This window comes from Euprymna scolopes, chromosome 38 (genome assembly GCF_053919585.1).
Source record: "Euprymna scolopes isolate OS-2025 chromosome 38, ASM5391958v1, whole genome shotgun sequence".
Classification (NCBI taxonomy): Eukaryota; Metazoa; Mollusca; class Cephalopoda; order Sepiida; family Sepiolidae; genus Euprymna; species Euprymna scolopes.
Genome location: NC_136519.1, coordinates 82,517,063 through 82,661,241, shown reverse-complemented (window position 1 = coordinate 82,661,241; position 144,179 = coordinate 82,517,063). Strand labels below are relative to the sequence as shown.

The following is a 144,179-nucleotide window of genomic DNA, read 5'->3' as shown; positions in this document are numbered from 1 at the left end:
TAGAAATCTATATATATATATATATATATATATATATATATATATATTTTAATTTTAATATACTTTCATAGAAATGTTTCTGTTATGTCACAAAAAACTATTTTCTTTACGTCACAAGTGTCACGCTCATACATTAATTCCATAGCTAATATAGCATACTGACCCAACGGGTCACGGGTAATATGGAATAAAAATCTATTATATATTTTTTTTAAAACAGACCTAGAAATGTTTGGATGTAGACAGCTATGTAAAAATTGGATAAAAGAGAAAGATTTAAAGATGAAAGTCATTCATTTGTATAAATAGAAATCCATTGACGAGAATCCTCAGCGTGCGTATTTCTTCTTTTTTTTTTTTTTTTTTTTTTTTTTTTACACAGTGGTCACCACTTATCAAGGCCCGGAAGCCACTCAGGGATAAGGGTTATTGCAAGTACATTACGTTAGTGTGGAGATTTGATGAAGTGTTTACTTAAGGGGGCGGTTCATTAGGAATTTGTTAACGTTGGACTTGAACACATCCAAGTTGTAGTCAGGTGGGAAGCAGGCAGACGGAACAGAGTTCCACAGGCGTGCAGTTCTAATTTTCTGATAAATAAAGTTTTCAGTCACTCGATGGAGTTAGGAGAACTGGTTTCTCACTAAAACTGATTTGATTTTTCATACATACTGTATTCATAATCGAAATTGCAGCGCTCCCGGCCTGTTTACTGTACCGATGCATGAAAAAAAAAAAAATTAGTCCTCGTGGAATTTACATAACTTTAGGACAAAGCATGCAGTGAACATTCTGTCATAGGTTAACTGGTGTTCTTTTAGATCTAGTATATATTTTAAAACTTAAAATGATTTCACTCGAATTATTTCCCTTTGTACGTATACAGCAAATCTGTTTCTGAAATAACAATTCACTACAAATAACTTCTGACAACCAAGTCCAGCTCCTCGTCTTCTCGTGTGGTTTAGCTATTAAGCCTGGCGAAACTATATATACTGACTGGGAGAAGAGGCAAAGGCAGTCTACTGATGCCTTAAAACCAGTCACTTTGAGCAGGTGGGGTGTGTCAACTTTGGATGGTAGCTCACCTAGAAGAAGGCAACTGATTCAAAACCTCTGCTGCAGGATTACCTCATCCGGGGAAGGCTAAGGGAGTAAATCCTAACAGAAAATCCAGGATATGTATGTATCACCTTAAAAAAGACAACATGATTCCATTTCCGTTTGATTAAAACCGTTTTTTTTTTATTGCAGACTATGTACTAGTTGGCCATTTGTGTACAAATCCCAAGAGCGATAGGAGCCCCCTACCCTGTCTGAAAGTGACACAAGGTTCAACAAGCAAGATGGGAGATGCGCTGCTGTATAACACATGTTCTCTACCGATCCAAGGTATGACAACAGGACCATTGCCAGCACCCTCAAAATGCATCACTGGATTGCCACAAATAACAAGGACGTGTGGAGGGTAATGAAAACAATGTTTCCGGCCACAGTTATCGTCTTTGGTGTGGTTTCAAGTGAGGGTCACATCATGAGATCTCACATCTCTAAAGTCGGCTTGAAAGTCAACATTGGATGTGCTGAAGAGGGTGGTGATCCCCTTGCGCAATTAGGTGGCTGCTGGCAGACCCTGGGTGTGACAGCAGGAGTCGGCGCCGGCCTACAAGTCCAAAGAGACCAAGGCTTGGCTTTAGAAGGAGTGATATGACTTTGTACCCTTCTCTCACTGGCCCCCTCTCCTGCTCCAACCTAAACCCACTGGACTACTTTATTTGGTCATACGTCGAGAACATCACCAACATAACCTCCCACAATACCAAAGCCAGGCTGATCACCGCCATCCACCGAGTATTTGCCGAGCTCCCACCGGCGCTTGTGGAAAAGACATGCTTCCAGTTTTCAGCCCATATCGAGGTGGTGATTGAGGCTGAAGGCGGCTACATTGGATAGATGTCAGCTCTACTGCATAATCAAGTTATCTGAATTGATTTTTTTTTTTTCAATAAAAGTTTTAAAATAAAGCTGTAGTGGTGTTTTCTTTAGGACAACAATTTTATCGTTCCACCTTGTAGCGCCACTGCTACACCATTGGCTCTCGAGACGGACGATTACCAAGAACAAAATGAAAAGCAAAAACATGGAGGAAGGAGGGAGAGGGTATTAGAAGAAGGGGGTTAGAGTATACTAGCTGAAAATATGAAAAGATGTATACAGGAAATAAACGTACCAGCTTGGATGACAAAAGGCAGAACTATGTTGATACAGAAGGACACAGAAAGGAACCGTCAACAGCAACCATGTGGAAAATACTGAGAGCACAAATGAGGGAACAAATCTACCACACCCTTAATAATTGGGGATTCTCCCCGAGGAACAGAAAGGATGCCAGAAAGGAAAAAGAACACATGATTTGCTATATATAGACCAAAAAATCCTAAAGAAGAAAGAATTTAGCAATGGCATGGATCGACTACAAAAAAGCGTACAACAGGATCCCGCAAGCATGGATAATAGAATGCTTAAAAATGTACAAAATACCAAGCAGAATCATCAATATGATTGAAAATGTGATGAGAACATGGAGACTGGAACTGACAGCTGATGGACAACACAACAGAAATTAACATACAAAGAGGTATCTTCCAATGAGATTCCCTATCACCATTACTGTTCATCATAGCCATGATGCCTCTGAACACTATACTGAGAAAGTGCCAAGCTGGATACAAGTTCTCTAACACGGAGGAAAAATGAACCACCTGATGTACATGGACGATCTGAAACTCTTCGCAAGGAGCAAAAATGAACTAGAGACATTAATAAATACCACCAGGATCTTCATTTCTGTTGCTTTGATGGTGTCTGCTTCCAGTACTCCTAAATATTTATAGGCGTCTTGTTCCTCTAGTGCCCTCATCTCCATTTGTTTGAGTAGTTAAATGCCTTCTGTTGTCTCCAGTTTTCCCTTTCTTATAATTGGAATTCATTATTGAGATGAGTATTATTTATTAATTTATTTATTGCGGACTATTATCCTCATTTTTTTCGTTGTTGTTTCATGACATTTCGGCCAACTATTCCTCTAACCTCCGTCAGATGGTAACCATGACGGAATAGGAACTCCGAATCTCCTAACTGCATCCTCAGCAATCTTTGCCTTCAATAGTTGTTGTCATGTCACCACGTTCAGGCCCGTGGCGCAGTAGATAGAGATATTGAATCTCTACGGTTCTGGGTGAGCATCGTCTGAAGACAACGGTTTCAGTTCTACCCAAAGCCGGCCAGAACTCTGATATAGGGTAGCTCTGGTGCTGGTGCAGTTTAGCACAGATATTAAAAAACGAACATACAGGAACATCTCTATGATGTGTGTTCCCATTGTGGAATAAAATTCTCATAAAAAAAATCACTTAATTTGATAGGAAAATGAAATTTTAGTGAGACCGATCACAATGCAGCCATCTTGGCAATTTCCTGCTACAAAGAGGGCGTTGATAGGGGAGATAACTCCATCTAATTCTTGAAGTTTGCATAAATTTAATGAGATAATTTTTAAGTTTTGAATAATTTTAGATTTTTCTTTTTTCTCGGAAACAGTCAGTTGAGCGAGCATGCAGGTGCAGAAAGGGTCATGTTGTGACATGTATCAAACTCTGTGACTGATCAGTTTTGCACCAGTAGTGTCCAAATGGGGACCGGAAGTGATGGGTTCGAGAATCCGAGGAAGCAAGATGGGTTAAACAGGTCTCCTCATAGGGGGGCGACAGTTTCCAAATGGATGCAGAAAAATGCCAGGATCATCGATTCCACTCCATGCTGCAGAAAACAAGATGCTTGGGAGTAAAATAAACCAATATATAAAAACATACGAATTGTGTCTGTCTTGCATGCGTGCTTGTTATAGCAGAGCCCAACTCCCCAAGACGTTGGCGAATTCCTCAGGCAGTGCCCAAAAGACAGAAGACTACGCAGCAGCAACAAGTAGGTCATCATGTTGCGTGAATTATATGTAATACACACACGCATTCAGATGTAATCCCTACAGCCACCTACCTTGAAAATGCTGCTGTGAAACCTGACATAGTTATATGGAATAAGTCAGAGAAAGTTGCAACCTTGATTGAAGTGAGTGTCCCCAATGATGGCGGTCTGAACAGAGCTGAAAGAGAGAAACAGACCAAATACCAAGGTCTCATGTATGATATGAAAAGAAACTGGAACCTAAAGGGGATATCAATCATACCAGTTATCATAGGTGCCACAGGACTTATGAAGAAGAACCTGAAGTCCTGGTGAACCAAGTGCAAAAGAAATTCAGACAATTGCACTTAAGGGAACAGCAAGGATACTAAAAAGAGCTCTCGGTTGGTTTCAATAAAAAAGCGGGGCAATGTTGGCAGCTGGTTTGGCTGCCCCATACCCAGCATTACAATCTTCAAAGGAAAAAAAAAAAAAAGAACACTAATAAGTTACTAGCCGTAAATAGACATTAAAAGATGAGGACAATAGTCCGTTAAATAGGCTGTTAAGTACACAGGGAGATATTGCAACACGTAAAACATGGTCAACAGGGAAATATCAGAGTAACGTAGATTCCATGAACAAAATTTCTTTCTTAGAACTGCACGCCTGTGTAACCATCGACCTTCTTCAGGTGTATCTTGTTGAACTCAGGAATGTTTCTGTCCAACTCGGGAATTTGGATGGAATTTTGAGCGGAACCCTTTATTTACTTCACGGGGGTAGCTTGCTCTTGTTCAATCAGCCATTCCCGAGGTCATTTATAAATATCAGGAATAATAAAAATCCAAGGATTGACCCCTGAGACACACCCGTATTTATATCATGCTGTTTGGATGTAGAGTCATTGAGAACAACCTGAAATTTTTAAAACTGCACGCCTGTGGAATTGTCTTCTGTTTTCCTGCTTTCCAGCTGACTACAATATGGTTGTCTTCAAGTCCAACGTAAACAAGTTCTTGATGAGCCGTTCCACTTAAGTTAACAAATTTACCGAATTTCCATTACTAACGGTTACTATATTGTCCAATTTCTACTGTACACTCTTTAACCCTTATCCTCGAGTGGTCTCTTGGCCTTGATAATGTGGTGATGCCTGTGTAAGAAAAAAAAAAACAAAAAAAACACGATCCTGGTTGTAGCGCATTGGATGGAGAACATGGCCGGTCTTGCTCTATTATTTATTACTGCTAGTTATTGAACAAATCTATGCATTAATACCGTCGTACCTTCACGTCACGGTTTTCAGATTAGAAGTTATTCGATCGAGAGATCCTATTTATTAAAAAAAGAAGGATAGAAGGAAACCCCACGATATCATTATACCATCTTTAGACAGAACAGATACTACTCTTGGATCTAAGTCAGGACACCAGGACTCTATATTTTAGTTTCACGTATGGCCCGAAAGTGACATCATTTTTTAAATTTTAACTTCTTCTTTACATTACGTCTTCGGTGATCGGGAGATCCTATTTATTTAGTTAGAAAAAAAGGAGGATAGGTTATAACTAAAGTTGTGACAAGAGAATATTCTTATTATTGTTTTGACTCTCGAGTTTATATCCGACACAGTTAGACACGGTTAGTCAATCGAGAACCACGTTACTCTATATAAAAACATATAAGATATTAACTGATATATACTCGAGAGTCAAAATAATGAAAAGAATATGCTGTTGTCATAGCCCTAGTGATAAAATACTACACACATTAAATTAGTATATAAATATGCTAACTTAATGTTTGCAGTATGGTATCACTTTTTATCTTCCTTTTTAATAAATAGGATCTCCCGATCGAAAAATTTATAATCTGAAATCCGTGACTAGAAGGTGATAACACACTACGAACATTAAATTCGTATATAGAGACGCTAATTTAACGTGCGTAGTATTTTATCACTAGGGCTGTGACAACAGCATATTGTTTTCTTTATTTTGACTCTCGAGTATATATCCGTTAATATCTTATATGCTTCTAGATAGTGATGTGGTTCTTGATTGATTAACTGTGTCTAATTGTATCGGATATAAACTCGAGAGTCAAAACAATAATAAGACTATTCTCTTGTCATAGCCCTATTTATCACCTTTTATCCTCCTTTTTTTTCTAACTAAATAGGATCTCCCGAACACGAAGACATAATATAAAAATAAGTTAAAATTTAAAAAAAAATGATGTCACTTTTGGGCCGTATGTGAAACTAAAATATAGATTCTTGGTGTTCTGACTTAGATTCAAGGCTAGTATCTGTTCTTTCTAAAGATGGTATAATGATATCGTGGGGTTTCCATTTGTGCCGGGCGTCCATACAATGGAAACATGTCACTTACGTTTATTAGTGTTACAATAAAGGTCTTCCTTTCCTTGTAAGTAAGAAAAGCATTAGACAAGTAAAAATGAGATTAGACAGACCGAGATTCGAACCTCATAAGCAAGTTTCAGGAATAGAGTCAGAAATGGAATTGTTCGGTTTTCTCATAAAATAGTTTAGATATGTTGTTTGAAAAGGAATTTAATTATTCAATTCTTTTTATGAAAACTGAATTAAAATAAGGTCAGTTAGAAGAACAAACGATAGAAAATTAAAAACATCTATATATATAAAAGCCAAACGTCTGTGTGTATGTATGTTTGTTTGTAACGCTAAAACTTTTGAAAGACGAAACCAAACTTGACAAATTTGGTATCATATCGAAGCCCCATCACCCGGATGACAAATATCGAAATTTCACGTCAAACGGACCACTAGAAGTTGGTCAACTGATCAGTTATCTTCGAGGGGGCCCCCCAAAAACCTGTCATTATCTATATATATAAAAGACAAATGTTTGTTTGTAACGCTAAAACTTGAGATGAAAGATTCCTCTCCCCTAAGAATAAAACATATGTTCAATATCTGCTTTTGTTTTTTCATTGTTTATACGGTCCCGAGCAACGCCGGGTATCCCTGCTAGTATTGAAAAATAAGTTAGGTCGAAAATAGGTTAGAAGAATTCTTTGTCTGCAGAAATGGGTTGGACATGTGCGAACCATACATGTTTAAGACACGTGAGTTCAGGCCATGTGAGTCGAGCACGTTCTTCGACATGTGCATGATGTTATAGCAGAAAATGAATTCTCAATATAGTTTGCTAGTTTTAGGAGATTAGACAGAGTTGGACAGAGTTGGAGACAGGAAGCGAAGGGTTAGAAAGTTTTAATCATGTAGTCGACTTTTGAATTTCTGGAATATCATCATAATTGCAACCGGCCGAATGTAATAAAAGAACATATCATATTTTGTAACTGCGTCTTCGTGTTGTGTCATTCTTCAACAATTAAAGGTAATGTGAAACATCCTTTATATGAACATTGTTTCCACTCATCGTTATAATGAATTTTGTGTATAAACCCCCATCTTCTAAGTAATGTGCCCCCCTCTCTATCATAAGTAATGACAGTCCCCATCTGCGTCATAAAGAACTGATAACCCTCCTCTCAAATATGAATGTCCCCATCCTTCTGTATCTCTCTCTCTCTCTCTCTAATACGAACACCCGACTATACAACATTAGGATATTAGAGATAAACCTATGGTGAGCTACGATGTTCACTCTTTCGCTGCCGGAAGTTCAAGTGCCCCGAGACGTTTTCTGCGCAAGCGGCTAGAGGCGCCTTTTTACTGAATTGCTTTGGAGGTTCAATGTTTGGATTTTCTGACCAATCAGAGAGTTTTCCGGGCTGTCGGAAATTCGGTGTCTGGGAGCCGATGAGAATCTTTAAAAGAGCTCTGTATTTTCCAAAAAAGACCAGTTAACAAAAATTCAGAGATAGTGTTGGAAGGTATATATCACTACTGTCTGCAACTCAAATCTAACACAACACTTTGTCTGATTAGCTGACTGCTATGTTCAATGTAGGCGAACACACAGACACAGTAACTAACTTTTGCATTCTCCCTTTTATTATCGTATGCTCACTTGAAATTAAGTTTATAAAAATAATTATTTTAAAACTTCTCACATTTTTCAATGAACCTTCCAGAGTGATTAATTAACTCTACTCAAAAACTTTCAGTGAAAATTATTTTATATAGTTGAGTGAGGAAGTTGTTCTTTACAATTTACAGACCCGTGAACTAATCACGGCTCTTGAATTATCAACTCAAACTTCCTCGAAATCTCAAACTAATTTCCCCCTTTTGTTCACTCATAAATGAACTACTATTTTCAATGAAAATATTTCCTAAAATGTAATAAATCTTTTTCCTTTTATAAATTGAGAGTTAACCTTGTTTGTTATGTTGATATATTTTCTACGAAAGAACCTCGTAAATTCGACTCTCTGTCTCGCTCTCTTTACTTCTTTTCCCCACAATAATAACATTAATTAATACATAAATAAACAAATTAAAAAAAACTGGAAAAGGCCAAAAACCGGTAAAATCCATTGAAAGCGGTCGGTGGTTCTATGAGAAAATAAAGCGGTGTATGCATTATAAATGTTTCTTTTCTGTGTCTTACATTATACATTAGTACATTAGGGGTCATTTCGAGTTAAAAGTTTATTTACTGCACTCATCTGGACTAGAGAAAATCATGATTTAAAGGTGTATGTCTCGTCTAAATAACTAACCATAATTCTCTGATATGGCCGACCAGACGGGTGATCAAAAAGTCAGATCGAGCGTACCGGAAAACGAAATGAGATCAAATGAGGTTTCATTTCGTTAGTCTCATTTCGTTTTCCGGTACGCGGTATGCTCGATCTGATTTTTTGATCACCCGTCTGGTCGGCCATATCAGAGAATTATCGTTAGTTATTTACACGAGACATACACATTTAAATCATGATTTTCTTAAGTCCAGATGAGTGCAGTAAATAAACTTTTTACTCGAAATGACCCCTAATGTACTAATGTATAACATAAGACACAGAAAAGAAACATTTATAATGCGTACACACCTTTATTTTCTCATAGAACCACCGACCGCTTTCAATGGATTTTACCCAAAAACCGTAATAACCAGATATAGTCTGACATTACATTAACCAAATTACTTAGATAAATACTTTTACAGGTTTAACAAAAAGGAGGATCTCTATTCACGCTAAACGTCCACAGAATGCACAGCAGTAATTTCACAGGCCCCGCTAGTTTGTATAATTTTGTAAAAAAAAAATTAAAAAGTCTTGAGTTTTCTAAATGCCATCAACATTATGACATCATTTCTTTTTCTGGCGTCATAAAAAAAAATTGAAATAAAAAAAAAAGTTTATTTAAAGTCTTTGTTTCAAACAGAAACGGACGCCAGTGTTTGGTGCTTTTAGGGGATTTTCTGGTTTGAATTTGAATATGATGATATGATCGTTAGAAAAAAAAAAGTCATACGAGATTTGATTATTCTGGATTTGTGAAATTTGATGTTCGCACTAAACGAATCTGGAAAGTAAAGAATCGTCATTTGTTGGTAACATTTTTTTTTCTGCTTGAAGTTAATTGCAATATTCGGGCGATTAGTATTTGTTTGTTTGTTTTTTTACATACGAGTCACCACTTACCAATTCCCGGGGGCCACTCCAGGATAAGGGTTAATGGGCGTACAGTAGTCAATGAGACAACATCGTAACAATCGTTAGTAGTGGAAATTTGGTAAATTGGATTACGTAAGGGGACAGCTCATCAAGAACTTGTTTACGTTGAACTTGAAGACAGCCATATTGTAGTCAGCTGGAAAGCAGGCAAACGGAAGAGAGTTCCACAGGCGTGCAGTTCTAAGAAAAAAAAAAGCTTTGTTCATGAAATCTACATTTGGGTTTAGGCACAAATAAAGAGTGGGGGAAATTGTTGATTGTTATTTCAACTAGACGAGTGTTTTTTGTGAAAGTTTGGCGAAGAGGGGGACCATAGATTGGAGCTCAGACGAGCACTTTCCATGTACCCTCTCCTTTTTTATTAGTAAATTTTTTTTTTTTACTGTAGAAGCAAGAAGTGCTCAAATTAAAAAGATAGGGGTTAAAATTGTCTGATATTCCGTGCTCAGAACCGGGAACGTTCGATTTCAACAAGCCACCTGTGTGAAAATAAATGTTTGAAGAATTTATTGTCCATTCATTAAAACAAAAGATTTTAACTTAAAAACGAAAATTGATGAAATGTCTTTTAAATATTAGAATTGATAAAGTTTTTGCACTTGTTGTAAAATTATATTTCATGGTCGCTCTATTAAGTTTTTGCACTTGCTGTAAAATTATAGTTCATGGTCGTTCTATTAATTTGTCGAAATCCCTTTCTGGTTTGAATTTAAACATAATTACCTGTTCATTAGGGAAATAAAATCATACGAGATTCGATTATTCTGGATTTGGAAAATTTGATTTTCTCACTAAAAGTATCATGAAAGCGAAGAATCGCCATTTTAATTACACCATTTCGCTAGAGATTATTAGTGTTACAGATTGTTAGTGTTACAGATTATTAGTGTTACAAACTATTAGTGCTACAGATTATTAGTGTTACAAACTATTAGTGTTACAGATTATTAGGGTTACAAACTATTAGTGCTACAGACGATTAGTGCTACAGATATTTTTGTATGTAGAGGAATTAACGTAAATAAAATTTATTAAACATCTATATTTGTTTACCCTGGCAACACATGTCTTTCTTTGGTGACATTTTTCTTTTTTGTTACTGTAAAAGCGCGAAGTACTCAAAATAACGGTTTCTTTATAGAGGATTCGATGTAGATATTTTTAACGCTTTTCATTGACTGAAAACTATATTTATATTTGTTTTATTTGGAGCGAAATTTTTGTACCCCAAATTGCATCTCCTTTTTTTTTTTTTTTTATTAGAGACATTTTTTATTTTATTACTGTCGCAGCAAGAAGTTTTCCAAGTAAAATGATAGAGGTTAAAATTACATCTGATATTTCGTGCACAGAACCAGGAACGGGTTCCGGCGCAGAAGTAGGTGGATCCACTGAAAAGGAATTAAAATCGGTTGGTGGCAGAAATATTGTCGATGCTGGATCTGTGAGTAAAGAACACGTCGTTCTGGAGATAGAGGTAGGAGAGGATGAAGGAGGAGGAGGGGTAGGAAGAGGGGGAGCAAAAGAAGTGAATGAAAACGCCCTTCAAGTGAATTTGATTCCTGCATTTAAACGATCAACAAATCTGTTGAGGGGATATTTGATCATATTTGCTTTTAGCATCGCGTACACTTTGTTTTGTTATGTATCGGCAATTTTTATGCACTAAATTTCTACACCTAAAAATGTCATATTTTTGTTTTTTAATTTTCTTTCTTTCTTTTCCACCCGCAAACACAAAATTTACTGTCACTTGGAACGTAAGGGGCTACTATTTGGGATCGTGTCTAATAGAGGATCGTGGGGAGTCTAGCAGCAAGATGTTTGTTCACAATACATTTAAATTTCTGCAGATTACTACAGTCAGGGAAGCGGGAACACCGGGAGATGATTCCAAAGTCTAACAGTAACAGTCAGGGGTAAATAGCTTTTAGAGCAGAAGGCTTTCTGGCATCGATTTCTATGGTGAAGGGGTGGGATTTTGCTGCTTTTCAGGTTAGTCGGGAATATGTACGTTAAGAGGGGCACAACTGCTATGACTTCATCAGAGCACATTTCTTTAAAGTATTTGTAAAATAAACACAGGAATACAACAGTACGATGATGGGACAGGGGTGAGGGCTTGGTTGATAATGCAAATTCTATCTAAGAGGAAGAGACTAGTGGTAGATGCACCAGTCCAGATGTGGCAACAATACTCTATGCATGGACGAATTGTGACCTTGTTTGATGTCTTCATTCAGTCTCAAAAGACAAAGGATACTCCCTGTAAGGACAGCTGTGTGTAATTGTGAGGCAAGGGTTGCCCAATCATCAACCACACCTCTCCTGAATCAGCACTGTTTGATTCCATTGACAAGGAGAAGTTCAGAACGACTGGAAACAATGCCGAGATAAGCAGAGAGCACATACAGCACCTGGAAGTCCCAAATGGTCACCCATTTAGTATTGACCAGGTTCAACGTTGCTTAACTTTGATGGTCCATCTTTGTTAAAGTATAGAACACTCTCCGGTGTGAGTAATTTGTTGTTGTCGGGAAAGAACTCAAATGTAACCCCGCATAATCTTTCTTTTTTTTTTTTTTTTAATGAAAATTGCTCCAGACAAGATATGAATCCACTTGATGTAAAGAGCTAAAAAAAAAACAAAGCAAGAAAAAAAAAAGCAGACAACGATAAGTGTGAAATGGATAGCTTCTGACCTAGAAAACAGCAATTCTTCTCCCTTTGTCAAAGACATCGCCCATGGAATGTGAGGACTAAATGACAGAATAAGGAAAGCAAGAGTTACGAGGCGGGTGAAAGTAAATCAAAGATCCATTTTTTATTCTCCAATGTTAGACGGATAGATTCCAACCCAGAAGACAGCAATTCTTCCCCCTGTGTCAGAAACATCACTTATAGGATGTGAGGAGTAATGGATAAAATAAAAGAAGCGAAAGTAAACCTGTTACACTTTCTATTCTCCAATGTTATATGGAATAGATTACGAGCCAGAAAACAGCAATTCTTCCCCCTTTGTCAGAAACATCACTCATGGAATGTGAGGTCTAAAGGACAAAATAAAGGAAGTAAGAGTTACGTGGCTGTGAAAGTAAACCTACGGTCGACATTCTACTCTTCACTGTTAGATGGAACAGATTCTGACTTGGAAAACAGCAATTCTTACCCCTTTGTTTGAAATCACTCATGGAATGTGAGGTCTACAGGACAAAATGAGGAAACTGGAAGTTACGAGATTTCCTTGGTTGAAGGAAGATTTTTATAGGCTGGATGCCCTTCCTGATACGAACCCGGTGAGATGATGGGGGTTCAGTGTTTTTACTGAAACACCATCTCTAGGGGATTGCCTACCAAGGCTAACGAGCACTTCACATAATCTTCACACAATCTCAGCTTGGATATTGTCACATGGTACAGTTGAGAAACGATAACACGGTTGGTGACATTGATGACGTATACATGGTGATTGGTACAATTATATTCTCTAATGCAATGAAATAAATTACAAACAACTTTTCATCATCATCATCATCAAACTTTCATTTTATGGTTTCCATGGCCTTTCCCTGTGGACTGTGACGAAATTATGACAAGGGATGAATCGCGTCTGTTCCTGTTAATGTCACAACTCGACATCATATTTGCTGATAAAATAACTCGGCAGAAATCAACATCATAATGAGTGCACATATCAACGGCATGCTGATTTTATATCAGTGCACTTGTTTATGCTGACCGAACTACATCTCAACGTAATGCAAGATGTTGCCTATACATATGAACAAAATAGATCTCTTCTATAACTTACTAAAAACCTATCTCTGGCCAGGTCTTTATTTATCCCTCTTTTTCTCACGTCCATTTTTATCACCCATGTCTTTTTGTACCATTTTGGAGCCTTCCTCTCCCTGTAGACTTGTACATAATAAAGTTTATCTGTTTGTCTTCTTTCTCGGCTAATCCATTCTGGTCTTACAGGAGTGACCCGACATTATCTGTAGACTTTCGTTTCACATGTGCTGGGATAAGAAGTTGACTTGCAACTTAACCTATCTCTGGCCAAGCATTTATTTATCCCTCTTTCAGACTACTTTTTCATAACCTTCTCCCATTCTATTGATGACGTATACATGGCGCCTCATACAATTATATTCTCCAATGTAATGGAATAAATTACAAAGAACTTATCATCATATTTGGTTTTAAACTTTCCTTTTATATGCGCTATTGAATGGCTTTGAGAAATTACCTTCCAACTCAACGTATCTCTGGCCAAGCATTTATCTATCCCTCTTTCAGGCTATTTTTTTTATAGAATAATGTTTGTTATCAGAACAGTAGGAGAAATTCGCAATGAAGCGAGCGACCAACAAAAGATTACGACCCAGAAAACAGCAATTCTTCCCCCTTTGCCAGAAACATCGCTCATGGAATGTAAGGACTACAGGACAAAATAAGGGTCAATGGCTATTCTATTACTTTGCCGAAATAGCTTGAAAATAAAGAAACAGAATCATCATTGATCAACAGGCTGCAACGAGAACCTTGAACTGTTTTGTGAAGAACGACGCCTGCGAATCAAGATCAATCAGCGGCACGGACGTGAACCACTTTATAACGAATCGAACTTCGCCATGAATACGGGGCTCAGATCTTGGGAAAAAAAAAGTGGAAAGATGTTAGAAAAAAAAGTTAATTGTTAACGAGAAAAATTGTCGAATTCGGCATCAGAAGATTGGTGATAATTGTCCACCACTGATTGGCCAAGCAAAAGATTTGACACGAAAAGCGAAATCATCATGGCATAAATTATACATTCACTATTTTCGTTATTGGCTGCGGACCACACGTGAAATGCAAATAGATAACAAAGTTTACACGTCCCCAAATAATTTTTTTTTTTAAATAAATAAAATTATGAGTTTCAGAATTTTTGAAATGTGGATTGATAATTTGTATTATTTGGATCACTGTTCTCATCTTGAGTGTTATTCGCATTTGCACATGTGTGTGTGTGTGTGTGTGTGTGTGTGTGTGTGTGTGTGTGTGTGTGTGTGTGTGTGTGTGTGTGTGTGTAAGAAGCTCAATATTGATATATAATAAGAAAAATATATTTCTATAGGAATATATATATGCATAACACCAAAAGATGGAGGAAGTGAGGAAGCAGGGCTTTGGAAATCCTTTTACCCGAATACGATGTCCAGCATGTTAAAAATATACCTTTTGTTGTAAAAATCCAATGGATAAACATCAGAAGAAGTTGGTGGGGACAGGATATTTTTATGGACACATAAATCGTAAAATTGCCTACCCACTAATGAAACAGCTGTAATGGAAAAAAATCCAGGAAACAAACGAAGGTTATAAAAAAGAAAACATGAGTCTTTGAATTTTCAAAAAAATTTTGCACTATATATATATATATATATATATATATATATATATATATATATATATATATATATATATATATATAAACGGCTATATGTCTGTCTCCATATTTTCAAACTCTATCTCCTCCGAAACTAAAAGTCGCAGAGCGGTACTGGGGGCATTTTTTTACGGGGTTTCTTTAATTTTTAATCAACTCATATGTGTGTCACGTTGGTACAGTGGTAATGTCACCAGCTTTGAATACTAGAGTTTTAGTTTCGATTCTAGCTGATGGCACCCCAAATACTTTTTTTTTTATTTTACTTTTGAAATCACGACTCTATAATAATATATACGAAATCTGGACAAACTAAAATATCATATTTAAGCATATTTACACCTGGGCAAAGCCGGGCGCCCTACCTCACACACTAGTATATATATATATATATATATATATAATTATTACAACAATAATAATTTTTTTAATACCTACAGACACTAGTGTTTCATCCTTTCGGGAATCATCAGTGCAGGGTGACACGATTACTACCGGTTGGGAGATTCGAACCCGGCCATGAAGTCATCTTTGACTCCATTAGCAAGGAACAAATTCTACGGCCAATCTCAACCACGAGAAATATTGGTGAAAATTTAACATTTATTTTTTAAATGTCATAACATCCGACCATAGTGATCTAATGATTATAAAATCATGATCTAAGCATGTGATCTTAGTTGATCGACTTATATATATATATATATATATATTTGAAAACCTTTCGAGGGGTACAGAATTTAATGATGGCTACATATAGACCAATATACATAATGATTATTTAAAAAATAAAAAATGAAAATAAAGGCCATCTAACCCGGTTTCGATCCTCGCTCAACAGAGCCGAATCGAGGACAATACGATAACAAATAAAATAAATAAATAAAGTCATGAATATGGCAAGGGAAAGGAGAAAAAAAAAATCAAAAATAAACAGGGGAAACAAAATTACATAGAGACCAAATTAAGTCCGAGAAGATTTTCTTTTTGCTTGCAAAGAGAAGGTCTCATCGACTTAATATAAATAGTCTCTAGAATTTTTAAATGATATGGAGAGTGCGACCTGCTCAAAATAGTGAACATGTCGACACTGAAAATCATGGCACACGCATGGTTATTTATAAGGTGGTCGCAAATCGCAGAACCATACGTATTATTCAAAACATCCGACGGCGAGAAATTTGCATAACGAATTTTCGAAGGCACATGCTGTTTCAAACGAAAATCTAATCTTTGTGATGTTCGCCTAACATAGTGCGCACTGCAACTACATTTAAATAAATGAATAAGAGAATTATTATGGTGGTGGGGGGGGGAAGAACATCTTTGCGAATAGACGGCAACATAGGCCTGGTTGAAAAAACAACACGAGGATTAGATGCAAAATAACACCGTTGTACAGACACAGAAATTTGCTTGGCAAAACGGTCACTAATGTTGCCCAGCCAAGGTAAACATAGGTAGACAGGACATCTATTAACCGTAATTACTTTAAGTTTATAGAAATTGGAAACCTTCTTATTAATAACAGTTTTAACAATATCCAATGGGTAACCGTTATTACAGAGGGTCCTTGTAATAAATTTCAACTCATCATCCAGATTAACCCTGTAGCCATCAATATATATATATATATATATATATATATATATATATATAACTACTTCATTTACTCACATAAATTTAATATACGAAAGTATATATTTATGCGTAAACTTTAAGTATTTACTTCAAAAGTGCTCAATACGTAGGTAGAGCTAGTTAGTAATTTATAAAATATATATGGCGATTAAGCTACACTGAATATTCTGCGTTTCATCCACTATAGGATTCGTCAGGCTTATGCGCGAATTCTGTGGTTGCTTCTTGTTTTTATATATTTTGAGGATTTTTAGTTAGCCAATCAGCTTTCTAGTATCCACCGCGCCCCCTCCTATCAGCCAATGGGCATGCATTTTATCGAACAAAGGATCTGTTTTAGAACTAGGTTAGTGGTTTAAGGTAGACGTTCTCCTTTTTTTTTTTTTTTTTTTTTAAATAAATTAAATAAACATGAATATACATAAACGATCACACATATATATATATATGTATATATACGTGCATGTATACAGATACTAGTGTTTCATCCTTTTCAGCTACCGGCTACTGTTAATCGTGTCAAATAATGTTGAAATTTAAACATTTTTATTTTTAAATGTTTTTACGTCAGTCAGAGTGATCTAATCATATTATATGATGATCTATGCATAAGAGCTAAATTGACCGATGTAATTCAACTAAAGTGCTCAACGATAAGAAATGATTTACTTAAAGGGGCTGATATAATTATTTAATATAATAATTATTAAATATATATATATATATATATATTATATGTATATGTATATATTATTATTCTAAAGTATTCTATTTAAAATTGTTATTTAATAAATTTTAAACAACAATTATATTGATAATATATTTAATTTAATTTATTTTGGAATTAATATTTCCAACAGAGCGACCTTTTTTTAAAACATTTTTTTAGAGTTATTTCCCCTAGATGCTATCCATAAAAAAAACGAATGTTTACCAAATATCATTTGGTAATTTCATTAAGTTTCTAGCTGGAAGAATAATTCCGTGTAGATAGAAAAATGTTTGGCTGTTATTGTTTTGTTTTTTTAAATATTGAAAAAAAAAAAAACACAAAAAAAAATTGAAAAGATTTCATTTGTTTGTTTTATTTTATTCCTTAAATGGAGCGTCGTTTAATACCTAAAAAAATGAAGATCTACTGCCCCCCCTAAATTCCACAATTTACACTTTTTTCTTTTTTCTCATTAATTTCATTGATTACAAACTTAATTTTCTAATACAAAAGGTAACTTTATACGACGTGACCCAGCGTCGTTTAACTCCTAAAAAAAAAAGAGATCTACTTTTTTTTCAGCCTAATACATTTAAACAGCCTTATAAATATTATGAGAGAAGAAATTTTGAAAAAAAAAAAAATAAATAACATGTTAGACTGGGGGATCACTTTTCTATATAAATTTAACGTAAAATGAGCACCCACTTTTTGTCAACCAAGCGTTCAACGAGACATGTCACCTCTGGCATTTTTTCAAGTTTGGCGATTGAGGGGAAGGGCAAAATCTGACAAATACATTTTGTTTTTTCTGGTGGGGGTGGAGCGGGAATTACATTGGAAACATAAAATAACGATAAATTTAATTATTTTTTATGATACCATTCTCTACTTTCACATAACAATTAAATAAGCAAAACAAACCCCAAAATATGACAAATTCATTTTTTTTTGGGGGGGGGGATTACATTAGAAACATAAAGCGACAAATAAAAAGCAAATCGAAAAGCCTCCCCCCCCCTCTAAAAAAGCAAATCGAAAATTTCCTTTATTTACAAAAAATAAAAGCCGGTAAAAAAGTGCCCTTACAAAAAATAAAGGTAAATGTGTAGTTTATCGGCGTAAATTATTTGACAGACAAAAAACTTATAAAAGCTATTTATTTTTATATAAAACATTATTAGATCCAAAGGTTGAAATAAAAAAAAAAAAATTCATTTTTATGGTTTTTTTTAATCATTTTTTATTAAACTAAATGTGCACGCTTTACACGTTTTAAAATTGGCCTTTTTAAGGTTTGATAGATTGGCCTTTTTAAGGCCAAATTTGGCCTTTTTTACGCTCTTTCATTACAAAAAAAAAAATATGGCGGCCAAAAACATAGTTCATGAAAGAGCTTAAAAAGGCCAATCTGTCAAACCTTAGAAAGGCCAAATTTTAAAAGCAATATAGCGGCATCGAATAATAAATATATAAATGATAAAAAAATAATAAAAATGAAATTTTTTTCTGGTTTTATTTCAGCCTTTGGGTCTAACAATGTGTTTTATATAAAAATAGTTTTTATATTTTTTGGTCTGACAAATAATTTAAGTCACTAAACTATACATTTACCAAAATAAAAAATAAACGCACACATTAATGTTTATAAACGTTATTTTTTTAGGTTCACAAAATCGTGAGATTTCTTAGGACAGTGATCCCTTCTGCCGAAATATCTGGTGGAGAGGGCATCAGATACTTCTTTTTAGGGGCGATTACATTTACATGTTTTTATCCGTTCTTTTATTTTTGAAATTGTTGTGGGGTATCCATGTTACCCATGATGAAAATGATTAGTATAGCAGGCGTGTTTCAAACGGAACTTCATGTCAACCCAGGCAACGCCGGATACCCATGCTAGTATATATATATATTATATATATTATATATATATTATATATATATATATATTATATAAATATATATATTATAATATATATATGTATATATTATATATGTATTTATTCCAGGTAGGGAGACATCCAAAAACGAAGAGTAATTGAATTTCAACAATCAATCAAAGAGAGCAAATTATATATTTTTTTTATTATTCTTTATGTAAATGTGCAAACCGTTAATATTTCTTTTCCTGGGGAGGTCTATTATGATCGAAACGGTCTGCACATCATAGCAAGATATGAATGTATTTACATAAATAATAATAATAATAATATATATATTATTATTATTATTATTATTATTATTATCATTATTATTTGGGGTAAACTGTTACATATGGTCGCTACAAATAGCCATCTGTTTCAGTCAAAGCGACTTGGAACCTCTCGACGTCAAAAAAATAAAAAAAGAATTTTTTTTTTTTGTAGCGACCATATGTAACTGTTTACCCCAAAAAATAATAAATATTTTGCTCTTTTTATTGAGCACTATTTAACAACCTCGTTGACTTCATTAGTTCTGACTTTTGAATACCTCAAACCTGAATATATATATATATATATATATATATATATATATATATATATAAAATAAAAATTACAATTAAATTTACCAAAATGATCCAAGATGGTAAAATTAAAGTATATTATAAATATTAAAGAATTAATATTTATAAAATTATCTCAGCTAGATGTAAAAGCTCGATAAAACCAAATAGGAAATAGAGCTTATAATATGAGCAAACAGTTAATAAAATATGTTAAAAAACACTTTGAAATGAGTTAAAAACATATTTAACCTGAAAAGGAAACACTAGATTAGTGGATAGTCCTTAATCCGCAGAGTTTCAAAGAAATACTTTCCTTCTCATCAGAGGGTAGGAATTAGCAAAATGCGGGATCTGAATTATGGGATTTCCTTGGATTTTACTTGTACAAATGGAAATTCTTTTAACTTTCTTGAAGTTATACATTTGGATTTTACCGTCACTGGATTTTTTATCTCCCACCAGACTATCCATTCATGTGTAATCACCTTTTTCTTCACCATATTCCCTCTGCTTCACTTTTTTTGTTTTCAAGTAAGATCTTTGACTTGCTTGTTGTTTCATCAAATACTTCTGCATGCAAAATCCGATCCCGCATTTTGCTAATTCCTACCCTCTGATGAGAAGGAAAGTATTTCTTCGAAACTCCGCGGATTAAGGACTATCCACTTATCTAGTGTTTCCTTTTCAGATTAAATATGTTTTTAACTCATTTCAAAGTGTTTTTTAACATGTTTTATTAACTGTTTGCTCATATTATAAGCTCTATTTCCTATTTGGTTTTATCGAGCTTTTACATCTGGCTGAGATAATTTTATAAATATTAATTCTTTAATATTTATAATATAATTAAATTTTACCATCTTGGATCATTTTGGTAAATTTAATATTGTAATTTTATTTTACATATATATATATATATATATATATATATATATATATATATATATATAAAATAAAATCGGCTGGAAAGGTAATGTTAAGAGAGGATATTTAAAATATTTCTAATATATATATATATATATATATATATATATATATATATAGTCTGGTGGAAGATAAAAATAAATATGTTTTTAACTCATTTCAAAATGTTTTTTAACATATTTTATTAACTGTTTGCTCATATTATAAGCTCTATTTCCTATTTGGTTTTATCGAGCTTTTACATCTGGCTGAGATAATTTTATAAATATTAATTCTTTAATATTTATAATATACTTTAATTTTACCATCTTGGATCATTTTGGTAAATTTAATATTGTAATTTTATTTTACATACATTATATATATATATATATATAGAGAGAGAAAATAAAAAAGGAACAAACCGTATTATGTGTTCACCAACGTTTCGTCTTTATTTCGAGACTTCCTCTGGGTGAATGAGATTAAGAAACCAAAAAATATACCAGTACAAAAAATATTTGAAAAAGTTTCACGTGCACAGTGTGACGCAGTTCTATTTAAGAGAAACGGAAAAATTGATGTTGGAAATTCAAAAAGGAAGGGGGGCTGGCGCTGTTAAAGAGAAAGGAAATTTTAGTGACGTCATATAGTCGTTAATTTAATTTTAAAACTATGAACGCAAGTTTATATTCTTATTGGGAAAAAGATATATCTGTTGAAATTTAAATATAAGTTTGTAACAGGAATGAAATTAGTGTTTTTTATGTAATTTATTGATTGAGATTATGTGTTAATTATTACAGGGGGTGTTTGAATGGTGTGAGAAAGTTAACCTGTGTCCACAGTTAAATGATGTTCTTTTAATAACAGTTTACTTATTAATGGCGCTATGTTATAGAAACCTCCACGTTGTTTAATAGTGCTTGAAATTGCGATAAGCGCAGATTCAAGGAGTCTCCGGCGCGGTTTATTTGAAATGAATTTAACTACTTTTGCTTGTTTAAAATCAAAGGTGTGGTTATGTTGCAATGTATGAGAGAATAATGCACTTAGGGAATTGCTATTTTTTATATCTCTTTTGTGTTCATTGAGCCTTTTTTCCAATTTACGCTGAGTTTCACCAACGTATTTATGATGGCAATTATGGCAAGGAATAGTATATATACCTCCATCGGAAACTGGTTTGTTATAGAGATGTTTCGTGGTTTTTAATATATGTCTTATGGTTAGTGATGTGGTTTGTACGATAGGAATTTTTAGTTTGTTTAGTGTGTTATAAATTATTGTATTATTGGTGTGTGTAGGTAAAAGAAGATGTCTGTTTATGAGAGAAAGGTCTGGTGTGTATGATTTTTTATTATTATTTATTCTGGAAAATAATAATTTCTGTAATAATTAACACATAATCTCAATCAATACATTTACACATAATCTCATAACACATTTACACATAATAATTAACACATAATCTCAATCAATAAATTACATAAAAAACACTAATTTCATTCCTGTTACAAACTTATATTTAAATTTCAACAGATATATCTTTTTCCCAATAAGAATATAAACTTGCGTTCATAGTTTTAAAATTAAATTAACGACTATATGACGTCACTAAAATTTCCTTTCTCTTTAACAGCGCCAGCCCCCTTCCTTTTTGAATTTCCAACATCAATTTTTCCGTTTCTCTTAAATAGAACTGCGTCACACTGTGCACGTGAAACTTTTTCAAATATTTTTTGTACTGGTATATTTTTTGGTTTCTTAATCTCATTCACCCAGAGGAAGTCTCGAAATAAAGACGAAACGTTGGTGAACACATAATACGGTTTGTTCCTTTTTTATTTTCTCTATTTTGTCGGAATACTATTTCCATTATTTTCATCATATATATATATATATATATATATATATATATATATATATAGAGAGAGAGAGAGAGAGAGAGAGAGATGGATAGAATGTTTAAGGCTCATAAACTTCATAGACAGAGGAAATTCACCCAGAAACTTATGGTGTTCCATTTTTTTGACAGCCTGGGTTCCCACTGAACAGACAGTGAATAAAAAATACAACTCCATCCTTGTCACAGTCTATTTGACCAAGATGGGCATTAAGACAGTTCCTCGCCCTCCCTATACTTCAGACCTTACTCCCTGTGACTAAGCTCAAGGAAAACCATAGACAATTGAGAAGATGAAAGAGGCTGTGAGGAGGGCCACTGACACGCCCACAAAAGAAGACTTCCATGGGGCATTTCTTTATCATTCTATCTAAAGCCAGTAAGTCAAGTACGATAACCATTAGGCCAGCTTGACACAGTCTTTAAAAAGTGTTTTCAAACCTACTTATTCTAAACGTAATGTGAAGGATTCGCACATGCTCAGTCGTGAAACAGTTGACAAACAGATAAAAATCTGATGAACCCAAGTAAGTATTTTTCAATTTTTACTTCCTTAGCAGCCCTTTCTTCCAGAGGGAAACCGATGAAAAAGTTTTCCACATGTCTAAATACACTATGTACCAAATTTCAAGTTTGTAGATCAAAAATTCGTTGAGTATATAGGTTGAGAGTCACTTTTATAGATATAGAGAAGCACCGATGACTAAAGCAAGCATGTTACCCTCAATCTTTATCAAATTTACGTCTGTCTTTTTACGGTTTCAAATTGGCTATTTTTTTTTTTTTTTTAATTACATTTTCACCCGAAGCAAGGCACATTGCCACTTTGATGTAGGGGCTACTATCAGGGGCAACAACTACTGAGGTACTATGTAGGGATTTGTGCAGCAAGATGTCGGTTCACATTGCACATGAACTTCTGCACGTCAGTACAGTTGGGGAAGCAGGGACCTGGAATGGAATTCCAAAGTCTAGCAGTTCTGGGGAAGAAACTACTGGAGTAAAAAATCTTTTACATCTAGGGATCTCTACTGTGTGGGGGTAGGATTTTGTAGTCTGTCGGGTCTGTCGAGGGTGTTCATGTCGTGGGGGCACAAGTGCTTGTAGTTCGTTAGAGCATTCACCATTAAAATACTTGTAGAACAGGTAGAGGGATTCAACGTTTTGTCGATGGGACAGAGACTGAAGCTTAGATGCCAGTTCAGGGCCTATCAGATTTGCGACTCTCTTTTGAACCTTGTCTAGGAGCGAGAGACTAGCAGCAGATGCACCAGCCCAAATATGGCAGCAATACTCCATACATTTTATTTTATAATTTAAAATAAAAAGTCATGTTGAGTGGAAACTGTAAGGCTTTTTTTTTATTTAAATTCTTTTTAAAATTTAAAAAAATGTGCTAGTGAATTGACATCTGTTCGTTTATAAGTTATATTAAAAAATTATATTAAAAAAATATATTAAAAAAATATATTAAACAATTATATTAAAAAATTATATTAAAAAATTATATTAAAAAATTATGTTAAAAAAATATATTAAAAAATTATATTAAAAAAATTATATTAAAAAATTATATTAAAAAAATATATTAAACAATTATATTAAAAAATTATATTAAAAAATTATATTAAAAAATTATGTTAAAAAAATATATTAAAAAATTATGTTAAAAAAATATATTAAAAAATTATGTTAAAAAAATATATTAAAAAAATATATTAAAAAATTAAATTAAAAAATTATATTTAAAAAATATATTTAAAAATATATTAAAAAATTATACTAAAAAAATATATTAAAAAATATATTAAAAAATTATATTAAAAAATATATTAAAAAATTATATTAAAAAAATATATTAAAAAATTATATTAAAAAATTATATTAAAAAAATATATTAAAAAATATATTAAAAAATTATATTAAAAAAAATATATTAAAAAATCATATTAAAAAATTATATCAAAAAATTATAGTCGCTCTTTATCTGTTAAAAATCATTAAAACCATTTTCTCTCCAAAAATTTCTTAAACAAACAAAAAAAAACATGGCTGTCTGTTTACGGTTTCAAATTGGCTATTTTATTTTTTTTTATAATTTAAAAAAATGTCATGTTGGGAGGAGCCTGAACGTTCTTTTATTACAGATCAATTTTAAAATTTAAAAAATATGCAAGTGAATTGATATCTATTCCTTTATAATTTATATTAAAAAAATATTCAGAAAAAAAAAACAATATTTGGGCAAAATCATTAAATTACGGCGCAAGTTTATTGCGAGAAACAAAAAGTCTGTTTTTTTTTTCTTAAATAATATTATACTAGCAAGATCTGTGGAAGTTCCACAATGGAGTCTTTCATTTTTAATATATTGATGCTGGCATTCTGTGGATGTTCAGTGTAAATGGAGACGCTCTGATATTATTGAAGTTCTTTAATTAAAACTGTAAAAGTATTTATCTAAGCAAGCAGGGACATCCGGCATAGCCCGGTCGTAAAATACACTTATCATATATCATATTTATAATTATTTTAATTCATGCAGATTTCATATATATTATTATAGAGTCAGTTTTCTATCGATTCTTATATATTATAAAGTTGTGATTTCGAAAAAATATATCCATATGATTCAGTTGCATCAGTCTGAATCGAAACTGAAACCAAAACTTATGAAGAATTCTTGGTAAAATTATTTATAAAAAATAGATGGCTTGAGTGCTGTCAGCTATGATCGAAACCAAAACTTATGAAGAATTCTATAATCGAAACTGAAACCAAAACTTATGAAGAATTCTTGGTAAAATTATTTATAAAAAATAGATGGCTTGAGTGCCGGCAGCTATGATCGAAACCAAAACTTATGAAGAATTCTATAATCGAAACTGAAACCAAAACTTATGAAGAATTCTATAATCGAAACTGAAACCAAAACTATGAAGAATTCTTGGTAAAATTATTTATAAAAAATAGATGGCTTGAGTGCCGTCAGCTATGATCGAAACTGAAACCAAAACTTATGAAGAATTCTATAATCGAAACTGAAACCAAAACTTATGAAGAATTCTTGGTAAAATTATTTATTACAAGAAATGGAAGGTCATGGCAATTAAACGACAATCACTCGGAAGAAAAAAGATGCACGCATGACACAGAAAATAACACACACGCTATCGTATTACTAAGTAGATGAGGAATCATTTGGAGTTAAAATCTATTGAGAAATACGCACTTTAAATATGAAACATGGCTGGCATAATAATGTTGACACACCGGTTCCCGTGAGATCACCAAAGTTAAGCAACAATGAGCCTGTTCAGTACTAAAGTGGGTGACTATTTGGGAATACCAGGTGCTGTATGTACTCTCCGCTTATTTCGGCATTGTTTCCAGTCGTCTAGCATTTCTCCTTGCCATTCGACTCAAGCAGTGCCGATTCAGAAGAGGTGCATATGGAGATTACACAACCCTTGCTTCACAATTACATACACAGCTACTCTTACAGAGGATATTCATCGTCTTTTATGACTGAATAGCGGCATCGAAATATGTAAAAATTAGGTAAAGAGTAAGAAGTTATCCAAAATAGTCGTCTCAATTACACAGAATTTTGTTCTTCGCAATCCACTCGTGTCATTCGGCAGGTGTGATTACTCGAGACCCTGCGTATATCAGCCTCCAGCTAGTTTGACAGCAAGTAAAATGAGAATATTGGCTCTCAGCACAGGCAAAACAATAATATATATAAACACATACACAATAATACATATAAACACATACACAATTCTTTAAAAAAAAAAAATCACACTTTTTATTTTACATTTTTTTTTTCTGGTGTGCAAAAAGCATCCCTCTAGCTATAACAATTTCCCCCATTTTCTATAGGCAACCCTCTATTTGTAGAAAAGCCAAATATGTCCTAAAATGGAGTACTGTTGCCACATCTGGGCAGGAGCTGCTTGAAGCATTCTATTCTGCCATGACAGAGTTCAAAACCAGCTTTTTTCTTTTTTTTTTTTTTTTTTTTACTTAGGAGTCACCAATTATCAAGGCTCGAAGGCAATTCGAGGATATGGGCTAATGAATGTATGGTGGCATTTTAGTAATCGTTAATGGTGTAAATTGGGTAGAATTAGATTATTTATGGGGACGGCTTAACAGGAACTTGTTTACATCGGATTTGAAGGCTACCATGTTGTATTCAACTAGGAAGCAGGCCAGTGGAACAGTGTTCCACAGGCGAGCAGTTCTGAGAAAAAAAATCTTTGGTCATGGAATCTGCGTTTACATTTAAATACAGCTACAGAGTGGGAAATCATATATAATGGCTGTAGCTAGTCGAGTGTTTTTTGTGAAAGTTTGGCAAGGGGGAATCATAGATTGGAGTTTATTGGAAGCCTAATAGGTGATGCCCTTTTTCTCTTCCCTGCAACCTCTTTGCCACAGAAGATATGTTGCGAGCCTGTCTTTGGCAACTGCTCGTCTGAGCTCCAATCTCTGGTCCCCTCTTGCCAGACTTTCACAAGAAACACTCACCTAGTTACAACCACTATCAACAATTTTCCCCACTCTCTGTGCCTAAATCCAAACACAAATTCCATGAACAAAGCTTCTTTCCTAAAACTACCCCCCCCTTGTGGAACTCTGTTCCACTAGCCTGCTTTCTAGGTTATTACAACATGGTTGTTTTCAAGTCTAATGTAAACAAGTTCTTAAATAATTTCTACTCAATTTCCACCACTAACCATCAGTACGCTGTTGTTTCAGTGATCACCATGCACTCATTAACCATTATCCTTGAGTGGCCTTCGGGCCTTTATAAGTAGTGACTTCCTTGTAAAAAAAAAAAAAAGGTTTAGTCCGATCTCTTCCAGAGATGTTGTTAGTGGCTGAACATGACTGAGGAAGCTTCTTAACTTCAGCTATTGATTCCTGTCTATGAAGGAGATGGTGTTCCTCACTCACATCCTTTGTGGTCTCTACTTCATTAGAGTCAATTTTCCGTTTTTATACTCTGCATCATCTTTTTTATCTTTCTCGATAGAATAAGGGAATTTATTTGTCAAATACTAAAAGAATTAAAAAAAAACAAAAAGAAAAAAAAACATGGCATCTGCCAATATGCCAATCAATAAAAATATGCCAATCAATAAAAATAACTGCAGAACAAAAGAAAAAAGAAGTCATTTCATTTGTAACGTTGTCCACAAACCAACATGGTCCTGGATATGACCTTAAACTATATCCAGTGGTGAGGCCCTAGCTTGCGGGCTTTGGGGAGTGTGGAGCCACCCTTTAATTGCCATTGCTCCCAGGTCCACTCTGACCCAGAGTGGTAGTACCTATTAGGGTCCCAACTATGGGTTAAATAGAAACCGACTTGAAAACAACAAATATATTCTATTAAAAACTTTTTCTTCAAAATCTTTGGATTTGGCATTAAATAACCAAGCGTTGATATGCCGTAAAACAAAAACAACCAACCAACAAACAAACCAACATACGTTTTGTCCAGTTTAAGTCGCAAAGGAGACAAAGACAAAGAATAGGAAATAACTCTAACTCGCTTGTTCTTTTAAGCAACAACATTTATTCCCTTACATTATTTACAGCCATGACGTTCAAGAGGCCAGGGATATACGTGTGGGTGAAGATCACATACAGCATCTGGAATTCCCAAATGGCCACCCATTTTCATAATGACCAGTCTCAATGTTGCTTAACTTTGGCGATCTAACAGGAACAAGTGTATTAAGGTGATTATTCAAGCTATAACAATAGAATATTCTTTTCATTGTTTTGACTCTCGAGTATATATCCGACACAGTTAGACACAGTTAATCAACCGAGAACCACATCACTCTATATAAATGCATATAAAATATACACGGATACACACTTGAGAGTCGAAACAATGAAAAGAATATGCTTTCAGATTAAAAGAGGGATAAGATCTGTGCCACATGATATTCAAGAAATAGGAAAGAGTAATAATCTGATCATCTAGTTTTTGTAGTGGGAAAATAGTGAATAGGTAGTTTTAAAGAGTCCAAGGAGGAGTTTAAAGCGAATCTTTTAGGAAGAAGTTAAGCCATATCGATTGTAATACAAGTAATGTCATGCGGTTAACATTGGCTTGAACCAACTGCTTGTGTTCAAGTTAAGTGCAGAGAGTGCAAAAGACTGACTTCCATTGATGATGTGTTGCACCTGCGTGCTAGCAGGGGTCACGAGGTAGGTCAGTGCATTTTGAGTGCAAAACATCACACATACATAGCCTAGCAAAAATTGCCTGAGCATCCTGTTGGCACTGTCAATAGGAACGCCTCAGACAACAAGCTATAAACTTGCCCCATCTGAAGACTGAGTAGAGCAAGGCCTAGGAGAGAGGACCTCCTAGGTAATACTCAGGCGGCGTACCTCAGTCCGACAGGTATTGGACCACTTTTTGACCCCTTACCTGTTGGCTGATTGTCAAGAACGGATTCTTGACTGATACTTTCTATCGAGGCCTCCAAGCAACTGAAGCAGCAAGGAGGGTATATTTGGTGCCAGTGTACGGAAAAAATGTGCACTTATGAATTATATCCCGTATGCCTGTCGGGTTCTTTGTAACAAAAAGATAATCTCAAAGTCTCATCACCAAAATAATATCTTGTGACAACTCTCATAGGAACACTTAGTCGTAAATTAAGATCATGCTTACTGGACACGAAACCAAACAGACTTGCCTTCGGGCATTTTTTTCTGACAAAAATGTCACGGGGAAATATGAACTTTTGTGTATTTTGTTGACCATTTCATGGATGGACTTTTGGGAGGAGGGAGATACCGCATTATTTATTTTCAGCAGGATTCGAATACAACTTTGAAAATTGTTATCTCAACTGTTCTACATAGCTATCATCATCATCATGAACATATCTAGTTTTAGTCATCATCATCATCAAGATATCTAGTTTCAGTCATCATTATTAACATGACTATTTTTAATAATCATCATCATCATCATCAACATAATCTATTTTAATCATCAACATTTATCTTTACATCATCAACGCTCTGATCCCCATCTGGCATCAATTGAAATGGATGGCTCTCGTCTTGGGGAGGCTCCATGTTTTGACAAGCTTCTGGGTTTGACCTTTACTCCTGATCTGAAATGGAACACGTACATCAAATCTGTTGCCAGGGACACTGGGAAAATGGTAGGATCCTTCTACCGCTCCAGAAGATATCTCACTACTGATGCAATTCTCTATCTGTATAAAAGCCAAGTACGTCCAAGGATGGAATACTGTTGCCACATCTGGGAAGGAGCTGCTAAAAACAGCCTATCCTGCCTTTACAGAGTACAAAATAGACTGTAGTTTGGTGGGGGATGCCCTTTTCTCTTCCCTGCAACCTCTCTCCCACAGAAGAGATGTTGCTAGCCTGTCTTTGTTTTATCGTTATTTCCATGGCAAGTGCTCGTCTGAGCTCCAATCTCTCGCCCCCCCCTCGACAATCTTTCATGAGAAACACCTGTCTGGCTGAAACTACTGTCAATAATTTTCCTTACTCTTTATCTGTGCCTAAATCCAAACGTAGATTCCATGAGCAGACCTTCTTTTTTCAGAAGTGCACAATTGTGGAACTCTCTTCCGTTCGCCTGTTTCCCACCTGACTACAACTTGGATGTCTTCAAATCCAACATAAACAAATTCCTGACAAACCGCCCCCTTAAGTAAGACACTCTATCAAATCTTCAATACTAATGATTACTACAATACTATCTCATTGATTACTGTACACACAATAACCCTTATCCCTGAGTGGCCTTCGGATAGATGTCTTAAGTAATTTGCAATTGTATTCGCAAGTTAGAGTATTTGAAAAAATCAATTGTAAAAAGTGACATTCTCCTGAAGGTTCAATCCTCAGTGTGGGCGACTGGAAAATACAATTGCGAAATACTCAGGGCTTCTATCCAGTCATGGCTGACAGAACAAGAGCACGCTACCCCCGTCAAGTAAATAAAAGGTTCCGCTCGAAATTCTGTCCAAATTATCGAGTTTGACAGAAACATTCTCGAGTTCGGCAAAATACACCTGAAGAAGGTTGGAGGTTACATCGACCGAAACTTTGTGAAAATCACACTCAAGATGAGAATAGTAGTCCAATGAATCTAAATAACGAATCCTCATCTTTAAAATTCAGAATCATCATCATCATCATATCTATTTTTAATGATGATCATCAATTTCTAATCATCATATTTTTTATGATGATAATGATTTATTTTAAATCATCATCACCAACGTGTCTATATTTAACAATCATCAGTAATCTTAACATCTATTTTTAAACATCATCATCATCATCATCATCATCAACAACAATCGTGTCTATTTTTAAACTTCAAAATCTTTCACTTTTTTCCGCTGTGAGAAAATTCATAGTTGCACCATTTACTAAGATGAATGACGGCCGCGTGTGAAAATCTAATTCGGCTTCACATCTAAGGCCAGCGATGAAAACGCGATATTTGAATGTCAGAATTTCCCACATTAACGAGTTTACATAATCGCAAGGTTATTCGTCTCACTTTTCGCTAGGCATTCTGTAGATGTTTAGTGTAAATGGAGACGCTCTGATATTATTGTAGCTTTTTTGTAAAAACTGCAAAAGTATTTATCTAAGCAAGCACGAACACCCGGTAAAGCCCGGTCGTAAAGTACGCTTAAATATGGTATTTTAATTCTTGCAGATTTCGTATATATTATTATAGAGTTAATGTTCTATCGATTTTTATATTTTATAAAGTTGCGATTTCAAAAATTAAAAAATTATCCATATGACTTGGTTGCATTAGCTTGAATCAAAACTGAAATAAAAACTTAAGAAAACAAAAAAAACTATATATATATATATATAATATATATATAATATATATAACATATATAACATATATAACATATATAACCATTTCTCTTCGGCTCATAAGAGTAGTGGCAGATGGACAAAAATCGGAGGCCTGCAATATAAATGCTGGAGTCCCTCAGGGGTCAATCCTGGGCCAAACTCTCTTCCTATTCTACATCAATGACCTCCCTAAACACATACTTAAATCATTCGTTGAGATCTATGCTGATGACACGACCATCTACGGCAACACATCAAAGGCTGTAAATGACAAAGTTCTCTCTGATTCTCTCTCCTCTGATCTCGAGCGAGTGGTTCAGTGGGGGAAGATGTGGCTGGTTACCTTTAATGCATCCAAAACCAAACTCCTATCCTTACATCATCAACGCTCTGATCCCCATCTGGCATCAATTGTGATCAATGGCTCTCGTCTGGGTGAGGCCCCGTGTTTTGACAAGCTTCTGGGTTTGACCTTTACTCCTGATCTGAAATGGAACACGTACATCAAGTCTGTTGTCAAGGTCGCTGGATAGATGGTGGGATCCTTCTACCGCTCCAGAAGATATCTCACTACTGATGCAATTCTCTATCTACATAAAAGTCAAGTACGTCCAAGGATGGAATACTGTTGCCATATCTGGGCAGCGCTGAAAAAACAGCCTATCCTGCCTTGACAGAGTACAAAATAGACTTCGTGGCTTAGTTGGGGATGCCCTTTTCTCTACCCTGAAACCTCTCTCCCACAGAAGAGACGTTGCGAACCTATCCTTGCTTATTCGTTATTTCCATGGCAGGTGCTCGTCTGAACTCCAATCTCTGGTCCTCCCTCTCCAATCTTTCACGAAAAACACCCGTCTAGCTGAATCCACTGTGAAAAATTTCCCCCACTCTATATCTGTGCCTAAATCAAAACGCTGATTCCATGAACAAAGCTTCTTTCTTAGTACTGCACGCCTGTGGAACTCTGTTCCGTCTGCCTGCTTCCCACCGGACTACAACTTGGATGTGTCCAAGTCGATTGTTAACAAATTCCTAATGAACCGCCTCCTAAAGTAAACACTTCATAAAATCTCAACACTAACGTAATGTACTTGCAATAACCCTTATCCCTAAGTGGCTTCCGAGTCTTAATAAGTAATGATCACTGTTTAAAAAATGTATATATAATACATACAATATATATATTATATATATTTAATATATATATATATATATATATATATACACACAGACACACACACAATATATATATTATATATATTTGATATATATATATATACACACAATACATATATATATATTAAATATATATACAATATATATATTATATATATTTAATATATATATACAATATATATATTATATATATTTAATATATATATACAATATATATATTATATATATTTAATATATATATACAATATATATATTATATATATTTAATATATATATACAATATATATATTATATATATTTAATATATATATACAATATATATATTATATATATTTAATATATATATACAATATATATATTATATATATTTAATATATATACAATATATATATTATATATATTTAATACATATATACAATATATATATTTATATATATTATATATATTTAATATATATATTATATATATTTAATATATATATACAATATATATATTATACATATTTAATATATATATACAATATATATATTATATATATTTAATATATATATACAATATATATATTATATATATTTAATATATATATACTATATATATATTATATATATTTAATATATATATATTATATATATATTATATATATTTAATATATATATACTATATATATATTATATATATTTAATATATATATACTATATATACATTATATATATTTAATGTATATATACTATATATATATTATATATATTTAATATATATATACAATATATATATTATATATATTTAATATATATATACAATATATATATTATATATATTTAATATATATATACAACATATATATATTATATATATTTAATATATATATACAATATATATATTATATATATTTAATATATATATATACAATATATATATTATATATATTTAATATATATATATACAATATATATATTATATATATTTAATATATATATATACAATATATATATTATATATATTTAATATATATATATACAATATATATATTATATATATTTAATATATATATATACAATATATATATTATATATATTTAATATATATATATACAATATATATATTATATATATTTAATATATATATATACAATATATATATTATATATATTTAATATATATATATACAATATATATATTATATATATTTAATATATATATATACAATATATATATTATATATATTTAATATATATATATACAATATATATATTATATATATTTAATATATATATATACAATATATATATATTATATATATTTAATATATATATACAATATATATATTATATATATTTAATATATATATATACAATATATATATTATGTATATTTAATATGAATACATACAATATATATATTATGTTTACTTAATATGTATATATACAATATATATATTATATATATGTAATATGTATATATACAATATATATATTATATATATTAAAAATGTATATATACAATATATATTATATATATATTACATATGTATATATACAATATATATATTATATATATTAAATATGTATGTATACAATATATATATTATATATATTAAATATGTATATATACAATATATATATTATATATATTAAATATGTATATATACAATATATATATATTATATATATACAATATATATATTATATATATTTAATATATATATATATACAATATATATATTATATATATTTCATATATATATATACAATATATATATTATATATATTTCATATATATATATATACAATATATATATAATATATTTAATATATATATACAACATATATATTATATATATTTAACATATATATACAACATATATATTATATATATTTAATATATATATACAACATATATATTATATATATTTAATATATATATATACAACATTATGTAATATATATATACAACATATATATAATATATATATATAATATATATACAACATATATATTATATATATTTAATATATATATAATATACACAATATAAATATTAAATATATATATATACAACATATATATTATATATATTTATATATATAATATATATAAGATATATATTTAATATATATATACAACATATATATATTTGATATATACATATAATATATACAATATATATTATATATAATATTTATTTGATATTTCATATATACAATATATATATAATATATATTTAATATAAATATAATATATACTATATATATTTAATATAAATATAATATATACAATATATATTTAATACAAATATAATATATACAATATATATTTAATACAAATATAATATATACAATATATATTTAATACAAATATAATATATACAATATATATTTAATACAAATATAATATAAATATAATATATACAATATATACTTTATATAATATATGCAATATATATATTATATATAATGTATATACATAATATATATTATATATATATAAATAATATATATATACATTATATCTATACTATATATATGTACATACATAATATATATACATAATATATATATATAATATATATATACATATATACATTATATCTATACTATATATAATATATGCATATACATAATATATATATACATAATATATATACATTATATATATATAATATATATATACATAATATACATATATACATAATATATATACATACATAATATATATACATAATATATATATACATAATATATATATACATAATATATATATACATAATATATATATATACATAATATATATATACATAATATATATATACACATAATATATATATACACATAATATATATATACATAATATATATATACATAATATATATATATATACACATAATATATATATACACATAATATATATATACATAATATATATATACATAATATATATATACATAATATATATATACACATAATATATATATACATAATATATATATATACATAATATATATATATATACATAATATATATATACACATAATATATATATACATAATATATATATACATAATATATATATATACATAATATATATATACATAATATATATATATACATAATATATATAATATATATATAATATACAAATAATATAATATATAATATATATATACATAATATATATAATATATAATATATATACATAATATATATAATATATAATATATATACATAATATATATATATAATATATATATACATAATATATACATAATATATATAATATATATATACATAATATATAATATATATATTCATAATATATATAATATATAATATATATATTCATAATATATAATATATATATTCATAATATATATAATATATAATATATATATTCATAATATATATAATATATAATATATATATTCATAATATATATACTATATAATATATATATTCATAATATATATAATATATATATTCATGATATATATAATATATATATACATAATATATATATATACATAATATATATAATATATATTATATATATTATGTATATATATTATGTATATATATATATTATATATATTATGTATATATATATATTATATATATTATGTATATATATATTATATATATTATGTATATATATATTATATAATATATATATACATAATATATATAATATATAATATATATACATAATATAATATATATATATACATAATATATATAATATATAATATAAATATACATAATATATATAATATATATATACATAATATATATTCATAATATATATATTCATAATATATACATACATAATATATATATATAATACGTATATTCATAATATAAATATATAATATATATATTCATAATATAAATATATAATATATATATTCATAATATAAATATATAATATATATATTCATAATATATATATAATATATATATTCATAATATATATATATATAATACATATATTCATAATATAAATATATAATATATATATTCATAATATATATAATATATATAATATATATACATAATATATATAAAATATATATATACATAATATATATATAATATATATATACATAATATATATATAATATATATAAAAATTATATATACATAATATATAATATATATGAAATATATACATACATAATATAATATATATAAAATATATATATATACATAATATATATAAAATATATATATATATACATAATATATATAATATATATAAAATATATATATATATACATAATATATATAATATATATAAAAAATATATATATATACATAATATATATAATATATATAAAAAATATATATATATACATAATATATATAATATATATAAAAAATATATATATATACATAATATATATAATATATATAAAAAATATATATATATACATAATATATATAATATATATAAAAAATATATATATATACATAATATATATAATATATATAAAAAAAATATATATATACATAATATATATAATATATATAAAAAATATATATATATACATAATATATATAATATATATATACATATATATATACATAATATATATAACATATATATACATATATATATACATAATATATATATAATATATATAAAATATATATATATACATAATATATATATAATATATATAAAATATATATATATACATAATATATATAATATATATACATATATATATACATAATATATATAAAATATATATATATACATAATATATATATAATATATATAAAATATATATATATACATAATATATATAATATATATATATACATATATATATACATAATATATATATAATATATATAAAATATATATATATACATAATATATATATAATATATATAAAATATATATATATACATAATATATATATAATATATATAAAATATATATATATACATAATATATATATAATATATATATATACATAATATATATATAATATATATAAAATATATATATATACATAATATATATATAATATATATAAAATATATATATATACATAATATATAAATATAATATATATAAAATATATATATATACATAATATATATATAAAAATTATAAAATATATATATACATAATATATATATAATATATATAAAATATATATATATATACATAATATATATATATAAATCATAAAATATATATATATACATAATATATATATAATATATATAAAATATATATATACATAATATATATATATAATATATATATACATAATATATATATAATATATAATATATGTAAAATATATATATACATAATATATATATACATAATATATGTATAATATATATATAATATATATACATAATATATATAATATATACTCAATATATATAATATATATACATAATATATATATAATATATACACATAATATATATATAATATATACATAATATATATGATATATATAATATATATATATAATATATATAATATATATACATAATATATATATATAATATATATACATAATATATATATAATATATATACATAATATATATATAATATATATACATAATATATATATAATATATATACATAATATATATATAATATATATACATAATATATATATAATATATATAAATAATATATATATAATATATACACAAAATATATAAAAAATATATTCACATAATATATATATAATGTATATATATAATATATATAATATATATACACATAATATATATATAATATATACAATGTATATATACACATAATATATATATAATATATACAGGTTTATAATATACACGAGTTTAAATAATATATACAAGTTTATAAATATACACGAGTTTAAATAAAGAGAGAACACTTTCTCCCTTTGAAGTTTTGTTCTCTCAACTGAGACATAATATGCCTAATTCCCCAGAAAAAATTGTTGGGATGAAATCCAATTTAGTTGCCTTAGCTCACCGATATAGTAACATTCCTTTCGATCATAGCGACTTTGTCTGGAACATAACGCAATTTAAGACGATGAAAGCGTTAAAATTTAATACCGATATTTATATGTGTAAACCAGACAAAGGTGCAGGAGTGGTGATTTTGGATAAATCGGACTACGTTGAGAAAATGGCAGTTATTCTCAATGATGGTTCGAAATTCCGTAAACTCGGCTCTGTCGAGTTGACGGATAATACTTGCAAGAACGAGGCTAAAATGCAGAGACGTTTACTTGCATTATTTAAAAAGAAGGTTTTTTGCAAGGATGTCTATGACAGGATCAAGCCCTCTGGGTCACAACGTCCCAGAATGTATGGTCTCCCCAAAATCCACAAGCAAGGTGTTCCACTGAGACCCATTTTATCAATGGTTGTTTCAGCAAAACATTCTTTGGCTCAGTGGCTTGTGGAAATTCTGCAACCTGTGCGTGAGCTATACACCACGCATTGTATCCCAGATTCTTTTCGGTTCGTTGATTGTGTACGTGGGTTGGATTCTAATGCAGAGACGTCTTTCATGTGTTCATTTGATGTCTCTAGTCTTTTCACCAACATACCGTTGGATGAGACTATACGCATATGTGCCGACGCTTTATATGATGGTCGCCTGACTGCTCCACGGTTTTCTAAAGAGATTCTTATTGAACTCATTTTAATGTGTACGAAATCCGTGGAATTTAGTTTTTGTGATATTATGTACTGTCAGGTTGACGGGGTTTCAATGGGGAGTCCGTTGGCCCCAACTTTAGCGGATATTTTCGTCGGGTACTATGAATCCGTTATGTTTAATTCTACATCTAAACACACTGCATATTTCAGATATGTTGACGACACTTTTGCTATTTTTCCATCGCAAGGTGAAGCGTCGATATTTTTTAATAGGTTGAATTCCTTACATGGGGCTCTTAAGTTCACCATGGAAAGTGAGAAGAACAATTCGCTTCCTTTCTTGGATGTTCTTGTCGAACGCTCAAGGAGGGGCTTTCTCACTACAATTTATAGAAAGCCGACATTTACTGGCCTATATGTGAACTGGTTGTCTTTTGTACCTAAATCACGTAAGGTCGGCTTAATTAATACTTTGGTACATAGAGCCCTGATGATTTGTTCGCCTAACAGATTGGATGTCGAACTCGATAAGATCAGGGAAATATTCATCAATAATGGTTATCCTGTTGACCTTATTGATGATTGTATTTTCAAAAAGGTTGCGGATTTTAAATCCCCTAAAATGTTTGGACCCTTGAAATGCCCTGTTTATTTGAAATTACCGTGGATAGGGGAGGGGAGTAATATAATTTCAAAACAGATTCGAAGAAGTATTTACGATTGCTTCAATTCGGTGACCTTGCGTGTGGTATATACTACGAGACCTGCTTTTCCGTCTTTCCGCAAGGATAGTTTGCCTTACATCCAAAATAGTAATATTGTATATCAGTTTAAATGCCAGTGTGATGCTGGTTATGTTGGGCGAACGTCCTTGCACCTTTTGACTCGTATAAACCAGCATGTTCCACCGAAGATCAGACAAGGGAGGATGGGGTTCGGTGGTTCCTTCTGAAGCCTTGGACTCTGCTATTGGCCAGCATTTGGTTGACAACCCGTGCTGTGCCGATAGATATGAAATAGATTGGTTCGAGGTGCTACATAGAGCGGACTCCAAAAACCATTTAAAGATTTTGGAGGCCGTCTCTATCGCGGTACGTCAACCTTTTTGTGCCGGCAAAAAGAAACATCAAACGCATTGTTTCTCTTTGGGGAACTTTGAATTTTTTCTCCCGCTTTTTTTTTTTTTTTTCTCCCTCGTTGTGCCAACATTTTTAATCGTTTTTTTAAACGTAAATAAATTTTATTAATGTACCCGTACGTTGGCACATTAAATAAGTTCCCCAATAGAACTCTTTATTTTCGTTACAATATTATTTAGATTGCTATCGATTTACTCCTGAAGAGATGATAGCAGAAAGATCTCTCGAGAAACTTCCGCCTACTATTTTATTTAAAACCATGTACAAATTCTGTACCTCTAAACATTTATTTAAATATATACAATATATATATATATAATATATATATATATATATATATAATATATATGCATAATATATATAATATATATAAATAATATATATAGTATACATAATATGTATAAGTAATATATATAATATGCATAATATATATAAATAATATATATAATATACATAATATATATAAATAATATATATAATATACATAATATACATAATATATATAATATACATAATATATATAAATAATATATATTATACTCATAATATAATATACATAATATATATTATACTCATAATATAATATACATAATATATATTATACTCATAATATAATATACATAATATATATAAATAATATATATAATACACATGATATATTGAATATACAATACATATAATATATATCCATAATATATATATATATGCATTATATATATATATATACACACATAATATATATAGGAATAATATATACATGCATGATATATATATATACATAATATATATATACATAAAATATATACATAATATATCTATATACATAATATATATATACATAATATATATATACATAATATATATATATACATAATATATATATACATAATATATATATACATAATATATATACATAATATATATATACATAATATATATATACATAATATATCTATATACATAATATATATACATAATATATATATATATATACATAATATATATACATAATATATATACATAATATATATATATACATAATATATATACATAATATATATACATAATATATATATATACATAATATATATACATAATATATATATACATAATATATCTATATACATAATATATCTATATACATAATATACATATATACATAATATACATATATACATAATATATATATATAATATATATATATTATACATAATATATCTATATAATATATATATATTATACATAATATATCTATAATATATATATATATATATTATACATAATATACCTATATAATATATATATATTATACATAATATATCTATAATATATATATATATATATTATACATAATATACCTATATAATATATATATATTATACATAATATATCTATAATATATATATATATATATTATACATAATATACCTATATAATATATATATATTATACATAATATATCTATAATATATATATATATATTATACATAATATACCTATATAATATATATATATATTATACATAATATACCTATATAATATATATATATTATACATAATATATCTATAATATATATATATATTATACATAATATATCTATAATATATATATATATTATACATAATATACCTATATACATAATATATATATATAATATATATATATTATACATAATATATCTATATACATAATATATATATATAATATATATATATACATAATATATATATAATATATATATATACATAATATATCTATATACATAATATATATATATAATATATATATATACATAATATATATATAATATATATATACATAATATATATATATACATAATATATATACATAATATATATATACATAATATATATACATAATATATATACATAATATATATATATACATAATATATATATACATAATATATCTATATACATAATATATCTATATACATAATATACATATACATAATATACATATATACATAATATATATATATAATATATATATATTATACATAATATATCTATATAATATATATATATTATACATAATATATCTATAATATATATATATATATATATTTATACATAATATACCTATATAATATATATATATTATACATAATATATCTATAATATATATATATATATATTATACATAATATACCTATATAATATATATATATTATACATAATATATCTATAATATATATATATATATATTATACATAATATACCTATATAATATATATATATTATACATAATATATCTATAATATATATATATATATATTATACATAATATACCTATATAATATATATATATTATACATAATATATCTATAATATATATATATATATATTATACATAATATACCTATATAATATATATATATTATACATAATATATCTATAATATATATATATTATACATAATATACCTATATACATAATATATATATATAATATATATATATTATACATAATATATCTATATACATAATATATATATATAATATATATATATACATAATATATATATAATATATATATACATAATATATATATAATATATATATATACATAATATATATACATAATATATATATATACATAATATATATACATAATATATATATATACATAATATATATATATAATATATATATATAATATATGTATACATAATATATGTATACATAATATATGTATACATCATATATATATACATCATATATATATACATCATATATATATACATAATATATATATACATAATATATATACATAATATATATATACATAATATATATATACATAATATATATATACATAATATATATATACATAATATATATATATAATATATATATACATAATATATATATACATAATATATATACATAATATATATATACATAATATATATATATATACATAATATATATATACATAATATATATATACATAATATATATATAATATATATATATATAATATATATACATAATATATATATATATATAATATATATATACATAATATATATATATATAATATATATATACATAATATATATATATATAATATATATATATAATATATATATACATAATATATATACATAATATATATATACATAATATATATATACATAATATATATACATAATATATATATACATAATATATATACATAATATATATATACATAATATATATATACATAATATATATACATAATATATATATACATAATATATATATACATAATATATATACATAATATATATACATAATATATATATACATAATATATATATACATAATATATATATACATAATATATATATATACATAATATATATATATACATAATATATATATATACATAATATATATATATACATAATATATATATATACATAATATATATATATACATAATATATATATACATAATATATATATATATACATAATATATATATACATAATATATATATATACATAATATATATATACATAATATATATATACATAATATATATATACATAATATATATATACATAATATATATACATATACATAATATATATACATATACATAATATATATATACATAATATATATATACATAATATATATATACATAATATATATACATAATATATATATACATAATATATATATACATAATATATATACATATACATAATATATATATACATAATATATATATACATAATATATATATACATAATATATATACACATAATATATATATACATAATATATATACATAATATATATATATATACATAATATATATATACATAATATATATACATAATATATATATACATAATATATATATATACATAATATATATATATACATAATATATATATACATAATATATATATACATAATATATATATATACATAATATATATATATACATAATATATATATATACATAATATATATATATACATAATATATACATAATATATATATATATACATAATATATATGTACATAATATATATGTACATAATATATATGTACATAATGTATATATATACACATAATATATATACATACACATAATATATATACATACACATAATATATATACATATACATAATATATATACATATACATAATATATATGTACATAATATATATATATATACATAATATATATGTACATAATATATATATATATATGTACATAATATATATATATATATATATATATATACATAATATATATATATTAAAAAAAAAGTATGTCAAATTTAAAAACTGTCAAAATTATTGTCCATGACTTAATGTCTATCGCAATAAAAACATCGTTTCTGAAACGATCGTACAATTTATTGGCTTTGTTGTGTTCCTTCTTATGAAACAGATTTTTTATAAAATTTAAAATTATCAATCACATATTCATGTATATATTTTTGATAAACAAATCTATATATATATATATATATATATATATATATATATATATATATATATATATATATAAAAGTGAACGTGTCTGTGTGTCTGTATATCTGTCTGTGTACATTTCTCTACGCAATAACTCTGTTAATTTTCGTCTACAGACTCGAAATTTGATATACAGGGTACTGAGATTAGGAAAAATCTATGTGATCGGTTTCTCGGACAGAAATTTGGCTGTTAAGTGGTCAAAGTTCAACGATTTGACCTTTAAGAACTCTACCAAACTCTTCCGACAATTTTGGGTCTAAACACTTGAAATTTTAGATGTAGGTTCCTTGGACATGGATCTAACTTAATAACTTGATTTGAGCCCAAAACAATAAATGTTAAGAAGTCATAATAGGGGTCAAAGTTAAAAAAAATTGACCGTTTCTTTTTTTTTTTTTTTTTTGCTCAGAATACACTTCACACCCGGGCAACGCCGGGCACCCATTCTAGTATATCTATAAAAGTGAATGTGTCTGTGTATATGTCTGTGTGTCTGTCTGTGTACATTTTCCAATGCAATAACTCTGTCAATTTTCAGTCTACAGACGCGAAATTTATATACAGGATACTGTGATTTGGGAAAATCTGTGTAATCCGTTTTTGTGACAGAAATTTGGCTGTTAAGGGGTCAAAGTTCAACGATTTGACCTTTGAGAACTCTACCAAACTCCTCCACCAATTTTGGGTCTAAACACTTGGACAAGGATCAAGCTTAATAACTTGATTTGAGCCCAAAACAATAAATTTTAAGGGGGTAGTAATAGGGGTCAAAGTTTTTTAAAAAATTGACCTCTGCGGTCTATTCCAAATTACTCAGAAAATTTCTGGTCTAAGCATTTGAAATTTTATATAAAGGGTATTCAGAGATAGGGCAAGCTTTTTAATCGGTTTGGGTCGAAAATTTGAGCTACCAATATATAAATCTATGCATGTATGTTTGCATGTCTGCCTAAAACTTTCGACAGAAGCGACGGATTTTACCAAGGTCAGTATCGTTTTGAAGTTCGACTCTTCAGACGACAAATACTGAAAAAATGGCTAAAAACATTAATTTCTTCACCCTCAACTGGGCACTTTTCTACAGGGAGGGTGGCTTTTTTCACCAATATTTTCGAAAGTGATTCCCTCTTTTTGATTGTATAGCCTTAATTTAAACCTACATCACTCCCGGTTTGGCGGTGGTCGTAACAGCAAAGACGTCAGGTTTTTTCCCGTACTTTTCCTCCTTCGCGGTACAGGTTCGAGCCTGCCTTCCTACTACCAATTTTTTTTTTTTTTTTTGCTCAACACACACCTCCAAACACCCGGCACCCATGCTAGCATACATATATATATGTTACGCGCTGTGTGAGGCTAAGTTTGGGGGTAATTGTCCCTTGATCAGAATCTTTGATTCTGTGACGGGCACTTTCTTCCTATACTGCCAATGACCCACACAAAAAAAAAAGTATTGGAGTCTACGTCAAGATCTGAAAAAAGCAAAAAAAAAACAAAGAAAACATCAAATCTGTTGCCAATATCGCTGGAAAAATGGTTGCATCACTCTACCGCTCCAGTAGGTATCTCACTACTGATGCAATCTTCTATCTGTATAAGAGCCAAGTATGTCCTAAAATGGAGTCCCACAGTACACTTATCCTGCCTTGATAGAGTTCACAACCGGCTTTGAAACCGAGCAGGTAATGCCCTTTTCTCTTTCCTGCAACCTCTTTCCCCACAGAAGAGAAGTTGCAAGCCTACTCTAGCGTTTATTTTCATGGCAAGTGCTCGTCTGAGCTCCAATCTATGGTTCCCCTCTTGCTGGATTTTCACAAAAATACACTTGACTAGCTACAAGCATTATCTGTGCCTAAATCTAAATGCAGATTCCATGAACAAAGTTTCTTTCCCAGAACTGCCCGGAGCCTTCCAGTCCAATGTGAACAAGTTCTTGTTGAGCCGTCCCCATAAATAATCAAATTCTACCCAACTTATTAACGATTACTATGCTACCATCTTACATTCATTAAACCTTCAACCTCTTTCTTACAGGAGAGACGTTGCGAGCCTGTCTCTGTTTTATTGTTATTTTCATGGCAAGGGCTCGTCTGAGCTCCAATCTATGGCCCCCACCTCACCACACATTCCCGAGAAAAACTTATTTAGCTGTAAACACTATCAATAATTTCCCCCACTCTTTATCTGTGCCTAAACCTAAATGTAGATTCCATGAACAAAGTTTCTTTCTAAGAACTCTTCCCTTTATTAGCTTTCCATCTGACTACAATATAGCCGGGGTTTTTTGGGGTTTTTTTTTAATTACATTTTTACGCCAAACAAGGAACATTGCCACTTTGGTGTAGGGTGCTACTATCAACCAGCGAGCGTCTGGCATAGTTATTAAGGTCCTAACCACTAACGAAGAAAAGATGGAGGCAAAGATAAAAACTAGACAATCAAGCCACGACGAGGAGTTATAAGTCTTCGCCAGTTTAAAGACTTAATTTGCAAGGAGTTGGAGAGTAAAATACTCTCAAAAGCTTTTGAAAAGTTTTGAAGAAGATTAAAAGTCGTTGGAAACTTGAAGGGTCCAGACACAAAGTTATTGAATTTTATTTGATAAGTTTATTGAATTTTATTATATTTTATTTTCAAAAATGTAACCCTAAGCTGTCGGGAGTGGGGTTACCTTTAAGGTGCGACCCAACTCTGCTCCCAGCGACGGGCAACGGAGCCCATAGGATTATATTTGTACACAACTGGTCAACTAGTAGATATGGTCTGTACCACCAAGAAAAAAAAAACAAAAAACTTTTCATTAAACGGAAATGGAATCATGTTATCTTTTCTAGGGCGACAATTTTATCATTCCACCCAGTACTAAATCACGTTGACACACCAGTTCTCGCCAGATCACCAAAGTTAAGCAATGTTGAGCCTGGCCAGTACTAGATGGACGACCATTTGGGAAAGCTAGGCACTTTATGTCACTTCTGGGAAGGTTGGGTGTGGGGCCAGCACCCTAACCCCCCCCCAAAAAAAAAGAACTCTTCGCTACAAAAGCATCTACAAAGTTGTGGATGGCCTATGTCCCCCCAGTGGCTCAAGGCTATGGATGGTTGGACCCTGTACTAAGTTGACATCTGTTGCCAATCACTGGATGGAATGGGTGACTGTGGAAAAATAGAGCATGTTACACCTCCGAGAAAACCCCAAAGTAGCTGCCTGAGAAATTCCACGACTTCATCAGCTCGCCATGCCCCTAACTCGCCTGATTATAGTGCCATGGGTTTTTTTTTTTTTTTTTTTACATAGGCATCACCACATTATCAAGGCCAAGAGGCCACTCAAGGATAAGGGTTAAAGAGTGTACAGTAGAAATTGGACAATATAGTAATCATTAGTAATGAAAATTTGGTAAATTTGATAACTTATATGGAACGGCTCATCAAAAACTTATTTACGTTAGACTTGAAGACAACCATATTGTACTCAGCCCAAAAGCAGGAAAACGGAAGACAATTCCATAGGCGTGCAGTTCTAAGAAAGAAGCTTTGTTCATGGAATCTACGTTTAGGTTTAGGAACAGATAAAGAGTGGGGGGAATTATTGATAGTGTTTACAGCTAGGCGAGTGTTTCTTGTGAAAGTTTGGCAAGGGGAGACCATAGATTGAAGCTCAGTCGAACACTTTCCATGAAAATAACGATACATCAGAGACAAACTCGCAACATCTCTTCTGTGAGATAGAGGTTGCAAGGAAGAGAAAAGGACATTTCCTACAAGGCTACGAAGTCTATTTTGAACTCTATCAAGGCAGGCCAAGTCCTTTCTAGCAGCTCCTGCCCATATGTGGCAGCAGTATTCCATCCTTGGACGTACCTGGATCTTATATAGATAGAGAATAGCATCAGCAGTGAGATATCTACTGGATCGATAGAACGATCCTACCATTTTTCCAGCGGCCTTGGCAACAGATTTGATGTACGTGTTCCATTTAAGATCAGGAGTAATGGTCAAGCCAAGAAGCTTGTCAAAACTTGAGGCCTCCTGAAGACGAGAGCCATTCATTTCAATTGATGCCAGATGTGGATCAGAATGTTGATGATGTAAAGAGAGAAGCTTGGTTTTAGATGCATTAAAAGTAACCAGCCACTCCTTACCCCATTGTACTACGTGCTCAAGATCAGAGGAGAGAGAATTGGAGAGAACTTGGTCGTTTATTGTCTTAGATGTGCTACCATAAATGGTAGTGTCGTCAGCATAAATGTCTACAAACGATGTAAGGATATGATTTGGAAATCATAAATGTAGATCAGGAAGAGAGTTGGGCCCAGGATGGACCCCTGAGGGACACCGGCATTAATACTGTGAGCTTCTGATTTTTGCCCCTCAACTACTACTATTATGAACCTATCAGAAAGAAATGATTTAATAATTGAGAAGACATTTCCAGCAATACCATAGCTAGAGATCTTATGAAGTAAACCTTTATGCCATACCCTATCAAAGGCCTTAGATATGTCAAGAGCAATTGCCCTAGAAAGGTTGCCTTCGTCGAGAGATTTGCTAATCCTATGAGATATAACTGTAAGCACATCTGCTGTAGATCTAGCAGAACGGAAACCATATTGAGTGTCACTAAGAAGGTTATTTTTGTTGAGATGGTTGATTACTTCTGTATTTAACACAGATTCTAGCAACTTACTCATGACGCACAGGAGACTTATTGGCCTGTACTGAGAGGGGGATGAGCGATCACCTGAATTCTTAAATACAGGGCATACTGATGAAATTTTCCAGGGAGATGGGAAACTATTCTCCTTAAGACAACGTTTAAACAGTTTTGTAAGTATGGGCGCTAGTTCAGGTTGAAGTTTTTTGAGTACTATAATTGGAATACCATCAGGGCCAGTTGCTTTACTGGAATCAAGGTTTTTGATTAGCTTAGCAACATCACGTACAGATATACGTGTATCACATAGCATGTTTTCTGATGCAGGAAATATTGGGGGTTGGCGGCCTTGATCGCAAAGGGTAGAATTAGCTGCAAAGTTCTTGACAAAGAGATTGGCTTTGTCTGATGCTGACGAGATTACCTCAGGTCCATTGATAATAGTTGGGATGGAGCACACGCTTCTGTTCAGGATTCTGTTTGCTATTTGCCAAAACTGGTGGGAACCAAGCCGCTGTTCAGCTACTTTGGACTTAACAGATTGAGCATACAACTCTCTTGCATTCTTTATTACTTTCTTACAATGGTTGCTGGCAGTCCTGAAAGCAACTTTAGTTTCCATACATCTATTACGTTGGAAACAGTGGAAAAAGTGATTTCTGTGCGCAATGGCAGCAGCACATTCTGGAGAGAACCATGGCTGGCTGTTAGGTTTTTGCTGAAACTTTTGGTTGGGGGTGATTTGGTTTTATAGTAGATCAACCACTTTCGGGTTATTTAATGCTGAATCTAGTAATTTTGAAAAAAGAAAAAGTTCTTCAAATTTTCAAACAACCATTCATGGCGCCCGCTTGTTTTGCTTCATGGCACATCAACCCTTTTGGGATTGTTTAACGCAGAATCCATTTTTTGGTGAAAGTTTTCATGCTTCAAACTCTGTACATCTTCAAACATATACCCACGCTGCTTGGTTTGTTTTGTAGAAAACTTGTTTTTGTTCTCGACTTTGAGTTTAGCAAAGGGAAAGAAAAAAGCAAACGCATCTTATTTGGTGCATTTTTGGTTAAGAAAGCATACAGATTTTCAATGTCCATTTTCAAAGACTCTTTTTTTTTTTAGAGACTTTTCAAGACTTTACCAAGATTTTCAAGGCCTTCCCCAAGCAAAATTTGAGTTTTCTCAACAAAATTTGGGGTCTGTTTTACAATTCACATTGATTCGAAAAAGTGGGAAAAAAAAAAAAAAAAAAAAAATCAAAAAAAATCAAATATACTACAAATATATGTTACCATAACCAATAAAAATTATTTGCAATTTACCTGCATTATTTTTTGGTGTTTGAAATGTTTTTTATTTCATCTCAAATATTAACTCTCTTTACATCTTAAATTTTCAACCACGATGACTACTGTATTACCTATTTTTTTTTTTTTTACCCTAGCCAGCCTCATTTTCGATCATCACAATTTTGTCTGTGTATGTGTGTGGCGGATCGCCATGGGACAATCCCGTCCAGGCAAGGAAAGATTTTTATAGGGGTAGGAGTCATAAAACATCAGGTAGTTCTGTGATAAAGGGGCGTAACTCTTGAATCCAAAATAAAATGATAAAATTTCAGAACAATGTATTTCGATCTAATTTTAAATATTTAAAAAGGTATTTTTATTAATACTTAAAAAATAATTTAATAGTATTTATTTCAATCTTATAGTTAATTAGCAGGGAGACACAACATTGCCCTGGATTGAATGATAATCAATGAACACTCCTATATTTTTATCATCAAAATTTGTGAAATCACCCAGGAGGAATCTTCGCATGCCTCCATGCAGTAACTTAGTCCAAAATATATGTTATTCTACATTGCACTCTAGAGAACCTTCGTTTCTTTTAACATTATTTTATATAAACTTCTTTCCAGTTAACAAAAAAAAAACATTAAGAAATTTATGTGTGGGGTTTGAACCTACGGACCATATCATGCAAAAAAAAAAAAAAAATCATAAATTTTTAAGTCTAATAAAATCCTTTGCAGTTAATGAAAACAAAATTAAGAAATTTACATGCGGAGTTCGAACCTACAGACCAGTTAAGAAAAAAACAAAAAAAACTCGCTATCAACCTTCCCACAGTAGCCCGTTGTTCTATCATGGTTGCTAAGCAACGACATGGAAAAAATGGCTTTACCGATGATAGATAAATTAAAATAACGGTTTTGATTATCAGTAATTATTGGGGGCATTCTGAGACAAAACTTAACTAAGATCACTCCCAGACCTATACACCAATGTTCTGTAAATTTTAAAGAATATCTGTTCAGCACATACAAAGTTGCATTTATATAATTGTAGAGATATTTTGACAAAAAATTTTTACTGGACATAAAGAATACAATTTTCAAGAAATTTTCAAAACATTTTTCATATTTTCAAGGATTTTTCATATTTTCAAGACATTTTTCATATTTTCAAGACATTTTTCATATTTTCAAGACATTTTTCATATTTTCAAGGATTTTTCAAAGTAATAATTGAAATAAGACCTGAAAAAAGGCAAAAGTCAAAATTCAACGATTTTTCAACTTTGAGAACCCTGAAGCAATATCTTCAGACAGCCTGACCTGGTAGCACCAGCTGTAACCCCCATTGACTATTCTGTGGTACACAGTTGAGAAAGAATTTAACTGTATTGCATGCAACATAAAGTCAAACCGATTGCCTGGATCAAATTAGTGTTAAAACATCTTTCAAAAAACACAGAAGATTACGTGCTTTGTGAAGCACGCAATCTGTGATCTTTGAGAGATGCTTTAATACTAATTTGATCCAGGCAATCGGTTTGAATTTGATCCAGGTAATCGGTTTGAATTTGATCCAGGCAATCGGTTTGAATTTGATCCAGGCAATCGGTTTGAATTTGATCCAGGCAATCGGTTTGAATTTGATCCAGGCAATCGGTTTGAATTTGATCCAGGTAATCGGTTTGAATTTGATTCAGGTAATCGGTTTGAATTTGATCCAAGCAATCGGTTTGACTTTTAAAGAAGAGAAAGTAGGTACTGAGTTTACTTTCTGCAGCCTCGTAATTGTCACTTTCCTTATTTTGTCATTTAGTCCTCACATTCCATGATTGATATTTCTGACAAAGGGGGAAGAATTGCTTCCCATCACCCTGGAAAATGTCATCAGTATATCCCATATTTAAAAATTCAGGTGATCACTCATCTCCCTCTCAGTACAGACCAATCTGTCTCCTGTGCGTCATGAGTAAATTGCTGGAATCTGTTGAATAGAGAAGTTGTCAATGACTGCAGTTAAAATAACCTCCTTAGTGACATGCAATATGGCTTCCATTCTGCTAGATCTACAGCAAATGTGTTAACAATTATATCACATAGAATTAGCGAATCTCTCGATAGAGGTTTCCTTTCTAGGGCAATTGCTCTTGAAATATCAAAGGCCTTTGATAGGGAATGGTATAAAGGTTTACTTCACAAGATCTCCAGCTACGATATAGCTGGAAATGTCTTTCCAATTATTAAATCATTTCTCTCTGATAGGTTCATAAGAGTAGTGGTTGATGGACAGAAATCAGAAGCTCATAGTATTAATGCTGGAGTTCCTCAGGCAGTCTATCCTCAGGCCAATTCTCTTCCTGATCTACATCAATGATCTTCCAAATTACATTCTAAGATCATTCGTAAACATTTATGCTGACGACACTACCATCTATGGCAACACTTGAAAGGCCGTAAACGACCAAGTTCTCTCTGATTCTCTCTCCTCTGATCTTGATCACATGGCGCAATGGGGAAAAAGGTGGCTCGTTTAATTTTAATGCATCTAAATCCAAGCTTCTATCTTTACATCATCAACGCTCATATCCCCATCTGACATTAATCGAAATGAATGGCTCTCCTCTTGCGGAGGCTCCATGTTTTGACAAGCTTCTAGGTCTGACCTTTACTCCTGATCTCAGATGGAACACGTACATCAAATCTGTTGCCAAGGCTGCTGGAAAAATGGCAGGATCATCTACCGCTCCAGTAGATATCTCACTGCTGATGCAATTCAAGTACATCCTAGGATGGAGTATTGTTGCCACATCTGGGCAGAAGATGCTAGAAGCAGCTTAGCCTGCTTTGACAGAGTTCAAAATAGACTTCATAACTTAGTGGGGGATGCCCTTTTCTCTTCCCTGCAACCCCTTTCTTACAGAAGAGACTTTGCAAGCCTTTCTCTATTTTATCGTTAATTTCATGGCAAGCGCTCGTCTGAGTTCTAATCTATGGTCCCCTCCCTGTCCTGACTTTCACAAAAAAACACTCATCTAGCTGAAACCACTATCAATAATTTCCCTCACTCTTTATCTGTGCCTAAACTTAAACATAGATTCCATGATCAAAGCTTCTTTCTTAGAACTGCACGCCTGTGGAACTCTGTTCCATTTTCCTGCTTTCCAACTGACTACAATATGGTTGTCTTCAAGTCCAATGTGAACAAATTTATATGGGCCATCCCCTTAAGTAATCCAATTTACCAAATTTACACTATTAGCGATTACTACATATCCCCTTTGACCACTATACAATTATTAACCCCTATCCTCAAGTAGCTTCCGGGCCTTGACAAATGGTGATTCCTTTGTAAAAAAAAAAAAAAAAAAAGTGGAGAATAAAAAGTCAACTTGACTTTTGGCAGCCTCGTAACTCTCGCTTCCCTTGTTTTGTCCTTTAGTCCTCACACTCCACGAGGAAGGTTTCTGACAAAGGGAGAAGAATTGCTGTTTTCTGGGTCAGAATCTATCAATATTGTTGGCTAAATTTTTTTACCTCAAACTAGTATTTTGTTTTGTTCTTTTTTTTTTAAGCTTCTGACATCAAGTGGCTTCATGCCTTGTCTGGAGAGATTTCTATTTAAAAAAAAAAAAAAAATCTAAATGTTCATCTATCGAAATAAATCTGAAACTTGGAAAAAGAAAGCCTCAATTAAGACGGCTTTGCCGAGTTGATATCTGCTATTGTTGATCATTGCACGGAATGAGGGACTGTGGGGAAGATCATACATATGGCAGCAGGACTCGGTCCATGTCATACCTCCAGCAAAAAAAAAAAAAAAAAAATAATAAAAAAAAATAAAAATAAAAACATGAGCAGCCAAGAACTTAAACTATTTTACAAGTCCCAACATTTGACACTCCCCTCCCCTCCCAACTGTACAGCCTGCCACAGCAAGTACAAACTGATTGTTAGGGTGAGCTGATTGCCAAATTCAAACTGGTCTTGAAGCTTCTCTCTCCAAGGAAACCATGAAGTTTTTATGCTTCAAAAACTGTACATCTGTGCTGCCATGTAGCATGCAGTCTGCCTGGCAACCATCTTAGAGGCGCAGAGTAACATTTTTAAGTCAACAATATTCAGCAAAAAGTCCTCGCAGCGATTTGCTCATAATTTGTAGAAAATATCTATTAGCCAAGGTATGATGTCTTCTCATATTATCTCGACTAATGTTCTCATCTTAAGTATTATTTCCACGGCATATCGGTGTAAACTTCAACCTTGTTCAGGTATATCTTGTTAAACTTTCGGATTCTTTCTGTTGAACTCAAAAATCTGGACAAAATTTTGAACGGGAGCCTTTATTTAATCTGCAGTATTAGAATGGCTATGTAAACGTCCTAAGTAATTCATAATTGTATTTTAAGTATCGCTTGCACTAAGGATTGAATTAAGTACTTTATCTGCTACACTACGAGTTCTTAAGGACCTGTGACGTAACAGATAAAGTAGTTGGTTAAAAAATTCCGTTTTTAGTTACACTCTTCTGTGGGCGACACTCAAAATCCAATTGAATTACTTCAGCCTTCGAACGAGTAATGTTACCTCCATGGATTATGATTCTGCTCAAAATTCTGTGCAGATTCTAGAGTTTGGCAAGATACACTTGAAGGTCAGAGGTTACATCGACTAAAACGTTGTGAAAATAACACTCAAGATGAGAACGGTAGTCTGAAGAATCCATATGATACAAATGATCAATCCTCATCTAAAAAATTTAGAAATAGAATGTAATAATAATTTCCTTTTCAGAAAAAAAAAAAAATTTTGTCACATTCGCCTTGAGTTTAATTCTATTTTATAGTTTTGTGATACTATCGACATCGACACCCCCGCCCCCTTTGTCCCCAAGTGTTAAATAGTTACTTTAAAAAAAAAAAAAAAAAAAAAAAAAAAAGAAGAAATATGACAAAATAAAAGAAAAAATTGGCTTGTCAGGAGAACAAAACATATAAGAAATAAGGTTGGTAGGAAGAAAGCCACAAGAAATTGTTCATCAATGCACACAAAGAGGAGCCGAGATGCGGTTTTAATCAAGGTGTAGCAAATGATGGAAACAAAAAGATTGGATATATATTTAGAGTTAGTGTGTGCCCATGGGCTTTGTGGCAGTCTTTACGATGATTGGGAATGGTTTGAGACGATTGACGACAATTAGAGTTCAAGACTGTGTTTGATTGATAATGGTGGCGAGTTGAAAAAAAAAAAAAAAAAAAAATCCGCTGGGGGACTCACTTGACTAGATAACGGATAACATTGGGGGTTCTTATGTCTACGCCAAATAACGATATCGCATGCACAGTTTAACTGATTTACATCAAGTACTTGTCTTGTTTTATCATAGCACAACCACGAAAGTAATTGGATCACAGCTCTATAAAAATTATGCTGAGCACTATTGGATTAAATGCGAATAAATACCAACTTGATATTAAATTTTATTTATATGATATTGCATTTAGTATATATATATACATACATGACCTTACAGGTGTAATTTAAAAATAATGGATATTATAGCCAGCAAAGCTGAAGGATTGTAGATTTCTGGAAGTTCGTAGAGAATTGCTTTTAACGAACAGGTCGACATTCAAATGACTCAAATGCATAAAAAAAAAAAGGAAAGAAAGAAAGAAAAAAAAAGGAAGAAAAGGAAAAGCTTGGTTGCAACAATTGAGTTCATGGAGGCGAAAGAATGGAGCTGTCAAAAGGACGAAATTACTTCAGGTGGAGGGATCTGCTGACACCTCCAAAGGGTCTTTTAACAGTTTCAGCAAAAGGGGAATGAAGCTGTCAAAAGGACAAAGTTACTTAAGATGGAGAAATCTGCTGACACCTCCAATATGTCCTTCAATAATTTCAACTCAAAAGTTGTTGAGGGTGGAGTAATGGAGCTGCCGAAAGGACAGTGTTACTTTGGATGAAGGAATCTGTCGATGCCTTCAATGGGTCCTTCAACATTCACTCTCGTCTCAAGTCCTTCAAGTTCAAACATTGCAGGGGGGCACGCACTTCTTTGACGCTGCCATTCGCACACTTGACCTTTGCTTCCACTTTGCCAATGTTCTCAGATTCAGCATTCACATCTGGCTGAGAAGTCTGCAAGACAAAGGTTTGGTAATTGTTTAGTTTAAGACATTAAAAAATGGAAAAAATTGAAAAAAAATTATATTGTACGTACGTGTTATGAAATAAAGTTTTTATACAAAAAAAAAAAAATCACTTCATTTAATCAAGTTTTGTTTTTTTTTATAGAGGAAAATCAAATTTTACTGAAATCGGTCATATTGTCACCATTTGTTTATTTCCGGGAACAAAGAGGGTTCACCTTTAAACAAAAAGGTGATTAACAAAGGACAAAATAAAAAAGGAATTAAAAAAGGACAAAGAATCTTTGTAAAATAAGTGACAAAAAAAGAAAAACAAACAAAAAAAAAAAACCCTAAAATATTTATCTATTTTTTGCTATCTGTGTTTCAAGATAATCTCGTCAAATTTTGACAAACTTTAAGTGGTGATGGAGTTGTCTTCATCTGCGAAATAAACAAGATGGCCGTGATACGATCGATCTCATTAAAGTTTGATTTTCCTCTGAAAAAAAAAAAAAAAAAAAAGACCTACTTGATAAAATTAAGTGAATTTTTTTTTTTTGCATGAAAACTTTATTCCATAACAATTACAACTTAATTCTTTCTAAACAGTTTTTGAAAGTTCTCACTAAAAACACTAGAATTTTTATTCAGTGAAAACTTCAAAAAAACTTTTTAGAAAGAAGTAGTAGCAGCAGCAGAGAAATTCAAACAGGAGAAACAATGGAACATTTGCGAAGATTTGGAGAGATTTTCACTATTATTTAGCTGTGCCTACCTAGCGTGACTAGGGAATTTTGTGATTTTCACATTATTTCACATTGCAAAGAAAGTGGGCTCCCTCTACCATGCTAGAAAATTACTCACACCTGTAAACATAACAGCAGAGATTGAACTCACTATATGAGTTGTAGTGTAATTCAAATCTTGTCGGTAGCTGAATTCTTGATGCTTCGCCAGGGCTATCAAGGGTATTTTTTATCGTGACGCCATCACTAGATAGGGTGCCTACCACGGCTTAGAGAGTCTCATCTACCTTTGAGAGAAGGATAGACTGCGCAAGTTTTCCAACCTGGTATTTTACCTTGCGGTACATACAGCGCCTCGCCTTCCCAAATGGTCACCCATCTGGTACTAGCCAGGCTCGACATTGCTTAACTTCAGTGATCTGCCGAGAACCGGTGTGTCAACGTGACTGTGCCATATTCACACCTGAGAGTATCCTGTATCTCTATAAAGCCACCATTCGTCCATGCATGGAGTATTGTTGCCATATCTGGGCTGGCGCATCTACCGCTAGTCCCATCCTATTAGACACGGTCAAAAGTCTCAAATCTACTATCAAGCAAGCTCCAACCTCTGCCTCACTGTCATATTCCTGTGGCTATTTTATTTGTACTTAAAGGGAATGTGCTTGGACAAACATTTCACTTGTGTTCCTTCGACGTCCATACACCTGACAAACTTGTCTAGCAGAAAAATCCCACCCCTTCACAGTAGAGGGGCCTCTAGATGCCAGAAGATTTTTACTCTAATAGCTTCTTCCCACAAGAGTTTGAAATTCTCTCTCTACACCAATATAGAGAAGCTTAAATGTAATGTGAACAAACATCTTGCTCATCTCCTCACATGATCTCCAGTAATTTACGTCCAACTAACAACTTGACTCTGAAGAGATTAAAAAAATATATATTTGCTTGCTTACTTAGAATTACATTTAAAAAACTTTACGATGCACGTACTAGTCATATTCCAAAAATCACATAAATCGATCAAGTAGTTTTACGATTTTTAGTGATTTTAATACTAAATTGTATCCATTATAAGGCCGATTTTGATCTCGATAGTTCGAATTGAGTTGTCCCTCCCCCCTTATTTATACATCATGGCTGATCAAAACCACTATATTTCTCTTAATTGTACAATTTGATTTTTCTTAGCTTAAAAACATCCACATGATCAATTCACGTGATTTTTGGAATATGGCATTTTTTTTTTTCAGTGACAGGTAGGTACATCACAAAAAATTTTTTTTAATTTTTTAAATAAGTGTAATTTTAAATAAGCACCAAATATTCTTTTTTTGTTTGTTTTTTGCGTTTTATTTTTTTTTTTGTTTGCGTTTAATTTTTTTGTTTGTGTTTTATCTTTTTTGTTTGCGTTTTATCTTTTTTGTTTGCGTTTTATTTTTTTTGTTTATGTTTTATTTTTTTGTTTGTGTTTTATCTTTTGTTTATGTTTTATTTTTTGTTTGTGTTTTATTTTTTGTTTGTGTTTTATTTTTTTGTTTGTGTTTTATTTTTTGTTTGTGTTTTATTTTTTGTTTGTGTTTTATTTTTTTTGTTTATGTTTTATTCTTTTTGTTTGTGTTTTATCTTTTGTTTGTGTTTTATCTTTTGTTTGTGTTTTATTTTTTGTTTGTGTTTTATTTTTTGTTTGTGTTTTATCTTTTGTTTGTGTTTTATTTTTTTGTTTGTGTTTTATTTTTTTGTTTGTGTTTTATTTTTTGTTTGTGTTTTATTTTTTGTTTGTGTTTTATTTTTTGTTTGTGTTTTATTTTTTTTGTTTATGTTTTATTCTTTTTGTTTGTGTTTTATCTTTTGTTTGTGTTTTATCTTTTGTTTGTGTTTTATCTTTTTTGTTTGTGTTTTATCTTTTGTTTGTGTTTTATCTTTTGTTTGTGTTTTATCTTTTTTGTTTGTGTTTTATCTTTTGTTTGTGTTTTATCTTTTTTGTTTATGTTTTATCTTTTTTGTTTATGTTTTATCTTTTTTGTTTGTGTTTTATCTGTTGTTTGTGTTTTATCTTTTGTTTGTGTTTTATTTTTTGTTTGTGTTTTATTTTTTGTTTGTGTTTTATCTTTTGTTTGTGTTTTATCTTTTGTTTGTGTTTTATCTTTTTTGTTTGTGTTTTATTTTTTTTGTTTGTGTTTTATCTTTTGTTTGTGTTTTATCTTTTTTGTTTGTGTTTTATTTTTCTTGTTTGTGTTTTATTTTTTGTTTGTGTTTTATCTTTTGTTTGTGTTTTATCTTTTGTTTGTGTTTTATCTTTTGTTTGTGTTTTATCTTTTGTTTGTGTTTTATCTTTTTTGTTTGTGTTTTATCTTTTGTTTGTGTTTTATCTTTTGTTTGTGTTTTATCTTTTTTGTTTGTGTTTTATTTTTTTTGTTTGTGTTTTATCTTTTGTTTGTGTTTTATTTTTTTGTTTATGTTTTATCTTTTGTTTGTGTTTTATCTTTTGTTTGTGTTTTATCTTTTGTTTGTGTTTTATCTTTTGTTTGTGTTTTATCTTTTGTTTTTGTTTTATCTTTTGTTTGTGTTTTATTTTTTGTTTGTGTTTTATTTTTTTGTTTGTGTTTTTTTTTGTTTGCGTTTTATTTTTGTTTGCGTTTTATTTTTTTTGTTTGCGTTTTATTTTTTTTGTTTGTGTTTTATTTTTTTTGTTTGCGTTTTATTTTTTTTGTTTGCGTTTTATTTTTTTTGTTTGTTTTATTTTTTGTTTGTGTTTTATTTTTTGTTTGTGTTTTATTTTTTTTGTTTGTGTTTTTTTTGTTTGCGTTTTATCTTTTTTGTTTATGTTTTATCTTTTGTTTGTGTTTTATCTTTTGTTTGTGTTTTATCTTTTGTTTGTGTTTTATTTTTTTGTTTGTTTTATCTTTTGTTTGTGTTTTATTTTTTTGTTTGTGTTTTATCTTTTTTGTTTGTGTTTTATCTTTTTTGTTTGTGTTTTATTTTTTTTGTTTGTGTTTTATTTTTTTGTTTGTGTTTTATTTTTTGTTTGTGTTTTATTTTTTGTTTGTGTTTTATTTTTTTTGTTTGTGTTTTTTTTGTTTGCGTTTTATTTTTTTTGTTTGTGTTTTTTTTTGTTTGCGTTTTATTTTTGTTTGCGTTTTATTTTTTTTGTTTGCGTTTTATTTTTTTTGTTTGTGTTTTATTTTTTTTGTTTGTGTTTTATTTTTTTTGTTTGCGTTTTATTTTTTTTGTGTTTTATTTTTTTTGGTTTGCGTTTTATTTTTTTTGTTTGCGTTTTTTTTTTTTCGTTTGCGTTTTATTTTTTTTGTTTGTGTTTTATTTTTTTTCTCTGCTTTTTTCGTTCTTTCAACTTGTTTTATACGTTTTATGATTTTTTTTTACTATTTTCTTTATTTTCATTTTAAAAAGGATTTTAGATTTCCATGAACTGATTATCTCTGTAAGATGATCACATGACTTTCTTCAGCATCAGAAACATTTAAGTTTAATGAAACAAGGCTGATAGCCATTAGTCACGTGCTCTCGTGTAATGAATGAATGCGTGAATGTAGGATTAACATGAAATTCTTAAAAATAAACTAAAATGATGAAAAATGGGCTGAAATGACTTAAATAAAAAGTAAATAACTTTAATGAAGTTAAGGATGAATTGAATGACTTTAAGAATGACTTTAATGCTTAAAAAATAACTGGAATCCTACAAAAACAACTTGAATGATCTGGAGAATGACTTTAATGGCTTTGAGACTGACTGGTTGTAAAGTGGGTGATCATTTTACATTAAATTAATACAGAAAAGTGATCCCCCACTTTATATCACAAAGTTACAAACATAAGTACAGCACTTGGCCAAAAGGCTAAGAAAAGCATCTATTAACACAGACCTTTGATCTTAACCAAAAAGGCCAAGCACAAAAGTGTTACGGACAGACCGACAGACAGACTGATCGACCGACGTAGTGACTTATATATAGAGCCACTTGCACGTGACTAAAAATTATTTCTCAAACAAACAAAGCTAACTTTTTTGATTTTAGCTTGCCCCTTCTACTAGTAGTGCACCATTGTTTTTTTGTTACCATTTTTAGTTTGTTTTTTTTCTGATAGGATTCTCTCTATTTTGAATGGAGACGTCTCGGTTATTAGAGCTTCTTCATTCGCTTCTATTACTATGAATTAAGGAAAGGTTAGGCTTTGTTTTTCCTTTCCAAATCTGAACTTGTGATATTTGAGACTTTGGAATGATTTAATTTAGGAGGCTTTTTTTTTTATAACATTTATTGGGTTATAGTCAGCTAACGTACTTCCTAACTTCTGGTGTGGCTGCTACCGGAAGTGGTGACAAGGCAAATTAGTTCCTTCACTTTTTACTGTATTTCTATTGTAAAGCAATTTATTGAAATAAAATATAAGAGAAGGACATTATTGAAAAATATACAATAAAATTAAAATTATAAAAATAACACAATTAGTCTTCTTTTGCACTTTTAATAACAACATTAAACAATACAATCTCATGTTTATGAAATTATAAAAGTGTATTTTTTTTTTATTTGAAAAAGAAACGTTTTTTTTTTTTATTTGAATTTATATATGTTTATGAAAGAATAAAAATTGAAATCAAAACAAAATTTTAATCCTAAAAAAAACGTAATTGTTTAAAACAATTTAAAAAGTATTTTCAATAATTCTTTAAAAAAAGATTAATGAATAAAAAAAATAATGATAAAAAAAAAACATAAAAAAAAAAAAAAGTATACATATATACAGGGGAGATATAGGTGCGAGAGAAAAAAAGCGAAGAAACTGATTTGCCTTGTCACCGTTTCCTGAAGCAACCATGCCGGAAGTTAGGAAGTAGGTTAGCTGACTATAACCATTTATTGTGTCTAACTTTTTAATCCCTCCCACTCGCTACTCACTTCAAAGCCCTATATAGGAAGTGTTGGGAGGGAAGGAATGAACCCATTCACCTCAACACAACAGTGATACACGAGAGGAATATATACTTGTCTCGCTGGTGAATTCAAACATCTGTGTTTCTTCTATTTTTTTCTAAAATCCTTATTTTTCCATTGTCTGGTGAATTAATTGAGCCTTCAGCCACCGCTGACTAAATCAGTTTATTGTCTAATGTGGGGAGCGCAAGGGTATTTTCTTAACTCTGTCTGATTTAGTGTTATTCATGTCCAACCGATTGATTCAATTAGGCTTGTCCAATCGCCTATCTAGCTCAAGTAAGGGCCAAAGTGGTATGTTTCAATTCATGTTCTTATAGTAACTTGAACATGAACCACTAGGATTCTGTCCTTAAGCATTAAGGACAGGATTAAGGGTTACCACCCACAGTCAACAGGTGACCCCATTGAGGGACTTTTAATCTCTGAAAGGGAGCAGTCGGCATATTCTAATTATTTATTTCTCAAATAAACAAAATTCACTTTTTTTTTTAAATACCTGCTTACCTGGATCTGTCAATCATTAAAAATAGTGTTTATTCTTCATAATATCAAATGATATAAATGGCTGATTTCCAAAAAATAACTTTGTGGTGCATTTTTCAAGAGATACGAATTCTGAGTCTTGTAACTGTATCCTCAGAAGGCCAGAGGATGAGTTGGCCGAAACATGAAACAATAACTATAAAGATGAGGATAACAGTCCGCAAATAAATAAAATAAAAGGTTTTATGTTTCATATTTCTTACTAGTGTTGGAAAAATTAATCAGAATCAAAAAAAAAAAAAAAAAAAAAAAAAAGTCTTTTTGGGATATCAGTATCAGAAAAAAATTAGTGTTTATTTTCTGACACCAAAAACGATTCCTTTAATTGTACTTTTTTGTGCTTTTATTTTGTTTAAAACTTAATTTCCCATTGGTAGTACTAAAGATAAAATGATAAATAATTATTGATTTTAAACTGCCAGTAAATTAATCATTCCAAAAGTGTATGTTTTTACGTTTGTGAAAATATATGCATATAATGTTCTATAGTTGGCCGAGAAGAAAAGTAACATTATCTGTTAAATATCAGTTTATCTAATTATTGGTGTATCTATCTATCCGTTTATCTAACTATCTATCTATCTATCGGTCTATCTATCTACTTATCTAACTGGCGAAGTAAACAAGAGATGTGAAGCTATGTTTTGATAAGGTTATCAAAACATGTCAAACCTTGTTAAACCCTGTGACCAGTCAGGTTTGCACAGGAAGGTATCTGGGCAGATGAGCGGAAGTTGACGTGTCCCATGTCATAAGTTCCGGTTTGACAAACATAATGTTGAGTTGGATTGAAGACGTCGAAGAGAGCGGATGGGTTAACAGGTCTCCCCCTCCCCTCCGCTCTGAGAGGAAGGTAACATGTCTCAAAATGGAAACGAAGAGAAACCCAGAAGCGAGATTTTCACTTTCCATCTTTCTGCATCACAACTGTGAAATGAAATCTTATACAGAACAAATCATTGTCTTGGATCGTTTGAAACGTCTTTGTCGAACATATTACAGCTCCATCCAAGGACAGATAGCATTCTCAGGTAGGCTAAAAGACAGAAGGCCGAGAACGCACTTTAAAAGGGATGTCGTAACTACATGTCTGACTCACACGCACAGCATCAACAATTAGACAAGACTAATCGAATACAGAATCCAGTCACCCTAGTAAAAGTTCTTTACATCTTCAAATATTTATTCGTGGTGTTTGGTTTGGTTGTTTTCTAAAGGAAATTGTTGTTTTTGGCTTTGTAGAACATGATTACGTTTTGCAAAGGGGGGGGGGGAAACAATAACATCAATGTTTGGTGCATTTTAGGCCAGGAAGTCAATATCTTCAGACAGCCTGACCTGGTAGTACCAGGCAAAAGTAAAAAAAACAAAAAAAAAATTAAAAAAAAAAAAAAAAAAAAAAAAAAAAAGGTGTTAAGACAAAATATTCCTTCGGTTGTTGCAAATTCTCGCTCATCGCAAATCCATTTGATCGAACGTAAAATGTTTACCTTCACGTTGCGCGGCAATTGACTGAGAACTTCACTGAGTTCCTTTTTGGAGCTGAGCTTTTGAAATAATGTCTGAAAAAGAAAACAAAATTCTTAAATACAAATCTTAAATTAACCAAGAAAACTTTTACCTATATACATATATATATTGTTACAATACGCCCCTCCAGGGTTCCAAATTGGAATTTATTCCTGATTATGTATCATGTTAAGAAAAAAAAAAAAAAAAATGTAATATGCTGGTTGTGGAATGTTACGACCCAAATGTCAAGGTAATACAAGGTTCTTTGATCAGTACTGTCATGAAATAATCGAGAATACAATTCAACAAGAAAAGAAAAAAACGACCGCACATAACAAGGTTCTACACATGCATCCATATATTCAACTATTTTTTTTATGCTAGAAAATTTAATAATCACAAAACAAAACACAGAATGCAATGTCCCAATGGGTCAAAAAGTAGGGCAAAGGAAGTCCGCAAGTTAACCAATGTCTTTTTTTCTCTCTTTTTCTTTTCTTTATATTATATAAGACTAGCCTGGGTACCTGGCGTTGCCCAGGTGTTTGGAGGTGTGTGTTAAGCATAAAAAAAAGTGGTAGTAGGCAGGCAGGCAGACTTGAACCCGTACCGCAAAGGAAGAAAAGAACGTGAAAAAAAGAGGATAGTGAATAAAATGAGTTGGTGATTACCTTTTGCCCAGGTGGAGGATATTGGCACAAGGATGAAATAAAAAAAAGTTTTTAAATAGAGAGAAAGGTGGGATTGAACTCTAAAACATAGGGTAATTAGTCTTCCACGCTAACCATTAGGCCAAAGAGGATAGTGAATTCAATGAGTTGGTAATTAACTTAAGAATCATAGGAATCACCATGCATGCGCAGAAATGAATGTTGCTTTTAAACCTGGCTGGGAGCCAGTTAAGCTTCCCCCTTTCTGTCGGTGTATTTATTTGGTTCCCCATGAAAGCAAATTAGACACAAGGTCGTTTTTAATGTGGGGAAAATCAGCCCCCCCCCCCAAAAAAAGGGACACTGTGGCTATATAAAAAAAAATAAATAAAATAAAAAAAACAAACTAGTAATTGTTTCAGTATGAAGGGTTTCCCCTACATTGACCGAGGACCAATTAATTTAAGTGAAGCATCAGAAATCCCGGCCCAAAAGTCAAGAAATGCTTTGCCACTTTTTCAAACAGTTTCGCTTTATACAAAAAAGCAAAACAAACATCCGAGACGATGGCACGTTGGGAATTATGTTTGACTCGATGAAAAAAAAAAGATAGAGATATTATTAACGTTACAAAATTATATAGGAATCAGTTAGTTACAACTTTTCAGAAAGTTTCATAAAAATCCCAGGCATCAATTTTTTTTAATAAACACGAAAGTGCTATTTAAGCCATTTTAACCCGAAAGGCACCCCTAGGGGGCAACCGGAGTTTTCCCAGAAAATTTGTTCTGGTACTTTTTTTTTTACTCATATCAGGTTTAATGTTTGCGCTAAATTTTAAAAAATTCAAAGGCATGAGGGTGAATTTACAGGTCCACCCTCCTTTTGTGGGAGGGGGGGGGACCAATAATAAGTAAAGAAAATAATGATGGGTAAATCACATAGGGATGAGAAATATGCACACATACAGTCATACGAGATGTATGAAGTACGACATGGGATAGGTATCGATAGGTGTGTCGTTCTGCTATGCCAATCAGTATCGAGAGAGGCAAAGCGGACAAGATCATTAATATACAAACCTTTTTTAAAGTGATGATCGTGTTTGGAGAAGCAACATTGGCATCAACCAATTTGTCAAAGATACACTGAACATCAGCCACCCAATTCTTGCTGTCACCACTTGCATTATCGCTCGCATTTGGTGCCGAGGGGGTGTCTGGAAAAGAAAAAAAAATGCATTCAATAGAAATGTTTCAAGAATCAGAAAAAAAATTTATTCAGAAATCATGTTAAAAACTGTGTGTGAATAATGACAAAAATTAGAAGTGAGAGGGGTGGAAGGAAGAGGTTAGAGAAAAGGATAGGGTGAGTGAGAAGGAAGGAGGAATGGAGGGACAAGTGAGGAAAGGAAGGAGGAATGGAGGAAGAAGAAAGAAGGGGAAGGCAGAGGAAAAGGGAGAGGAAGGCGGTGCAAGAGGAAGACTGAGAAGAGAAAGGAGAAAAACATGGGGAAGAGGAAGGCAAGAGAAGGGGGAGAAGAAGAGGAAAAAGGGGAACGAGGGGGAAGAGAAAAAGGAGGGGAGGAAAGAGAAAAAGGAGGGGAGGAAAGAGAAAAAGGAGGGGAGGAAAGAGAAAAAGGAGGGGAGGAAATAGAAAAAGAAGAGGAGGAAATAGAAAAAGAAGAGGAGGAAATAGAAAAAGAAGGGGAGGAAATAGAAAAAGAAGGGGAGGAAATAGAAAAAGAAGGGGAGGAAAGAGGAAAAGAAGGGGAGGAAAGAGGAAAAGAAGGGGAGGAAAGAGGAAAAGAAGGGGAGGAAAGAGGAAAAGGGGAGGGAGAAGGAAAGGAAGGGGAGGGAGAAGGAAAGGAAGGGGAGGAAGGAAAGGAAGAAGGAGGAAAAGCAGGGGGAAGGAAGGGAAGGAGGAAAAGGGGGAAGGAGAGGAAGGAGGGAAAGAAGGAGAGAAAAGGGAAGAAGATGAAAAAGGGAACATGAGAGAGAGAAGTGGAAGATGGAGAGGAGGGAGGGGAAAAGGGAGAAATTAAAGATAGAAAGAAGAGGGAGAAAAACAGATTTCCCTTAAAATTGTTCGAAAAAAATGAAGGTGATGTTCGAGGAAATGACTTTTCTGTTTTCAAATAAAAAAGGCCAATTACTGTCAATTACCAGAAAATCATCATCTCCACATAAAATACCTTATGTAAGTACGAGAAAAAGTAGACCTTGAAAATCGTAAAACAAAATAAAATTTGAAAATAGAAATGTAATTTTACCTTTTGTCTTCTCAGCCAAATACGAATGCTGGAGAAGCTCGGAAATGCTTAGACGTTCCTTTGGATTTCGACACAGACATTTCTGAAATAATAAAAATATTTTATTTCAAGTAAGAAAATGTTTAAGAACAGACACTCATTTTTGAGGAGGGGAGGGGGGTCCTTCAATTTAATTTTCAGCAATAAATGCAGTAGTCATTCAGTGCAGATTGAACTGATCTCCTCCTTCATCTACACAGCAACTCTGATCATCACGGTGTTCAGAGTCGATACGTAGAGATTTTCAATCCCATCATTGAATTGTCAATAACGGATAGATTATCCATTCCATCAACCATTATCCTAAACGAAAGTGACAATTGTCAAAAGAAATAAAAACAAAACAAAAAACATGAAAATATTTTTCATCAAAGTGTGATGCTATCAACACCCCCCCCCTACTAAAGTGTTAGAAAAAAATAAAAGAGGAAATAAGCTAATCAGAACGGAGGTGATAGTGAAAGAGGTTGGTGGAAAGACAATAGAAAGGAATTGTTTACCAAGACACACAAAAGAAAACTGGAATGGGATTGTTTATCAAGGTGTGACAGATGATTGGGACAAAAGATTGGACAATGCAGGTCAATAAACTTAGAGTTAGTTTATGGATAGTTTTAGAAGGAGCAATAAGTTTTACGACAGGGAGAGTTTATGGACAGTTTTGAGTTTGCAAAGGTTGAGGATAGCTTCCAATCTAACACCATTGAATGCAGGCTGCAACTTAGGGCAGATTGAGATGGACCAGCATCAACTAATGAATACAGCCTGGATAGAAGACGTAGATGTAAACCCTAGCGTTTAACAGGGTTGTTTCCGCGATTGTGTGACACACACACACATTCTAGCCAATTATATGGATGTATGTATATGTAGAAAGCTTGTCAAAAGCTGGCTACGTCAACCACCTTAAATCACACAAAACTCCTGTTCAGATCAACTTTGCACCTATTAGTCTGCAAAGAGTGTCAAGTGAGAGGGCACTCAACACACTATTGTCCAGAGCACCATATCAAAGAAGGACCTCTTCCTCTAGAAGAAGCACTTTTTCAGTCTCTACTTGAATAAAAACATGGATGTATAAGACCTTGTTCAGTTTTTTACTTGTAATAAAACTGTACATCGAATTTTTGTTTTTGTATCATTCTATTTTTATGTCTGGATGTATTTCAAATGTTCAATCGTGTTTCTCTAGTTATGTGAATAGAGGGCAATACTCTGCTTAGAGATTTAGTGTATTTGTGTTTTAGGCCAATGTTTCAGTTAGGGGACTTGTTAAATGTGCATAAAACCTTATATACAGTTAACCAGTGTATTACAAAGGCAATCATCAGGGATTAGATGTTTATCCATAATTTTTTGCAGCTTAAACTTGATTTTTTAATTTTTTTTACCCAAAATCCAGCAAAAGTCGAACAAATCACTAAAATTTTAAAATACTCATGTTTTTAATCTCAATATATTTTCTAAACCGGGAACTGGCACAAAAGTATTTCAAACTGATCATATAGTTTATATAGCTTTAAAAGAGCTTTCTGGATCATATATTGTTAACCATGTGCCAGACCCCGATTTTTGGCCTTTTTTCTTGCAAGATGAAATATGACGTTAAAAATCCTGAAAAAAATGACTAAATTTTGTACAATTTTTGGTGTAAATTTATTAAAAAATAAGTACTTTTTTCGAAAAAATACTCAAAAACTGCAGGATTAAAGTGATATGGACATCAACTATAATTGTTTAGTGGTCCATATGTAAGTTTAAAGAGACCTGGTAACACATTTTGGACTTCATTGTTCCAATTTTCCAAATATGGTGATCTAACAAAAAATTTTAAGATAAAAAATTAAAATCCAAAATTTTTTGTTGCGTCTGCCAAATAAAAAATGCCATAACTTGAGAAATACTTAAGGTAAAGATCTCATTTTTACGGCATTTGATCACAAATTTTATACTCTCTAAAGATAAACTGATCCAAAGGCTGCCTGAAGACTTTGGATTTTGGCCTATTTCTACGCTTTAGCCCACTGTGCCATGTTGATAAAAACGAGCATATAATTCCACAATAACTCAAACTTGCAAGATCAATCTTGTAATGCTAACAATTTCACATTATTACTTAAAACTGTTCAAAAATGATTTTCTTTATAAAAACAATTACTTGATCTATTTATAGGATTTCTGGAGTATGACATCTTTGTTCCATGATAGGTACAAAAATCATGAAAGATTTTTCTGTATTTGTTTTTTAAAATTACGTTAAACTCTGGATAAGCTGCAAAATTTAAAAAAAAAAAAAAAAGCAACGCCAAGTATGTACATCAAATAATGAAAAGTAAAAAAAAAAAAGTCTACCTTCATCGTATCGACTAAATCTGTGTTATATTCGTCTCCAAATTCAATATTATGGTTCGCGTTAATAATAGCTTGAAGTTTTGCTGAAGGATTCGTGATGTGTTGAAACGGGGTCTTGCCATAAATCATGCTATACAGGATGCAGCCAAGAGACCAGACGTCACTCTTCACACTGATCTAAAACGAAAGAAACAAAATAACAAGCTTGAATTGAAATGGAGAAATTTTAACATAAACTTATCTTTAATGTTTTTTCCTTTCTTTTCGATAAGATCTTAACGAATATGTGAGATGCTCAACTATTAAACAAGACGTATAGGCCATTACACAGCACATTGCTTAATTTCGGTGATCAAACAAAAATATGTCAACGTGATTATGCAGTAGTGACCAAAAACAGGGGATGACAATCATCAAAAATGGGGAGTGGGGAGACAATCACCAAAGGGGGGGGGGGAGACAATCACAAAAAACGAGGGCGATAATCACCAAAAATGGGGGGGGGGGGAATAATCACAAAAACGGTGGACATAATTTATGACATTGCATATTATTAAAGTTAATCTACATTTGCTTCAATTTCTAAACGAAATGACACTAGGCCATTGAAAAACATGTTGCTTAACTTTGGTGATCTAACAAGAGTATGTCAACGTCATTATGCTGTAATCACTGGCAAGGAGACATCAGTTAGTTGCAACTTTTCAGAAAGTTTTTTTAAAAATCCAAGGCATCAATTTTTTTTAAATAAGCACAAAAGTGTCAACTTTAGCCATTTTAACCCGGAAGGCACCCCTAGGGGAAGCAACCAGAGTTTTCTTGGAAAATCCGTTCTGTTACTTTTTTAACTCGTATCATGTTGCAAAATTTCAAAAAATTCCAAGACGTAGTTATTGAGTAAAGTGCGAATGGAGAAGGGTGAATTTACGCGTCCACCTTCGTTTTGTCAGGGGATCAAACAGGAATAAAGATAAAGGCAGATAAAAATGGTACAAACTAACCAAGGACTATATAGATAAGGAAGGTTCTATAAACTCGCTAAAGAGAGGATCGTTCGAATATGATCAGCAGAAGAACAATAATGGCTGCACAAGATCAAGGCTTGATGACCGAAGTTTTTAAGATGAGTGGTCTCAGCAATGACAACAAATGTAGGTTCTGCCACAAAGAAGTTCAGCATAAGTCACCTGACATGCAGCTGTAAGGTTGTGCTGAGGGACAGTTGCTATACAATCCCACACAATGGAGTGTGTAAATATCTCCATTTGAGGATCTGTAAAAAGTTAAATATCAGATGTAGCAGTAAGTCCTGGGAACATCTATTATATAAATCTCATCTGTTTAAATGTATGTATGGCTAAAACTTTTGACAGAGGTCACAAATTTTCACGAGATTGGTATCGTTTTGAAGCTCGACCCTTCAGACGACAAATATCTAAAAAATTGGCTAAAAACATTAACTCCTTCACCCTCAACTCGCCACTTTTCTACAGGGAGGGGTTGCTTTTTTTTTTTTTTTTTTTACAATATTTTCAAAAGTCATCCCCTCTTTTGACTAGCCTTATTTTAAACCTTCGCCACTCCTGGTTTGGCGATAGACACAATGGCAAAGATGTCACTTTTTAGGGGGGGGGGTTTCCACATTCTTTTTGTCCTTCGTGGTACGGGTTTGAGCCTGCCTGCCTACTCCAACTTCTGTTTTTTGTTTTTTTTGCTCAACACACACCTCCAAACACCCAGGCAATGCTGGACACCCAGGCTAGTTCATATAGAAAGAACAGTTGAAAAGAAGTCATACAGCATCCACTATGACTTTTTTTTTTTTTTTTTTTACATAGGCGTCACCACTTATCAAGGCCGATCGGCCACTCAAGGATAAGGGTTAAAGAGTGTAGAGTAGTCAAAAGGACAACATAGTAATCAATAGTAATGGAAGTTCGGTAAATTTGTTAACTTAAGTGGAACGGCTCATCAGAAACTTGTTCACGTTGGACTTGAAGACAACCATATTATAGAAAGCTGGAAAGCAGGAAAACGGAAGACAATTCCACAGGCGTGCAGTTCTAAGAAAGAAGCTTTGATCATGGAATCTATGTTTAGGTTTAGGCACAGATAAAGAGTGGGGAAAATTATTGATAATGTTTTTTTTTTTTTTTTTTTTTTTTTACATAGGCATCACCACATTATCAAGGCCAAGAGGCCACTCAAGGATAAGGGTTAAAGAGTGTACAGTAGAAATTGGACAATATAGTAATCATTAGTAATGAAAATTTGGTAAATTTGATAACTTATATGGAACGGCTCATCAAGAACTTATTTACTTTAGACTTTCAATATTGTAGTCAGCCGGAAAGCAGGAAAACGGAAGACAATTCCACATGACTATGCAATTCCTGCAGTTACGTACCTAGAAAACAGAGCCATAAAACCTGACAGTGGTATGGGACAAGAAAGAGAAAGAAGCAACCTTAGTAGAAGTCAGCGTTTCCAATGATGCTTGGTTAAACAGAACTGAGAGGGAAAAGATAAATAATCAAGATAATATGGACAATATGAAAAGAAACTGGAAATATTGGGAAGATTTCCATCATTTCAGTAATTATAAGAGCAACTAGATTCCTGAAAAATACTTCCAAAACTATGTCAAATATACCTGGTGAACAATTGAATTTATAGGGACAGTTAGAATCTTAAAAAGATCTCTCGGTTAGAATGTATGAGATAGTGAGTGAATGTAGGATGCTGTTTCCTCAGTTAGAAAAAAAAATGTAAAATTGCTGAAGTAATTTTTTTAACTAGCTATGCTTACCCAGGCAGCATCCCAGGAAATGCTGGCTTATTAATTTTCATTTTTTTTTTTTTTTTTTTTTTTAAACATATATAGAAAAAGAAATGAAATTTTAGTTATAAGGGAAACAAATCATAGTACATTCTCCAATTAAAAATATGAGTTATTCCCGTTGACAATTTTGATTTTCGAATTATATTACCAGTCGTCCAGACCAGACCAACTAATTTTTTAAACAAATTCTAACACAGTTTCCAATAACAAAGTACAACAATAGGAAAATGATAAAATTAGCTCACAATTGTTTCTGTCTTTACCTTAAATTTATGAAGCCGATTGCCAGTGTCCGACTGCATCTCTAGGATCGTCTCTGGGCTCATGTAGTTCAGTGTACCCATTTGGGTGTCTCGGGTCATACTTGTCCGATCATTCTGGATCACACCAGCAATGCCAAAATCTATCAATTTTAGATTCCCACCAATGATGAGAAAATTGGCTGGCTTCAAATCAGAATGGACAATTCCTGAAAATACATTTGAAAAAAAAAAAAATCACAAGAAAGTTGGAGATTTTTTTTATAATCTATATATTAATATGTTAGCGTGTTATTTTGTGCGTCACTCTTACATCTTTTTTTCTTCCGAATGACTGTCGCTCAATTGTTATGATGTTCCATTTTTTGTAAAAACATAATTTTACCAAAAATTTTTCATAAGCTTTGGTTTCAATTATAGCTGAAAGAACTCAAGTTTATATATATATATATATTTAGTTAGTTATAAAATATATATGGCGATTAAGCTTAATCGCCATATATATTTTATAACTAACTAACTAGCTCTACCTATGTATTGAGCACTTTTGAAGTAAATACTTAAAGTTTACACATAAATTTATACTTTCGTATATTAATTTTATGTGAGTAAATGAAGTAGTTATATATATATATATATATATATATATATATATATATATATATATATATATATGAATGAGTAAATGGTAGTTTGCTTGAAGCATTGCTTGTAAAGAAATATATTGAAGTTTTAAAGGCCAAAAGCAATGCAGAAAGGACCGGAATCATGAGAGTAAAGAAAAGAAAAACAAACAAACAGACGGGTATGTTTGAGTAGAGAAATGTCTAACTGTTTATTCATGTATCATTCCTCACCTCGTTGTATAATTATTTTGCAACCAAGTTATGATTCCTCATTTCAGTTTACATTATGGAGACGGACGTGTTTTTGTTGAGATAAGTGATTTCAATTTTAATCATACTTTTTATTTTTAGATTCAAATATTAATAACTCCATTTTATTTCAGTATTTAATTTATGTATTTCTGTTTTATTAAATGCTAGCTTTTTTTTTTTTTTTTCTCGTCCATAAATGTTTATTTATCTACCAAGTTGATTGCAAAAATAGATTACGAATTTGTACTCATTCTTAGTTCGTGAGAGGGGAATCTATCACCATACTTTCCCTGAAACACGTCTATCGGACTTTTAAGTACAATACTTAATTTTTTTTTTTTTTTTTTAATGGAGAGTAGAAAACGCATTGTGGATGCGTTATCGGCAGCTCCTGTTACTCTCGCTTCTTCTTATTTGTCCCTCAGTCTTCATTTTTTAATGAGTGATTTTTCTGACAAAGGGAGAAGAAAAAGCTGTTTTCTAGGTTGGCAGTATTTTGCGCGAACAGTTGGCAGAAATTTTCTGTTTCTATGTCTATCCTTGTAGCCATGTCACTAGTAAGGGTGCTGGAGGTAAACGTTTTGTCTGGGCTGACGTTATCCGCCTGATAGTCAGGGACCCGAACCTTGGATTAATCATCAAGGAGGCTGTCCTATCAGCAGATGCAAAGTACTGGAGCTGCTGTATTGCCATTTGGTGAATGGATTCTGGACCATGCAGTAGCTTCTGGTGGGGCCTCTCGATGCCATACTAGTGGGTAATTGTTACGGCTTTACCTTATCATTAGCTACAAATAAAAAAAAAAATTCTTCGTTTCTTTTTCTCTCTTAGTTTCCCCTCTCTGTCCTGCTCTAAGTAAATCTGACGACCTAGTCCACAAATTCCAAAAATTCATCATGACAAGTTTCAAGAAAAAATACACGATTAAACCCGGTTCTACAACTTCCAACGTAGACCCCTACTACCATGTCTCCTTCTCCAACATCAGGGGTCTACGTTCTAACCTTCCAGAGGTTGAAACCCAATTACAGGAGACTAAACCAGACCTTTTATTTTTAAGTGAAACTGGCATTGGACAGGCTATTTCCCTAGAAGAGTTCGCAATTAAAGGATACTCTAACTTAACTTCTAAATCTGACCCCCAAGATCGCCATGGGCATGGAATATGTGCCTATATTAGGGATAACTTTCCATGTGGTAGGGACATCTCCAGGGAAGATCCTAACTTACCCTATATGTGCTTCCGGGTTGCTTTAGCTCACACTACGGCATTTATATTTACTCTCTATCGCTCCCATAACAGCGGAGTTACTATCTTTCAAAGCATATCTGAGAAAATTGACCAAGTCCTATCTGCTTATCCTTCAGCTAACATTCACGTATGTGGTGACTTCAATGTTCACAACGTCGAATGGTTGACCCACTCTAACAAGACCGATGATGAGGGGAGGTTCTGTCATGATTTCTCCATTGCCTATGACCTCACTCAGATTGTTCAGGAACCCACCCGTGTGCCCGACAATGACGGCCAGTATGCGAGCCTACTAGACCTTTTTCTCACAACTTGCCCTGAACTATGTTCAGTTTCTGTTCTGTCGCCTCTTGGATCTTCCGACCACTCTGTTGTATCAATTAAGATAAAAATGAAATGTAATAAGTCCCCAGACGTACCTCTTCATCGTACAGTATATCGATACACTAAGGCTGACTGGGATAGCTTCCGTACATTTATATCTGATCTACCTCTGCATTCCATGTTTAAAAAGGATGTGTCCTCTATAGTGTTAGACCTGACGGAATGGTTAATTGTAGGTATTGACCGTTTCATACCCTCGAAAAAGTTTCAGCAAAAACCTAACAGCCAGCCATGGTTCTCTCCAGAATGTGCTGCTGCCATTGCGCACAGGAATCACTTTTTCCACTGTTTCCAACGTAATAGATGTATGAAAACTAAAGCCGCTTTCAGGACTGCCAGCAACCATTGTAAGAAAGTAATAAAGAATGCAAGAGAGTTGTATATTCAATCTGTTAAGTCCAAAGTAGCTGAGCAGCAGCTTGGTTCCCACCAGTTTTGGCAAATAGCAAACAGAATCCTGAACAGAAGCGTGTGCTCCATCCCAACTATTATCAATGGACCTGAGGTAATCTCGTCAGCATCAGACAAAGTCAATCTCTTTGTCAAGAACTTTGCAGCTAATTCTACCCTTTGCGACCAAGGCTGCCAACCCCCAATATTTCCTCCTGTATCAGAAAACATGCTATGTGATATACGTATATCTGTACGTGATGTTGCCAAGCTAATCAAAAACCTTGATTCCAGTAAAGCAACTGGCCCTGACGGTATTCCAATTATATTACTCAAAAAACTTCAACCTGAACTAGCGCCCATACTTACAAAACTGTTTAAACGTTGTCTTAAGGAGAATAGTTTCCCATCTCCCTGGAAAATCTCATAAATATGCCCTGTATTTAAGAATTCGGGTGATCGCTCATCCCCCTCTCAGTACAGGCCAATAAGTCTCCTGTGCGTCATGAGTAAGTTGCTGGAATCTGTGTTAAATACAGAAGTAATCAACCATCTCAACAAAAATAACCTTCTTAGTGACACTCAATATGGTTTCCGTTCTGCTAGATCTACAGCAGATGTGCTTACAGTTATATCTCATAGGATTAGCAAATCTCTCGACGGAGGCAACCTTTCTAGGGTAATTGTCTCTTGACATATCTAAGGCCTTTGATAGGGTATGGCATAAAGGTTTACTTCATAAGATCTCTAGCTATGGTATTGCTGGAAATGTCTTCTCAATTATTAAATCATTTCTTTCTGATAGGTTCATAAGAGTAGTAGTTGAGGGGCAAAAATCAGAAGCTCACAGTATTAATGCCGGTGTCCCTCAGGGATCCATCCTGGGCCCAACTCTTTTCCTGATCTATATTAATGATCTTCCAAATCACATCCTTACATCATTTGTAGACATCTATGCTGACAACACTACCATTTATGGTAGCACATCTAAGACAGTAAACGACCAAGTTCTCTCCAATTCTCTCTCCTCTGATCTTGAGCACGTAGTACAATGGGGTAAGGAGTGGCTGGTTACTTTTAATGCATCTAAAACCAAGCTTCTCTCTTTACATCATCAACATTCTGATCCACATCTGGCATCAATTGAAATGAATGGCTCTCGTCTTCAGGGAGTCTGAAGTTTTGACAAGCTTCTGGGCTTGAACATTACTCCTGATCTTAAATGGAACACGTACATCAAATCTGTTGCCAAGGCCGCTGGAAAAATGGTAGGATCTTTCTATCGATCCGGTAGATATCTCACTGCTGATGCTATTCTCTATCTATATAAGAGCCAGGTACGTCCAAGGATGGAATACTGTTGCCACATCTGGGCAGGAGCTGCTAGAAAGGACTTGGCCTGCCTTGATAGAGTTCAAAATAGACTTCGTAGCCTCGTAGGAGATGTCCTTTTCTCTTCCTTGCAACCTCTATCTCACAGAAGAGATGTTGCGAGTTTGTCTCTGATGTATCGTTATTTTCATGGAAAGTGTTCGACTGAGCTTCAATCTATGGTCCCCCCTCGCCAAACTTTCACAAGAAACACTCGTCTAGCTGTAAACACTATCAATAATTCCCCCCACTCTTTATCTGTGCCTAAACCTAAACGTAGATTCCATGAACAAAGCTTCTTTCTTAGAACTGCACGCCTGTGGAATTGTCTTCCGTTTTTCTGCTTTCCGGCTGACTACAATATGGTTGTGTTCAAGTCTAACGTAAATAAGTTCTTGATGACCCATTCCATATAAGTTATCAAATTTTCCAAATTTTCATTACTAATGATTACTATATTGTCCAATTTCTAATGTACAATCTTTAACCCTTATCCTTGAGTGGCCTCTTGGCCTTGATAATGTGGTGATGCCTATGTAAAAAAAAAAAAAAAAGTTTGCAACTGTGTATATAAAGTCCATTGGTGGTATGGAACTTTGATTAATTTCGGGAGAAAAACACCCCCCCCCTTTTAAAAAAAACAAAAAAAAGATACTTTTGTTTTCTTTTTGAAAAGGGGAGGTGCCACGACACACAAAAAATCTCATGTTTATATGCACTTGTCACGACTTCTATCAACTCGTGCATAAGATTTTATGCAATTCTTTTCAAATTTTAGGACAAAAGAAATTATTTTCGCTATAAAATATTGTTTGAACACAGTTTCTATTTTTACTTATCTTTGCACTGCAAACCATCAACTTTGAGATATTCCAACTTTTGACTGGACAGACGTACGTGTTGCGTTCAAATTCAACAGCAAAGACAATTCTTTTCCTTGATTAGCTAAAACAACAAGAAACGTTGGCGACGGATACAACTTCCACTTTGAGTATGTATGTGAACACACCCCAACCGCTTATTTGCAAAAAGTGACTTACTGCCAGCGGGCATGCTATGCTGATAAGTTTTGTCGTTAATTGTCAGATTTAAATAACGATTTCTTCAAATATACAAATCACAACAAAAATATTAATATTGTAAATCCAATTATATAAGTTTTATTTTGATGAAAGTAGGAGAAATATACTTATTACTGATTTAAAGACTATGAGTGTCAAATTAAGTAGCAGTGTGTGCTTTGTCCAGCGCTGAAAGTTATGGTGTCTGGTTTTGCTAAGTATTCTGTTCCGATAACCTGCTTCTCAGACAGTACTGACATGCAGAAATTCAAGTATAACATGAACAGACACTGCTCAACTCCCTACATAGCATGGTCCCTAATTCAGTGGCAATTTACCTTGGTCGGTTGGTTTAGTTTTACAGCATATCAACCCTTTTTGGATTATTTCATGCTGAACCCAGTAATATTGGGAAAAGATTGTCTGTTTTAGTCTCTTTCCAATATCTTCAAGTATTTATTCATGGTGTTTGCTTTGGTTGTTTTGTAGAAGAAAATTGTCTTTGTTTCTGACTTTGCAGAACATGATTGAGTTTTCAAAAGGGAAATAAAAAAAGCAATAACATAAATATTCAGTACATTTTTGGCCAAGATGCCAGTGATTTGATAAAGTCTGATCTATTAGCATCAAATGCCCTAACGGGTATTATCACTTCAAGACCCTTTCTCTTTCCTGCAACCTCTTTCCCACAGAAGAGACGTTGCGACCACGTCTCTACTTTATCGTTATTTTCTGACTCCAAAGGTAAAGAGAACTCATCCATGGTAAGTTAGCAACTTAAAAAATTATGGATTAAAAAAAAAATTCAGTTTTTGTCCAGAATACCCCCTATATTTACAAAAAAAAAAAAAAAATCCATATGATCTACACACGTGTAACAAAAATGAAAATATCATGTAAATTGATCAAGTAGTTTTATTTTTATAAAGAAAAAAAAATTTCAGAAGTAACCAAGGAGAAACTGTCTCACAGCATCATTTTGCAAAACATCTCAAAAGGAGATAACTAAAAAATAATTCAAACTTGTGAGATTTCTTTTGTGATGTCTACAAATTCCCTTTAATCACTTAAAAATTATTTTCTTTATAAAAATAAAACTACTTTATCAATTTATATGATTTTTGAAATATGATAGCAGAAAATCGCTGACTATGCAGATATGTTATCCCTACCCGAAACAACACCGAGATTCCGCCATGCACAGAAAATGTCTACCTTCTTTATGGAGGACTTGTACAGCTCGAAGCATCTCGCCCCAATAGAACTTCACCATTTCCCGAGGTATTTTTTCCTTCTTGGTCCGATTCTTAAACATTGTCGCCAAGTCCGTCTCTCCACATTCCAAGACTAAATAAATACAGTTCTCTTCATAGTCTAATTCACTGCAGGTAAAAGAAAAAGAAAAAAAAAAAGGAAAACTTAAGTTAATATCAAATTTATTTGTGATTTCAGATAGTTGAGATATGCGTCATTCACAAATACATGTCCCAGATGTTTGTCAACACGGGGTGCTTTTAAAGACGATTTGTAATAAAATATATTTTTCATTCACAAACAATAGACTTCACATTTTCATTTTTCATTCACAAACAATAGATTTCACATTTTCATTTTTCATTCACAAACAATAGATTTCACATTTTCATTCACAAACAATAGACTTCACATTTTCATTTTTCATTCACAAACAATAGATTTCACATTTTCATTTTTCATTCACAAACAATAGATTTCACATTTTCATTTTTCATTCACAAACAATAGATTTCACATTTTCATTTTTCATTCACAAACAATAGATTTCACATTTTCATTTTTCATTCACAAACAATAGATTTCACATTTTCATTTTTCATTCACAAACAATAGATTTCACATTTTCATTTTTCATTCACAAACAATAGATTTCACATTTTCATTTTTCATTCACAAACAATAGATTTCACATTTTCATTTTTCATTCACAAACAATAGATTTCACATTTTCATTTTTCATTCACAAACAATAGATTTCACATTTTCATTTTTCATTCACAAACAATAGATTTCACATTTTCATTTTTCATTCACAAACAATAGATTTCACATTTTCATTTTTCATTCACAAACAATAGATTTCACATTTTCATTTTTCATTTACAAACAATAGATTTCACATTTTCATTTTTCATTCACAAACAATAGATTTCACATTTTCATTTTTCATTCACAAACAATAGATTTCACATTTTCATTTTTCATTCACAAACAATAGATTTCACATTTTCATTTACAAACAATAGATTTCACATTTTCATTTACAAACAATAGATTTCACATTTTCATTTTTCATTCACAAACAATAGATTTCACATTTTCATTTACAAACAATAGATTTCACATTTTCATTTTTCATTCACAAACAATAGATTTCACATTTTCATTTACAAACAATAGATTTCACATTTTCATTTACAAACAATAGATTTCACATTTTCATTTACAAACAATAGATTTCACATTTTCATTTTTCATTCACAAACAATAGATTTCACATTTTCATTTACAAACAATAGATTTCACATTTTCATTTACAAACAATAGATTTCACATTTTCATTTACAAACAATAGATTTCACATTTTCATTTTTCATTCACAAACAATAGATTTCACATTTTCATTTACAAACAATAGATTTCACATTTTCATTTTTCATTCACAAACAATAGATTTCACATTTTCATTTACAAACAATAGATTTCACATTTTCATTTACAAACAATAGATTTCACATTTTCATTTACAAACAATAGATTTCACATTTTCATTTTTCATTCACAAACAATAGATTTCACATTTTCATTTACAAACAATAGATTTCACATTTTCATTTACAAACAATAGATTTCACATTTTCATTTACAAACAATAGATTTCACATTTTCATTTTTCATTCACAAACAATAGATTTCACATTTTCATTTACAAACAATAGATTTCACATTTTCATTTTTCATTCACAAACAATAGATTTCACATTTTCATTTACAAACAATAGATTTCACATTTTCATTTACAAACAATAGATTTCACATTTTCATTCACAAACAATAGATTTCACATTTTCATTTACAAACAATAGATTTCACATTTTCATTTTTCATTCACAAACAATAGATTTCACATTTTCATTTACAAACAATAGATTTCACATTTTCATTTACAAACAATAGATTTCACATTTTCATTTACAAACAATAGATTTCACATTTTCATTTTTCATTCACAAACAATAGATTTCACATTTTCATTTACAAACAATAGATTTCACATTTTCATTTACAAACAATAGATTTCACATTTTCATTTTTCATTCACAAACAATAGATTTCACATTTTCATTTACAAACAATAGATTTCACATTTTCATTTTTCATTCACAAACAATAGATTTCACATTTTCATTTACAAACAATAGATTTCACATTTTCATTTACAAACAATAGATTTCACATTTTCATTTACAAACAATAGATTTCACATTTTCATTTTTCATTCACAAACAATAGATTTCACATTTTCATTTACAAACAATAGATTTCACATTTTCATTTTTCATTCACAAACAATAGATTTCACATTTTCATTTTTCATTCACAAACAATAGATTTCACATTTTCATTTTTCATTCACAAACAATAGATTTCACATTTTCATTTTTCATTCACAAACAATAGATTTCACATTTTCATTTACAAACAATAGATTTCACATTTTCATTTACAAACAATAGATTTCACATTTTCATTCACAAACAATAGATTTCACATTTTCATTTTTCATTCACAAACAATAGATTTCACATTTTCATTTTTCATTCACAAACAATAGATTTCACATTTTCATTTTTCATTCACAAACAATAGATTTCACATTTTCATTTACAAACAATAGATTTCACATTTTCATTTACAAACAATAGATTTCACATTTTCATTCACAAACAATAGATTTCACATTTTCATTTACAAACAATAGATTTCACATTTTCATTCACAAACAATAGATTTCACATTTTCATTTTTCATTCACAAACAATAGATTTCACATTTTCATTTTTCATTCACAAACAATAGATTTCACATTTTCATTTTTCATTCACAAACAATAGATTTCACATTTTCATTTTTCATTCACAAACAATAGATTTCACATTTTCATTTTTCATTCACAAACAATAGATTTCACATTTTCATTTTTCATTCACAAACAATAGATTTCACATTTTCATTTTTCATTCACAAACAATAGATTTCACATTTTCATTTTTCATTCACAAACAATAGATTTCACATTTTCATTTACAAACAATAGATTTCACATTTTCATTTACAAACAATAGATTTCACATTTTCATTCACAAACAATAGATTTCACATTTTCATTTTTCATTCACAAACAATAGATTTCACATTTTCATTTACAAACAATAGATTTCACATTTTCATTCACAAACAATAGATTTCACATTTTCATTTTTCATTCACAAACAATAGATTTCACATTTTCATTTTTCATTCACAAACAATAGATTTCACATTTTCATTTTTCATTCACAAACAATAGATTTCACATTTTCATTTACAAACAATAGATTTCACATTTTCATTCACAAACAATAGATTTCACATTTTCATTTTTCATTCACAAACAATAGATTTCACATTTTCATTTTTCATTCACAAACAATAGATTTCACATTTTCATTCACAAACAATAGATTTCATATTTTCATTTACAAACAATAGATTTCACATTTTCATTCACAAACAATAGATTTCACATTTTCATTTTTCATTCACAAACAATAGATTTCACATTTTCATTTACAAACAATAGATTTCACATTTTCATTTACAAACAATAGATTTCACATTTTCATTTTTCATTCACAAACAATAGATTTCATTTTTCATTCACAAACGAAAAACGCTGGTGTGCACTTACAAGTCATGCAATTTGACAATAAGGTCACTGTACTGCAACCGTTTTAAAAGCGTCACTTCGTTCATGTAACTCTTGATCGTAGCGTCGTTTGCACCTTCAAAATCAATGTGTTTCACAGCCCTCATATTATACGACTCGTCTAAAACCTGATAAACCTGGAAGAATAAAAACAAAAGCATTTATATATTAATACGATAGCGCGTGTGTTCTTTTCTGTGTCACGCTTACATATGGGTCGTTTAATTGTTATGTACTGCTATTCCTTTTCATAAATGATTTTACCAAGAATTCTTCATTAGTTTTGGTTTTGATTATAAATGATGGCACTTAAGTCATCTATTTTTTTATATAAATGATTTTACTAAGAATTCTGCATAAGTTTTGGTTTCGAATTATAGGTCACTAGCGGGGGGGTACCTGGCATTGCCCGGGTGTGGTGAGGTGCGTGTGTATGAAGGGGGGGGGTCAAAACAAAATGAAAAATAAATAATAAGCAAACTCAATACTCCTGTTTAAATATAACTTTTTTTTAAATTGGAAAAACAACAAAAAAACAGCAAACGTGATGCAAAATAACGAATAAGCAACGCAAAAAAAAAAAATGGCATAAATAAGTCTGTTTAAATGTTAAAACTTAAAAAAAAAAAATCAAAAAAATCGGAAAAACAAAAAATAAACGAACGTAAAAATGGCATAAATAAGCCTATTTCAATATTAAAAAAAAAATTGATATCTGATATCTCGGCTCGAACATACAATCTTAAGAAAATGACACTACCACTATAACGACTGGTCTATGATCGTGTAAGCGAAGTTAGATTGTTTTTTTTATATTTAAACTTTTCTCTTCCCTGAAACGTCTTTCTCACAGAAGATCCGTTATGAGCCTGCTTCTGCTTTATCGTTATTTTCATGGCAAATGCTCGCCTGAGCTCCAATCTATAGCCCCCCCCTGCAAAATACTCGTCTAGCTGAAAACACTTAATAAATTCCCCTACTCTTTATCTGTGCCTAAACCTAAATGTAGATTCCATGAACAAAGTTTCTTTCTTAGAACAGCACGCCTGTAGAACTGTCTTCCGTTTGCCTACTTTCCAACTGACTACAATACGGCCGTCTTCAAGTCCAATGCAAACAAATTCTTGATGAGCCGTTCCACTCAAGTTAACAAACTTAACTAATCTCCACTACTTACGATTACTATGATTCTGATAATGTACACTCTTTAACCCTTATCCTCAAGTGGCCTCTGGGCCTTGATAAGTGGGGACTCCTATGTAAAAAAAAAAAAAAAGATAGAGACAATAGAGTACTACTTCCACCAAAAGGGGAAACATGATTTTGGTAAACAGAGATTGAATAATTTTGAGAGTATCTATCCTTGTTTTATCGTTATTTCCATGGCAGGTGCTCGTCTGAACTCCAATCTCTGGTCCCCCCTCGGCAATCTTTCACGAAAAACACCCGTCTAGCTGAATCCACTGTGAAAAATTTCCCCCACTCTATATCTGTGCCTAAGTCAAAACGCGGATTCCATTAACAAAGCTTCTTTCTTAGAACTGCACGCCTGTGGAACTCTGTTCCGTCTGCCTGCTTCCCTCCGGACTACAACTTGGATGTCTTCAAGTCCAATGTTAACAAATTCCTAATGAACCGCCCCCTTAATTAAACACTTCATCAAATCTCCACACTAACGTAATGTACTTGCAATAACCCTTATCCCTGAGTGGCTTCCAGGCCTTGATAAGTGGTGATCACTGTGTAAAAAAAAAAAAAAAAAAAAAAAGAGTACAGGAGAAAGTTCAGGAGCACAATGTTTGAGCATAACAGGAATTGAATCAGGAATGGAAGCTTTAAACGAGTCAAGATCAGCAAGAACCCTAGCAGCCATCTTTGAATTGATAATTACTAGTGTTGGGACAATTAATCGGAATCAGAAAAAAATTGTACCAATTTTTCAATGCCAAAACGATTCTTTTGTCTTTTTTTTTTTTTTATTTGATTTTATTTAAAGCAAAATCTTCCATTGCTAGTAATAATGATAAAATAATAAATATTTATTGATTTTAAATTACCAATAAAGCTAAACTCGATAGATCATCTTCCACAAGTGTATTTGAGGTTTAGGAAAATTTTTGCAACATTTAATGTGTTTTTATGGTAATCAGAGAAAAAATACAACTGTATAGTTAAGTAATTAGAGATTTATAAAGAATCGGAATCGGGAAAAATATTGGAATCGTCCCATCGCTAATAATTACAGAATCAAGAGATTTAGCCAAGGAAAATCAAGAAGAACAGCACCAAAATCATCAACAAGCCTCGCGTGAGTGGTCATCCTCTTGTGCTGCATGTTAGACGACGCCGCAAGAAATAGTGAAGAAATGATGAGTGTGAGAAGTGTGAAGGGCCAACGTTGCCTTCACATTTTCGCCAAGTTTCAGAAAAATCTAATCGATGGGGCAAAAGTTATAAGGTTGGGGCATTTGTTACCCCCTTTTGAGGTCTTTGGAATGCCGAATCAAAGTGAAAATGGACAAACGATGCAGTTTCACGCCTTAAGACATGTATATTTGAATTCAGCACCATGGAAAACCACAATATAGACATACATATCAAGTTCTTGAGTAATATGAAAAAAGAGCTCCAAAAAGGCATGTTTTTTTAGTCCTAAAAGTCCCAGAAAGATGTGAACCATAATTTTGCCAGGGTCATCCATACTGAATTTATATTAAGAACAATGGCCTCCACATTTTGGCAAAGTTTAAGGAAAATTTAAGGATGGATCAAACGCTATGGAGCAAAAAGTGCCATTTTTGGCTATTTTGGGGGATTTTTGACCTCTTTTGAACCCCAGGGGACGCCGAATCCCAGTGTAAATGGATAACGGTCCAGTTTCAGGCGTTAACACATGTATATTTGAGTTGACCACCGTGAAAAACCACTATATAGTCAGACATATCAAGTTTTTGTTGAGAAATATGAAAAAAGAGCCACAAAAAGAGGCGTTTTTAGCACTAAAAGTCCCCGGGGATGCGAACCAGATTTTTGCCAGGGTCACGCATACTAGATTTATATTAAGAACAATGGGCTCCACATTTTGGCCAAGTTTCAGAAAAATCTAATAAATGGATCAAAAATTATAGGGCAAAATGTGTCATTTTTTTTACCTCTTTTGAAACCCTGGAGGTGCAACGGGAATATTTGTAAAAAAAAATTTTTAACTGTGCACATCTATTTAATGAAATAGAATTAGTGGCAAAATTTCAGGAAAAACTAATAGGTCCCTCTCCGATAAATCAGGGAACCAAAATGAACAAAGAGATCAACTTTATCCTTCAAAGATAAAATGACCTGAAGACCATTGAATAGAGATGGAATAGCAGACTTGCCACTTAACAACACGATTATAGATTCTCACAAGAGCCAACCTTTTGAGATGAAATAGTCACAAATCCATTGAGTAGCTAAGCCTAACCTGAAAGTGCTCTCTTTCAGGAATTTCTAGCTCTACTGTAGGTTCGTCTCGAAGCCTCAGAACCATCCTGACGATACTGATTAAAGTAATGATTACACTAAGCAACGGTAGATGAAAACCAAGGAGCAGAATGAAGTTTGGTTTGAAAATTATGATGAGGAATAAAGGTATCAATTCCAATAAGAAATCAATCAGTAACCTCCTTGGCAGCATCATACAGAGACACACCAAAGATGAAATGGAATGCAACATAGGCGGCTGCAAAGCCCATCCCAATCAGCCTCTGTAGTTAAACATGGTTTGCATTCATCTCGATGCTGTGTGTTTTATGGGAGGAGCCAGCTCAACCTCTCCTGGGTAAATGTTGCCCAAAGTTTATGTGCTCTTAGATCCGTTTATAAATAGAGCAATATGTCAACTAGTATCGGAATAAGATGCCAATAAATACTAACCTTGCTGCTTCCACCACGTCCAATCATCTTCAGGATCATGTAGGTTTTGCCGTTGACAATCAAAGACCGATGCTTCTAAAAACAGAAAAGTTTCAAGTAAATTTAGATGATTTTATGAACCGTTTAATAAGTAAAACAAAAAATGTATACGTGTGGCCAATCACAAAAACAACTGAAATTGAGACGCGTGTGCATGGAATTTTATTTAGAATGATCGATCATTTCTAGGTCAGTCTAGCTTTTTAGAATTAAAAAAAAAAAAATTTGCTATTGGAAGAAAAAAAAAAAAAAAAAATTTGCTATTGGAATAAAAAAAAAAAAAAAAATTTGCTATTGGAATAAAAAAAAAAAAAAAATTTGCTATTGGAATAAAAAAAAAAAAAAAAATTTGCTATTGGAATAAAAAAATAAAAAAATTTGCTATTGGAATAAAAAAAAAGTGAAGCATGCATGGTCCCCCGTGAGTGCACAGTTTTCCTGGAAAATCCATCCTGTTACTTTTTTACTCATATCATGATTAATGTTTGTGCAAAATTTCCAAACATTCCAAGGCATAGTTATTGAGTGCGGACAGACCAATAAACAAGGGTGAATTTACAGGTCCGGCCTCCTTTTGTCAGGGAACCAAAAACAAAGAAAAATTATCCTTTACTAACTCTAGGTCAGAGTAGAACCCCCCCCCCCTCTAAAAAAAAAAAAAAAAAAAAAAACCTTCCCTCAACTCTACCACCAACTCTAAATTCCAGAAATAATCTCTCTACCCACTTAAAATAAAAAAAAAATTTTTTTAAATAAAATTTTTTAAAAAATCAGGATGGTCTAAAAATAAGTTGACCCCTCTTTCCAAGAAATGCAATTTATTTTCCATAAAAAAAATTGGTTAACTGTCCTAAAATTCTAGAATGGCACAGACGATTTCATGTTAAATTCATATGCAAAAATGATCTATTCTAAATTTTAAAATAATTGTTTCTTTAACTTTTTCACAGTTGAAAACACCTAAAAGGAAAATTAGACGCTACTTGTCCAAAGCAGAGTTAGAAGTAAACCGACGGGAAAGCAGGTTTTCATGATCGTTAGACAGTGGTGGATTTATTGATTGCTCATTATTTACTACACTGTTGTAGATTTTCCAGAAATGACGAGTTCCTAATTTCTGCATATTTTCTGGTGGTTTCAGTAAATTCTTTCTTAGCGTCAGCTATTTCTTTCTAATAACAATTACTTCTAGCTTCGATAAACCTTTGTCTGTTTGCACTGGACTTATGTCAAATAAATCTGCAGTATACATGCTGCCTTTGAGCAATTACAGCTACGCAAGTAGAAGTAAACCATTGGGGAGAGTGGGGCTTGCAATAGAACTTCCGAATGGGGAAATGTGCTTCAATTGCTGCTTTGAATCATTCAGTGGCCTCATTTGCGCACTGTTCCTCATAGAGTATCTCCGATGTGATCCCTGATGGCATCCCAGTCAGCCTCATTGTAGTAGCTAGTTGTTTTAGAGTAATAGCTCGTCAATTTGGGGTTGAGAGTTTAGAGTGACGTCTATCATTATCACAGCATGATCAGCATTCCTGAGATGGCAATGGGCGTTTGTTATACAATCCTCAGGAACTGTGGTTAGAAATAGATCCAGAAGTGAGGCTTGTTGGTCCTGACGATCTGGGAGACGGGTCGGGAACATAACTGTCTACGACAGGGAATGGAATATAGAAAAGTTATGTGTGATGCTACCAGCTACGTCTGTGTAGTTAGAGAAGCCAAACCAATTACAGTGGTCGAGAGTAAAGTCACCAAATACATGCACTACGGCACTAGTGTCTATGGAAAGCGCTACATGTATGCTGTTAGAGACGTAATTGATTAGAATACAGTCCTGGGTCAAGAGTGAGCGGTAAAGAAAATATAACTAGCTATGTTGCAGGTTAAGTCTATAAAGCACATGAAGGCCTGGTCTTCTGATTCTAGTTTAGGTTCCCTAGTCATGGGGAGGGTGTTACGAATATAGACACCAAGTCCGTGCATGTATCCGAGTTTTTACGACAAATTGGAAGATAACCAGACATGTTAAAGTGGTTGGAAGGGATAGAGGAGTGCAAGTTTGTTTCACTTCGTGCTCAGATATCCAGGGAGTTCGCTAGGAGAGATGATTTTACATCATCTAAATTAGTTCTAAGTTCACAGATATTTACAAACGCAAGCCTCAAGGGAGTAGGCGAATCATCGCTCAAGTGAGCATTTGGTTTGAACGTTATTTTGGATTGAGCTGCCATTTCATTTTATAGTTTCAGTTTAAGGTGAAAGGTGCTAGACAAAGTGGATGCCACACAAGTAGACCATCAGCCAACTCCTCGTCTACAGGAATGTGGCCTTAAGAATACCTATCAGAGATGAGTGCACGGTCCCAATTAGGAATGTAGGATAAGTAAACTCATTTTACCACGGTATTTCGAAGCCTAATGCTTCTCATCCAAAGAGAAGAGAAGATGCTAGGTAACATTAACGATAACTGTATTAAGAGCAAAATAATGGGGTGTGAGGAATACATTGAAACTGTCGAAGGAGGGAGAGAGAACTACAGTAATATTAGTGTTCTAGAGGAAGAAGATTGTTGATATTACAAAGTGGAGAATTACTTGATGTAATTATCCAATATTGAATAAACGATTAAATCTATATGCAGTAGTATATGTTTTTATGTTAGCGTTTTTTATACCTTATCTTATATATATATATATATATATATATATATATATATATATATATATATATATATATATATAGTTACGCCGTATCCCATCCCCACTGGGAACAGTAGAGATGAGGGATGTAACAAGATATAAAAAAAAAGAAAAAAAAAAAAGAAAGAAAAGAAAAGAAAGAAAAGAAATTTCCCAGGTTCCTAAGCAATGCGTTGGTATGGGAAAGGGAAATCTGTCTCGAAGACAACAATAAAATGAAATACACTGGACAACGAAATCACATGAGAATAACGAGGAAAAATACTGATGAAAAATTAACTTTATATAAAAATAAATAAAATTCAAGAAAAGAACAGAAAAAAAAAAATGAATATATACCTAAGTGAAATAGTCTTATGTCATTCAAATTTTACAGGGAGAAAAATATATAATCAACACGTAACAAAAAAAGTTTGTCTGCTCTGTTTGGGATGGGTCATAATATATAAGAGAGATGCAAGATGGATGAAAAGTTTTGGATAACTCAGATTTCCTTTTAAAAAGTATCCTTTCTCTTGCTTTTAGATTTCTTTCCTTTGGTTTGTTTACATTCAATCGCCTTTCTTCAATGTTTACAATTGTTGTGTGCGCACACATGTTGTTTGATCCAAATCCTTGTTTCTGAAGCTCATATGAAGTCACTGGTCTGTTGTTAGTATTTCTCCATTCTTTCGATTTTTCGCTCAGCTATATCATCGGTAGGCTTATTCTTGTTTTGCTTAATAGCTTGATGGTTTATATTTCTCACCATCCAATGTCGTCATCAATTACGCCCGCACGTACGTAGTGATTTCTCTCCCTTTGTCTATCGTCTCCACTCCTCCTCACTCATGTTTTTATTAAGCACACACGTGTGAGAGTTGGTTGCCCCACGTTAGCTACTGTAGATTTTGCTGCCACCGCCGTTGTCTTCGCCTTTCGCTATCTCTACTTTTGCCGTCTTTACCACCCCAACTTCTCAGCGCAAAGTTCCGACTGACTGTTGAGGACTCTTGTCAGTTCCCTCTCTCTGTATACGACCTATCTCTGTCCATCCCTCTCATCAGTTTATAGATTCTCTCTATCTTTCCTCTCCCCTTTCATCTATAAGCTTTCTTTTCTATTTCCTCTTCCATCCTTCATTTATAGGATCTCCTCCTCTTCCTTCTCCGCCTGTTCACAGGTCTCCTCCTCTTTTTTTCTCCTGTTTTGTTTACATGATGAAACAGGCAGACAAGAATCTGCTTTTGAGCGCAAAAATTAAAAAATAAAAATAGGGCAAATATATTTTTATCTCGTCTTGAAAATCAAGAAAAATAATTTATTGTACATTTTTACAAACGTATAACAAAATATATATATATATGAGTCTTTCTCTTACCTTACTTTGGACTGGCTGATCAAGTTTCATTGTGTAGTTCACGGGTCCTTCCGAACTTGAAACCGGAACCCTTGTAAATAAAACAAAAACTAAAATACCTTTTTCTAATTTTGTTCTCTTATGTCAAACTGTGAGCATCTTTCAGATAAATTATTACAGATAACAATCAGGAGCAATACACAATGGAAAGTTTCATAAGAGACAATCATGATAGAGACAAGACAGTAATTATCATAAGTGACAATCTCCACCAAGACAAGACAGTAATTATCATAGGTGACCATCTCGACCAAGACAAGACAGTAATTATCATAGGTGACCATCTCGACCAAGACAAGACAGTAATTATCATAGGTGACCATCTCGACCAAGACAAGACAGTAATTATCATAGGTGACCATCTCCACCAAGACAAGACAGTAATTATCATAGGTGACCATCTCCACCAAGACAAGACAGTAATTATCATAGGTGACCATCTCGACCAAGACAAGACGGTAATTATCATAGGTGACCATCTCCACCAAGACAAGACAGTAATTATCATAGGTGACCATCTCCACCAAGACAAGACGGTAATTATCATAGGTGACCATCTCGACCAAGACAAGACGGTAATTATCATAGGTGACCATCTCGACCAAGACAAGACAGTAATTATCATAGGTGACCATCTCGACCAAGACAAGACAGTAATTATCATAGGTGACCATCTCGACCAAGACAAGACAGTAATTATCATAGGTGACCATCTTGACCAAGACAAGACAGTAATTATCATAGGTGACCATCTTGACCAAGACAAGACGGTAATTATCATAGGTGACCATCTCGACCAAGACAAGACGGTAATTATCATAGGTGACCATCTCGACCAAGACAAGACAGTAATTATCATAGGTGACCATCTCCACCAAGACAAGACGGTAATTATCATAGGTGACCATCTCCACCAAGACAAGACGGTAATTATCATAGGTGACCATCTCAACCAAGACAAGATGGTAATTATCATAGGTGACCATCTTGACCAAGACAAGACAGTAATTATCATAGGTGACCATCTCGACCAAGACAAGACAGTAATTATCATAGGTGACCATCTCCACCAAGACAAGACGGTAATTATCATAGCTGACCATCTTGACCAAGACAAGACAGTAATTATCATAGGTGACCATCTTGACCAAGACAAGACAGTAATTATCATAGCTGACCATCTCGACCAAGACAAGACAGTAATTATCATAGGTGACCATCTTGAACAAGACAAGACAGTAATTATCATAGCTGACCATCTCCACCAAGACAAGACGGTAATTATCATAGCTGACATTCTTGACCAAGACAAGACAGTAATTATCATAGGTGACCATCTCGACCAAGACAAGACAGTAATTATCATAGGTGACCATCTCGACCAAGACAAGACAGTAATTACCATAGGTGACCATCTTGACCAAGACAAGACAGTAATTATCATAGGTGACCATCTTGACCAAGACAAGACAGTAATTATCATAGGTGAGCATCTTGACCAAGACAAGACAGTAATTATCATAGCTGACCATCTCCACCAAGACAAGATGGTAATTATCATAGGTGACCATCTCGACCAAGACAAGACAGTAATTATCATAGGTGACCATCTCGACCAAGACAAGACAGTAATTATCATAGGTGACCATCTCGACCAAGACAAGACAGTAATTACCATAGGTGACCATCTTGACCAAGACAAGACAGTAATTATCATAGGTGACCATCTTGACCAAGACAAGACAGTAATTATCATAGGTGACCATCTTGACCAAGACAAGACAGTAATTATCATAGCTGACCATCTCCACCAAGACAAGATGGTAATTATCATAGCTGACCATCTTGACCAAGACAAGACAGTAATTATCATAGGTGAGCATCTCGACCAAGACAAGACAGTAATTATCATAGCTGACCATCTCCACCAAGAAAAGACGGTAATTATCATAGGTGACCATCTTGACCAAGACAAGACAGTAATTATCATAGGTGACCATCTCCACCAAGACAAGACAGTAATTATCATAGCTGACCATCTCCACCCAGACAAGACAGTAATTATCATAGGTGACCATCTTGACCAAGACAAGACAGTAATTATCATAGCTGACCATCTAGACCAAGACAAGACAGTAATTATCATAGGTGACCATCTTGACCAAGACAAGACAGTAATTATCATAGGTGACCATCTCGACCAAGACAAGACAGTAATTACCATAGGTGACCATCTTGACCAAGACAAGACAGTAATTATCATAGGTGACCATCTCGACCAAGACAAGACAGTAATTATCATAGGTGACCATCTTGACCAAGACAAGACAGTAATTATCATAGCTGACCATCTCCACCAAGACAAGACAGTAATTATCATAGCTGATCATCTTGACCAAGACAAGACAGTAATTATCATAGGTGACCATCTCCACCAAGACAAGACAGTAATTATCATAGCTGACCATCTCCACCAAGATAAGACGGTAATTATCATAGCTGACATTCTTGACCAAGACAAGACAGTAATTATCATAGCTGACCATCTCGACCAAGACAAGACAGTAATTATCATAGGTGACCATCTCAACCAAGACAAGACAGTAATTATCATAGGTGACCATCTCGACCAAGACAAGACAGTAATTATCATAGCTGACCATCTCCACCAAGACAAGACAGTAATTATCATAGCTGACCATCTCCACCAAGACAAGACAGTAATTATCATAGGTGACCATCTCGACCAAGACAAGACAGTAATTATCATAGGTGACCATCTCGACCAAGACAAGAAGGTAATTATCATAGCTGACCATCTCCACCAAGACAAGACAGTAATTATCATAGCTAATGACTGCAACTTATACACAGTTGTAACAATTATATGTGATAATCGCAGCTGATACAATTATTATATGTGGTTAGTATATAAAAAAATTAATCTAACAGAATTTCCACAAATATTTGAAAATACTAAGAACTTGAAACAACAACTTCTGCCATAATGACTGGAATCGGCATTACGTAATTACATAATGCAAAACAAAAATAAACTTACCGATTCTGTTGTGATTTTTGTGACTGTTGTTCAGGTTTCGGCTGCACCAGTGCAGGCTTTTGTTCTTTCAATGGGACATTATTTGGTTTTTCTTCATTCTCCGTCAGCAGAAAAGAATGTGGCCCTTTACCAGATGCGACCTCAGGGGTTTTATTTTCTTTCCCTTCATCCACTAACAACGGTGGTACGTTAATTTTGTCTTTCAAACGTTGCATCTCTTTCTGTGATTTGGGCTTCTCCTCCGTTTGTACCGCAGATATAGACTCATAAAATGCTACATTGGGTTTAGCATCCAACACAGAGCGATTTTTATTGCCATTCAAATTTTTTATATGTGACAGGTTCTCTGGTAAAACCTTTTGTTTCGGATCAACTTCGATGTCAAATACGTTATCCTTTTCTTGTGGTTCGTTATGATGCAACTTTGGAGTAGCAGAAACTGACTCGTGCAAAAGCGTTTCTGGTCTTTTTGCCTCATATGAAGCAACTGGTTGGCTTGCCTTTTCTAGTTTTATGACTGCTGGGATCTCCACAGAGGATGAAGCAACCGGTTTCATCCTTTCCATTGTTGGTAGAAAAGGGTTGCCAAGACACGAACTAGATAATTTATCTGGGTTCATATTTGCTGCATCTGGTGTGGGTACGATCTTCACTGGCTCTGATGATCTTTCTTTCTGGTTAGACGAAGAGCTTTCACTTCCTTTAAATTTAGCTGGGGTCACATGTGACAAGGACGAACTCTCCTTATCGCAGTACAGTGACAGAGGATCTGGTTTTGAGAGAGCAGAGTCCAAATTGTCATCCATATAGAACGGATTGATATTTGATACGTATGGTCTCTTGGTCATCAAGGAAGATGACAATGATGACGACAATGATGACGAAGACGACGACGAAGGAGTTCCCCGAAAGGAATTTGTTTTCACTTGTGATAACTCACTTGGAGTCTGGAAATTATCTGGAGGTTTTCCTTCAAAAACCACTGTATTGGTTATATTTTCACTGACCGTAATAGTACATGGGCTTATAGTTTTAGTCATGGTCAAGCTATCAACAGTAGCTGGACTACTTGACTTAAGAGCACTGTCAAGACAACGCCGAGTCTGCGGAGGAGGTACTACAAAATTTTCTTTATCTGTCGGAAGTGGCGGAGTACCTGTGCCTGGTCGGGGCGTATCTGGATGGCACTTTGGCTGTGGAGCTTTTACCAATTTTGTTATTGGTTTCGGTTCAGCAAAAAAGTGGGAGTCTGCACAAGTGCTGGCAGGCGTAAGGCTGTTGGTTTCTGAACAATGTTTATTCAAAGTGATTTGGCCTTTGAGTGAGCCACTAAAAGCTGTTGAGGGTTTTGTTTTTTCTCCAGCACCGGAGGCTGATGGAGTTGATAACGATGCAGACAAAATGTTAGGAGTCTCACCTCTGTTCCCTTTAAAACTAACACTCAGCTTAGGGGGAGTGGGAAGCTGAGGAATATCATCATCATCATCATCGTCGTCGTCAATAGAAAATGGATTGATATTGATGTTAGTCTTTTTGCTTAGGTCTGACATAGCGTCAAGTTTGGCAGATTTTAGTGATTCTTGACTGTGAAGAGATGATCGAGTATTGCCAACAGCATTGCCTTCTTCTTCGATTCGGTTGATACAATATCGAGTACGGAAACCCGATGGAGCAACCTTACCTGCAACAGAGAAGAAAAAAGTTATGGCTGAAAAAAACGTGTTTTATGGTATAGTTAAGAGAAAAAAATATTTAAACTAATACATAACCGAATTGTTACAGTTAAAACAAATCTCAATCAGGATATCTCATTAACCCGAGGGAGATGCATCCAAGACAAATTCTTGTTAGTTAATTGTACTTATCAAGCATTAGAAGAAAGAAAGACAGTGAGAAAAGTGTAATAGAGGGGGGGAAGGGGAGGGGGGGGGGAGAGGTGAAGAGGAGACGGAGAGAGAGAGAGAGGGAGAGAGAAAGGAGAGCGATGGAGAGAGGGAGAAAGACGGAGACAGAGAGAGGGAGAAAGACGGAGGAAGGGAGAAAGAAAGAGGGAGAAAGAAGGAAAGAGAGGGAGAAAGAAGGAAAGAGAGGGAGAGAGACGGAGAGAGAAGGAGAGAGAGGGAGAGAGAAGGAGAGAGAGGGAGAAAGACGGAGGGAGAAGGAGAAAGACGGAGGGAGAGAGAGGGAGAAAGACGGAGAGAGAAGGAGAGAGAGGGGGAAAGATGGAGAGAGAAGGAGAGAGAGGGGGAAAGACGAAGAGAGAAGGAGAGAGAGGGGGAAAGATGGAGAGAGAAGGAGAGAGAGGGGGAAAGACGGAGAGAGAAGGAGAGAGAGGGGGAAAGACGGAGAGAGAAGGAGAGAGAGGGGGAAAGACGGAGAGAGAAGGAGAGGGAGGGGGAAAGACGGAGAGAGAGAGAGGGAGGGAGAAAGACGGAGAGAGAGAGGGAGGGAGAAAGACGGAGAGAGAGCGGGAGAGAGAGAGACGGAGAGAGAGAGGGAGACGGATAGAGAGGGGGAGACGGATAGAGAGGGGGGAGAGAGGGAGACGGATAGAGGGGGTGAGAGAGGGAGACGGATAGAGGGGGTGAGAGAGGGAGACAGATAGAGAGGGGGTGAGAGAGGGAGACAGATAGAGAGGGGGAGAGAGAGAGAGACGGATAGAGAGGGGGAGAGAGAGAGACGGATAGAGAGGGGGAGAGAGAGAGGGGGAGAGAGAGACGGATAGAGAGGGGGGGAGAGAGAGAGAGAGACGGATAGAGAGGGGGGGAGAGAGAGAGAGACGGATAGAGAGGGGGGGGAGAGAGAGAGACGGATAGAGAGGGGGGGGAGAGAGAGAGACGGATAGAGAGGGGGGGGAGAGAGAGAGACGGATAGAGAGGGGGGAGAGAGAGACGGATAGAGAGGGGGAGAGAGAGACGGATAGAGAGGGGGAGAGAGAGACGGATAGAGAGGGAGAGAGAGAGAGACGGATAGAGAGGGAGAGAGAGACGGATAGAGAGGGAGAGAGAGACGGATAGAGAGGGAGAGAGAGACGGATAGAGAGGTAGAGAGAGACGGATAGAGAGGGAGAGAGAGACGGATAGAGAGGGAGAGAGAGACGGATAGAGAGGGAGAGAGAGACGGATAAGAGAGGGAGAGAGAGACGGATAGAGAGGGAGAGAGAGACGGATAGAGAGGGAGAGAGAGACGGATAGAGAGGGAGAGAGAGACGGATAGAGAGGGGGAGAGAGAGAGAGAGACGGATCGAGAGGGGCAGAGAGAGAGAGAGACGGATAGAGAGGGGAGAAGAGAGAGAGACGGATAGAGAGGGGGAGAGAGAGAGGGGGAGAGAGACGGAGAGAGACGGATAGAGAGGGGGAGAGAGAGAGAGAGACGGATAGAGAGGCGGAGAGAGAGAGAGAGAGACGGATAGAGAGGCGGAGAAGAGAGAGAGAGACGGATAGAGAGGCGGATAGACAGGCGGAGAGAGAGAGAGAGAGACGGATAGAGAGGCGGAGAGAGAGAGAGAGAGACGGATAGAGAGGCGGAGAGAGAGAGAGAGACGGATAGAGAGGCGGAGAGAGAGAGAGAGACGGATAGAGAGGGGGGAAGAGACGGATAGAGAGGGGGAGAGAGAGACGGATAGAGAGGGAGGCAGAGAGAGAGGGGGGGAGAGGGGGACGGACGGATAGAGAGGGGGGGGAGAGACGGATAGAGAGTGGGGGGGGAGAGACGGATAGAGAGTGGGGGAGAGATATGGATAGAGAGGAGGGAGAGAGACGGATAGAGAGGGGAGGAGAGAGACGGACACGGATAGAGAGAGGGGAGAGGGGGAGAGAGAGACGGATAGAGAGAGACGGATAGAGAGAGACGGATAGAGAGAGACGGATAGAGAGAGACGGATAGAGAGAGACGGATAGAGAGAGACGGATAGAGAGAGACGGAGAGAGAGACGGATAGGGAGGGGGAGAGAGAGACGGATAGGGAGGGGGAGAGAGAGACGGAGAGAGAGGGGGAGAGAGAGACGGATAGAGAGGGGGAGATAGAGACGGATAGAGAGGGGGAGAGAGAGACGGATAGAGAGGGGGAGAGAGAGACGGATAGAGAGGGGGAGAGAGAGACGGATAGAGAGGGGGAGAGAGAGACGGATAGAGAGGGGGAGAGAGAGACGGATAGAGAGGGGGAGAGAGAGACGGATAGAGAGAGAGAGAGAGACGAAGAGAGAGAGAGAGAGACGAAGAGAGAGAGAGAGAGACGAAGGAGAGAGAGAGAGAGAGAGACGAAGAGAGAGAGAGAGAGAGAGACGAAGAGAGAGAGAGAGAGAGACGAAGAGAGAGAGAGAGAGACGAAGAGAGAGAGAGAGACGAAGAGAGAGAGAGAGAGAGACGAAGAGAGAGAGAGAGAGAGACGAAGAGAGAGAGAGAGAGAGACGAAGAGAGAGAGAGAGAGAGACGAAGAGAGAGAGAGAGAGAGAGACGAAGAGAGAGAGACGAAGAGAGAGAGAGAGACGAAGAGAGAGAGAGAGAGAGACGAAGAGAGAGAGAGAGAGAGAGACGAGAGAGAGAGAGAGAGAGAGAGACGAAGAGAGAGAGAGAGAGAGAGACGAAGAGAGAGAGAGAGAGACGAAGAGAGAGAGAGAGACGAAGAGAGAGAGAGAGAGAGAGAGACGAAGAGAGAGAGAGAGAGAGACGAAGAGAGAGAGAGAGAGAGACGAAGAGAGAGAGAGAGAGAGAGAGAGACGAAGAGAGAGAGAGAGAGAGACGAAGAGAGAGAGAGAGAGACGAAAGAGAGAGAGAGAGAGAGACGAAGAGAGAGAGAGAGAGAGAGAGAGAGAGACGAAGAGAGAGAGAGAGAGAGAGAGACGAAGAGAGAGAGAGAGACGAAGAGAGAGGGAGAGAGAGACGAAGAGAGGGAGAGAGAGACGAAGAGAGGGAGAGAGAGACGAAGAGAGGGAGAGAGAGACGAAGAGAGGGAGAGAGAGACGAAGAGAGGGAGAGAGAGACGAAGAGAGGGAGAGAGAGACGAAGAGAGGGAGAGAGAGACGAAGAGAGGGAGAGAGAGACGAAGAGAGGGAGAGAGAGACGAAGAGAGGGAGAGAGAGACGAAGAGAGGGAGAGAGAGACGAAGAGAGGGAGAGAGAGACGAAGAGAGGGAGAGAGAGACGAAGAGAGGGAGAGAGACGAAGAGAGAGAGAGAGACGAAGAGAGAGAGAGAGACGAAGAGAGAGAGAGAGAGACGAAGAGAGAGAGAGAGAGAGAGACGAAGAGAGAGAGAGAGAGAGAGAGACGAAGAGAGAGAGAGAGAGACGAAGAGATAGAGAGAGAGACGAAGAGAGAGAGAGAGAGACGAAGAGAGAGAGAGAGACGAAGAGAGAGAGAGAGACGAAGAGAGAGAGAGAGAGACGAAGAGAGAGAGAGAGAGACGAAGAGAGAGAGAGAGAGAGACGAAGAGAGAGAGAGAGACGAAGAGAGAGAGAGAGACGAAGAGAGAGAGAGAGACGAAGAGAGAGAGAGAGACGAAGAGAGAGAGAGAGAGACGAAGAAAGAGAGAGAGACGAAGAGAGAGACAGACAGAGAGAGAGAGACTGAGAGCGAGAAAGAGAGAGGCAAAGTGAAAGAGATAGGGAGTCAAAAAGAGTTGTACCTGAATGGATAGCCATTGTATTGTTTTCAATACCTGTATCATCGTCATCGCTATCTACATCATACATGTTTTTAGAATTTATTTTCACACGACGTGGCAGGCTGGTTACACTAGAAAAAAAAAAAAAGTTTGCACGTTTAGAAATTTAGTAATTTCCTCTTTCTACGCGCTTCTAACTGGATGCTAAAGAGACAAATGTTTGCATTTGTAATAGTCAGCTAACGTACTTCCTAACTTCTGCCATAACGCTACCGGAAGCTGTGACAAGAAAAATGTTTTCTTTCACCTTTATTATCATTTAGTATTTCTTTTGTAGAGGTGATTTATTGAAATAAAATATAAAAGGACATTATGTAAAAGTATACAATAAAAATTAATCTTGGTTTGCACTTTTAATAAAAGTTTAAAAACAAAAAGGTTTTATTTTATTTGAAATTTTATAAGTAATGTTTATGAAATTATAAAAATATTGAAATCAAAATAACAAAATTTCGAACATCATAAAAAAAAAAACCTATCCAATACATAATATTCCCAAAATAGTTTTAAATGATTCTAAAACATGTTTTAATAATTCTTATAAAAAAACAAAAAAATAAATAATTTTTTAATTTTTATTTTATTGCGGACTATTAACCTCATCTTTCTTAGTTGCTTCACAACGTTTCGACCAACTATTCCTCTGGACTTCGTAAGGTGCTAACCTCGACGGGATAGGAACTCTGAATCTCCTAACTGCATCCACAGAGGAATAGTTGGCCAAAACGTCGTGAAACAACATCTGAGAAAGATGAGGATAATAGTCCGCAATAAATAAAATTAATAAATAACACTCATCTCAATAATGAATTCCAATTGAATAATATAAAAAAAAAAACTAATTTCAATAATTCTTGTTTAAAATAAGACTGAACAATCTTTCAATGCGGATTAAATATAAAAACAATGATCAAAAAAACATAATAAAAAGGAGTAGATGCACAAGGAAGATATAGGCGTGAGAGAAAAAAAGCGAACGAGCTGATCTGCTGTGTCTCTGCTTCAGGTAGCGCTATGCCAGAAGTTAGAAAGTATGTTAGCTAACTATAACGTGCACATTAAACACGCAGTGTCACACCTGTATGGGATCTATTTCTGTAAAATTGCAGTATAATTAACAATAAGAATTTGTTAAAAACAAAGAAATAAAACAAAGAAAATAACTAATAACTTATACAAACTGCAGTAAAATTTAATTATTTACTGACCTGTATTCTTTTAATGTATTGAAACTACAGAGTGGTTGGTAGAAAGGCGGGAAATTTGTCAAACAACGATTTATTTTTATGAAGAATAATTTTTACAAAGTTTTTCAAAGGTAAATTTTATACTATGCTCATAGATGCTCAAAATGTTATACTATGCTCATAGATGCTCAAAATGTTATACTATGCTCATAGATGCTCAAAATGTTATACTATGCTCATAGATGCTCAAAATGTTATACTATGCTCATAGATGCTCAAAATGTTATACTATGCTCATAGATGCTCAAAATGTTATACTATGCTCATAGATGCTCAAAATGTTATATTATGCTCATAGATGCTCAAAATGTTATATTATGCTCATAGATGCTCAAAATGTTATATTATGCTCATAGATGCTCAAAATGTCATCTGTGCACTTCACTGCAGCGTCTTAACCTAGAAATTCAAGCTTGTGTGGCGTTTTTGAGGGGTAACGTAGGATATCATTCCGAGCTCTTGCCCAGCACATTTTCAAGTCATCGATAGAGTGTATGTCACGTCGACAGTTCTGCGTCTCTGTTAATAACAAGTTCCAAGCACAGTAATCCATGACATTTAAGTTTGGACGTTTTGATTGCACACCCATTCGGCAACAAAAGAACCAATCAAAAAATAGCAATCACGCATTTTACTCATGACTCATGCTGACCTTCAAATTTCCCACTTTTCTAGCGACCACCCTGTATTCGCAATTTTTTTTTTTTTTTTTTACAGAATATTGTTTTCTGTTTGCATGGCTTATTATCACACTAAAACAAAAATGGCTGACCATGTAAGGCCTTACTTTGGTTAAATTCGTGTTGAAAAGATAAAAATAAATAAAATTACTTATCCCACCACTACACTTAAGTTCTAGTGGCAAGCTCTACCTGCTCCAAACAAAAACGATGCATGCATGCGTGTGTGCATATTTAAAATTTAATCATCTACAGACACATGTTTCATTGCTGAACCTACCACAATTTGATCAGAGAAATAAAAAAAAATTTTTTTAAATAAAAATTAAAAATAAACAAAAATTAAAAAATTACTTAAATAAGTGGGAAATAGAACTGCTGCTTCTGCTCTCACTACTGTTGTTGTCACTGCTACTCTTGTATGGATTGTGTGAATCTGGGGTCGTCTGATGAGAGAGAACCGACGAAGGGGGTCCGTGAGATGCGGCCGAATGAATGTTTGATAGTCTCCGGTCAGTTACAGAATGGATGCTAGAGAGCCTCCGGTCGCCGACATTGTGGATACTTGATAGGCGGCGGTCTGGAGCAGAGAAAATGTTGGACAAACGCCCGTCGGGAGGAAAGTTGCCGCAGGAACCCCATTTCTCTGAGAGGAGGCTTCCAGACATCCATTTCTCCGAGGAGCCAAAAGGATCGGTGGGGTGGAAAGCTTTCTCCGAAGATGAATGGGGCTCATTTTTGGGATTACTGATAACCGGCCTGCAAAATAAAGTTTTTTTTGTTTTTTTTTTAAATAAAAACTTAAATCACTGAAAATCAAAGGCAATTTCTTCAAAAGACAAAGAAAAATCATTTACTAACAAAAATTTGATATTTGTCTGAATCTATACTATTGCAATCTTTTACTGTTCAATTCAGTTTATAATTTCAAAGTCCAAAGAAATTGTACTCCATAAGGTCCAAAAGGTATCACGAATGTAGTTTTATGAGTGATTGAGATATAACGAAATACAAAATGCTTAAAATAAAACTCCAGAGAATATCATTAAACTATCCAAAATATATTGTATTCAGAGGGAGTCAATTCATAAACAAATAAAGCTACCAACGTTTAAAAAAAAAAAAAATTATTTAAATATTGTAATTTATTCAACTTTATTTTCCATCATGAATTTTTTGTACTTCTATAAATATTAGCAAGGATACTCTGTGTTGCCTGGGACAAAAATGAGACATATTTCTATTAAAAATTCCCGTTTCTCACCTCCGGTTCCTCTACTATCTACCCCCCCCCCTCTTTCTTCTCCACCCCACCCATTTCCTCTCTCTCTGGACACGCACACACTTTTATAGATTCCCTGAAGAATGAGTTGGCATAAAAGAAACAATTCCCAGACAAAAAATTAAAGTTACTTCTCTTTACTTATTATGCACCCAGGACATTGACCTTTCAGATGGTACCAGTTTCAATCCAGTCGGATGTGGATGAGAAAAGTTTTTAGCAAACACACAGACAGTTCTCCTTTATATAATAGACTAGCGGGAGGTGCCCGGTGTTGCCCGGGTGTTTGTGTGTCGGTGTGTATGTGTGTAAGAAAAAAAACAAACAAAAAAATGTTTTGGTAGGCAGGTAGGCTTGAACCTGAAACCTTGAGGCGAAGGTGGAAACGAACGTGATAAGCCGATAACTTACCACAACGCTACGATGGCAGAGGAAGTGAGAATGGTTGAAATTAAATAATTAAAAAGTAAATGAGTTCACACATGTGCGTAAATTTAATGAGGTCAAACATCACGCGATAAGGGAATGAAATCCTGCAGTAGCTTTGGTTGCAAGCCAGTTTCTGCGTATTTGTTTGTTTCCCCAAGATGTTTGGGAAAACCAGCTCCGCATAAAAAAAAAAAAGAGTGTCCAAATGAATAGCAATTGTCTGATATGATGGATTTTCCCCACATTGATCAAAACTCATTGCTTTTCTGGACCTCCCGGCACGTTTGCCAGGGAGACTCAACTGCTATGGATTCAGTTTCACTTTTATACTGAAAAGCCAAACAAACATGCAGAGACCAAGAAATAGCACGAAAATAGCATGTAAAAGTCGCTCAAATAAAAGATAGAGATGACCTCATTTTGTAAATCGGAGATATTATAATCTAGGGAGTATATAAAAAGTTGTAAGAATTAGTGACCCCCCCCTCCCAAAAAAAGTCTTTGCTGGACATACAAAAAATGTGCACACACTAACACACATTTTCGCTTTTTATTATAGACTAGCATGGATACCCGGCATTGCCCGGGTGGACATGAGATTCGGTTTATACAGAGCTGCTCATACTAAGGATATTGAGCATGAGCAACCCCCCCCCCAAAAAAAAAAAAAAAAAAAAAAAACAGAAGTAGGTGAAAACTTCCCCACAAGATATTTCGGCAGCCCTTCCCCTAAAAAAAAAAAATAAATCAATCAAATCAAAACAATTTTACTTTCAATCAAAATAGTAGCACGTGCCCGTGCGATCAAAAAAAGAAGAAAAAATTTAGCCATAATAGGCAGGCTCGAACCTGAAACACGGAAGAGGAAAAGAAGGAACAAAAAGCTAATGCGCTAGCTGTCACGGCCACGATGACTTATAATGTCATGACCGTTTAAAATAACGTTTTATAAACATAGATTCAGTTTGCTAGGCATACATGACTTGCAAAAATCTCAACACAAAAAGTGACCCCTCCTTGCAAGAAACAGTCCAGTTTACCACCACAGAATTTATCTTTTTTTCTAATTTTCAGATATTATGCATCCAAGGTCAGTCTTTAAGATGGTGCTGGTTTCAACCCGGTCCTATGCAAGTTTTTAGCGGACATACGAACACATGCAAACACACGTAACAGACAGTTGAGATTTATATAATAGAAGATTATATAAGGACTATCGACTTATCTAGTGTTTCCTTTTCGGATTAAAAAGGTTTTTAACTCATTTCAGAGTGTTTTTTAACATGTTTTATTAACTGCTTGCTCGTATTATAAGCTCTATTTCCTATTTGGTTTTTATCGAGCTTTTACATCTGGCTGAAATAACTTTATAAATATTAATTCTTTAATATTTATATTATACTTTAATTTTACCATCTTGGGTCATTTTGGTAAATTTAATTGTAATTTTTATTTTATATATATATACATACTAACCTGGGTGCCCAACGTTGCCCGGGTGTGTGGATGTGTACGTAAGAGTGTTGGTTCAGCAAAAAAAAAAAAATTAGAGTAGTAGGCAGGCTTAAACTCGCAACGCACAAGAGAAAAAGGAGATGAAAAAAAGCAAATGGTCCTATCGATGCGTCCACTGCGATTTTGATGTCACGGGCAGTTGAAATAACATCTTTTATGTGACGTTGATGCGAGATCGAATGACTTGCTAAAATGTTGACGAAAAACTGACTCCATCTTGTAAAAAACGGCCCAGTTGACGGTGAAAGAATTAATGTTTTTGGCCAGTTTTTCGATATTTGTTGTCCGAGACATCGAGCTTTGAAACAATATCTATATATATATATATATATATATATATATATATATATATATATGATTTTTTTATTAGCAGTTTTGAAACGCTGCTCTTTTTGTATTTAACTTTGCTTCTTAAGCGATGAACTTGAACTTCTATTATTTCTAATATTCATCAATGACCAGCTTATATCATTCAATATAGAAATGAGTATATTTGCAGATGATACAATGCTCTATAAAGAACATGATGGAAAAAGACCAATGCCAGAATCCTTAGAAAACAACATCCAGTCTATAATGGAATGAGGCCGTAAATAGATGGTAACATTCAATGCTCCTAAGACTAAGCTTCTTTCCTTTAATAATTACAAGAAAACTTCTCAACCACTGATAGCCATGACTAATAACATCCTACCTTCAAATTCCTTGGTGCAATATTCACAGACAACATGACCTTGAACAAATACATTAAGGACATTGTAAAGGCTGCTGCAATGAAGGTGAGCTCCCTCTACTGTGCTAGAAAATTACTTTCACCTAAGGGTATCCTGTACCTCTTTAAAACTACCATTCACCCACCATGCAGAGTATTGTGGCCAGATCTGGGTTGGTACATCTGCCACTTGTCTCTCCGTCTTGGAAAAGGTCAAAAACAAAAGTCTCCAATCTAATAGGTCCCACTTTGTCAACTAAGCTCCAACCCCTGTCCCATCACTGCAATGTTGCATCTCTGTGCCTGTTTTACAAGTATTTAACAGAACGTGCTAAGATAAACTCGGCACAATTGTACCCCCTTGGCGTACATACCTCTGACAAAATTTGTTTAGCAACAAAATCTCACCCTTTCATTATAGAGGTTCCCAGATGCTTTGCTTCTTGGATTGCTAGACTTTGGAATTCTCTCCCTGTTACCTGTTTCTTTGACTTTACCGACATACAGAAGTTTAAATGTACTGTAAACCACTATCTATCTCATTTCCCCAATTAATATCCTCTCATGTTCAAATGATAATATGCCTAGAGTAACTTACCTTGTCTTCGATAACATTTTTGTTATATATTTACCACTTTTTTGTTTTGCCGTCCATAGTAAAAAAAAAAAAAAAAATGTCTCTTCAAAAATAAATCACATTTTACACCTGCACAGAAAAATGAATCCACAAATTCCAATGTCTGTAGACCATCCACAGAGAATACGATGGAATGCATGCTTTTAATTGGACAAAACAGTATCAGTACATCTCCCACAAAAATAGTTTTGAATAGGGCTTAATCCTCCTCGGAACCAACTACATCTTCTGCGAACTTAATGACAACCTATACTGAATACAGAGTTACTGCCAACACCAAATTTGAAAACCCCACAAGCAAACTTAGCAATACAACAAAATAAAAAAAATAAATAATAAAAAAATAAATAAATAAATAAAAAAAATATTTACGCATGAGAAACCATCATATTGGCCAGGAACTTGTTCTTCGTACTCCGATCGGGTAAACTTACACTCGTCGTCAAAGTAGGTTTTTTTTCTTTTTCTTCAATTTCATTCTCTATATAAAAAAAAAAAAAAATTATTGTTACCTAATTTTAATTTTTTTTTCAATTTCATTCTCTATAAAAAAAGAAAAAAAAATTATTGTTAGCTAAATTTTTTCAATTTCAGACTATAAAAAAAAAAATTGTTACCTAATTTTAATTTTTTTTCAATTTCATTCTCTATAAAAAAAAAAAAATTATTGTTAGCTAAGTTTTTTCAATTTCATTCTCTATAAAAAAAAAAAATTATTGTTAGCTAAGTTTTTTCAATTTCATTCTCTATAAAAAAAAAAAATTATTGTTAGCTAAGTTTTTTCAATTTCATTCTCTATAAAAAAAAAAACAAAAACAAAAAAAACGATTGATAATTCCTATTATTTAGATTCTTTTTATTATAACGTGCGAACATGAAATGCCGATTTGTTGTGCACGCTTGCATTTGTAAAGCAATAATTATTTTGTCTCATTTATATTATTGGTACTTGTACAGTTTAATCAAGACATTAAAAAATGAAAATATTGAAAAAAAGGTTATATTGCACGCATCCGTTATGGAACGAATTTCTCCGGAAAAAATTTGACTTAATTTCATCAAGTATTTTTTTTTTTTTTTTTACAGCGAAAAAACAATTTGTTATGATACCGAGCAAAAAGTTCGATTTTTAGGAAGAAAAGCTAGTATTAAAGATGGGGAGGGAGTCTCGGCACTTTAACTGGAGTTATCTCCCCATGGCATGTTCAGCAAATTTCAAAATGGCTGATTTCAACACACTCTCATAAAAACGTGTTTTTCTGCTGTAAAAAAAAAAAAAAAAATTTAAAAATCACTACTTGATCAAATTAAATGAAATTTTTTTCCGGAGATCTTCAGTCCAAAACCAATATGTACAATATAACCTTTTTTTCAATATTTTCATTTTTGAATGTCTTGACTAAACTATACAAGTAGCGTATTATTACACGCCATAATCATGTTCACACACCAGTTCCCATCAGATCCATGCAGTTAAGTAACATTGAGCCCGGTCAGTACTAAAATGGGTGACCATTTGGGAATTCCAGGTGTTCTCCACTTATCTTGGTACTGCTTCCAGTCAGTCCTGAGCCTCCCCTTGCCACTGGATCCAAGCAGTGCCAATTTAGGAGAGGTGCAGTTGGTGACTGTGCAACCCTTGCCTTAGAATTACACGCACCACTATCCTTACAGGGGCGTCTGTTGTCTCTTGAGACTGAGCAGAAGTATCACATTATTTGGACTTCAAAAATTATAATCAACCTTTTTAAAAGTATAATATATGCACTAATTAAGGAAGGGACAAGCAAAATATTTTTTTTTTTTTTTTAAGATGAATTTTGTGAATTTGGCCTTCAGAAATTTACACAATTAACGATTACTAAACTACCACCTTACATTCATTAACCCTTATCCTCAAGTGGCCTTCAGGCCTTGATAAGTGGTGACTCCCAAGTAGAAAAAAAACAAAAAAACACAATGCAGAATTTCCACAGGGGTCTCACTAATAATAAAAACTAAAAGAATAAGCCCAAACTGTAACAATTAGCAATAAAATTGGAACTCACTCTTTTCAAAATAGTTAGCCTTCTCTGACGCCGTCAGCAGGTAAGATTTGCCCACCTTCAGATTCTGAAATGCTTTTTTCAAAAGACTTGCCGGTTCAGCACTGAAAATTTCAGCCTTTTCCAAAATTTTCTGACATTTGGCCTCATTGCCTGAAAGAAGTAAAAAAAAAAAAAAAAAAAAAAAAAAAGACAAGGAATGTTTAATATTGAAACAAACAAATATAAAAAAAACGAAGTTAAAGCAAGTTTAGATCCAATTCCAGTAAAATTTGTTTCATGAACAGCCAACCATGGTTCTCCCCAGAATGTGCTGCTGCCATTGCGCACAGAAATCACTTTTCCATAGCTACCAACGTAATAGATGTACTGAGACTAAAGCTGCCTTCAGGACTGCCAGCAACCACTGTAAAAGAGTAATAAAAAATGCAAGAGAGCTATATGCTCAGTCCATTAAATCCAAAGTAGCTGAGCAGCGGCTTAGTTCCGACCAGTTTTGGCAAATAGCAAACAGGATCCTGAACAGATGTGTGTGTTCTATCCCAACCATGATCAATGGACCTGAGATCATCTCATCAGCATCAGACAAGGCCAAACTATTTGCCAAGAACTTTGCAGCTAATTCTATCCTCTGCGACGAAGGTCATCAACTCCCCGTATTTCTTCCTACAACAGACAGCACACTATCCAACATACAAATATCTGTGCATGAGGTTACCAAGCTAATCAAGAACCTTGATTCCAGTAAAGCAACTGGCCCAGACGGCATTCCAATTATATTGTTGAAAAAGCTTCGACCAGAACTTGCCCCCATACTTACAAAACTGTTTAAGCGTTGCCTTAAAGAAAAGTGCTTTCCAAAACCCTGGAAAATCTCGTCAGTATGCCCTGTATTTAAGAATTCAGTTGATAAGTCATCTCCCTCTCAGTACAGACCAATAAATCTCTTGTGTGTCATGAGTAAGTTACTGGAATCCATATTAAATAAAGAAGTAGTCAACGACCTCAGCAGAAATAACTTCCTTAGTGACATGCAAAATGGTTTCCGTTCTGTTAGATCTACAGCTGATGTGCTAACAGTTATATCTCATAGGATTAGTGAATCTCTCAACAAAGGCTTCCTTTCTAGGGCAATTGCTCTTGACATATCAAAGGCCTTCGATAAGGTTTGGCATAAGGGCTTACTTCACAAGATTTCCAGCTACAGTATAACTGGAAATGTTTTCTCAATAATTAAATCATTTCTCTCCGATAGGTTCATAAGAGTAGTGGTTGATGGGCAGCAATCAGAGGCCCACAGTATTAATGCTGGAGTCCCTCAGGGGTCCATCCTGGACCCAACTCTCTTCTTGATCTACATCAATGATCTCCCAAAACACATACTTCGTTAGCATCTATGCTGATGACATAACCATCTACGGCAAAACATCAAAGGCCGTAAAGGACAAAGTTCTCTCTGATTCCCTCTTCTCTGATCTTGAGCACGTGGTTCATTGGGAGAGGAGCTTGGTTTTAAATGCATTAAAATTAAATGCATTTAAAACCAAGCTCCTAACTTTACATCATCAACGCTCTGTTCCTAATCTAGCATCAATTGAAATGGATGGCTCTCATCTTGGGGAGGCTTCATGTTTTGACAAGCTCCTGGGTTTGACCTTTACTCCTGATCTGAAATGGAACACATATATCAGGTCTGTTGCCCGGGCCGCTGCGAAAATGGTGGGATCCTTCTACCGTTCCAGAAGATATCTCACTACTGATGCAATTCTCTATCTCTATAAAAGCCAAGTACGTTCAAAGATGAAGTACTGCTACTACATCATGGCTGGAGCTTCAAAAAACAGCCTATCCTGCCTTGACTAAATATAAAATAGACCTTGTGGCTTGGTGGAGGATGTTCTCTTCTCTTCCCTGCAACTTCTCTCCCACAGAAGAGATGTTGTGAGCCTGTCTTTGTTTTATCGTTATTTCCATGGCAAGTGCTCACCTGAGCTCCAAACTCTGGTCCCCCCTCACCAATCAATCCTTCATGATAAACATCCGTCTAGCTAAAACCACTGTCAGTAATTTCCCCCCACACTTTATCTGTGCCTAAATCAAAACATAAATTCCATGAACAAAGCTTCTTTCTGAGAAGTGCACGCCTGTGGAATTCTCTTCCGTTTGCCTGTTTCCCACCTGACTACAACTTGGACGTCTTCAAGTCCAACATGAACAAATTCCTGATTAATCGCCCCCTTAAGTAAGACACTTTATCAAATTTCCAAACCAACTATTACTACAATATTATCCCATTGATTATTGTACACAAAATAACCCTTATCCCCAAGTGGTTTCCGGGCCTTGATAAATGGTGACCCCTATGTAAAAAAAAAGTGCCAACTCCATTTATTTTGGAACAAGATTTTTGCACTTGAGGCTCTTAATATTTTCAAACCTTCTATTATATAAATGTCAGTATCTATGTCCAACAGAAAGTAAAAAAAAAAAAAAAAGACTATAAAACAAACACCAACAAAGTTGGTATATCCTTCACTGATGTTACACTGGATAAATAATATCTCCTTTTTGTTTTTTTTACATGGAGGTCACTACTTATCAAGGCCCAGAAGCCACTCGGGGATAAGGGTTATTGTGTGTACAGTAATCAATGGGATAGTATCGTAATAGTTAGTATTGGAGATTTGATAAAGTGTCATTACTTAAGGGGGCGGTTCATCAGGAATTTGTTTATATTGGACTTGAAGACATCCAAGTTGAAGTCAGGAGGGAAACAGGCAAGAGACAGAGAGTCCCACAGGCGTGCAGTTCTAAGAAAGAAGCTTTGTTCATGGAATCTACGTTTTGATTTAGGCACTGATAAAGAGTGGGGAAAATTATTGACAGTGGTTTCAGCTAGTCGGGTGTTTTTTGTGAAAGATTGGCGAAGGGGGACAACAGAATGGAGTTCAGACGAGCACTTGCCATGGAAATAACGATAAAACAGACAGGCTCACAACGTCTCTCCTGTGGGAGAGAGGTTGCAGGGAAGGGAAAAGGGCATTCCCCACTAGGCTACAAAGTCTATTTTGTACTCTGTCAAGGCAGGATAGGCTGTTTTTAGCAGCTCCTGCCCAGATGTGGCAGCTGTACTCCATCCTTGGACGTACTTGGCTTTTATATAGATAGAGAATTGCATCATTAGGGAGATATCTTATGGAGTGGTAGAACAATCCCACCATTTTCCCAGCGACCTTGGCCACAGATTTGATGTACGTGTTCCATTTCTGATCAGGAGTAAAGGTCAAACCCAGAAGCTTGTCAAAACATGGGGCTTCCTCTAGACGAGAGTCATCCTGAAATTAAAAGACATTTATTTGGTACTTCTACACGTATTTTACTGTGCAAATTTTTTAAATAGTGTTTTCAAGTTGCCACAATGTTACGTGATTGTACAGAATAGTTACAACACCCCTCCCCTGCTTCCCCAAGTTAAGAACTGCTTTCGAAATAACATTTCAGCACAGTGCAATAAGTGCATGAGAATCGACCGGCCCAAGTTTCATCAGGGGGATTTATTTTAGTGCAAGGCTTTTGTATTTAATACTTTCAAATCTTCTATTATAGAAATGTCTGTATCTATGGCCAGCTAAAATAAAATAAAAAAATACAAAATAAACACCCACAAAGTTGGTATATTCTTGATTGTTGTTGGCCTGAATAAATAATATCTCAAATTAAAAACAGTCAACTGGGCAAGGTTTGTTAGTGGAATAGATAGTTTTTTTTTTTTTTTTTGGGGGGGGGGGTTCAGTGTTATCTATAATTATGAAAAAAAAAATGCCAACTCATTTCTTACAGAATCAATTATATAAAGGAGAATTGTGTATGTGTGTCTAATTAAAGAGAAATGGGCTGGGTTGAGGGAAAAACAAGGGGTGGGATAGAAGTTTCAAAAGAAATATGTTATACCTTTGCCCCAGGAAACACCAGGTAGTCCTGCTAGTATTTAATAAATTCTATTTTGTGTATAAATTATTTGTAGATTGATGCGTTTCATATTTTATTTTTTCTAGTAAACAGTTCGCAGTTGATAAAATACAGATGCTGATGATTCTCTATTAAGGCATTCTAGATTTTCATGTTTCAGTCGATGTAAACTACGACCTTTTCAGGTGTATCTTGCCGAACTCGGGAATGTTTCTGTCAAACCCTGGAATTTGGACGGAATTTCGAACGGAACTATTTATTTAATTCACGAGTGTAGTATGCTCTTGTTCCATCAGCCATGACTGGATAGAGGTTCTAAGTAATTCGCAATTGTATTTTTTGGTGATCCATGGTTAGAGTAGTACGGCACAATCACGTTGACAGATCGGATCTCACCAGACCACCGAAGTTAACCAATGTTGAGCCTGGCCAGTACCAGATGGGTGACCATTTGGGAAGGCTAGGCGCTGTATGTACCTTCTGGGAAGGTTGGGCATGGGGCCAGCACCCTCACCCTGTAAAAAGAAATCCTCGCTACAAAAACATCTACAAAAAGTTGTAGATGGCCTATGCTCCTCAAGGGCTATGAAAGGATAGTTAGAGTACTTGGAAAAATCAATCGTAAAAGTGATATTCTCCTGAAGATTGAAGGTTTAATTCTCAGTATGGGTGACCGAAAAATACAATTGCAAATTACTAAGGATCTCTATATCCAGTCATGGCGGATGGAACAAGAGCATGCTACACCCATGAATTAAATGATTACATTTGAAATTCCGACCAAGTTCCTGAGTTTGACAAAAAAAATTCTGAGTTCGACAAAATAGACCTGAAGAAGGTCAGAGGTTACATCGACCAAAACATGAAAATAGCACTCAAGATGAAAACAGTTGTCCGAAGAATCCGAAATGTCATCTAATTCCCCTGTTTTCGTCATTTTCAGTTTTCAGAGAAAACTGTCATAAGAGGGAAAAGGATGGCAAGATGGAGAGAGGAAGAAAAGAGGAAAAGAATAATGAAAAAGAAAGAAATAGCCTCCGAATAAATAATTTAAGTAAGGCTCTAGCAATTTGGTAAAAAAAAAAAAGAAAAAAAAAAAAATGTTTTTTTTTCTTATAGAAACAGATTTTGTTCGTTTGTCCGTCCATCACAAGTAATTTTTTAAAACATAAAAAATACAATGCGGACATTGTCTCATTTCAAAATATCCTCCGATTTTAATTACTTTTAGAAATGGCAAATACTGCATTAATAATAAACTAGCGGTACCTGTGGAAATTCCACAGGAGACTCATTCATATGTAATATATTGATGATGGCATTCTGTGGATGTTCAGCGTAAATGGAGATACTCTGATATTAGTGTAGTTCTTTTGTTAAAACCGTAAAAGTATTTATGTAAGCTAGCAAGGACGTGTGGCATAGCCCAGTCATAAAGTACATTTAAATATATTTTAATTCTTGCAGATTTCGAATATATTATTACAGAGTTAATGTTCTATCGATTTTTATATATTATAAAGTTGCAATTTCAAAAATCAAAAAAAAAAAAATCTATATGAATTGGGTGCATCAGCTTGAATCGAAACCGAAACCAAAACTTATGAAGAATTCTTGGTAAAATTATTCATAACAAGAAATGCAAACCCATAAAAATTAAACGACATTCACTCGTACGTAAGCGTGACATAGAAAATAAATAACACGCACGTTATCCTGTTAATATATAAATGACCTCCAGACAAAGCGGAAGTCATGACTAGAAATCCAAACACATCAGATTTCTGATTAAGCGTGCTAAGCGATAATCAAAAATCAATGGATGAACGGGTAACCATTATCAATAGCGTTGTAAATAAGATTGCTTTTTCTGAGAAGTGGGGGGGGGGGGTGTAAACGGAAAGTGCATTATCTATTCTGTCCCGATAGTCTACCAGGTATTACTTCCTCCTTGCCAAGGTAGGGGTCGATGTCACAATTATATCACCCTTCCAGCCTAGCCGAAAAGCTGCAAAGGACAATCTTCCTGCTAGTTAATCTATAATATAAATCTCACCTGCATGTATGTTTGTTTGCTTAAAACTTTCGACAGAGGTGACGGATTTTCACAAAATAAATATCGTTTTGAAGCACGACCTTCCGGATGACAAATATCGAAAATTGGCTAAAAACATTAATTCCTTCACCCACAGCTGGGCACTTTTCTACAAGGAGGGAGTCGCTTTTTTTGCCGATATTTTCAAAAGTCATCCTCTCTTTTCGATTGACTAGCCTTAATTTACACCTTCGCCACTTCCGCTTTGGTGATGGATGCAACGGCAAAGACGTCACTATTTTTTTCACATTCTTTTCCTCTTTCGCGGTACGGGTTTGAGACTACGTTTTTTGTTTTTTTTTTTGCTCAACATACACCTCCAAACACCTGGATACTTGAAGGGTAACAATGATATTAATGTGTCAGAAATAAAAGGTTACCTTGTTTCAACTCAAATTCTGCCGCAGCAATATGGGCAATGGCAAATTTCCTAGCGATTGATCGCGCTTGACTGAACAGAATGCGACTGTCTTCAGCATGATCTTCACTGAAAAGGGAAAAAAAAAAAAAAAAAAAAAGAAAAATGGAAAATCATAATTGCTAGAGAAAAACAGAATAGTAAGGTAGGCTGGTTAACAATCACCCATCCTCATCTCAACAAATGAGGTGACAGTTACCTAGTGGTTATCAATCACCCATCCTCATCTCAACAAATGAGGTGACAGTTACCTAGTGGTTATCAATCACCCATCCTCATCTCAACAAATGAGGTGACAGTTACCTAGTGGTTATCAATCACCCATCCTCATCTCAACAAATGAGGTGACAGTTACCTAGTGGTTATCAATCACCCATCCTCATCTCAACAAATGAGGTGACAGTTACCTAGTGGTTATCGATCACCCATCCTCATCTCAACAAATGAGGTGACAGTTACCTAGTGGTTATCGATCACCCATCCTCATCTCAACAAATGAGGTGACAGTTACCTAGTGGTTATCAATCACCCATCCTCATCTCAACAAATGAGGTGACAGTTACCTAGTGGTTATCGATCACCCATCCTCATCTCAACAAATGAGGTGACAGTTACCTAGTGGTTATCAATCACCCATCCTCATCTCAACAAATGAGGTGACAGTTACCTAGTGGTTAACAATCACCCATCCTCATCTCAACAAATGAGGTGACAGTTACCTAGTGGTTATCAATCACCCATCCTCATCTCAACAAATGAGGTGACAGTTACCTAGTGGTTAACAACACGGGTGTCCCAAGTTCAAATCCAGTTTCTTCCACAAAAATCACTTTCACTTAGGATGTTGGCAACCTTCACATGGTCCATTCCCATAATCTCCAACGTCTTTCTAGAAAGAATTCTAACTAGAAAAATATCGGGGAAACCAATGCCAACAATAAAATCTTGAGGGAAGAATTGTTTTTTTTTTCCTGGAGCAGAATATATTCCATCTAACACTTATTGATAAGTTTTTGACCTTGAAATGATATTTTTTTTTTTAGTTCCCTACATCAAGTGGCTTTATGCCTTGTCTGGAGTGATTTCAAAAAAGAAAAAGAAAGGCTTCTTTGCTCAAACAAATTACTTTTGAAATTACCTCCCTGCTCCTGACTGTACCAACATGCAAAATACAGGAAATTGGGAAAAGCCTATGGATTCAATATCATCTAACACTTTCTCCATAGGAGGAAGCCAGTTCAATCCACCTCGGTCAAATACCATACAAAAAACATGCAAAATTTAAATATGACAGAAACAAAGATCTCACTGCACAACTCCCCACTTAAGATGCACCGTAAATCTAGCTTCTAATTCTCAGTAACAATGTGCCTTGTTTAGGGTCGAATTTAAAAATATATATAAAAAAAGTTGGACTAATTTTCAAAAGGTCTCACCACAATTTCTAAAAACAAAAAATCCATAATCATAAGAAAGCTTACCTTTTGAAATTAGCGTAATCGATCCACAATTTAACAAACATCACATTGTTTTTACTCAAATCACCTGGAATCGACTAGAAAGAAAGAAAAAACAATTTTAATTTCTATAATAATAATAACAACAATAATAAAAATATCAATAATAATATCAATAATAATAGTAATAATAAAATAACAATAATAATGACGATAATAATAAAAATAATGATAATAATAACAATGATAATAATAATAATATTAATAATAATAACAATAATAATAACGATAATAATAATGATGATAATAAAAAATAATGATGATAATAAAATAATGATAATAAAATAATAAAAAATAATAAAATGATAATAAAATAAAATAATGATAATAATAATGATAACAATAATAATAATAAAAAATAATAAAAATAATGAAATAATAAAATAATAATAATAATATACAATTTCACATTCATACATATCACCTTTCAAAAACATAATTTTGAATAATGCAAAATTGGGGCCTAGCTGATAGTGCTAGATATAGCAAGTTGGCGACTCTCTTTTGGACCCTGTCTAAGAGGGAGAAACTAGTAGCAGATGCACCAGCCCAAATGTGGCAACAATACTCCCATACATAGGCGAATGGTGGCCTTGCAGGTTGCGGAGTCAAAATTTTTTATTCAACTCCAACTCCTTAAGTCCAATAAATTTTTTTTTTTTTTTTTTTTTTTTTTTTTTACATGATTTTCCCGTTTGGTTTTACCAGTTGCAAAATTCAGCAGTTTTTGTGTAGTTTTGCTTTTATTTTTGGAGATCTATCATATTTTGTACTGTAATGCTTCTACTTCATCAAGATATTTCGGTCCATTGGATCATTGCAAATTCTGTCTGGACAGCTGTTTTACACAGGATTAATAAAAATTCTGTCTTTGAGTGAGATCACTGGATTACATCAGATAACAATCCGGCTGTAATCCGAAAGTTATCCAGTTCCTGAATCAAATAGATTTTTGCAACTGGATTAGATCCAGAATTACAATCTTATCCGAAAAAAAAATGGCCGTAAATTAATAAGTAACCCATGCTACCTTTATAGTTTTTTCGTGTTTTTCCTTTGACCCTCTTTCCGTAAAGGCAATATTATCTTAAAAAATTTCTTCTCTGTATAATGTGTCTTTCCTCCCCTCTTCTGACGAGAAGTGTTTATCTTCGAAATGCCATGGCCTAAAGAGGTTTCCCTATCCCTAAATATTGTATTCCCTTTTGAACTAATAGCATAACATTTAATTGTAAACTTTTTTTTTTTAATCCCTTTGTTATCTTTCTTATTCTACTAAGCTGGTAGAGTGTATATGTGAGTATATTTATCATACAAGTGAATGTTAAACGTCGAAAAAATAATATACAGGAAAAGGATTTACAAAATGCTGAATAGGTGTGGGAGGCTGGTATATGGATATGCAGAATAGATTTTCACATGGGGGTCAAGGAGTTGAAGATATAAAAGGAGTTGGAATCAGACTTTTACCATCCGACTTCGCAACACTGTGGCCTTGTAGAAGTACAGGATACTCTCAGGCATAAGTAACTTTCTAGCATGGTATAGAGAGCCCATCTTCCTTACAGCAGCCTTGGCAATGCCTTCAATGTATTTGTTCCAACTCATGTTCCCTGTGAACATTAAGCCAAGGAGTTTGAACAAAGTACTTTCAGGTAATGTATCACTAGCCATGATTATTAGTGATTGAGCAGGGGGTTTTTTGTAATTATTAACGGAAAGAACATTTCAAAATTCAACTGTTATTCAGCATAATTTGTATTTTTCCTTCCCATGAGTATTTTTATGCCCAAATGTTTGGTTTTTTTTTATTTTGTAAAACTTATTAAGCTTACAACTATCTTTAAGGTCTTAGTAAATCCTTTGTTTTGTATTTACAGGCTTCTGAAGAAATGTACTTTTTGGGTTTTTTTTTTTTTTTTTTCAGTTTTACCCATGCCACCTATGTTAAAAATATGCCATGTCTTAGTTTTAATTGTCAATGACAGTTTATGCCGTCTAAAGGTTGTATACATTTCCACAAAATACATGCATGCTGGAAACAGTATACATATTACATATAATACTGGTAAAATATTGTCATGTTATGCACATGTTAACATGTCGGGACCCAACATATTGTAGACTCTGTCGCAAGAAACACAAGAAAGGAAGAAGAAAGAAATTTAACTCGTTTCAGGTTTTAACAAAATACCTTTATTCCTTTCTCTTCCAGCCATGCGTAACTTTACGTGTTTAACGTGATCATCAGTTTTTGCGAAATTCAAATTTTGCAAAAAAATTGAATGCACGTGAAAACAAACATGGTGACCAGTGAAAACAATACCAGTGAATACCCCTAAAAATCAACTTTTAAAAATTTTTTACATTGACCATTAATTAATGCCCTTAGATTGATAAGTGAAAAATCCTTTATTTAAAAGGGGTGCGCATGTTCTCATCAAGTGGTTCCAATATGGGGGTTGGATGTATTGTATTAGAAACTGTACACACACTTAAGTATAACAAAGATTTTTCCTGTTTATTTAGAAATTGCAAATGTTAGGTGATAAAACTTGAAGATTGTGTATCAAAAGAAAAAAAAAAAATTGGAAAAAAATAAAAAATCAAAAAAAATCCATCTGGGCAAAACCTTTGTAAATATAATCGGAAAAAGGACAAATTTAAAGCGAAATTAAAAAAAAAAAAGGCTAAACTGCTTGAAAAAAGGATAAATTCACGAAATTTGGCCTAAAAACCTTGATTGGTTCTAAAATGGGTGATCGATTTACTAGAATATTGCATTAGAAACTGAGCACTTCCAACAAATATTTAAATATTGACTTTTTTTTTCATTTCTTTTGATAATCTGGTAGATTAGGGTTCATTCAATAATAATCAGCTGAAAAAATAAAAGACAAAAATAAAAATATGGGAGGGGGGGGTAACACTTGTACACATAAACCTCTTTTTTCCTGCCGTGATGTCATCCCGCACATGGCTTGACTATTTGCATACAGCTGCCACACAAGCATCTGCACCCTGTTAGATTATAACAATAATTTAATAACAAATGCAAATGATGACCAACATTTTTTACAATATATAAGAACCTCTACAAATCTATTCTACTGCTGTCTAACTACAAGACATAACATTCATTCACAGAGTGGTTGTATTTTAATTTTTTATTCTTTCTGAAGATGAGGTTTACCTCGAAAATTAAAAAGAATGTAACACAATTTTAGGTTAATTAATAACGTTTGTTAAGTTGATTATGAAGTAAATAAAGAAAACGTGCCTTCCTTCCTTCCTTAAATGACCTCACACAGAAAGTTATATCAATGGTTGACAAAAAAAAAAAATCAATTAACACTTAAGATTTTCTTAGCCTTTTACACACAAACATAAACATAAAAAGACAGGTTCTTTTATTTACATGGCTACAAATAAAGAGAAATAAACACGTCACATACACATGTGTTTATATAGAGTCAAAGAGCAGATAACTCCAAGTTACCCAATGCTATTTTGATGTCAGAGTCGAGGACACATATTTATCCCCTACAAGTCCACCAGACAAATCCTTTCTGGTAGCATATAATATTCAATGAAGGATTGATTCGTTAAGACATACATATGCAATCTGTATAAATTATCATATTTGAACACATTTTAAATAATAACGGATTTGTAGGTTAATTAATAACGTTTATTAGTCAATCATGAAGTAAATTAAGAAAACATGCAGGAAGTTATATCAACGGTTGACAAAAGAAAACAAATTAATTAACACTTAACATTTTCTAAGCCTTTTACACAGAAAGAACATGTCACACATGCAATTTTATTTATGTAATGGAATAACCTAACATCCCTTCATATATGAAATGAACTATAGATATATTGACCCTCTCACGTGACTGACAGAAAAGGAGAAAAGACAGGAAAAGAATAAGAAAAGATGTCGAGTAACTCTTATGTCACATGTATTCCCTTGTAAATAAACCCCTTTGTTTTTCACCCATAATGCCGTGTTTCTTGCTGTATTCTTATTTAAAGTAAGGATATAACATTTATATACAATCAAAGGGCAGATAACTCCAAGTTAACCAATGCTTAAAGCACACATCACAAATCAGACAAGAGGAGGTAACTGCTCACATAGTCCAAGGGACTTAATCTTTACAGTATTAAAACCTGATTGCAGTTAAAACCTATCTCACATTGACAAATCTAACAACAATATCAAACTGGTCCGATACATGTTAGTAAATAAGTTATGATTTTCTTGGAAAAAGATTTCTGCCTCAACAGAAAAATATTCAATAGAATGTTTACCGGGAAAATTATTTTACCGAAAACTATTAATATTAAATTTTAAGAAGGAAGATACTAGAATTAAAAAAGAAAAAAAAAAACAAAAAAAAAAAAACTTTACACTGAATCAGATGTGCCTTATCTATATATCTATAAAAGTGAACGTGTCTGTCTGTGTGTCTGTGTACATTTCCCTACGCAATAACTCTGTCAATTTTTAGTCTATAGACTCAAAATTTGAAATACCGGGTACTGAGATTTGGGAAAATCGATGTGACGGGTGTCAGCCAGAAATTTGGCTGTTAAGGGGTCAAATTTCAACGATTTGACCTTTAAGAACTCTACCAAACTCCTCCGACAATTTTGGGTCTAGACACTTGAAATTTTAGATATAGGTTCCTTGAACCTGGATCTAACTTAATAAAGTGATTTGAGCCTGAAACTATAAATTTTAAGGGGTCATAATAGGGGTCAAATTTTTTAAAATTAACCATTTTTTTTGTTTTTTTGCTTTTTTTGCACAGCATACACCTCCAAACACCCGAGCAACTCCGGGCACCCCTGCTAGTGCACTAATAAAAATGTAATTGGTATTTTGTTGCACTTTTAAGATTTTAAATATTTATAAATTTTCTCATCATAAAAAACGATTATTATATTGATTACAATTTTTTGACAGAAGAAATAAAATGAATCGAAAATAAAACATTAGAAGAAAAATGCAAAATTATCCAATTAAACAATAAATTTTGGCAAATTATGTAAATAAATTTTGTAAAAAAATTATTTAGTAAATTGATCTGAAATTTGATTTTTTTGTACTCAATGTTTTTTCTACAAAACTGCATTGTCATAGTTTTCAAACAACTATTTATAAACCACACACAATGATTCAAGCAAACTACAAAAGTATCGTCTTTAAGAATAAACTAGCTGGCAGCCCATATCATCCAATACACTTAAACATATTTTAATTTATGCAGATTGCGAATGTATTATTATAGAATCAATCCTCTATTGAATATTATATATTACGAGGAATAATTTGCCCCGTTGACTAATTAAAAAAAAAAAAAAAAAAAGAAAAGAAAAAAAATTTAAAAAATAATAGTGATAATGCTGTTCGTCAAATTCCGTCAGTATTTGTATACAATATCAGAGAGTAAGAGAGAGAGAGAAAGAGAGAGAGCGCGTGATAAAAGGAAAAAGAAAGAAAGATAGCAAGAGAGATTATCAGTTGTATGAGAACTAGGAAGTAAATAATATTTATCTGAGAGCAAAAAAAAAAACCCCAAAAAATCATTTGTATATTTCATTTGCATAAATATATTTAATAAATTACTGTTTGACGTTTAATAAATTACTGTTTGACGTTATTCATTTATAATTTTATTGTCTCATTTTTCTCTACATATATGCAATAGTTTATCGATATTAACAGAAAAAGTGATTTAATAAAAAAAAATACGAAAACCTTTTAAAAAAAAAAAATTTTTCAAGGGAGGTAATTTATCTGAAAAGTTATTTTTTTAAATTCTAATAGGTTTATATTAAAGATATGTAATATTAGTAAATCATTTAAAAAAGAATATTTAGCAGAGAAAAACAAAAAACTTGAAAGAAATCCTCCTACCTTCAATGCTTTTACATACAAATCACAAATCCATGAGTTGCGGAAAGAGTGATAGGAAAGACTGGACTGGGATTTTGTGTGTTCAATGAATTCTAACCAGTCTTCTGGTCTGTTTCCCTGTGCCTCAATGCGATCAAGCCATTCTTTGTGAGCTGAAAAAAAAAATTACAATATAAAAATAACAATATTTAAAAAAATAAAAAAATTAAAATATAAAAAAATTTTTTAATTAAAATATAAAAATAAAAATATTTTAAAATAAATAAAAAAAATTAAAATATTTAAAAGAATAAAAAAGTAAACTATAAAAATAAAAATATATTTTTTAAAAAATTAAAATATAAAAATTAAAAATATTTTAAAAATAAAAGTAAAATAAAAATATTTTTAAAAAATTAGGATATAAAAAATATTTTTTTAAAAAATTACAATATAAAAAATAAAATTTTAAAAAATTAAAATTAAAATATAAAAATATTTTAAAAAATTAAAAAATTATAATATAAAAATGAAAATTAAAAAATTAAAATATTTAAAAAAATTAAGATATAAAAATATTTTAAAAAAATAAAAATATTTTAAAAAATTAAAAAAATTAAAATATAAAATATTTAAAAAAATATTAAAATATAAAAATAAAAATATAAAAAATAAAAATATTTTTTTAAAATAAATAGAAAAAATAAAAAATAAAAATATTTAAAAAAATTTTTTTAATTAAAATATAAAAAATAAAAATATTTTTAAAAAATACATAGAATAAATAAAATATAAAAATAATATTTTAAAAAAATTTTTTAATTAAAATATAAAAAATAAAAATATTTTTAAAAAATAAATATAAAAAATAAAATATAAAAATAATATTTTAAAAAAATCTTTTTAATTAAAATATAAAAAATAAAAAAATTTAAAAAAAAAATTAGATAAAAAATAAAAACAAAGTTTTATCTACATTTACACTTTCTTTTATTAAAAAAAAATGTAAAAATCTTACATCAAAAAATTTCAATTTTTGATTAGCATAAACACTGCTACCCCCTTCCCGAAATGGCATAAATTACGAGGACGCTTCCATTTGACTTTATCTGCCACTTAAAAGATTTAAAGACAATTAAAAAAAAAAATGAAAGAATGATTTATTTTATTTTCAGAAAAATAGAAAATAATTTTGATTTATTAAAAAAAAATTCCAGTGAATCTAATATGAGCAATATTAATCTTCGCTAATGTCAGTCCAAATGTCACGGACTTTTACACTCCATCATTTGTAGTGGAAATAGCAATAATGGTTATTCCAAACAGTCACCAAACTCTAGTTTCTCACCTTTTAGCTAGAAACAAACTGTAGTATATTGTTCTGCTGCTAAACTTAGTTAATTCTGTCTTTAGTCAAGAAAGATTTTCTTTCTAGACTAAGGCAATTCTAAATTTTTGTTCCAATCCACAATGCACTTTTTCAGGGAAACTGGATGCTCCCCACATTAAAAACGACCTTGTGTTTCTTGTTGCCCTCGTGGGGAGGCATATAAATAGGTACAGGCAACCAACGGCTCGTTATGTAAATGCTTTGGGTTCAAGAAAAGCTGGAAACTCCCCTACAGCTTTGTTTTGAGTTTTACCACAAAAACTCTAACTGCGTCTGACATCCTTTCTACATTTTTTAATGTAGGGAAAATCCAGCTCCCCAAAAAGGTGAATTTTCGAACGGAACAAACAAAAATGCCTCGACTGAAGACGATCCCTTCGTCCCCAATAAAAGCCATAAAAGATGAAGTATAGAATCAGAAAAGATACTACACTTTGCTCATAGTCAAAAAACAGCTCTAATCAGTTTCAACTAAATCAAAATTAAGAGAAAGCAACCGATGCTTATATGGGGGAAGGAGACAGGAAGTCATGCTTTGTTATTGTAGCAAACTTCGAAAACTAAAATTCAAGTGAAACCAATGTTATATCTATTGAACTGTCATGTCAAAGTAATGAACATATCCAAAAATTCCGAAAAACAATAAGCAGGGCTCTACAGACAAATTTATCTTTAGTTGACCTTTGATAAGTAAATATTTTCATTTACTAGATAAAACCACATGATTTTTAGAATATGACATCTTCATTCTGTTACTAGTATGTACATCATAAATATTTTTTTATGTATATATTTTTTTTTTTTTAATAAATGCAATTCTAAATATGCCTCAAATTTTATGTTTAACCTTGTAGGTATAACATTCTAATTTCTTCAGATGTTTTTTTAACAGCCTTCGTAAAAAAAAAAAAAAAAGAAAAAAAAAGTATATTGTTCTATTAAACTTTTATTGTTTAAATAATTTAACTTTGTTCGTTTTATTAAAAAAAAAAAAGTTAAAAAGATATTTTTCACTCGGTAGTGAGCTTTGGAAGATTGTCAGTGATAGAAACACAATCGCCAAAAGATAAGCATTTCATTATTTCTAGTCACCACTTTGAAAAATCACTCGCATTGTAGAGGCTTGATAAGATAGAAAATTAATTATTAATGAAAATAGTTTTCTAAGAAGATAATTAGCGAAAATTAAGTTTTGAAGAAGAAAAGAAATAAACAGTTCTAATTGTAATAAGAAGGGAGGTAAATCTTTCCTGAAAACTGAAAATCTTTGGTCAATTTAGCAAAACTCAATTTTTGCTAATTTCTTCGAAAACTGTTTTCATTAATAGTTAATTTTCTACCTCATCGTTTTTCGTAATTTCTTTTTATTATGTGCATTACTGCAACATGACAATTCAGTAGATACTAGTGATGGGACGATTTCAATATTTTCCCCAGATTCCGATACAATTACCGATTCCGGTTCTTTATAAATCTCTAAACATTTACTATAAAGTTGTTATTTTTTCCGATTACCATAAAAGCACGTTTTAAGTTTGCAGATAGTTTCTTAAACATGAAAATGCACTTGTGGGGGTGGGGGGATGGTGGGTGAGGTTATCTATAAATTTTAGTTTGACTGGTCGTTTAAAATAAACATTTATTATTTTATATAATTACTACCAGCTGGAGAAAATCAAATAAAAAAAAAAGAGATAATTAAAGAAATCGTTTTGGCATTGGAAAATAGACACAAATTTTTCCGATTCCGATACCCCGAAAGATTCCGATTTTTCCAATTAATCGTCCCAACACTAGTAGATACCATTCATTTCACTTTAAATTCAACATTTCAATTTTCAAATTTCACTACAATAACAAAAAAATGTCATTCTTTGGTAAAACAAGTCATCTAACTACCTTATCTTCATAATAACTAGCCTAGGTGCCCAGCATTGCTCAGGTGTTTGTAGGTGTGTATTGAGCAAAAAAAAAAAAAAAAAGTGGCAGTAGGCAGGCAGGCAGGCTTGAACCCGTGATGTGAAGATGGAAAAGAAAGTGGAGGTGTGTGTAAGGGTGTTGGTTGAGCAAAAAAAAAAAAAAAAAAAAAAAAATTTTTTTTTTTTAAAAAGTGGCAGTAGGCAGGCTCGAACCCATACCGCGAAGGAGGGAAAACAACGTAGTAAAAAAAAACATGACATCTTTGCTGTTACGACCATCGCCAAACCAGAAGTGACATAGGTTTAAATTAAGGCTAGACAATCGAAAAGAGGGGATGACTTTCGAAAATATCGGCGAAAAAAGCAACCCTTCCCTGTAGAAAAGGGTCCAGTTCAGAGTGAAAGAATTAATGTTCTAGCCAATTTTTTATATTTGTCGTCCGAATGATACCAATCTCGTGAAAATCTGTCGCCTCTGTCAAAAGTTTCTGCGAGACATGATGATGATTGCAACGTCTTGTCAGACGAGTGCCACTCCCTCAGACAAATTCCATGAACCCAAAAATGACTTCTCTCGCTACAGGACCATTTTTATAGACAAATCCCTGAGGGAGTATCTATACAAAGATGATGTTACAGAGTCTTAGCTTTGTACGACAGCTGTCTCTCTCTCGGTTCAAAATGTTGAGATCCAGCAACAAGCAAGAGCAAGATAGCCAGCAACAAGTTAAACTGCAGACCAGCTTAATGCGGGTACTGGTCTCCCACTTTATGGTTTTTTAAATCAGAGATTTGTTTCTCCTAGAAAGGTTGCCTTCACCACGGCTTACAGGAGCCCTCTCCACCCCAACACACACATACATACACACAGACACACAAACATACATACATACATTTAAACAGATAGTCGAGATTTAGATTATAGATGAATCTATTGAAGTCTTAGCTTTCATGACAAAATCAATATTTTCAGTTTTCAGAGAGAACTCTCATGAGAGGGGAAAAGGAAGGTTAAGGTAAGACAACATGGAGAAGAGGAAGAGAGAAAAAAACAGAAGATTTACGTTGTATCAGAATTTACATTCAAATACATAAAGCTACTAGACAAGAACATGTCTTTGACAAATAGTCTGACAGAGAGCGGGGCCATTGTGGAATCTGCTGGGCGGGTTCTGTTGAGCTGAGGTATTTGTCTTAAAAGGTTTACTCCTGGCTGGTTTTGCATTCTCTTTAAAAACGGGTTAATTCATTGATAATCATCCAAAACGCCCTTATAAGGGAATGGCAACAGGGCTGCTCAGGCATTTTTGCAGGTCCAGAGTGCGTTACTTTTTTTGTGTACTGGTCAACCATCCCCACTTTCCAAACGTGTGCCATATTTACCTGTGGTGGTAGGTAGAGAATAGAAAAAAAGACAAAACAAGAGTGAGAGGAAGACAGAAAAAAAAGAAATAAAATCCAGTTAAATAGCGACAAAAAAATTTTTTTTATAATTCTAAATTAATATAAATCTCACCTGTTTGTTTAAATGCATGTATGTTTGTATGTCTGCCTAAAACTTTTGACAGAGAAAATGGATTTTCACGAGATCAGTATCGTTTTGAAGCTTGATCCTTCAGATGACAAGTATCGAAAAATTGGCCAAAAACATTAATTCCTTCACCCTCAACTGGGCACTTTTCTACAAGGAGGGGGTCGTGTTTTTGTTTCCCGATATTTTCAAAAGTCATCTCCTCTTTTCGATTGACTAGCTTTATTTTAAACCTTCATGGTTTAGCGATGGATGCAACAGCAAAGACGTTACTTTTTTTTCACATTCTTTCCCTCCTTCGCGGTACGGGTTCAAGCCTGCTTGCCAACTACCACTTTCTTTTCTTTTTTGCTCAACACACACCTCTCTCTGAACACCCAAGCAACCAGGCTAATAAATATAAAAGCAAAAATGTTTGTGTGTGTGTGTGTGTGTGTGTGCGTTTTTGTGTATGTCCAAGAAAGGATTTTTTTCTGCTTGCTTTTCGCTCGGGTTGCTTCTTCTTAAAACTTTTTATATCACGTCTAAATCATAATATGTACGAGTTACGAACTGGCGTCGTGTGTGTATTTAATTTGCCCGACTTACAAAACTTAAATATTCAACAGTTTTCGATCGCCGCACATCGACCCGACTTTTTCGTATAAAGATAGAAGCGAACAGACTCGCGATAAATAAAATACTGTTCCGCACTCAAAGTTGACGTCATTAAGTCGTCAAAAACGCGCACCTGCCGTTAAACATCGGTTTTTTTTTTTTTTTCACACTTTATTATTTTCCAACTGCGCACGCCAAGGCTTTGTTTTTTTTTTTTTAAACAAACACCCGGCCAACGATTTTTGTTTTTATTTACCCAAATAACACACACACCTCTAAACACCCGGGCAATGCCAGGTACCCCTCGCTAGTCTATTATATAAATCTCACCTGTCTGTTTAAATGTATGTATGTATGTCTGCCTAAAATTTTCGACAGAGGCAATGGATTTTCACAAGATTGGTATCATTTTGAAGCTTGACGTCTCAGACGATAAATATCGAAAAATTGTCCAAAAACATAAATTTCTTTACCCTCAACTGGGCAGTTTTCTACAAGGAGTGGTCGATTTCTTTGCAAGCCATCGGATCGGTTAGATTGACTTTGCCTAATTTTAACGTTCTGAACTTCCAGTTGCATCATGGAGTAGCGGTAAGACGTCAGTTTTTTTTTTTTTCACCTTCTTTTTCACCTTCACGTCACGGGTTCGAGCCTGCCTGCCTACTACCACTTTTTTTTTGTTCAACACACACCTCCAAACACCCGGACAATGCCAGGTACCCAGGCTAGTCCCAAATATAAGAAGGTATGGCTCTAGCAATTTTGCAGATATCAGTTTTTTTTTTTAAAAGGAAGTCACCACTTATCAAAACCCAAAGGCCACTCGAGGATACGAAATATTTTTTATGTGCAGAAAATGCATGGAACAGGCGCATTCTATTAATAGCTGTCTCCATAAAGTGAAGGAACCAAATCACAATACCTTGGAAGCAGTAGACTCTTTCTGGTGGATGTTAACTCAGTATGGCCACAAGAGCAGCTTGGGTGAAATTTTGGGAGTTGTTGCCAAGGCATCCCTCCCCCCTTCTACATACAGAGCAAGTTATGAGGGGCCTTCAATAAGTTTTCAGACTTTTTTTCGTACAGGCACTTTTATTGATAGTACACGCATGAAACTCTAGTCTCTTTCAAAGTAATCTCCTCCGGCTGCAATGTACTTGTTGTACCATTCCAACAGATTCTGGAAAGCTTCTTGCATTGTTACATTTTATTCTGATGATGATGACAGCTGAGTCATCAATTTGGTTTAAGTCTATTTAATTTCAAAAATAACACATGAAATATGCATGGTCCCCCGCGAGTGCACGGTGAAAAAAAAATGATTAAGTTCAGCATTTGCCCCCTCCCCCATTTAGCCCCAAAGTCCCCAGGGGACGTCAAATTCTGATGAAAATGTACAAACGGTGCCGTTTTAGGCTATAACATATGTAAATTTGAGTTCTGCACCATGCAAAAAAAAAAAAAAAAAAAAAAAAATCCATCATTTGGCCTCCCCCCCACCATTTAACCCAAAATATCCCCAAGGCTTTAACATTTTTAAATTGGAGTTCAACACCATGCAAGACTGCTAAATAGACATACACAGAAAATTTTGGACAAATATGGTAAAATAGTCCCAAAAATGGAGTGTTTTTATTAAGCCCTAAAAGAGCCCATGAGGCACGCCCAAGAGTTATCGCGAAATATAGACAAACAAAATTATATAGAAATCAGTTAGTTACAACTTTTCAGAAAGTTTTATAAAAATCCATGGCATCAATTTTTTTTAATAAACAAGAAAGTGTTTTAACCCGAAAGGCACCCCTAGGTGGTCAACTGGAGTTTTGCCGGAAAATCTGTTTTACTCATATCATGTTTAATGTTTGTGCAAAATTTGAAACAATTCCAAGGCATAGTTATTGAGAATAGTGTGGACAGACGCATGGACGAGGGTGAATTTACAGGTCCACCCTCCTTTTGTCGGGAGGACCAACAATTTTTGTCATTTCTTTGACTTAAACATTCGTCAGCGAAAATAGAAAACACGCAGTTGCTCAAAAAAATTTATATTTCTGTACATATAAGGTTTTTAATGACAGATTGACAAATCTGATGACCACATGACGGAGATGGCAGTGGTGGTGTGTTAGGTGTATCAGAATTTTTGTAGGAATTTTTGACACCCCTAACACGAAACTGCGAATTAAAATATAAAAATCTCGTAATTTCTCTGTTAAAAGTGGGTTATTTATTTTCTTTATGGATTATACTTCCAACATAAACTATTAAAGTTGTTTTAAAAGTAATAGAAATACTTTTTTTTTTTTTAAAAACAGTAATGAATTTTACGAACTCAATATTTTTCAATTTTTAAACTTTAAAAATCTATCAAAATTTTTCTATTGATTCTATTTTTACGATATTTTCAGGGTCAATGTGAAATTTTATGTTCTTTCCAATAAACCGAATATAATATTTTAGACAAACGTTTTTTTTTAAATTCACGCCCCCCCATTTTCAAGTTTCTATTAAAAAGTAAATGATTAATTTATGTTTAATAGTTTTATATATCACAAATTGAAGAGAAAAGGTCAATAAATAATATATTCAAATGTAAAACAAAAAAAAAAAAAACCCCGGTTTTTAGAAATTTACCTGTAAAGTCCGAAGTTTAAAACCTTTTTTAAAAAAAAAACACATTTTTTTTTTTGTTTTTTTTTTTAATGAAACCTTGGTCCTTGCTCCTTTAATTGAAAAAAAAATTAGGGCTTGAATTACATTTTTCGAGGAGTTATAAGCTTGGAAAGATGGGGTGGAATTATTCACTATTTTCACGAAATTTCTGATACACCTAGTGGTGTGTAGAAGACTGTGTTGCTAGCACCCCTTTCATCATTGTGTACGTTCTATATATATTTTATATTTGGCCTAGATGACAACAACATTCCAATCAGCATTGTTTTGCAAAAATGTGGTCACTTGCTGCCCAGAGATTTTGCATCCTTAACTTGATCTCACTTTAATGTCATCTCCCGGGCCTCTGCATAGACTTGTGACCGAATTCATTTGTTTGCCATCACTTGACCACAGGAAGATTCAGCATGTGACCCTTGGTTACGTTTTCTGGCCAAATTTATTGTTTTAATTCACTCCCGGGTATCTGCTTCTGCAACAGCGTACGCATCTCAATAACCATCGTAACAGCCTCTTCCATCTTTTCATCTCCTCAATTGTCTCATAACAACAGCCTCTAAGGTTTTCCTTGAGCTTAGGAATAACCAAAACTCACAGGGAGCAAACTATCCCCCCCTCCCGGCCCATAGATTAGACAAAGGGTTTCTTTGGAAAAAATTTTTTTTAATTCTGTGCAGAGGTCACCTCGGCTGAAATGTGAAAATAACACTAAAAAGGTGAAAACAGTAGTTTGAAGAACTCAAATAAGACCTGACCAAAGTTTTTTTTGATAAATCTCAAAAAAATGAAACGGCATTTTTTTCCACAAGAGTAATCTTACTAAAATAAATATTGTTTGCACCCTTTATGAAATGTAATCAATTTTTTTTAGCTTTACTTCACTTTTAATAGTGACGTAAAGAAGTGAGTGGCAGATTATGCCAGTTTGATTTTTGCAAATTGATACACTTTAAAATAAGTACATCTAGATAATGCTTTTTATATACTTGCAAATATACGAACGTTTATCTATCTATCTATAAAAGTGAAAGTATATGTCTGTGCGTGTGTGTGTCTGTCCGTGAAAGTATATGTGTGTGTGTCATTTCCCTACACAATAACTCTGTCAATTTTAAGTCTACAGACTCGAAATTTAATATACAGAGTATGGAGATTTGGGGAAAATGTGTCTTTAAAGGGGTCAAAGTTCAACGATTTGACATAATAAATAATGAATATGGAGCCATGTTTATATAGACATCTTAAATAGTTGTGGCTGCAAGATGTTTGTTCACATTACATTTTGGTAATTTGGCAGTTTAACTCATTGTACTCTTTAGTTATGAGAACCAGAAACTCAAAAAATATGGTGATTGAATGATTATTGTCGTCGTTCGCAAGAGTTTAGATTTGTTTCTTTACAGCATTGACTTTAAATAAAATATTTATATCTATTTACTTATATATCGAAAAAAAAAATAGATTATTTTTTTTTTCGATATATAAGTAAATATTGTTTTATTTTTATTATTGCTTCTTTTTCTAATACTTTTTTTTTTAATACAATTTTTAAAATATATTGTCTTTAAATAATTATTTATTTATATTTAAAAAAAGAAATGTGAAAACCTACGCAAACTATTACAGTTGTTGTTGCCGATTACGTTCGTTTAATCAAGTTGAGGAGAAATATAAAACTGTCGAATAGAAAGTTATACTTCTGAAAACCTCTTTATTTTAATCTTTTCCGTGTCCTTTACACATCAACTTATTAATTTCTGTTAAAAAATTTGTATTTTTTGTAACCATTAAACATTTCATTAATTTCTGCTAAAAAAATTCATATTTTTGTAACCATTAAACATTTTATTAATTTCTGTTAAAATATTCATTTTTTCTAACCATTAAACATTTTATTAATTTCTGTTAAAATATTCATTTTTTTCTAACCATTAAGCATTTTAATTTCTGTTAAGATATTCATTTTTGTAACCATTAAAGCATATCAAAAAATTAAAAATTACACGCTATATATTCATAAAAAATAAACATGTTTAAAAAAAAATTTACGTATATTGTGATATTTCAATACTGAAAAGAAACGAGTCAGAACTCTTCCAGTGGCAATCATTCAATCCCTACGTTTTTCAGCTTTTTGGTTTTCATAACTGAAAAGAATACAAGGAGTAAATCTAAACTTCTACATGTTGATAGCGTCAAGAAGAACGGAAGTGATTCCAAAGACAAGCAGTTCGAAGAAGAAAGCTATTATAAATAGAAAGCTTTATGACATTTAGGGTTTCAGTAGTGAACCGGAGATTTTGCTGATTGTCAGGTTGGTTGAGGGTATTTATGTCAAGAGTGCACCAGAGCAGTAAGTTTGCCAAACACATTCCATTGAAATACTATAAAGGGATGCCGCACTGCAGTGATGACAGAGGCTGGAGATTGATAGACAGTGTGGGATCTGGTTAGAGGTTATTTTTTGGACCCTATTTAAAAGGGAGAGACTAGGGGTAAATGCACCAACTCATATGTGGCGACAATACTCCATGCATGGGCAAATAGTTGCTTTTTAGAGACTCGGGATAATGTCAGGTGCAAGAAGTTTTCTAACCCGACGGTAAAAGACGTGCACTTTGCTTTGCAATTTATACTCACATGTCAGTTCAAGCGATAAATCTTTCAAACCGTCATCGTCTTCAGGAAAGTTTAGTCCAAAGAAAGCCATCCTGCAATAAAAATAAAATGTTTTTGTAAATTAAATGACAAAAACAATATCAAACATAAATTACAGAAAGAGTTTGGTCACACGTTAGAAAACATTATTTCATAAGGATAATCTGAAAATTTTAGAAAATCAAATAAATTTTCGGTAGTGCTTAGAACAGCTGCTCGATCAACAGCTGTATAATATCGGGAGGTTGTAGTGCCATGTCGCGCACATCTCCGTTGGGCTTTCCTCAAGGCCACAATTCTGTAGATGAAAAGTCGGCTGATGGTCTACTTGCGTTGCATGTTTAGTATTCTATGCAACCACTTTGTCCAGCACCTCTCACCCTAAAACTGAATATTTTAAATAAAATAAAATGGCAGTCCAATCAAAAATTTTGATCAAACCATGCATAAACTCAAACAAAACCAACATGCCTCCTGCCTTGATGCTTGCATTCACGAATATCCGTGGGCTTAGAACTAATTTACATGACGCTGAATCATCTCCTAGCAAACACCCCGGATATCTTGGTGCTAAGTGAAACTAACCTACACTCCTCCATCCCTCTAACCACTTTAACATCTCTGGCTATCTCCCACTTTGCTGTAAAGCCTCAAACATATGCACCGACTTAGAGTCTATATTCGAAATAGCACTCCCCTTGACTAGAGAATCAAAACTAGAATCAGACGACCAGGCCTTTGTGCTTTACATTTAATCTGCAACATAGCGTTAGCTACTTATATTTTCTCTACCACTCTCCCTCGACCCAGGATTGTACTCTAATCAACCAAGTCTCTGACAGCATAGATACAGCACTCTCCCTTGATACTACTGCACAAGTACATGTATTTGGTGACTTTACTGTCTACCGTAGTAATTGGTTTGGTTTCTCTACTTACGCAGATACAGCTGGTAGCATAACACATAGCTTCTCTATATCTCGTTCCTTATCACAGACGGTTACGTTTCCCAAACCAGCAAGATCATCAAACCTCACTTCTAGATCTATTTCTGGCCACAGTTCTTGATGATTGTGTAACGAATGCCTATAACCCACTTAGGAATGCTGATCACACTGTGATAATGGTAGAAATTCTCGACCCAAAGCTGAAGAGCCATTACTCAAAACAAGGAATAATAAGAAGGCTGACTGGGAAGCCATCAGGGATCTCATCATGAGGAAATTCTCTTCCCGCAGAACAGTGCGCAAATGAGACTACTGAATGGTTCAAAGCGGCAATTGAAGCTCACGTTATCATGTGGAAGTTCTATAGTATATAACATATTCGATGGGTTTCTAACAATATTCTGTATAATTTTTTAGTTTTAACTCATTTTTCCAAACTTCACATATTTAACAGTCAGCTCGCCACCATTTGTCTTTTTTCACACATATCCATAAACACTGTATGATTTTTAAACCGATTAAACATTTTAAAGAGAGTAAAATCACTCAAAACTTTTCCAGATAGGTAGAAGAGTAACTTATCTTGCCTTTGATAATATTTGTTATATTTTTTAATTTTTTACTTTTTACCACTTTTTTTGCACGTTTGTGGATTGTAATAAAATCCACATTATTTCGGCGCAGTACATAGGTACGTACAAAATGAATGCCAATCCTCAAAATGTATAAACATTTTGACCTTTCCCTTTACTTAAAAATTCACTAAAAATCAGGAAATTAATCAATTTTAATGAAACTTTTCACTATTTATCAAATAATGATCGCGGAATATAATGAACTAATTATTTTTATTTAAATCTTAGTGGAAATGTATTATTTTGTTTAAACAAAAAATACATTTATTAAAGTTAGGATTTTCAGTAGTAAATAAAAAACACAAGAATTTTTGCTTTTTTTATATAAATAAAGCATCGTAATTTGTAACAATAAAAAAAATACAATAATTTTTACAGGAACATTACGAAAAAAGCCCCTAAAGTCTGTATTAGTGAATTCGATATAACTCGAAGAAAAATGAATTTCTCAAACTACCGATATTACTATTAAATTAAGTATTGTTTATTTAATATTTTCACAAAAAAAAAAATTATAATAGCAAAAATATTTTTTTTTTTTAAATTACAGATTTCACATAATTTTTATATGCAAGATTTTAATAATTTCCTTGCTCACAAGAATGTGAAACTTTCGGTGTAACATAATTTTTAAATAATCTCGAACAATAATTAAAAGAAAAATTAATTTAAAAACAGGAACATAAAAAATAAATTAAAAAATGATAAAAATTGATACAAACCTTCAGAATAGGAATGTATGGATGCACATCTGGGAAAAAAAAAAGAAAGAAATCTGATACCCCTACCTCCTTTTACTATCATGACTTCATTTTGAAACAGCGTTTCGATTGGGCTTTCGTATAATCGCGTTTACACACCTTTATTTGTTGTGTTTTTGGCGAATGATAGAATTACTTAATTAAGTTATTTTTGCACAAGTAAGGTGTTTTTTTTTTTTAAATTTAATTCAATATCTTAGGACTTTACTAATTATCTTTGAAATAGACCCGGAAAACTAATATTTATCTTTTAAAGGATTTTTACAATGAATTTATTTAACTTCAAAATTTAGCTGAATTGGTTAGCTCGCCGTGAAAACATTTTTCATAACGTTTTTTTTTTTTTTCACGTGTACAATTTTCCTTTAGAAAATAAATTTTAGTCTCTCATATTTCAAATACAATCAAAAAGTAGTCGGAAACCTACAAAAAAATTATGATAAATCGGCTTTCAAAACTAGGTCCCCCCTATCTTTATCTGCCCATTCTTGCCCGTACCGAGCAATACATAAATACTAATTTAGTTAAACAAACAACAGCAAATAACATATTATAACTAAATTAATTCAAACTTGACTAATTTCCAGTTCTGTTTTCGTATGTTTATATCAAAAATATCTTTTATGCTTTTAAGGTAGAGTTGACAGATCGACTTTTTAAATTTTTTTTTTTTTTTTTACAAAAGGAGTTACCATTCATCAAAGCCAAGAGGCCACTCGAGGATAAAGGTTAATGAGTGTACAGTAGTCAATGAAATAATATAGTAATTGTTAGTAGTGGAAATTTGGTAGATTGGATTACTTAAGGGGAATAGCTCATTAAGAACTTGTTTACATTGGACTTGAAGACGATCGTATTATAGTCAGCTAGAAAGCATGGAAACAGAAGAGAGTTCCACAGGTGTGCATTTCGAAGAAAGAAACTTTGTTCATGGAATCTATGTTTAGGTTTAGGCACAGATAGGTGAGGGGGGGGATTATTGATAGTGGTTCCAGCTAAATGAGTGTTTTTTGTGAAAGTTTGGTGAAGGGGGACCATAGATTGGAGCTCAGACGAGCACTTGCCATGAAAATAATGATAAAGCAGAGACAGGCTCGCAACGTCTCTTCTGTGGGAAAGAGGTTGCAAAGAAGAGAAAAAAGAATCCCCCACTAGGCTAAAAAGTCTATTTTGAACTCTGTCAAGGCAGGATAAGCGGCTTCTGTACCTGCCCAGATGTTGCCACAGTATTCCATCCTTGGATGCACCTGGCTCTTATACAGGAAGAGAATTGCATCGGCAGAGAGATATCTACTAGAGCAGTAGAATGATCCCACCATTTTTCCAGCAACATAGGCAACGGATTTGATGTACATGTTCCATTTCAAACCAGGAGTAAAAGTCAGACCTAGAAGCTTGTCAAAGACGAGAGCCATTCATTTCAATTGATGCTAGAGCATTGATGATGTAAAGATAGAAGCTTGGTTTTAAACGCATTAAAATTAACCAGCCACTTTTTTCCCCCATTGTACCACATGCTCAAGATCAGAGGAGAGAGAACGAGTGAGAACTCAGTCATTTATGGCCTTTGAAGTGTTGCCATAGATGGCAGTGTTGTCAGCATAAATGTCTATGAATAATCTTAGGATGTGATTTGGGAGATCATTAATGTACATCAGGAAGAGAGTTGGGCCCAGGATGGACACCGGAGAGACTCCAGCATTAATACTGTGAGCTTCTAATTTCTGTCCATCAACCACTACTTTTATGAACCTATCAGAAAGAAATGGTTTAATAACCACCCCCTTAAGTAGACATTCTAAATATCCACACTAACGTAATGGGGTTTGCATTACTGTACACAGATTCGAAAAAGTTGTCAAAAAACAAATATATAACAAATAAATGTTATCAAAAGCAAGATAAGTTACTTTTCTACCAAACTGGATATATTTTTCATGTTTTTATTCAATGTAAAATGTTTATTCAGCTCGAAAAACATGCAATGTTTACCGATGTATTGGAAGATTCAAAATGGCGCCCGACTTTCTCTTTAACACGGTAAGTTTGGGAAAAAGTGTTATAAATAATAAACTAGACAAAATACTATAAAAAAAACACCGAATATGTGTCAATCTATGTCACGGTAACATATATGGAGCAAGTTTCTAACAGTATTTTGTCTAGTTTTATATTTATAGCACCTTTCCCAAACTTTACCGTGTTAAAGAGAGAGTCGGGTGCCATCTTGAATTTTCCAATACATCGGTAAACACAGTATGTTTTTCGAGCTGAATAAACATGTTACATTAAATTAAAACACCGAAAACATATCCAGTTTGGTAGAAAAGTAACTGATCTTGCCTTTGATAACATTTATTTGTTATATATTTGTTTTTTGACAACTTTTTCGAATCTATGTGTACAAACCCACCTACTGTACTTACAATAACCCTTATCCCTGAGTGGCTTCCGGGCCTTGATAAGTGGTGACCACGGACCACCTTGTAAAAAAAAAGAAAAAAAAAGCGCCTCCTCTATTAGAATCATAAATAAACGAGTCGTTTTACCAAGAACATTCAAACTCTACTCAGTAAAGAGTTAACTAATGCTTCTTGCGAAGCATGCGCAGCTGCATCAGTCACCTACCAGACTCAGCCGCGATGCAAAATGGTGCAATGATTTTGCAACCGAGAAGAAAGACGACTGGTTTTTGTCATGCCAGGTAAGTTTTGCCAGTTAGTTCTAAATTATGCGAGATTAAATTTCTTACATCAGATACAGGAGGAACCGGGGGGGAGGGGGGATCGCATAGGGTAGAATTAGCTGCAAAGTGCTCAGCTAAGAGTTTGGTTTTGTTCGATGCTGACGAGATAACCAGTTTTTAAGCAAAAACAACCGTACTTAATTGTCATGTCGAAAATAGTAATATATCCAAAAATTACGAAAATTCATCGAGTAGAAAATTTATAGTTAAAAGTAATTTTTACCGAAAATTGAGGGGGTGACGGCATTTTCCCTAGATGTGAACACCTTGAAGATTGCGAATACAGGAAAAATACTTATCTCCCTTTTCGCCACTTTATTGGGCCAATTGGCTGACGTTTTCTTTCAGCCGATAGCAATATGTTTTTTTATTAAAATCACAATGGTTTTTCTACGCGATAAACGTTACTATTTTCGACATTACAATTAAGTACTGTTTGTTCTTGTTTCAAATCAAATTTAAAAAAAAAATTATCTTTCGACTATCAACAAGCACCATTCTTTTTTTTTTAATAAAAAAAAAAAATAAATAAGCAAAAATTGAAATGATGTAAAATATGCTTTCTAAAGTAAGCAATCTGAGTTATGTCCCCTGTTTCTGCAAATTTTTAACCAGCTGTCACCTTTCTTCAACCACCTCAGCAATTTTTTAACATCCGATAGCAAAACAAAACGGGTTTGAAAATTATGAATAAGTAAACGTTATCAAAGGCAGGATAACCTAACTTAGTCCTTTTTATTTCGTTTTTCTTTTTTTTTCTTTTTTTTTTTAACTTTTTTTAAAGCATTTATTTACTTCGAAACAAAATTAGTGTCAGGTCTGTTGATGTAGAACGAAATAAAAAGGCGGTTTCGATACAGCCCTATCAACCCTAGATAATCGTTCAAAGATCGTAAATTAAACAAAACACTCGTTTGTCCTAAAATCTACGGAATAAATATCACAGTGATATTTATGTCGGTGGATTTCTGTCAGTATTTTTACTTATTATTATTAAAAAAATTTTTTTTTTTTCAAGTTTCTGACCGATTCTTAGAACGTCAAAGGCAAGAGCACCATGGCGCCATGTTTGTTTTCGATTTAACTTAAGCGCTCAACACAACTTGCGTTTCACACTTAAAACATGATTTAAAATGAGTTAAAACATTAATTACTTATGGAGATAGGTAGAAGAGTAACTTATCTTGCCTTCGGTAATATTTATTTCTTATACATTCGTTTGTTTTTTTTTACCAATTTATTCCTAACTCAGTCGATTGTAAAACAAACCCTCCTACAGATCACGTTTATACTGTATTTTAAACTTTAAAAAAACATTCCGTTTTAACATAAAAGAAGCGAAACTTGAATAAAATAATAAATAGAAATTTCTAAATTAATCAAAAACTTAGATATAAAAACATTGAAAAAAAAAACGTCAAAAATTAAAATTGTCAAACAAAAACATTCAAGGAAAAAAAAGGATTTTGAATCAAAGCGCCAGAATGAAGTTAAGTTTATTTCTTGTTTTTTTTTTATTTATTTTTGCAACGTATTAAACGAAAAGCACGAGTTATTACTTACCTAGAGTTTCTGTCGATATAAATGGATTTATATGTGAATAAAATGTCTAATATTTATGCAAAAATGTCTTTTTTCTCTGTCTCTTTGCATGTCGTACAAGGAAAAGATATCATAAGTTTAAAAAAATGTTTCACTTCAAATTTCGACAAGCTGCAATCTGATTGGTTGAGAGAACAGCTTCGTTTTGAGTGACGTCACGAACACCGATGATTTTGATTATGAATAGGAATATCAAAGGGCCGATAACTCCATCAATAGTTTTAGTCGATTCGAGTTATCGCCCTTAGCAGGATCTGCGTTCTCTTTCCTAAGAAACAATGTTCCTATTTACAATGCCTCCCCACGGGACAGAGTTAGACACCAGGGTCGTTTTTTAATGTGGAGAAAAGGAACAAAAATAACAATTGTCCCAGTCGTGAAGGATTTCTCCTCCATTGACAGAGATCAAGAAATTGAAGTGTATATCTGGAGAAGTATTTATTTGCTTCCCCACTGAGCAAATTAGGCACAAGGTCGTTTTTTAATGTGGAGAGAGAGGGAGGGGGAGGAAAAAGGGGACCAGCTCCCGATGGGTGGGAAATGGGAGCTGGATAGTGACAATTAGTATGAAGGGTTGCCCCTATATTGACCAAGGTCTGATATGTGGGGTTACCCCCACATATGGTCTTTGCTTGCAGTATCTGTCGGAGCAGATACTACACTTTGATCTTGACCCAAAGGCCAAGTTGTAGGTAGTACCATTCCCAAAGATCCCTGGCTGTCGGTGATCAGGTCGGTTGTCGCTCCGGGTACCCCCCCCTCTTCTGTGGCTGGTCATTCGCATACATAACGACCTCTATGCATGGAAGAGCTCGGGAAGCAAGGATCTGAGTCGGCTGAAGATGCCGATTATGGGCGAAGGTACCCTGGTGGTGGCGGAGGAGGCAGGTACCCAGCTCACATTCCTTGCCTTTGGGTGGACATTCCAACCTGACAGGTGTCTCTCTGTCCTAACCAGTGGTGTGAAGGCAGACCAACACCTGCTGACCAATCACAGAAAGAAACAAGTTATAGCAGTCACCACTTATCAAGGCCTGGAGGCCACTCGAGGATAAGGGCTAACGAATGTAAGGTAGTTAAGTAATCGTAAATAGTATAGAATTGGGTAGAATGTGGATTATTTAAGGGGACGGCTCAACAAGAATTTGCTTACATTGGACTTGAAGGCTACCATATTTTAATCTCCGAACGACGAGAAATTTGATTTTTTTTTTTAAATACTGTGACATTTTATCCTTTGGGTGCAAGTTTAGAATCCAACTTAATTTTTTTAAAAATATGGAAACATCTTCATGATCTGTAGCAAAACAAAAATGTCATATTCCTAAAATCACATAAATTGATCAAGTAGTTATATATATATATATATATATATATATATATATATATATATATATATGTGGTGATCGTCACTTTTTAACAGAAGACCATCTTTCCTTGCTTTATTGTTGATTATTTATCCATTTCCATGTATTCTTTTTTGTTATTTAATTTTTATTCATTTTATCATTTGTTTTTATTTAATTATTTATTTTATTTTTAAATTTATATATATATATACACACACACACATATATATGCATGTGGAGATGTGATCAAGATGCAGTGTCTACCTCTCTCTCTCTCTCTCTCTCTCTCTATATATATATATATATATATATATATATATATATATATATATATATATATATATATATATATATAGTAGAGATTTAGAAGGCTATCAGAATGCGAGGAATGAAATATAGGCGGTGTTCGTGAGAGAAGACGAAAACAAGTGGCGATTTACAAATCAATAAGTACATACATATATGTCTATATATACATATATTTATTCAGTTGTATTAAATACAAATGTCTTATTGTTATGTCTGTGACATAACTTATATATCCATAATATATTTTTGAAAAAATTCCCTTTTCAAATGGTGGATTGATTCAAAACATGCTAGATGATGGAGCAGAAAATGAATTGAATGGCTGTGTGGAACCTTGGAGCAAATGTAAGGAGGGGATTTATATGCATGGCGTGTTTTAGGTAATTAACATATTTTTTGTTCTTTTTTTTATATAAATTTGTTTTGTACATATATATATATATTTTTTTTTTTTTAGTTTATAACTTGTTGCTTTAGCGTAAGCTTTTTTTATTTTGTATATTCTATGTCTATTTCGTTTTCTTCATTTTTTTTTCTGCTGTTATGTATTATTCATTTATTTGTTTAATTTATTTACGTCCTTGCTTGTTCAGTGGAATGACCTTGTGTATCTAGGTCGCACAAGTTGCTAGCAGACTTGCATGGGTTAACTTTTGAAGTCATCACGCGCCGATGCTGAGAACATCTACACCATATTCTCTGATACCGACCCTCACATAGAATTCGCCATCGAACACCCCCAGCGATGACAGATCCCTATCACTCCTAGATTTCAACCTCAAAATATCAGATGAGGAGACCGTCACTACTAAATTCTATCGAAAAGCAGCCAGTCAAAGTATATTTGTACACTACAGGTCAGCCCTCCCTACTAAGGCCATTATCGGATATGCAAGGAATGAGATCATCCGCATTCAAAACAAGTGCAGTAAGCCAAAAGACAAGACAGAATGCACAAAACAGTTCCACCAGGTCCTAGAGACAAATGGATACCCTAACACTGTCATTAAACACCTCTGGAACACGAAAAAACGTGTAAGAAGATTCCCTACTAATACCTGCTTCCTTAAAATGCCCCATCTCAGTGACAAGATCACAACGGCTATCCACAGGGCTATCAGAAGGGAGGGTCTCAATATGCAACTAGCCCACTCTGGACCATCCCTTAGACAGCAGCTTTCTAAACGCAAGCGCAACGAGGACCCACCACCATGCACACTGACAAATTGCCCCATATACCCCGCAACCATTTGCCATGTGTAGGGGTCTCATGGTGCTGCCCACATAGAATTTTCAGCAAGCAGAGCATTCTAGTTTGTAGACTACATTATTTAAAATGACAGAGGTGATAATCAAAATTTGTGCCTTTTGTTTCCAAAAAAGTACGGAGGTCTGTAGCGACATCATCTTTAGATACATGTATCAACAGAACAGGTGAAAATTAATTTTATTGTCTGTGTAGTTCATTATTAAAAATCGGGTTTGTATTACTGTACATATAGATTCGAAAAAGTTGTCAAAAAACAAATATATAACAAATAAATGTTATCAAAGGCAAGATAAGTTACTTTTCTACCTAACTGGATATGTTTTCAGTCTTTTTATTTAATGTAACATGTTTATTCAGCTCGAAAAACATGCAATGTTTACTGATGTATTGGAAAATTTAAAATGGCGCCCGACTCTCTCTTTGACACGGTAAGTTTGAGAAAAGGAGTTATAAGTACAAAACTAGACAAAATACGGTTAAAAACTTGCTCAATATATGTTACCATGATATAGGCTGACATATATTTGGTGGGTTGCACCAAAAAATATTTCAATACAGTGACCACCCCCACATGCTGTCAACAAAAAAAATATAAACGAGATTCTATTTTTCCATGGGATTAAATATGTACATGTTTTATGAATTAATAAAATATTTTAGAGTGGCCGATCACTTTATTATAATAAATTTAAAGTAAAATTATCATCCAATTCGGTATGTGTGCATAACTGTTTTTATTTATATTCATTTATTTTCACTGTGGGAGACAATTACATTTTTAAAAAGATTTTCAATTAAGGTCTCCTCGAGAAGACCTTAATTGAAATTTTTTTTTTTTAATTACATTTTCACCCCAAACAAGGCACATTGCCATTTTGATGTAGGGGGCTACTATTAGGGGAAACAACTACTG

At 33.0% G+C, this 144,179-nt stretch overlaps 1 protein-coding gene across 1 annotated transcript; it reads right to left on the bottom strand.

Moving 5' to 3' along the window:
* Positions 1-56,460: 56,460 nt before the first annotated feature.
* LOC145263228 (uncharacterized) lies at positions 56,461-140,475 on the bottom strand. Its single transcript, XM_080120313.1, has 20 exons — positions 140,300-140,475; positions 133,630-133,700; positions 122,901-123,052; positions 116,933-117,006; positions 115,414-115,520; positions 108,973-109,122; positions 107,297-107,405; positions 102,704-103,108; positions 100,384-100,493; positions 94,762-96,442; positions 91,662-91,731; positions 87,561-87,635; positions 83,631-83,785; positions 79,859-80,025; positions 73,311-73,516; positions 70,206-70,382; positions 67,815-67,896; positions 66,625-66,761; positions 64,871-64,942; positions 56,461-57,134 (listed from the first exon to the last, which is right to left on the bottom strand). The coding sequence occupies exons 2-20, from the start codon at positions 133,697-133,699 to the stop codon at positions 56,997-56,999; spliced, it is 4,137 nt and encodes a 1,378-aa protein (XP_079976439.1). The 5' UTR covers position 133,700; positions 140,300-140,475; the 3' UTR covers positions 56,461-56,996.
* Between the last annotated feature and the right edge of the window lie 3,704 nt (positions 140,476-144,179).

Coding starts and splice junctions, on each gene's coding strand:
- LOC145263228 (XM_080120313.1), bottom strand. CDS start 133,699: ATGGCTTTCTTTGGACTAAACTTTCCTGAAGACGATGACGGTTTGAAA. Junction 117,007..122,900: donor TGTATGTAAAAGCATTGAAG/GTAGGAGGATTT, acceptor CTTTCTTTCTAG/TCGATTCCAGGTGATTTGAG. Junction 87,636..91,661: donor ATCAGCCAGTCCAAAGTAAG/GTAAGAGAAAGA, acceptor TTCTGTTTTTAG/AAGCATCGGTCTTTGATTGT.